This window comes from Heptranchias perlo, chromosome 8 (genome assembly GCF_035084215.1).
Source record: "Heptranchias perlo isolate sHepPer1 chromosome 8, sHepPer1.hap1, whole genome shotgun sequence".
Taxonomy (NCBI): Eukaryota; Metazoa; Chordata; class Chondrichthyes; order Hexanchiformes; family Hexanchidae; genus Heptranchias; species Heptranchias perlo.
The window spans coordinates 62659351-62803529 of record NC_090332.1 but is presented as its reverse complement, the minus strand read 5'-3'; the positions used below and the strand labels follow the sequence as shown (position 1 = coordinate 62803529).

General features: G+C 46.8%; 1 protein-coding gene and 1 long non-coding RNA gene across 2 annotated transcripts; both read left to right on the top strand.

Moving 5' to 3' along the window:
* Window positions 1-33320: 33320 nt before the first annotated feature.
* On the top strand, window positions 33321-95998 carry LOC137324644 (5'-nucleotidase-like). The gene is made up of 9 exons (XM_067989187.1): window positions 33321-33745; window positions 60144-60366; window positions 60445-60633; window positions 79089-79286; window positions 85150-85304; window positions 88560-88668; window positions 92235-92384; window positions 93388-93588; window positions 93693-95998. The coding sequence occupies exons 1-9, from the start codon at window positions 33419-33421 to the stop codon at window positions 93860-93862; spliced, it is 1722 nt and encodes a 573-aa protein (XP_067845288.1). The 5' UTR covers window positions 33321-33418; the 3' UTR covers window positions 93863-95998.
* A 39415-nt stretch (window positions 95999-135413) lies between these two features.
* LOC137324216 (uncharacterized) lies at window positions 135414-140641 on the top strand. The gene is made up of 3 exons (XR_010963558.1): window positions 135414-135455; window positions 135766-135873; window positions 138877-140641. It is a non-coding gene; the product is annotated as an uncharacterized lncRNA (long non-coding RNA).
* Window positions 140642-144179: the final 3538 nt, after the last annotated feature.

The window sequence follows — 144179 nt, the reverse complement described above, 5'->3', positions numbered from 1 at the left end:
GTGGCGATTTTAACTGGCCACCCATGCCCCAGGCCTGAACCCCCTAGATGAGCTGCACATCTGCTGTTTGTGGTCTACATTAACGACTTGGATATGAATGTAAAAGGTATGATCAGTAAGTTCGCTGATGATACAAAAATTGGTAGGGTGGTAAATAGCGAGGAGGATAGCCTCAGTCTGCAGGACGATATAGATGGGTTGGTCAGATGGGCGGAACAGTGGCAAATGGAATTTAACCCGGAAAAGTGCAAGGTGATGCACTTTGGAGGGACTAACAAGGCAAGGGAATACACAATGTTTGGGAGGACCCTAGGCAAGACAGAGGGTCAGAGGGATCTTGGTGTGCAAGTTCACAGATCCCTGAAGGCGGCGGAACAGGTAGATAAGGTGATAAAGAAGGCATATGGGGTACTTGCCTTTATTAGCCGAGGCATAGAATATAAGAGCAAGGAGGTTATGATGGAGCTGTATAAAACACTGGTTAGGCCACAGCTGGAGTACTGTGTGCAGTTCTGGTCGCCACACAACAGGAAGGATGTGATCACTTTGGAGAGGGTGCAGAGGAGATTCACCAGGATGTTACCAGGGCTGGAGCGCTTCAGCTATGAAGAGAGACTGGGAAGATTGGGTTTGTTTTCCTTGGAGCAGAGGAGGCTGAGGGGGGACATGATTGAGGTGTACAAAATTATGAGGGGCACAGATAGGATGGATACTAAGGAGCTTTTTCCCTTCGTTGAGGGTTCTATAACAAGGGGGCATAGATTCAAGGTAAAAGGCGGGAGGTTTAGAGGGGATTTGAGAAAGAACTTTTTCACCCAGAGGGTGGTTGGAGTCTGGAACTCACTGCCTGAAAGGGTTGTGGAGGCAGGAACCCTCACAACATTCAAGAAGCATTTGGATGAGCACTTGAAATGCCATAGCATACAAGGCTACGGACCAAATGCTGGAATATGGGATTAGATTAGACAGGGCTTGATGGCCGGCGCGGACACGATGGGCCGAAGGGCCTCTATCCGTGCTGTATAACTCTATGACTCTATGACTCACCAGTAGGCCGAGTCTTACTCAGGGCACCGGCGGCCAATAATCGGATGGTGTATCCCAGGTCAGGGATGTGGCAACTCCTGGCCCTACCCCCTCCTACACCAATTGCCTTGTTTGGGGGCAGGCACCCCCAACAAGAGCCAGAGGAAACTCTGACTGAAAGCTTGGACCTGCTATAACTGGGTCCCAGCCTAATTTACAGCCTTCACCTGCACTCCTAATGGCAATACATTGGTAATGCACCGCAAGAGGTGTGGAATTTTGATCCTGCTTTGTTTCTTCTTCTACAACAACTTGCATTCATATAGCACCTTCAAAGTAGTAAAACATCTCAAGGTGCTTCACGGGAGCGTAATCAGACAAAATTTGACACCAAGACACATAAAGAGGTATTAGAGCTGGTGACCAAAGCTTGGTCAAAGAGGTAAGTTTTAAGGAGCGCCTTCAAGGAAGAGAGAAAGTTGGAGAGAGATGTTTGGGGAGGGAATTCCAGAGCTTAGACAGTTGAAGGCACAGCCGCCAATGGTGGGGCAAGGGAGTGTGGGATGCACAAAAGGCCAGAATTGGCGGAACCTCTGAGATGAAAAATACCTCGACTGTCAAATTTATTTATCCTTTTTCTTCCTTATTTGGTCAATCACTCGCTGATTTCTCTTTCTCCTTAACTCTATTTCTCTTTTTTTTACCTGTCCTTTTCATTATCATCTCTTGCTTTCGTTTTATTTTTTCTTATTGTTTTCCTGTTTCTCAGATGTCCTTATTTATCTTCCTCCTTTTGTTTTCTTTTTCCATCTCTAATTTCTTCTTCTCATTGTTGGCCCCTTTTCTGTTTAATTGTCCCACCCAATTCCTGGTTCTGCTGTTTGGCACAAGGATCAATCGTGAACAGCTACAGTCCTTGTACAAACTCACCAACATAGACACAAGCACATGGAGGGATATTTCTGCGGGAGAGAACATTTTTGAAGGTTTAATTAAAGGTGAAATTACTGAATATCTGGATGAAGAGATAATAATTAGAAGCAGCCACCACGGTTCTCAGAAAGGAAGCAGGTGAAAGATATGGTGGAAATGCAGTGGATGTGGTGTAAAGAAAGAAAGACTTCCATCTATACAGCCTCTCACGACTTCAGGACTCTCAAAGTGCTTCACAGCCAATGAAGTACTTTTGAAGTGTAGTCACTGTTGTAATGTAGGGAAACACTGCAGCCAAGCCCCACAAACAGCAATGTAATAATGATCAGCTAATCTGTTTTAGTGATGTTGGTTGATGGATAAATATTAGTCAGGACACCGGGGAGAACCCCCCCACTCTTCTTTAAAATAGTACCACAGGATCTTTTACATCCACCTGAGAGGGCAGACAGGGCCTCGGAAAGACGGCACCTTTGACAATGCAGTGCTCCCTCAGTACTGCACTGGAGTGTCACTCTACGTTTCGTGCTCAAGTCTCTGGAGGGGGACTTAAACCCACAACTTTCTGACTCAGAGGTGAGAGTGCTACTGACTGAGACACAGCTGACTCTGGTGTACATGGAAAGCCTTTGACAAGGTACCATATAGAAGACTATTAGAGATAATTAAGGGTATGGAATTAGGGGAAGAGTAATTAATTTGGTTTAAAAACTGGTTAGAAGGGAGAAAACGGACAGTAAGAGCTAAGAGCAGTTTCTCAGAATGGTTGGAAGTTGGTAGCAGTGTCCCACAATCTCCTGTTCTGGGACCACTTCTGTTCACTGTGTACATCAATGGAGACAGGGCTAGAAGGTGCAGTGTCCAAATATGCAGATGATACTAAAATAGGCACAGGCATAGTAAATAATTCTGAGGACCAAAGGAGGAATGGGCAAAAAAGTGATAGTTTGAATTCAGTGTCAGTAAGTGTGAGGTGGTGCATTTTGGTAGAAAAAAATAAAAGTAACAATTACATTTTGAATGGGGGAAGCTGAATGATGTGGAAGAGCAGAGGGATTTGGTGGTTCAGATTCACAAGACATTAAGAGGGAAAAATTGGATAAGGGTCCATTCTGGGCGATGGTACCACCACTCCGCCCCCGACGGACCTACGCAGGCAGCACGTGAACTTCGTGCTGCCTGCTACTTACCATGAAATCTCCGTGCAGCAAGCGCAGCCCTCGCTGCTGAGAGGCTGCACGGAGAATGAGGAAGTTGGAAATGGGGCGTGCACTGCGCACGTCATCAGCAGCCTGCACTACTTAAAGATGCAGGCACATTTCCAATGGCAGATACACAGCCAAGTAGGAGAAGGGAGAATGGCATCGCAAGTAGCTGCACCGGCAAGAGAGAGGGCTCCACGATTCTCGGACGATACTCTGGAGGCCCTGGTGGAAGGCGTGAACCAAAGTAGGGCAGGCATGTACCTGCAGGGTGGCCGAAGACCCTCTAGACTACAGCTGCACAGGCATTGGCAGGCTGTGGTGCAGGAGGTGAATGCTAGGAGCATTGCACCATGCACGTGGGTGCAGTGCCAGAAGAAGTTTAATGATTTGACGTGAGTGGTCAAGGTGTGTGAATGCAAGTGTCAAGTGGCACATCCTACCAACTGCCCCAATACTCCATGCACGACACCTCCCATCACCAACCCACCAACCAACAAACACTGCCATCCATACCTAATGCTGCATCTCACCCGCACATATGGTACCACACTTACACGCCACACAACCACCACTCACAAGTCAGACAAACTGGCAGCTATTCGACCATGACAGGCACATCACCCACACACCTTGCAGGACACTCACTGACACACTGTCCTCTGTCTTGCAGGAGAAGGTGGTGTATAACACCCACCAGCAGGAGGGACCTGAGGCTGGACGGGCACGTCTACACGTCCTCACCCCCCGAGAGGAGACGGTGCTGCGGATCATTGGGTGGGCCGTCGCTGCAGCCGTTACAACGTACCGCGCTGGAGGTCCCGGTCAAGGGGGTCTCTGCATATCTAATGATCCTTCTCCTTTTTCACATCTCCCTCCTCCCATAATCTTTTCTGACTCACGTGCTGCACATGCTGCCAGCACACACCTCTTACTTGCTCCTCTCCCCACTCCACAACTCAACATGTTTCCCTTTGTCATTGCCGATACCCAAGAACATGTGACGGCACTCGAGGGGACGAGGAGGAGGACGAGCAGGACACTGAAGCCACACCGTGACTCGATCTGACACTCGCTTCCACCAGCTCTGAGACTGACACTGCGCGTCCTTTAGAGGTTAGGTTAGAGGAGGGATCGGCACGTGGTGAGACACCGAGCACAAATGCACAGGAACCGGGGCGGGGGGAACGGATATCACAGATGCCAGTTCGCCGGAGGGCGAGGTCGCTCACTAGTTCTGCTTCAGAGGAGTCAGATGAGGACTTCGATGGGTCAGGCTACAGAAGACAGCTAATGGGCATACACCAACAAATGCTTGGGGCACTGGAAAGCCTGCCAGAAAGCCTGCGCACAATGAGAAGGGGCATGGAGGGGTCCAGCTCCAACTTGGCGCAGGGCTTTGCGCAGAGCTTGGAGCCCATCCTTTCCAACATGGAATGGGTGGTCACCTCCATCAGTTGCACCTGTGGAACCCACCACATGCAGCATCTGATGACTGATGTCACAGCATCCATTGCAGCACCAACATTTGCCATCCAAGGTCTGACTGCTGCATTGGAAGCTCAGACTGCTGCTATCGTGGCCCTGGGGATCACTGTGGAACAGGGCTTCCAGGATTACTGAGGTGCCGCCCCGGGAGAGTGGCAGTGGCGCCATGGCAGTCGAACCAGTTGTCCTCTCTCAGGGTGACAGCATTCCTGCTCCAACCCTGCCACTCCGCCAGTGCACCTGTTGTTGCCTATCGGCCAACCAGGCCAGACTGCTGCAACCCTTGCTGAGATGGTGCAGTCTGAAGTCGGGCACTCGAGGCCCAGAGCTGCTTGAGGTCGTCCTCCAAGGCCATCTGCACGTTCCTCCATTGAAGACCAGCAGCCTCCCACCACTCATGCTCCAGCCACTGGGGAAGCACCTCGTAGGAGCACTAGGATAGGTAAAGGCACACGGACAACAGGCACTAAGAGAATGCACAAGGGTGAATAGTTCTGTTATGTTTGCATAATTTCATTTATTAATCCATAAATGAGAGTTTGATTTTGCATTTGGTGGTGGTTTTCATTCATGCAATGAGCTGAGAGGAACACCAATGTGTAATCTGATGGAGGGCAATTTGATTGTCTTGTGGGAGGGGAAAGGTGGGGAATGTAGGACTGTTGGTGAGTTGGGGGATGTAGTTCACGTTATTGATAGCGGGCACGGATCAGGCGAGCACGCACAGCCCTTGCAGACAAGACGTGTGGTTCCTGCTGCACCCCTACGTCTTCCTCCACCTCCTCTTCCGGCTCCACCACCTCCTCCTGCTCCTCCTCAGCCTCTTCCTCCTCCTGCTCCTCCGCCTCTTTCTCCTCAGCCTCCTCCTCCTCCACCTCTGGCTCAGGATCTTCTCCAGTCATTGGTGGCAAAGGCTGGTCCCTCATGATGGCGAGGTTGTGCAGCCTGCAGCAGACCACCACAAATCTGCCCATCCACTCAGGGGAGTACTGCAGGGCTCCTCCAGACCGGTCTAAGCAGCGGAAGCAATGTTTGAGGAGACCTATGGTGTGCTCCACAATGTTGCGAGTGGCAGCACGGCTCTCATTATAGGCCTGCTGTGCACGTGTGCGTGGATTCCTGACCGGCGTCATGAGCCACGTCGTGAGGGGATAGCCCTTGTCTCCCTGTAGCCAGCCTTTGACTTGCCAAGTCGGATGAAAGATAGCTGGCATGTTGGACTGCTGCATGACGAAGGTGTCGTGACTGCTCCCAGGGTAGCGGGCATCGACCTCCAAGATGCAATGCTTGTGGTCGCACACCAGCTGCACGTTGAGGGAGTGGAAGCCCTTTCGGTTGACGAAGACAGCCGGGTTGATGTGCGGGGCACGCAGGGCAATATGTGTGCAGTCAATGGCAGCCTGCACCACGGGGAAGCCAACAATGCGAGCGAACCCCCGTGCTTACTCGTTCCTGTCGAGAGGGAAGGTGATGAACCTGTTCCTCCTGTGGTACAGTGCGTCTGTGACCTCCCTTATGCAGCAGTGCACTGCATACTGTGAGATGTTGCACATGTCGCTACATGTCTCCTGAGCCATAGAAATTCAGTGCCACGGTGATCATCACAGCCACAGGCAATGCTGTCCTCGCCCTGCTCTGGGGCTGCAGTTGTGGCCGCACCAGTTGACAGATCTCAGTGACGGCTTCCTTGGTGAACCTCAGGCGTCGGATGCAATCCTCCTCGCTCATGTTGAGGTAAGAGAATTGATCCCTGAAGGCCCTCATTGGGTAGGGTCTCCTGCTCAGTGCCCTGTGCCTCTTCGTCCTCCGTCTCCTCGCAGCTTGACCTGCTGGGCGTGGCCTCTCTGCATGCTCCCAGTCAAGCTCAAAGCCCAACGGGAGCCCTAGCAGACCGCCCATGGTTGGCAGGAATGTTGTTCCACCAGGGTTGTAATTTTCCGACCCATAAGGCAGTACCTGCCAAAGCACTCTCAAAAATAGTGTAGGAACTCTCAATAAGAATAGGGACCTTTAAAAAACACTTCCTACTCCTCCAGCAGTCAGAAGCAATAATCCAGCAACTAACCTGCAACACCTGCATGATCCCTTTAAATAGCGCTGGTGGGAGGGTCCTTCAGGCACTGTAAGAAACGTTTAGATCGTCAGGGATAAGACTGTGCGTTGAGTTGAGCGTTAAGGTCGAAAATGGTGTGTATCACTTTAAATCAGCGTTGCACACTGATTGCAGCCATTTTCTACCTACTTTACATGCTTCCAGCGTCTGATATTAACTCCTATACCAAGATGCGTCTGGCGCACGTCACGCAGGAAACGTGCGTGCACATCCAAGATGCCATCTTGGATGTCGGAGAGGCCGTGTAGCGCCGAAACAACGGGCGCTACACGGCCCAATTTAGCGCCCTAAAAATGGCACCTCAAGCAAGTAAGGCTGTAAAAAGCCTCATGGAATTTTAGATTTTATGGCAAGAGGTATAGAAGGAAATTTAAACCGTTTCTGCCTCGCAGAAACCAGATGGGTGGGTAATTAAAATACTCTGGATTACTTACCCACCAGAGGGTCGTCCAGATCACGACATTTCCCATTTTATTAAACACTTCTGCACCGTCATCTGAGCTGCCTGCTCAAAACCAGCAGGGTCCTAATTTACATATGTTAATTGGGATCTGATGATGTCACTGGGCTCCGACAGCTATTTTAACTTTGGCCTGAGCGGCCCTCCAGGTAAGTTCTTCACTTTCCTTTGTGGGCCCAGGAGGAGCAGGAACATAGGGACAGGAGTAGGACATTCAGCCCCACAAACCTGCTCCACCATTCAATTAGATCATGGCTGATCTGTACCACAACTCCATTTACCTGCTTTTGCTCCGAGGGGGTGCTTCATTGTCAGGGGTGCTTTCTTTCACATAAAAGACATTAAACTGTGGCATTGTCTGCAGGACTGAGGCAGAAGTAAAAGATCCTGTGTCCCTATTCAAAGAAGAGCAGGGAGTCCTCCTCATTCAGGAGCCTTAATTACATCACTGAAGTGTCAGCCTAGATTATTTGTTCAACTCAGTGATGGAATGTTGGCCTTTATCTCAAGGCATCTGAATTACAAAGGGGAGGTAATTATGCTTCATTTGTATAAAGCCTTGGTCAGACCCCATCTGGAGCACTGCATACAGTTTTGGGCACCGCACCTCAGGAAAAATATTGTAAACAATTTTACACCACCAAGTTATAGTCCAGCAATTTTATTTTAAATTCACAAGCTTTCGGAGGCTTTCTCCTTCGTCCTTCGAAGGAGGAAGCCTCCGAAAGCTTGTGAATTTAAAATAAAATTGCTGGACTATAACTTGGTGTTGTAAAATTGTTTACAATTGTCAACCCCAGTCCATCACCGGCATCTCCACCTCAGGAAAAATATATCAGTCTTGGAGGAGGTGCAACTGGTTACTCAGGTGGGCTTATAGAGTTGGGTCTATTCACTTTAGAGATGCTTGGGGGATTAAATTGAGCTGCGTAGCACCCGTTGTGTTGGCGCTGTGCAGACTCCTAAGCCCCAAAAATGGCGTCTGAGATGCACTCGCACATTTCTGCTGAGATGTGTGCAGGATGCCACGTAGGTAAATGTGGTTTCACACACACACACACCTAACGAATGCCGGCAGCATGTTAAGTAGGGAGATTATGATGTTAATCAGTGTGCAACGCTGATTTGAAGCAGCTGGCAGCATTTTCGACCTCCCTGCTCCAGCCAAAGCACTGTCCTCACCTCGCACAGCTGTACAGGAGTTAAAGGGCATGAAGGACCCCCCCCCCACCAGCGCTATTTAAAGGGAGCATACAGGAGGCACAGGATAGTTGCTGGATTAGTTATTCTGGCTGCTGGTACAATTGTGGGTGTTTGTGGAAGTTTCCTATACTTGGAGAAAGTTGCAAAACTCTACAGAGAGTGGTCTGGCTGGCCGTGCAGTACTGTTAGTGGCAGTTAAATAGTGTGCTGATGAAAGTTGCTTCTAGACATGGGTGGCCTGCTAGGGCTTCCTCTGGCAACATGCAGAGAGGCCACGCAGAGCAGGACAAGCTGCCAGAAGAGGGAGGAAGAGGAAGAGGTGCAGGGCACTCAGTAGGAGGCCATATCCAATGAGGGCCTTCAGGGACCAATTCTCTTACCTCAACTTCAGTGACGGTCAATGCATCCGATGGCTACGGTTCACAAAAGAGGTCGTGACTGAGATTTGTCAACTGCTGCAGGCCCAGAGCAGGGCAAGGACATCATTGCCTGTGGTTGTCAAGGTAACTGTGGTGCTTAATTTTTATGGCTGTGGCTCCTTTCAGGCTGCTGCTGGCGATATAAGCAACATCTCGCAGTTTGCAGTGCACTGCTGTATAAGGGAGGTCACGGAGGCTCTGCACGCACTCAGAAAAAGATTCATCACCTTCCCTCTTGACAGAGACAAGCAGCAGGAGCGGACACGAGAGTTTGTTCGCATTGCAGGCTTCCCCATGGTACAGGGGTTTTTCTTATTCGTTCATGGGGTGTGGGCATCGCTGGCGAGGCCAGCATTTATTGCCCATCCCTAATTGCCCTTGAGAAGGTGGTGGTGAGCCGCCATCTTGAACCGCTGCAGTCCGTGTGGTGAAGGTTCTCCCACAGTGCTGTTAGGTAGGGAGTTCCAGGATTTTGACCCAGCGACGATGAAGGAACGGCGATATATTTCCAAGTCGGGATGGTGTGTGACTTGGAGGGGAACGTGCAGGTGGTGTTGTCCCCATGTGCCTGCTGCCCTTGTCCTTCCAGGTGGTAGAGGTTGCGGGTTTGGGAGGTGCTGTCGAAGAAGCCTTGGTGAGTTGCTGCAATGCATCCTGTGGATGGTACACACTGCAGCCACAGTGTGCCGGTGCTGAAGGGAGTGAATGTTTAGGGTGGTGGATGGGGTGTCAATCAAGCGGGATGCTTTGTCCTGGATGGTGTTTAGCTTCTTGAGTGTTGTTGGAGCTGCACTCATCCGGGCAAGTGGAGACTATGCCATCACACTCCTGACTTGTGCCTTGCAGATGGTGGAAAGGCTTTGGGGAGTCAGGAGGTGAGTCACTCGCTGCAGAATACACAGCCTCTGACTTGCTCTTGTAGCCACAGTGTTTATATGGCTGGGCCAGTTAAGTTTCTGGTCAATGGTGACCCCCACGATGTTGATGGTGGGGGATTCGGCGATGGTAATGCCGTTGAATGTCAAGGGGAGGTGGTTAGACTCTCTCTTGTTGGAGATGGTCATTGCCTGGCACTTGTCTGGTGCAAATGTTACTTGTCACTTATCAGCCCAAGCCTGGATGTTGTCCAGGTCTTGCTGCATGCAGGCACGGACTGCTTCAGTATCTGAGGGGTTGCGAATGGACCTGAACACTGTGCAATCATCAGCGAACATCCCCATTTCTGACCTTATGATGAAGGGATGGTCATTGCTAAAACAGCTGAAGATGGTTGGGCCTAGGACACTGCCCTGAGGAACTCCTGCGGCAATGACCTGGGGCTGAGATGATTGGCCTCCAAGAACCACTACCATCTTCCTTTGTGCTAGGTATGACTCCAGCCACTGGAGAGTTTTCCCCTTGATTCCCATTGACTTCAATTTTACTCGGGTTCCTTGGTGCCAGACTCGGTCAAATGCTGCCTTGATGTCAAGGGCAGTCACTCTCACCTCACCTCTGGAATTCAGCTCTTTTGTCCATGTTTGGACCAAGGCTGTAATGAGGTCTGGAGCCGAGCAGTCCTGGCGGAACCCAAACTGAGCATCGGTGAGCAGGTTATTGGTGAGTAAGTGCTGCTTGATAGCACTGTCGACGACACCTTCCATCACTTTGCTGATGATTGAGAGTAGACTGATGGGGTGGTAATTGGCCGGATCAGATTTATCCTGCTTTTTGTGGACAGGACATACCTGGGCAATTTTCCACATTGTCGGGTAGATGCCAGTGTTGTAGATGTACTGGAACAGCTTGGCTAGAGGCGCAGCTAGTTCTGGAGCACAAATCTTCAGCACTACAGCCGGGATGTTGTCGGGGCCCATAGCCTTTGCTGTATCTAGTGCACTCAGCCGTTTCTTGATATCACGTGGAGTGAATCGAATTGGCTGAAGAGTGGCTTCTGTGATGGTGGGGATATCGGGAGGAGGCCGAGATGGATCATTCACTCGGCACTTCTGGCTGAAGATGGTTGCAAACGCTTCAGCCTTGTCTTTTGCACTCAGGTGCTGGACTCCACCATCATTGAGGATGGGGATGTTCACAGAGCCTCCTCCTCCCGTTAGTTGTTTAATTGTCCACCATTCACGACTGGATGTGGCAGGACTGCAGAGCTTTAGATCTGATGCGTTGGTTGTGGAATCGCTTAGCTCTGTCTATAGCATGTTGCTTCCGCTGTTTAGCATGCATGTAGTCCTGAGTTGGAGCTTCACCAGGTTGGCACCTCATTTTTCGGTACGCCTGGTGCTGCTCCTGGCATGCTCTTCTACACTCCTCATTGAACCAGGGTTGATCCCCTGGCTTGTTAGGTGCCACTGACTGCATGCATATTTTTTATTCGTTCCTGGGACGTGGGCTTCGCGGGCAAGGCCAGCATTTATTGCCCTTCCCTAATTGCCCTTGAGAAGGTGGTGGTGAGCCGCCTTCTTGAACCGCTGCAGTCCGTGTGGTGAAGGTTCTCCCACAGTGCTGTTAGGTAGGGACATCCAGGATTTTGACCCAGCGACGATGAAGGAACGGTGATATATTTCCAAATCGGGATGTGTGTGACTTGGAGGGGAACGTGCAGTTGGTGTTGTTCCCATGTGCCTGCTGCCCTTCTCCTTCTAGGTGGTAGAGGTCGCGGGTTTGGGAGGTGCTGTCGAAGAAGCCTTGGCGAGTTGCTGCAGTGCATCCTGTGTATGATACACACTGCAGCCACTGTGCGCCGGTGGTGAAGGGAGTGAATGTTTAGGGTGGTGGATGCGGTGCCAATCAAGCGGGCTGCTTTGTCCTGGATGGTGTAGAGCTTCTTAAGTGTTGTTGGAGCTGCACTCATCCAGGCAAGTGGAGAGTATTCCATCACACTCGTGACTTGTGCCTTGTAGATGCTGGAGAGGCTTTGGGGAGTCAGGAGGTGAGTCAATTGGCATATTGCCAACGTGCTCCACATCTGAACTTGGCCTTATTCATGAACAGTAAAGGTTTCCACTCCCTCATTGTGCAGCTGGTGTGCGACTACACACAACGCATCATGCAGGTCAATGCCTGCTATCCTGGCAGCAGTCATGATTCCTTTATTTTGTGGCAGTCCAACATGCCACTTATATTTCAATCAGCACAGCAAGTCAAAGGCTGGCTACTGGGCAACAAGGGTTATCACCTCATGAAACGGCTTATGATTCTGGGCTGGAATGCATGACGTGCACAGCAGGCCTACAATGAGAGCCATGCTGCCACACAGAACATCATAGAACACACAATAGGTGTCCTCATGCAATGCTTCTGCTGCCTGGACCGCTCTGGAGGAGCCCTGCAGTACTCAGCTGAGCGGGTATCAGGATTCGTCGTTGTACGCTGCATGCTGCACAACCTCACCGTTATGAGGGAACAGCCCTTGCCACCGCCTATCCAGCGAGAACCTGAGCAAGAGGAAGAGGCAGAGGAGGAAGAGACAGTGGAGGAAGTAGAGGAAGTGCAGCAGGAAGTGGAGGAGGAGGAGGAAGTGCAGCAGGAAGTGGAGGAAGAGACGGAGGGAGCTACAAGGTAGACAGGCCATGATTGCCAGGCCTCTGTGGGATCAGCTGATTAATGAACAACACCAGTAACCTCAATGACACCTCCCCATTCACCAACAGTCCCACACTCTTTACCTTTCCTCTTCCACATGATCATCAATCGTCCTCCTTAGGATTACACATTGCTTCCTCCTCAGCTCATCACAGAAATAAAATCCAACACCAAATACAAATTGAAATCCAAATTTATAAATTAACACATGTAATAATTCCAACAAAATGAGACTATTCACCCTTGTGCATTCCCTTAGTGCCTGTTGCTCCTGTGCCTTTACCTTTCCTGGTGCTCCTACGAGGTGCATCCCCACTGGCTGGAGCATGGGTGGTGGAAGGCTGTTGACCTTCAATTGAGGAGCATGCAGATGGCCTTGGAGGACGACCTCGAGCAGCTCTGGGCCAGGAGGGCCAGGCTTCAGACAGCACCATCTTGGCTTGGGCTGCAGCAATCTGGCCTGGCTGGATGACAGGCAACAGTAAGGGCACTGGCAGAGTGGCAGGGGTGGGAGCAGGAATGCTGTCATCCTGAGAGAGTGCAGCAGGTTTGTCTTCCATGGCGCCACTGCCACTCTCCTGGGGCGGCGTCTCAGCAATCCTGGTGATCTGCTGGAGAACAGATTGCTGGACTGCTGTGACGCCCTGGAAGCCCCTTTCAACAGTGGTACCCAGAGCCTCGATAGCAGCAGTCTGAGCTTCCAAGGCAGCAGTCAGACCTTAAATGGCAGATGTCTGTGCTGCAATGGAAGCTGTGACATCAGTCATCAGACGCCGCATCATGGTGGGTTCCACAGGTGTCTGATAGAGGTGACCACCCGTTCCATGTGGGAAAGGATGGGCTCCAAGCTCTGTGCAAAACTCTGTGCCAAGTGGCAGCTGGACTCCTCCATGCTCCTTGACATTGTACACAGGCTTTCTGGCAGGCTTTCCAGTGCACCAAGCATTTGGTTGTGTCCGCCCATCAGCCTTCTTCTGTAGCCTGGCCCATTGAAGTCATCACCTGACTCCTCGGCAGCAGAACTAGTGAGCGACCTCGCCCTCCGGCGAGCTGGCTCCTGTGGAATCCGTTCCCCCCGCCCCGGCTCCTGTGCGCTTGTGCCCGGTGTCTCACCACGTGTAGATCCCTCCTCTAACCTAGCCTCTAAAATACGCACAGTGTCAGTATCTGAACTGGTGGCTGTGAGTGTAAGATCGAGTGATGGTGTGTCTACATCATCACTATCATCTTCCTTTGCCTCCACTGACAGTGCCAGTTCCAGTTCTTGGGTATCTGCAATCTGTGACTGGAAGGCTGTTTCCAGAGGGGTTTTGCAGGGCTCAGTACTAGGTCACTTGCTTTTTGTGGTATATATTAATGATTTAGACTTAAATGTAGGGGGCATGATTAAGAAGTTTACGGATGATACAAATATTGGCCGTGTGGTTGATAGTGAGGAGGAAAGCTGGAGACTGCAGGAGGTATCAATAGCCTGGTCAGGTGGGCAGAAAAGTGGCAAATGGAATTCAATCCGGAGAAGTGTGAGGTAATGCATTTGGGGAGGGCAAATAAGGCAAGAGAGTACACAATAAATGGGAGGATTCTGAGAGGTGTAGAGGAAGTGAGAGACCTTGGAGTGTATGTCCACAGATCCCTGAAGGTGACAGGGCAGGTAGATAAGGTGGTTAAGAAGGCATACAGGATACTTTCCTTTATTAGCCGAGGCATAGAATATAAGAGCAGGGATGTTATGCTCGAACTGTATAAAACACTAGTTAGGCCACAGCTTGAGTACTGTGTACAGTTCTGGCCACCACATTACAGGAAAAATGTAATTGCACTAGAGAGGATGCAGAGGAGATTTACGAGGATGTTGCCAGGACTGGAGAATTTTAGCTATGAGGAAAGATTGGATAGGCTGGGGTTGTTTTCCTTGGATCAAAGGAGGCCGAGGGGAGATTTAATTGAGGTGTATAAAATTATGAGGGGCCTAAATAGAGTGGATAGGAAGGACCTATTAACCTTAGCAGAGAGGTCAATAACCAGGGGGCATAGATTTAAAGTAATTGGTAGAAGGATTAGAGAGGAGCTGAGGAAAAAATTTTTCACCCAGAGGGTGTTGGGAGTCTGGAACTCACTGCCTGAAAGGGTGGTAGAGGCAGAAACCCTCAACTCATTAAAAAAGTACCTGGATATCCACTTGAAGTGCTGTAACCTACAGGGCTACGGACCAATTGCTGGAAAGTGGGATTCGGTATGATAACTCTTTTTCAGCTGGAACTTACATGATGGGCTGAAAGGCCTCCTTCTGTGCCGTAAATTTCTATGATTCCATGACAAAGGGACACGGGGTGAGTTGTGGTTCAGGGAGAGGAGAAAGTAAGACATGCGTGCTTACATCATCTGCAGATCATGAGTCAGAAAAGATTGTGGGCTGAGGGAGAAGTGGGAAGAGAGAAGGAGGATTAGGTATGGAGAGACCCTCATCATCGATCCCTCCAGCACTGCCAGTGGCCATGGCCTCAGCAATGGCCCTCCCAATGATGGACAGCACTGTCTCCTCCATGGGGGTGAGGACATGTAGGCGTGCCTGTCCTCCCATTCCACGTTGGAAAGGATGGTCTTTCTTGCTGCATAGTGTTATGTGCCACTTTCTCCTGCACGAAAGAGAGAAGTGGGTCAGTGAGTTTCCTGCAAGCTGTTTGGATGATGTGGCTGTCATGGCTGAATAGCTGCCAGTGTGTGTGACCTGTGAGTTGTGGGTGTGCGGCTTGCCAGAGTGGTAATGTGTGAGGGTGAGGGGAAGCATCTGATTCGCAGGGTTGGGTACTGATTGAAAGAGTTTGTTGATAGGTGGGTGATGGGGGGTGCAGTGCATGAGACTAGTGATGCAGTTGGCAGGATATGCCACATGACAGTTGAACTCACTCACCTTGACCACTCGTGTCAAATGATTGAACTTCTTCCTGCACTGCATCCCTGTATGTGGTGCGATGTTCCTGGCACTTACTTCATCCACTGCAGTCTCCCACTGCCTCTTCAATAAATGCCTGAAGGGCCTCCTGCCCCCCTGCAGATATAGGATGGCCCTCCGTCTGTCCACCTCTTCTGTCAAGACCTCTAGTGCACCGTCCCAGAACCTTGGTGCACACTCTCTCTGAGATGCAGCCATTCTTCAATATCTTCCAGCACTTCCCAAAGGTCTTCCTGCAGCCACACCTCCCCTTTGAGATTTGCAGGCTGCCTTTAAGTAGAGCTAGCCACTCCCGATCTCAGGGTCCCCCGCTGGTGTGTGCAGCCAATCAACAGCGCAGGTAGCACTGGCTGTACGCAGCTATCATTAAAATCATCAGGCAGCACGAATGTTACATGCTGCCTGCTTCGCTAGGTGTGCCAATTAGCTGTCACGTCTCCCGACACTACAACATTGGCTACACTTCAGAAAAATACTTCACTGGCTGTGATACACTTTGATATGTCCTGAGGTCATAAAAGGCTCTTTATAAATGGAAGTTCTTTCTTTCTTCAATTCAACAGCATGGATACTGAATGGAATGCCAAGTACCCATAGGCATGTGCATTTAGAACTGGTCTCATGCTGTAAGGAGTTACTAATCACTTTTTCTAACTGCCAACAAAACGCACGTGAGATAATTAACTGACTTCAAAATTCGGCTATTTGTATGAAGAAAATGCTTTTTTAAAAATGAGATTCAATTCTTAAATTGCCATAGTGAGAATTGAACTTACATTCTCTGGAGTATTAGCCCAGGCTGTCTAATATAGTTTATAATAGCCTTTAAAAAGAGGATGAATATTTGAAAATGGAAAATGTAAAAGGGTATGAAAAAAGGCAGGAGAGCGGGATAGCTCTTTCAGAAAGCTGACATCGGTACAGTGAACCAATCAGCTATTTTGTGCTGTAAACATTTATTATTCTATAGCATTCCTAACCAAACCTATAGAAAATATCCATGATGTGGAGATGCCGGTGATGGACTGGGGTTGACAATTGTAAACAATTTTACAACACCAAGTTATAGTCCAGCAATTTTATTTGAAATTCACAAGCTTTCGAAGGCTTCCTCCTTCCTCAGGTGAATGTGGACACACATAGAAAATATCGCCATGCAAAGACAAACATTTTTTAAAAATTGCGCAAGGTGTAATCTTAGAAACATCTAATGATGTTAAAATGCAGTGCTCGCGTCTGAGTGTGTTCTAAGAGATCAATGTGTTGGGGGTCAGGGAGCCAGTGATGGTCAGTGAGGATGGGTGGGGGGAGGAGTGGGGTGATGAGTGAGAAGAATTTAGTGTGAGACAGATGACACGGAACTGAACAAATTGGTGTTTATTGAGGGAGGAGGAATGTAGAGTTTTGGAGAAATCAAGGCTAGACGTGACAGAAGTGTGGATAAGGATATCAATGGCAGTGGCAGTGAGGAAGGGGTGGAAGGGGACAGTGTTGGAGGTAGAGGTAAATGATCTTGGTGATGGATAGGATGTGGGGTTTGAGGCTCAACTTTGGGTCAAACAGGACGCTGAGCTTTCATACTGTCTGATTGAGTGGCAGAGAGGGGAATGGAGTCAGTGGCAAGGAGTTATGGTGGGGGAGCTTGAGGGAAATGGTGGAGAGGTAGAGCTGGGTGTCATCAGCACACATATGAAAGCTGATCCCATGCCGGTGGATGATGCTGCTGAGGGTACAGCATGTAGATGAAGAAGTAGAAGAGGAGGGGGCCAAGGATAGATCCTTCTCTGGAAGTGACTGTGAGGGAAGGGATGCCATTGCTGAAGATGTGATGGCTGCGTTGAGACAGGTAGGATTGGAATCACATGAGGGCAGTTCCATGATATGGAGGAGAGGAGATGAAAGGAGAATGGCGTGCTTGACTCTATCAATCGTTGTGGAGATGTCAGAGAGGGATAACGCACCACGGTCACGGTCACAAAGAACGTCATTCTTGACATTGACCAGAAATGTTTCAATGCTGGACTGAGGGGATCCGATTCGAGAGCTTTGGGATAAATGTGTATAGAGCTGGAAGGCAATGACGGGAGGTTAAAGATGGGGTGTTAGTTGGAAAGGACAGAGAGGTCGCAGATGGGATTTTTGAGGAGGGAGATGATGATGGCAGGTTTGAAAGGGAGACAGATGGTCAGTGCCTCAGTGAAGGGAAAGTTAATAAGTTACGGTCAATTTTTCAATTCCTCACACATGGCAATGTACAGACAATGTGGGGTGACATTGTAATGTTTAAGGTACTGACTCTACCAAATTTGATACTTCTAGCCACCAAGAGGAAGGGATGGAGGACTAAACTCCAGTTTGCTTGTTATCTTATCTTCTTAGATTTAACTTTCCCTAGTCCTCTTTGAGTAGTGCCGTGGGATTTTTATCAGGACAGGCAGACAAGCCCTTGGTTTAAATGCCTCATTTGAAAGCGACACTCCGGCAATGTAGCACCCCCTTGGTACGGCACTGGAATGTCGGTCTAGATGATAAGCTCAAACTCCAATAGGGGCTTCGAACCCATAAGCAGCTGATTCAGAGGGGAGAGCTATCACTGAGCCACGCTGGCAGAGTGGAGCAGTGTAACTGAGGAGTCAGGTATGTAATCTTCAACTCGGCCCCAGGATGACTCCAGCCCAGTGTAAACCTGGACAGTCCATTATACTACAACAACAACTGTGCATTTCTACAGCACCTTTAACGTAGTAAAACATCCCAAGGCGCTTCACAGGACTGTTATCAAACAAAACTTAACATAAGGTTGGTCAAAGAGGTAGGTTTTAAGGAGCATCTTAAAAGGAGGAGAGCGCGGTAGAGAGGCGGGGAAGTTTAGGGGGGAATTCTAGAGCTTAGGCAGCTCTAGAATGCCACCAATGGTGGAGTGATAAAAATCGAAGATGCGCAAGAGGCCAGAAATGGAGGAGCGCAGAGATCTCAGAGGGTTGTAGGGCTGGAGGAGGTTACAAACATAAGAAGGGGCGAGGTCATGGAGTGAATTTCCAACACAAGGGTAAGAATTAAAACCCTCAGTCCAGCATTCCCAGACTGGGAGCCAATGTAGGTCAGTGAACACAGGGGTGATGGTGAACGGCACTTGGTGTGCGTTAGGATACGGGCAGCAGAGTTTTGGATGAGCTCAAGTTTATGGAGGGTGGAAAATGGGAGTCCAGCCAGGAGAGCATTGGAGTAGTTGATTCTAGGGGTAGCAAAGGTATGGATGTGGGTTTCAGCAACAGACGAGCTGAGGCAGGGGCGGAGACGGGCAATGTTACGGAGGTGGAAGTAGGTGGTCTTGGTGATGGAGAAGATTTGGGGTCGGAAGCTCAGGTCAAATAGGCCACCAAGGTTGTGAACAGCTGGTTTAGCCTCAGACTATGGCCAGGGAGAGGGATGGAGCCGGTGGCTAGGGAATGGAGTTTGTGGCGGGGACCGACGACAACAGCTTCGGTCTTCCCAATATTTAATTGGTGGAAATTTCTGCTCATCCAATACTGGATGTCGGACAAGCAGCTTGACAAATCAAAGGCCATGGAGGGGTCGAGAGAGGTGGTGAGGTGGAGCTGGGTGTCGTCAGTGTACATGTGGAACCTGACATTGTGTTTTCAGATGAGGTTGCCGAGAGGCAGCTTGTACATGAGCAATAGGTGGGGGCCAAGGATAGATCCTGATGTTAATTTTGCAAATTTGAACAATTAAAATTCAAATCTTCAGGGTTGAAATGCAGTCATTAAATTACAGGAACTGACAGTAATTTGATTCTTATGAAGGAGAGACAGAAATGGAGGTGGCTAAGCACCAGAATGCAAAGCAGCTCAGAAAAAGGTCTGCATTGTGGGAAAGGTATCCTCCAGAAGCCCAGGTTTGGGGTTTGCCAGTCCCAGCCTGATCCCTCCTGCTCCCCCCGCTGCTGTAGTGGTAGTGTCCACTTCTTGAACGGGGCTGTTAAATCGGTGCAGTTCAGCACCTATGGTCGTGACAGTTGGTTAATTAGACATCGTAGCATTTATGGTACAGAGACCACCAAATGTTGGGTACGGCCAGTAAAAGGCACCCAAAGTAAGTGGAGGGGGGGAAGCTATTACTTCAGTTTGTTTTTTATCTTATCTATTTCGATCTAAATTTCAGGTGTCGTTGTGGCAGTGGTTTCAGTGCTGCCGTGTGCAGCTGGAGTTTGAAGGTTTAAAATTTACTTTTGCTTCCCCCTTCGTGACAGAAATATAGAAAATAGGAGCAGGGGTAGGCCATTCGGCCCCTCGAGCTTGCTCCGCCATTCAATATGATCATGGCTGATCCTCCATCTCAATACCATAATCCTGCTCTCTCTCCATACCCCTTGATGCCTTCTGTGTCCAGAAATCTATCTATCTCCTTCTTAAATATATTCAGTGTCTTGGCCTCCACAGCCTTCTGTGGTAGAGAATTCCACAGGTTCACCACCCTCTGAGTGAAGAAATTTCTCCTCATCTCAGTCCTAAATGTCCTACCCTGTATCCTGAGACTGTGACCCCTCGTTCTGGACCCCCCCCCAGCCAGGGGCTACATCCTCCCTGCATCCAGTCTGTCTAGCCCTGTCAGAATTTTATATGTTTCAATGAGATCCCCTCTCATTCTTCTAAATTCGAGTGAATACAGGCCTTGTCAACCCAATCTCTCCTCATACGACAGTCCTGCCATCCCAGGAATCAGTCTGGTGAACCTTCGCTGCACTCCCTCCATGGCAAGTATATCCTTTCTTAGGTAAGGAGACCAAAACTGCACACAATACTCCAAGTGTGGTCTCACCAAGGCCCTGTATAACTGCAGTAAGACATCCTTGCTCCTGTATTCAAATCGTCTTGCAATGAAGGCCAACATACCATTTGCCTTCCTAACTGCTTGCTGCACCTGCACGTTTGCTTTCAGTGACTGGTGTACAAGGACACCCAGGTCCCTTTGTACATCAACATTTCTCAATCTATCTCCATTTAAATAATACTCTGCCTTTCTGTTTTTCCTTCTGAAGTGGATAACTTCTCATTTATCAACGTTATGCTGCATCTGCCATGTATTTGCCCACTCACTCAACTTGTCTAAATCGCCTTGAAGCCTCTTTGCATCCTCCTCACAACTCACAATCCCACCTAGTTTTGTGTCATCAGCAAACTTGGAAATATTACATTTGGTTCCTTCATCCAAATCATTGATATATATTGTGAATAGCTGGGGCCCAAGCACTGATCCCTGTGGTACCCCACTAGTCACCGCCAGCCACCCCAATAAAGACCCATTTATTCCTACTCTCTGTTTCCTGTCTGTTAACCAATTTTCAATCCATGCCAGTATATTACCACCAATCCCATAGTCATAGCCAACTCACTCCTCATACCTTCGTAGTTTCCTTTGTTTAGATTTAGGACCCTTAGTTTCGGATTGGACTACTTCACTTTCCATCTTAATGAAGAATTGTATCATGTTATGGTCACTCTTCCCTAAAAGACCCCGCACAACAAGATTATTAATTAATCCCTTCTCATTGCACAATACCCAATCTAGGATAGCCTGTTCCCTGGTTGGCTCCTCAACGTACTGGTCTAAAAAAAATCTCCACAGTATTATTGCTAATTTGGTTTGGCCAGTCTATATGTAGATTAAACTCATCCATGATTACTGTAGTACCCTTATATGCATCTCTAATTTCCTGTTCGATGCCATCCCCTACATTACCACTACTCTTTGGGGGCCTATAGACAACTCCCACCAGTGTTTTCTACCTCTTGGTGCTTCTTAACTCCACCCAGACTGATTCTACTTCTTAATTTTCTGAGCCAATATCCTTTCTCACTATTGCTCTGATTCCATCCTTTACTAACAACGCCACCCCACCTCCTTTTCGTTTTTGCCGTCCTTCCTAAATATTGAATACCCTTGGATGTTCAGCTCCCAGCCTTGGTCGCCTGCAGCCATGTCTCTGTAATCATAATTATAGTGTATCCGTTTACATCTATTTGCGCTGTTAATTCATCTACCTTATTACGAATGCTTTGTGCATTCAGATACAGTGCCTTTAGATTTGTCTTTTTAACATTTTTAGACATCTTAACATTTTTTTGTACTATGGCCCTATTTGTCTTATTACCATTTTTTCTTACCCGGACCCTATTTGTTAGTGCACTCTTTTGTTTGTACGCTCTGTCCCTTCCTGACACAATCTGGTTATCCTTACCCCAGTCACTTTCCTGCACTGCTTCTTTGTCTTTTCTCATTAGCATTCTAGATTTCTCTCCACCGGGACCCTCCCCCCATTATTTAATGTAAAGCCCTATCTACCTCCCTAGTTATTCGATTCACTAGAACATTGCTCCCAGTATGGTTCAGGTGTCGTCCGTCCCAACGGAACAGCTCCCTCTTTCCCCATTACTGGTGCCAGTGCCCCATGAATCGAAACCCACTTCTCCCACACCAATCTTTGATCCACGCATTCATCTCTCTGATCTGATTTACCCTGTGCCAATTTGCTTGTGGCTCAGGTAATAATCCAGAGATTATTACCTTTGTGGTTCTGCTTTTTAATTTAGTCCCTAGCTGCTCAAACTCCCTCAGCAGAACCTTTTTCTTAGTCCTACCTATGTCGTTGGTACCTACGTGGACCACGACAACTGGATCCTCCCCTTCCCACTCAAAAGTTCTTCTCCAGTCCAGAGGAGATGTCCTTAACCCTGGCACCGGATAGACAACATAGCCTTTGGGACTCATGCTCCTGGCTGCAGAGAACAGTGTCTATCGCCCTAACTATACTGTCGCCTACTACAACCACCTTCCTTTTTACTCCCCCCACTTGAACGGCTTCCTGTATCACGGTGCCGTGGTCAGTTTGCTCGTCCTCCCCGCAGTCCCTGCACTTGTCCACAAGGTTTTGCAAGAACCTCGAATCTATTTGACCAGCGCAGGGACTGAGGCTCCTGCAATACCACCTCCAGGATCCCCGTACCTGCCTCACTCGCAGTCACACCCTCCTGTCCCTGACCACGTGTTAATTCTAAAGTAGTTAATCTAAGGAGTGTGGCTGCCTCCTGGAGCAAAAGGTCCAGGTAGCTTTCTCCCTCCCGGATGTCTTGCAGTGTCCGTAGCTCGGACTCCAGCTCCTCAATTCGGAGCCGAAGTTCCTCGAGCCGCAGACACTTACCGCAAATGTAGTCGCCCTGGACAAAAATGTCCATAAGCTCCCACATATTGCAGCAGCAACACATCTGCTGTTCTCCCATTATTTTTTTATTTAATTAATTAATTTAGTGTTAATCAAATTATTTACTTCGTTTAATTTATTAAATTGAATTTAGTTTATAAAATGTAGTTATATGCTGTATGTTAATTTAAAACTTAGCCCACCGTCACTACCAATCACTTACCTGCCTCACCTGTGACGTTACACTGCGGTTTTCTCTTGTTGTAGGTCTGCTGCTGCTTTTATCCCCGTTCTCGGGCCTTGGTCTGCTGCTGCTTTTATCCCCGTTCTCGGGCCTTGGTCTGCTGCTGCTTTTATCCCCGTTCTTGGTCTGCTGCTTTTATCCCCGTTCTTGGTCTGCTGCTTTTATCCCCGTTCTCGGTCTGCTGCTTTTATCCCCGTTCTCGGTCTGCTGCTGCTCAGGTCCACCGCCGCTCTGCGGAAAAAGTTAGGAAAAGCACATCAAAGCAGCACCTCCTTCCTCCACTTCACCGAACTGCCACACTTATCAAACTCTCAAGCTGATCACTCTGGGCCCGCTGCACTTAGTGCCGGTTGCACTCACAGGCCCCTGAATTTCTACTATTTGTGACTCAGAGGAGACAGGCCCTCAAGGTGGGATTGTAACTACTTTGCTGTGCATTATTAGTTTAAATGTGTAGATTTATTAACTCTATTTGAAGGATTAAATCATTAGGTCATGCTTGAGTTTGATTAAACCTTTAGGATTAAGCGGTTACGATGTAGGAGCCAGCTGAGGCCTGTGATGTGTGGTACCTGTGTGATGTGGGAATCAAGAAACCTCTTGTTCACTCTTATTCTCACCAATTGTGTATTTAACCGGTATCATAGGGTTCATATTACCCCTTTCTGGTTTGGTTAAATGATGTCATGCGCTTCTTCTGTGAAACCTCCCCAATCAATATCACCATCGTTCTCTGTTCTGCCGGTCATAGCATATATTGGGGCAGAAATCGCATCAGTGCTCTCTGTTTTTTATGGCGAATCGAAGGGGCAAGTTCCTGCGTTTGCACATGCGCACTAAATCACGGAAATCATGAACTTGCTCCTATTGGTTCGCTGGCGATTTGACAGCTGCGAATTAAAGGGCCATCGCACGCTAAAATCATTGAAATCATTGAAAAATCGCAAACTTGCTCATCCGCCCAGCTGGATAGTAACTACGCCACCAAAAGGTACACTTAAAAATACCAGTTTTAAAAGCAGGATAACTCTTAATAACTGCCAAACAGCTAAAAATTTTAAAACATTTTCATTCGTTCATGGGATGTGGGCGTCGCTGTCAAGGCCATCCCTAATTGCCCATCCCTAATTGCCCTTGAGAAGGTGGTGGTGAGCCGCCTTCTTGAACCGCTGCAATCCGTGTGGTGACGGTTCTCCCACGGTGCTGTTAGGAAGGAAGTTCCAGGATTTTGACCCAGAGACGATGAAGGAACGGTGATATATTTCCAAGTCAGGATGGTGTGTGACTTGGAGGGGAACGTGCAGGTGGTGTTGTTCCCATGCGCCTGCTGCTCTTGTCCTTCTAGGTGGTAGAGGTCGCGGGTTTGGGAGGTGCTGTCGAACAATCCTTGGCGAGTAGCTGCAGTGCATCCTGTGGATGGTACACACTGCAGCCACGGTACGCCGGTGGTGAAGGGAGTGAATGTTTAGGGTGGTGGATGGGGTGCCAATCAAGCCGGCTGCTTTGTCCTGAATGGTGTTGAGCTTCTTGAGTGTTTTTCGAGCTGCACTCATCCAGGCAAGTGGAGAGTATTCCATCACACTCCTGACTTGTGCCTTGTAGATGGTGGAAAGGCTTTGGGGAGTCAGGAGGTGAGTCACTCGCCGCAGAATACCCAGCCTCTGACCTGCTCTTGTAGCCACAGTATTTATGTGGCTGGTCCAGTTAAGTTTCTGGTCAATGCTGACCCCCAGGATATTGATGGTGGGGGATTCGGCGATGGTAATGCCGTTGAATGTCAAGGGAAGGTGGTTAGACTGTCTCTTTTTTTGAGATGGTCATTGCCTGGCACTTATCTGGCGAGAATGTTACTTGCCACTTATCAGCCCAAGCCTGGATGTTGTCCAGGTCTTGCTGCATGCGGGCTCGGACTGCTTCATTATCTGAGGGGTTGCGAATGAAACTGAACACTGTGCAATCATCAGCGAACATTCCCATTTCTGACCTTATGATGGAGGGAAGGTCATTGCTAAAACAGCTGAAGATGGTTGGGCCTAGGACATTGCCCTGAGGAACTCCTGCAGCAATGTCCTGGGGCTGAGATGATTGGCCTCCAACAACCACGACTATCTTCCTTTGTGCTAGGTATGACTCCAGCCACTGGAGAGTTTTCCCCCTGATTCCCATTGACTTCAATTTTACTAGGGCTCCTTGGTGCCACACTCGGTCAATTGCTGTCTTGATGTCAAGGGCAGTCACTCTCACCTCACCTCTGGAATTCAGCTCTTTTGTCCATGTTTGGACCAAGGCTGTAATGAGGTCTGGAGCCGAGAGGTCCTGGCGGAACCCAAACTGTCATTAAAAAAAATTATTTTAAAACATTTTTTTTTGCTTTTCCCTTCTGTATCTTTAATTTAATTCAATTTTTTTTTGGCTTTTTCTAATACAATTTTAAATTTTTGTTTAAATAACTTCCAGAATATTAACTTTAAGTGAATGATGTCTGCTTGTCTGCGTATGGGCGTGTCTTCTATTCTCACAGACGATTCCACCCGCATCGACTTACACTGCTCAGAGGCTGAGTTGATTGCGCACAATTTTTTAAAAGTTCAAAATCAAGCAAGTCTATGCCAAAGAGCCCGCAGTAAGTACGTTTGTTAATTTAATTTGCAGGAGCTGCAGTGACTGTTGCCACGCCGCTCTGTGCAAGTTCTGGCGCATTATATCCTACTCGAAGTAGCGGCTAACACTACTTTTAACTTCTGAATATGTCTCTGGCATTGGGGGTGGGAGGCTGGGTCCCCTTCCCTAATTTATTTGATTAACATAATCTGTGCTTTAATCATGACTCTAAAATCATTATTTTATTATGTTCTACATGACCCTGTTGAGCTTTAAATTCCTTAACTTGTTTCTGTTTTCCTATCATCTGTGCTTGGTAATACTCAACATGACATTCTAATGCATGAATTATCCTGACATTTGTCTCATATTTTCTCTTTGTCTGATATGTTCTTTCTCTATACTTGTTTCAGAGGAACAAATACAGTTATAGGACATAAGTACAAAATGACTGTTAAAAACAAAGGGAGGGGAACAATTACTGAAAACAAATGAAATTGCCTGTACAGCAATGTGCACAACATCTGAAACAAAACGGGGGGACTGGAGGCAATAATTCATAGCGAGGAGCCAGATAGTGGTAGGGATAACTGAAATATGGTCACAAAAAGAGCAGGACTGGCAGTTAAATATTGCAGGATATAATGTATTTAGAAAGAATAGGGAAAGAAGGGGGTGGGGTAGCTGTACTAATTAGAGATACCATAATGGCAATAGAAAAAAGGGACATAAGTAACATTAAGATAGAAACAGAATCCATATGGATTGAGACAAAGGGTAAGAAGGGATCGGTCACATTAATAGGTATATTCTGCAGACCACTTAATGGTGCAAGGGAAGTGGAGGAAGAAATATGTAGACAAATCTATGAAATGAGTAAAAAAAATTGAATAATAATCACAGGAGATATCAACCACCCCCAAATAAACTGGCAAGAAGAGGTAGGGAAAGAAGAAAAGGGAATGGAGTTTGTGTGTATAGGACTCCTTTCTTACCCAGTATGTGGGAAGCCCAACAAGAGAGGAATCACTGTTCGATCTAGTAACGGGAAATGAACCAGAATAGATAAGAGAAGTAAGTGTAGGGGAACACCTGGCAATAGCAATCATAACATAATAAGATTTAAAATAATGATTGAGAAAGACAGAAGTAAGACACAAACCGAAGTAATAGATTGGAAAAAAGGTAATTTTGAGGGGATGAGAATGGAACTAGAGAAGGTAAGCTGGAAAAAATTTTGACAAAGAAATAGAACAGCAGTGGGAAATATTCAAAACAGTGATCAATAGAGTTCAGGAGAAATATAGTCCAAGAACAAACTAGCCAATAATGACACACCATGGATGAATAAAGAAATAAGGGTAAAATTGAAACTAAAGGAGAGGATGATAATAGGGAATATGAAGAGGTTAGGAAAGAAGTTATAAAACAATTAGGAAAGCAAAGAGGAACTATGAAATTAAATTATCAAGGAATATAAAAAGAAATAGTAAAGTATTCTACAGACATATAAATAACAAAAGAAAAATCAGGATCGGGATAGGGCCACTAAGGGATACACAAGATAAACTCATAGGTAATGACAGTGAAATGGCAGAAATATTGAATAATTACTTTGCCTCAATATTTACCAGGGAGACTAACAAGGTGGGCAGGACATTAGAAGACGAGATTTTAAAAAGATATTAAAACATTTAAGATAGAAAGGGGGGGAGATAATTGCTAAACTAATCAAACTAAGGGAGGATAAGACCCCTGGTCCAGGTGGATTGCATCCGCGAATATTAAAAGAAGTTAGAGAAGAGATAGCAGAGGCACTATTACATTTATATAAAAATTCACTGGAAAAGAGAATAGTGCCAGAGGACTGGCAGACAGCTAATGTGATTCCTATATTTAAAAAGAGGTAGAACAAGTCCAGGGATCTATAGACCAGTTAGCTTAACATCGGTGGTAGGAAAGATAATGGAATCTTTACTCAAAGATGTAATAGAAAAACATCTAGAGAACGAAAATATAATAAAGAATAATCAGCACAGATTTCAGAAGGGAAAGTCATGCTTGACCAATCTTATTGAATTCTTTGAAGAAGTAACAGAAAGAGTAGACAAGGGTAATGCAGTAGCTGTGATGTATTTGGATTTTCAAAAGGCCTTTGATAAGAAACCGTATTGTGGACTCACGGCTAAGGTCAGAGCATACAGAATCAGGGAACAGGTAGCAGAATTCATAGCAAGTTGGCTACAAAACAGAAAACAGAGAGTAGGGTTAAGGTTTTCTACTCAGACTGGCAAAAGATGGGAAGTGATGTTCCACAGGGATCGGTGCTGGGACCACTGTTGTTCACAATTTACATAAACGATTTGGATTTGGGAATCAGAAGTACAACTTCAAAATTTGTGGAAGACACCAAATTGGGGGCTGTAGTTAATACAAAGGAAGAAAGCGTCAAAATGCAAGAGGACATTAATAAATTTGCAGAATGGGCGTGTAATTGGCAAATGAATTTCAATATAGATAAATGTGAGGTGGTACATTTTGGTAGGAAGAATAAGGAGGCCATATACTGCTTGGATCATAAGAGTCTAGACGGGGTCAAGGAGCAAAGGGATCTAGGGATACAGATACACAAATCACTAAAAGCAACAGGACAGGTTAATAAGGCCATAAAAAGGCAAATCAAGCACCTGGGCTCATTTCCAGAGGGATAGAATTGAAAAGTAATAAGTTATTTTAAACTTGTACAGAACCTTGGTTAGACCACACTTGGAGTATTGTGCACAATTCTGGTCTCCATAAAAAGGATGTAGAGGCATTGGAGAGGGTGCAAAAAAGATTCACAAGGATGATACCTGAACTGAAAAGATATCCTTATCAGGAAAGGCTGAACAGGCTGGGACTCTTTACTCTAGAAAAGAGAAGGCTGTGGGGTGACCTGATAGAGGTCTTTAAGATAATGACAGGGTTTGATAAGGTAGGTGTGGAGAAAATGTTTCCACTTGTAGAGGTTATATATATAAAATAGTCGCTAATAAATCCAACAGGGAATTCAGGAGAAACTTCTTTACCCAAAGAGTGGTAAGAATGTGGAATGTGCTACCACAGGAGTAGTTGAGGCAAATATCATAGATGCATTTAAGGGGAAGCGAGATAAGCACATGAGGGAGAAAGGAATAGAAGTGTGTCCTGATTGGGTTAGATGAGTAGGGAGGGAGGAGGCTCTTGTGGAGCATAAATGCCAGCATAGACTAGTTGGGCCGAATGGCCTGTTTCTGTGCTGTAGTTTTGATGTAATTCAATGTAGATTCTTTTAAAGCAGATTAATCAAAAAAATAAAGGCCCATGGGATCCAAGGGAATGTGGCAAATTGGATCCAAAATTGTCTCAGTGGCAGGAAGCAAAGGGTAATGGTCGACGGGTGTTTCCAGTGGGGTGCCGCAGGGCTCGGTACTAGGTCCTTTGCTTTTTGTGGTATATATTAACGATTTGGACTTAAATGATTAAGAAATTTGCAGATGACACAAAGATAGGCCATGTGGTTGATAGCGAGGAAGAAAGCTGTAGATTGCAGGAAGATATAAATGCACTTGCCAGATAGGCAGAAAAGTGACAAATGGAGCTCAATCTGGAGAAGTGTGAGGTAATGCATTTGGGGAGGACAAACAAGGTAAGGGAATACACAATAAATGGGAGGAGGTGTAGAGGTGTAGAGGAGGTGATGGACCTTGGAGTGCATGTCCACAGATCCCTGAAGGTAGCAGGACAGGTAGATAAGGTGGTTAAGAAGGCATATGGAATGCTTTCCTTTATTAGCCGAGGCATAGAATATAAAAGCAGGGATGTTATGCTGGAACTGTATAAAACGCTAGTTAGGCCACAGCTTGAGTACTGTGTACAGTTCTGGTCACCATGTTACAGGAAGGATGTAATTGCACTAGAGAGGGTGCAGAGGAGATTTACGAGGATGTTGCCAAGACTGGAGAATTTTAGCAATGGTGACAGATTGGATCGGCTGGGGTTGTTTTCCTTGGAACAGAGGAGGCTGAGGGGTGATTTTATTGAGGTGTACAAAATTATGAGGGGCCTAGATAGAGTGGATGGAAAGGACCTATTTTCCTTAGCGGAGGGGTCAATAACCAGGGGGCATAGATTTAAAGTGATTAGTAGAAGGATTAGAGCGGAAATGAGGAAAAAAAATTTCACTCAGAGGGTGGTGGGGGTCTGGAACTCACTGCCTGAGAGGGTGGTAGAGGCAGAAATCCTCAACTCATTTAAAAAATACCTGGATGTGCACCTGAAGAGCCGTGACCTGCAGGGCTACGGACCAAATGCAGGAAAGTGGGATTAGGCTGGGTGGCTCATTTCTCAGCCAGCACGGACACAATGGGCCGAATGGTCTCCTCCTGTGCCGTATATTTCCTATGATTCTATGATTCTATCTTCAATTGCCTTAATCTTTCCTGTTGGTCCCCATTTTCTTGCAGGAGTTTGGCGTTTTGCTCCTGGACGTTCACAAATTTATCTTGTAACATTTGAATTTGTAACTGTTGAGCAAGTAACCATAAGCCTTTTCCTGTTTCCTCCTCAATTTCTTCTTGTTTACTAATTCTTCAAATCTAAGTTCACATGCCCCCAGAGCCTCAGTGTGAACCTTAACATCGCTAAATTATCCTCCCACTTAGGAACTTTCTTCTGTATGTACTCTTTCATTTGCAACTCCACTTTCCTTTCTGATTCGCACTAGATTCACAAAAACCCCACGTAATAGTTCCTAACAATCCTTAACCATATCAATGTCCCAAATTCACAGTTGCCCCACCTGGGTGCCAAAACTGTGAGAGAAAAGATCTTTTAGATACTTCTCCCCACAGGTATGTAATGTTCAGCACTTGAGAAATGAGATGCACCAACACAGTATTGTTCCTTTTTACTCAAGTTTAGCCTAATCTAAACCAAGATATAATAAATACAACCTTTAAGCAGGGAATGCAACTCGACCATGGAGGGTGATCAGTCCTCGAAGCGGAAGGAGAAACTTTCTTTACCGGTGTTCCCTGACGTCTCGTCTTCAGGATCCCTGATCCTGTGTTGGGCGCATTCTCTAGGCAACACACAATCTTATACCTATGCTCTTCTTATCACAAAACCTTCAGCTTTACGCTGTTTGGTCAAAGGCCTTTCACCTCTTCCTAGTTAACTGTCGTCTCCAATCTGTTCACATAGAGCTGACTGCAGACCATCGTCTCATCACACCTTTGAAGCTGTCTGACTAAAATGCGGAGTCTGCAGCTGTATCCTGATGAGGCCCCTTTTAAACAATGCCTTTATTTACGGTTATCATGTTTATTCTGTTTCTGCAATCTCAGCAAGGTCTTTTATGACCACCTGAGGAGAAGCCGGCAGAACCTGTTAGCCTTTCTACTGAACAAATCCTTATTAATTTCTCTGCTGATCTAGATTTTAATTACTGATTCCTTTGCCTTTCCCTCCCCTGAGTATCAGCATTCTCCTCCAATCTCAGCAACACACTCCACTCCACCTGCTACTCTCCTCACTATCACTGCTTTCACCTCCTCACACCTCTGCCACCCTTCACACACCAGCACCACTATTTGACCTTGATATGCATATCCTCAAACCATCTCACATAAATATTCTCCCTTCTTTCTTGCAGGAGAAGCTCATAAGTTACAACAGGAAGCAGGTGAGGACTGGAGGAGGGAGAGACTCCATTAATGTCCTCTCCCCAGTTGAGGAGGAGGTCATGCATGTTAATTGTATCATGTGATTTATATCAATGAGTGTTAATTGTATTCAGGTGGTGGGTGTCAATTGGGGACTCACACTTATATCCTTTTGATATGAGCTTATCTAGGGTGTGGTGTATGTGTAATGTGGATCTCTGTGAATAAAGGCTTGGAAGCAATTGAAGACCAGGCTCTAGTATTCTATCCTTCACCCCCTGGCTATCCAATTTATAACAATGGAGATCATGGGGATGGGTCATGTCAAGAGCGTGGTGAGTCGTTAGGCTGGAGCACGCGACCTGGAGGTTCTTGCCCATCTTACACTCTTTCCCTTCTTACTGAAATCTCACCCTCACACACTCACCAGCAGCCACACTTATCTGCTTATCCTGGACATTAAATGCTAAAACTTGTCCCTCTCTTCCCTTTCCGGTAAAGCACCCGGAGGACGAGGAGCTGGAAGAGGGCAGTATTAATAAAGACACAGCATCACTTCATCTTACCTAGCAAATACCAGCTCAGGGACCAGCACCATACATACCTTAGAGGACAGGCTACAGGGATCTGCACTGGGAGTCACCAAGTGCTTTCGTGCAGGAGAATGGGCAGGGAGGATGGGACAATCCAAGAATCAGCTCACCGGAGGGAGGGCTCACATCCTAACCCTACTGCAGAAGATACAGATGAAGACCTTGAGGCACAGCCTACAGAAGCCAATTGATGGCTAGACATCAGGTCCTTCTAACTGCACTAGGCAGTTTGTTAGAGAGGTTGCACACAAATGGCACAGAGCACGGAGGAGTCCAACTCTAGCTTGTGTGGCGTCATCCAGCACGACATTCAGATCTTGCAGTCAACCATGGAGTGAGTGGTCCAACTCTACGAACACTGCAGTGGGGCTCAAGTTGAATTCACTCTCTTTATCTGAAGGTTGGGCCAATAATCAATGTCGTGTGGGGCTTCACCATGGCACATCTCAGTGGCGACAGCACAGGCCGGCACACGTAGCCTTCTTAGGGGTGCCAACCCTCCCGGATTATACTGGAGTCTCCTGGAATTAACGATTAATCTCCCTGCTGCCAGCAACCTGGAATACTGAATGGTGAATTAGATTTATCCTGTTAGCTTCTGATTAGGTTCATATATTCCTGGAGACTCTATAATCAGGCCGCTGCTTGAAATGTCAAGGCAACACGTGATTGCCACCTCTCAACCATCTTATTGGTGTATCGGTGCTACGGCTTACGGAATTATCATAAGGTAAGTGAAGTCTCTCTTTACAATGGCAACCAATCATAACTCTGGCTCACGATGAAGCCTCCAGGAATACGTCCAATCAGAGTTGGCAACCCCAAGACCTCTCCTTCGGCTCAATGAGGCTTCCAGTGTTCAGTTAAAACTACTTGGTGCAGTAAAACAGAAAGACGGGCAGAAGCTGGCGCCTCTCCAGGTGGGGTTGTGAGGCCATTAGAGAATGAGGATCAGAATTTCCAACTTACACTTTAATGTTCAGAGAGAAATGTGCATGGTTTTAGTGGAAAAAGAAAGACTTGCATTTATATAGAGACTTTCATGACCTCGGGATGTCCCAAAGCTCTTTACAGCCAATGAAATACTTTTGAAGTGTAGTCACTGTTGTAACGTAGGAAATGTGACAGCCAGTTTGTGAACAGCAATGTCCCACAAACAGCAACGTCATAACAACCAGATAATCTGATTCAGTTGGTTTAGTGTCAAATATTGGCCAGGACACTGGGGAGAACTTCCCTGTTTTTTTTTCCGAATAATGTCATGGCATCTTTTACATCCATTTAACAGGGCAGATGGGGCCTCGGTTTAACGTCTCATCCGAAAGACGGCACCTCGAACAGTGCAGCACTCCCTCAGTACTGCACAGAAGTGTCAGCCTAGGGTTAGGTAAGTCTGACTTAGTACTACCACTGAGCCACGGTTAATCACTGGCATGTGAAAAGTTCCAGTCTGTCTTTCTTTAGAGATTTGAATAGGTGCATACAGTATAACACTTTTAGGTTTTTTTGGTCAAAAATTGTTCTCAAACTCCTGCAGGTGATCTGCATCTTCCAGGGGCCATCAATGTGCTCAGTGTTTTACATTAGGAAGTACAGCCTAACTGGACTGCACGCTCCACCCACCCTGTGTGTGAGGGAGAGTCCAAGGCTCAAGTTCCTTTAAAGCTGGAGGAGCCGCGGGTCTGAAGCAGCCGCTCGCCGGTCTGATGCTCGCTCGCCATGGGCTGCGCTCCCACACTGTTCTCGTGTGTCTCCCTGCTCAGCGCCCTCTGCATCGGGACCACTGTCTCCTTGGACCTCACCATCCTCCACACCAACGACGTACACGCCAGGGTGGAGGAGACCAGCATCGACTCGAGCAAGTGCGGGTCGGACTGTTACGCCGGAGTGGCCAGGAGGTGGACTAAAATCCGCCAGATCAGAGCGAAGGAGAGGAACGTGTTGCTGTTGGACGCCGGGGATCAGTACCAGGGAACCATCTGGTTCAATTACTACAAGGGGGCTGAGGCTGCCCACTTCATGCACAAGCTGGGCTACGATGCAATGGTAAGAAGGCACCACTGTGCTGAAATTGCCTGTTTTTGAACCTGTGTAAGTGTAAGTGTATGTTCCCCCTGCAAATCCACTCTATTAAAGAAGGACTGTCTATTCTGATCAAGTGTTAAATGTAAAGAATCTTACAACACCAGGTTATAGTCCAACAATTTTATTTGAAAATCACAAGCTTTAGGAGGCTTTCTTCTTCGTCAGGTGAATGTCACCTGACGAAGGAGAAAGCCTCCTAAAGCTTGTGATTTTTAAATAAAATTGTTGGACTATAACCTGGTGTTGTAAGATTCTTTACATTTGTCAACCCCAGTCCATCACCGGCATCTCCACATCATGATCAAGTGTTAGGCAAGCTTTCTTTCTCGTTTCCTTTCCAGAAAGAGAAAGAACTTGCATTTATATAGCACTTTTCACAATCTCAGGATGTCCTGAAGCGCTTTACAGCCAGTGAAGTACTTCTGAAGTGTTCTAGGAAAGGCAACAGCTAATTTGCACACAGCAAGGTCCCAAAAACATCCATGTGATAATGACCAGATAATCTGCTTTAGTGATGTTGGTTGAGGGTTAAATGCTGGCCTACACACCAGGAAAACTCCCCTATTCTTCGATTAGTGCCATGGGATCTTTTACATAGGAGGGTAGACAGGGCCTCAATTCAACGTCTCATCTGAAAGATGGCACCTCCGACAGTGTAGCTCTCCCTCAGTACTGCACTGGAGTGCCAGCCTAGACTATGTGCTCAAGTCTCTGGAGTGGGACTGTGAACCCACGACCTTCTGACCCAGAGGCAAGAGGGCTACCACTGAGCTACAGCTGACACGTGACACAACACTGTGTGAGTGTGGCATTGACTGGCATCATCACACCCTTTGCCCAAGTGTTAAAATAATGGACAACTCGTGTGCCTTTTTCTCAAAGTTTGACAATTGCTTCCCCCCTCCCCCCCCCCCCCCACGATGGCAGTGGCCCTTTAAAACGTACTGGTTCGCTTTTTATTACAAATAGGCATAAAGAAAACCAAGTAAAGGGCCGTCAGACTCATTGAGCTGGCCTCACCCAGATGCGGTGTAACCACAGACAGCATTGACCCGACCCTTTAACCACACAATCCCTTGGCAAAGGCAAAAAGAAAACCTCAGTTAAACTCCACAAAATTCCCATCCGGCTCCCTAAAGCAATTAAGGAAAAAGCCAGAAGATCACGGTAACCCACAACTCCTAATGACAGCTAACTAGCAACCTACTCAATACAGCCTACTATCAGTAATTCAAAGTCATTGCTAAAGAAATTTGAATGATATAATAATTTAAATGAGGGAAATGTCAGGGCAGAGTGGGAATTTTGTGCTAAAATAAAATTGAACGGTCGGATAGTTTGAATGAAGTGATGATTTAGGAAGAGTAAGTTGTAATTGGAAATGTTTTCTTCATTCGGGAACCCGTCAGGTTCCCTGTTAAAGGACTGGAGCAAATCCACACCCACTGTATGTTCTGGTAGTCTGTTCCAGGGAGCGATGACTCTCTGTGAAAATAAATACTTCCTGGCCTCTAGCCTAACCCTTTGCCTGTGTATTTTATTTTCATGCCCACTAGTCCTATCATGCTTATCCATCTCAAATAACCTATCCAACCTGACTGAGTTCAATCCTGTCATCATTATAAAACCCTCAATCATCTCCCCACTAAGCCTTTGTTTCTCTAAAGTAAATAGTCCTAACTCTTGGAGTCTGTCATCATAATTGAAAACCCGTGGACTAGGTATCTTTCTAGTCACCCTCCTCATTCACCTGAGAGGGCAGATCTGACACTTCAGTGTGGTACTGAGGTAATGCTGCACAGTTGGATGTGCCGTCTTTCAGATAAGACATTAAAACGAGGTCCCTCTGAGCTGGACATAAAAGATCCCGTGGCACTATTTCGAAGAATAGCACGGGAGTTCTCCCCAATGTCCTGGTCAATATTTAGCTCTCAACTAATATCACTAAAACATGATCTGGTCATTCTCACATTGCTGTTTGTGGGACCTTGCTGTGCACAAATTATCCACCGTTCCTACATTACAACAGTGATTACACTTCAAAAGTACTTCAATGAATGGACAGCACTTTGGGACATCCTGAGGTCGTGAAAGGCGCTATATAAATGCAAATAATTCTTTCTATTTACATGGCTTGGCTCCTGCCTTGTTGGAACACTAGCCATTGCTTCCCAAGGGATAATTGTCCAGCTGGTTGGACACCCAGGTGCGTAGAGCAGGAATTTCAATGGGGGAGGGAAGGGCAGAACTCCTGTCCTCCAAATGCTCAAATTGAGGTCAGCTAGATTTTAAAAATGCCAACGGATCCCCTGAGCAACTTTGTAAACCAGGTGTGACACCGCACTGGATTTAAGCTCCACGTGGTGTCAAACCAAAGCAGTGTGAGACAACCTTCCCTCCTCCCATTCCCCAGAAGTCTCAGGGTGGACCCAGACTTCAGATTTGCACTTTAAGTTTAGCTTTTGTACGTACTGGAATTGCTTCACACTGGTACTAAACCCACAGTGTAAATGCACCTTTCAGCAAGTAACTTTCCAGTATCTCCTGATGTATGATGGGGTGGGGTAGAAATTTTAATTCTTTTTGAAGCCTTTACTTATTTCTTTACATTACATTACTCTCTTTACATTACTTTACATTTCTCTCTTTAACATATCACCCTCCCCCCTCATTTTTTATATTCTTTGTCATTATCGTTTCTGTTGTCTTTTTCCCCTTTGCTGGGTTTCTTTTTATCCAGGTTTTCCGTTCATTGAGTGAGTGTCCATTTGTTCACAGGGTACTTTCCTGCCCGTGGAGCTGTCCATATTTCTCACACTTGGAGGAGTAGGATGTTTGACGCCAATGGTCCTGAAGTGTAGATGAGCGGGGAAGGGGGGGCAACATCACCTGGAATTTCCGAGGGGGTGTGGGGGATCGTTCTCCCGATCTTCACTGTAATTTCGGCGGCAGATTGGTGGAATCTCAAGAGAAACGACTAAAACAGCCGTCTGTTCAGGGTTTCCACCCATCTAGCAAAGTTACAGAGGGGGTTCAAGAGGATTAGCTGAAATTCTCCCTGTTGGTGATTTTATGGCCTTGTTTGAGAGTCCCATTGGGATCGTCCCCTCTTTACAACACAGGGCAGATGTTATACCCCTATCTTTCTTCTACTGTCGACCTGCCCTCTCCTTCCATTGTGAGGAGTGCTGGGGGCATGTGATTTCTGTTAATGGGGATTCATTGTGTGGACCTCCCAAAGGCCTTTGCCCTACCTCATGCATTTTCTTGACTTTTCTTCCACTCCAACATATACCGACTATATATGAAATGATTCTATTTTCTATATAAAAGCCTTGAGTTTAGTGTGTACCCGTCACACCTCAAAGTGTCACACTCGAGTCAGGTGGGCTGTTATGAAATGGTGATGAATCACAATTCAATGGTGCCACGTACCAAAACCGTAGCACATGGAGGAACATTGTACAAGCTCGTTAAGTGTCCGTACGTGAACTTCGCCAATCGGAATTTATAATCCAAAGTGTTAAATTCCCACAAGTTATTAATCCATTTAGAATAAATGGGTTAGTGACTGTTAAAGCAGTGCATGTGTAAATTTGACATGAATGTGTTAACCAGCGCACTCAAAATGGCGTATACAGGAATTTCAACCCCCCCTAATGTTCATAAAGTGTTCAAGATTATCTGAGCTGAACCTTTAGATTGGCTGACAGCCAGTACCTCTCTCCCATGTATCTATTGCAATGAATATAAACAGGGTAATCGGTCTATTGCATTGCCTCATTCTAAATCAGAAATTAATCACTAATCCATAAGGTGCAAAGACCAATAACTTGTGGGAATTTAACACCAACACAATAACCAGTGTGTGTTATAAACAGCAAAAAGAGGAATCTCAAGCTCATGAGGTTATTGCTTCTGGAGCTGACGTGGTCGGTTAACACTTTGGATTATAAATTCCGATTGGCGAAGTTCACGTACGGAGTTTATCCCTGTTCCTATTGTTCCTGGGGAATCACTTGGGCAACGCGAGGAAAGTAATGTCACCAAACAGATATTGTCAGCTGTTCACACTCTATATAAAAGGCAGTCAGTATAACTAAGGATCAATTCATTTTGATCCTTGCCGCAGCATTTGACCAGATGATGCATCACAATTATAAGGAAAAACACCCTCTTCAGAGGGATGAACATGCGAAAAATGACAGACAGGAAAAGACCCTCTGGTCCATCCAACCTGTCCCACACAATTGTGATACACTCCCCACCCCACCAGAAACCATGTGATCTCCTGGGAGAGGCCAAAAACCAGATTAATAAAGCCAGGCCAATTTGGGGGGAAAAATCTGGGAAATTCCTCTCTGACCCTCTTAGGCATTTGAAACTAGTCCTGGAGAGGATGGCTGGGAGGCAGTGTGGCTTGTGGAGACTGCTACACTAGAAGAATGAAGAAGACTTAACCTAAGAGGGTGGTCCATCTTCTGCATTCTCCACACACCACAGGAGCACAACAAAGTAGTAAGAGTTTAGGAGGAGGGAGAACTCTGCAATGAGGACTCAACACTGGCCGAAAGGACAGATCCGCAAAGATTAGATCTGAAGATGTTGTCAAATCCAGTGAATAGTGTTTTGCAAATGTGGGGCAATTCTTCTTACAAAATAAGTTTGAAAGGCACAGGCTTAAAGAAAGCCCAAGACAAAGCCAAAAAATGGGTGGAATGAACTTGAAATCAGTCTCTGTGTTCATTATCCATTAGCCCTTGACAGTGGAGAATGCCTCCCACTACTCATATAGCTCTGTGCTCTTGGCTTAATGGCTGACCCATGGCTTTTGTTCTATAAAAAAGCAAATAACTGTTGTACCTGGTGGAGAGGTATTATATGATTGATGACATTTTGCTCTCTCCATCGACACTGGCAAGTCTTCGAAGCAACAGGGAGAAATTGTTCAGGGACTGGCCCAGCATAGAGAACACAGAGAACAAGATGAAGAGGGCTGTTAATAATTCTGATGTTGAAAGGCTGTGGTCCATTTGGACACAGCGTGCAATGTGTGCTGGTGCCGCTCAGAGAGAGATAAAAAATCAAGTGAGTGAACTATACAGGATTGTGACTCCGTCAGTGAAAAGCCAGAAGCTGACAGTTTGCATTAGGTGAGAAGATGAATGCTGATGATAAATTATCTGAAGCTTGGGAAACGGATGTGCTGCCACAGCTACTGCTAGCATTTAAGCCCCAGAGCATCCTGTCTTGTAATCAGTCTGTACCAGAGTGGGTTTGAAACTTTTAAGGCCACTCAATTGGCTGGAGAGCAGAAAAAGTGAAGGGGGTGAGAGTGATTGTGCGCTGCAAAGTGACAGAGGGGCATGTTGCCGTCATGGAGAAATCTGCATCACCCTGGTCCCTGTCTCCAACCCCCCACCCCTCCACCCCCACCCTTGTGAATTTGTGGTGGGAAACCCACATGTTAAACACAGCAGCCATAGATTTATCTAGTTGATAGAAAACCATTAACACCCCACCTCCCCAGTCACACATTCTGCCTGGAAGAGACAAAAAGTGAGAGATAAAAAAATCTTAGGCCAATTTAGGAAAAACTCTGGGAAATTCCTCTCTGACTTCCCAAGGCGATCAAGGCTGCCAGTAGTTGCGGTGAACTGATAAATCCTTCTACAGTCTATGACCTTTTAAGAAACATTAATGTAACACCGTTATTTAAAAGGGTAGTAGGCAGAAGGCTGGAAATTATAGGCCAGTTAGCTTAACATCTGTAGTGGGTAAAATTTTGGAGTCTATTATTAAGGAGACAGTAACGGAACATTTAGATAAGCATAATTTAATAGGACAAAGTCAGCATGGCTTTATGAAGGGGAAGTCATGTCTGACAAATTTGCTTGAGTTCTTCGAGGATATAACGTATAGGGTGGATAAAGGGGAACCAGTGGACATAGTGTATTTAGACTTCCAGAAGGCATTCGACAAGGTGCCACATAAAAGATTATTACTTAAGATAAAAAATCACGGGATTGGGGGTAATATTCTGGCATGGGTGGAGGATTGGTTATCGAACAGGAAGCAGAGAGTTGGGATAAATGGTTCATTTTCGGACTGGCAACCAGTAACCAGTGGTGTTCCACAGGGGTCGGTGCTGGGTCCCCAACTCTTTACAATCTATATTAACGATTTGGAGGAGGGGACCGAGTGCAACATATCAAAATTTGCAGATGATACAAAGATGGGAGGGAAAGTAGAGAGTGAGGAGGACATAAAAAACCTGCAAGGGGATATAGACAGGCTGGGTGAGTGGGCGGAGATTTGGCAGATGCAATATAATATTGGAAAATGTGAGGTTATGCACTTTGGCAGGAAAAATCAGAGAGCAAGTTATTTTCTTAATGGCGAGAGACTGGAAAGTACTGCAGTACAAAGGGATCTGGGGGTCCTAGTGCAAGAAAATCAAAAAGTTGGTATGCAGGTGCAGCAGGTGATCAAGAAAGCCAACGGAATGTTGGCTTTTATTGCTAGGGGGATAGAATATAAAAACAAGGAGGTATTGCTGCAGTTATATAAGGTATTGGTGAGACCGCACCTGGAATACTGCATACAGTTTTGGTCTCCATACTTAAGAAAAGACATACTTGCTCTCGAGGCAGTACAAAGAAGGTTCACTCGGTTAATCCCGGGGATGAGGGGGCGGACATATGAGGAGAGGTTGAGTAGATTGGGACTCTACTCATTGGAGTTCAGAAGAATGAGAGGCGATCTTATTGAAACATATAAGATTGTGAAGGGTCTTGATCGGGTGGATGCAGTAAGGATGTTCCCAAAGATGGGTGAAACTAGAACTAGGGGGCATAATCTTAGAATAAGGGGCTGCTCTTTCAAAACTGAGATGAGGAGAAACTTCTTCACTCAGAGGGTGGTAGGTCTGTGGAATTTGCTGCCCCAGGAAGCTGTGGAAGCTACATCATTAGATAAATTTAAAACAGAAATCGACAGTTTCCTAGAAGTAAAGGGAATTAGGGGTTATGGGGAGCGGGCAGGAAATTGGACATGAAGCTGAGTTCGGATCGGTCAATGCCCTGTGGGTGGCGGAGAGGGCCCAGGGGCTATGTGGCCGGGTCCTGCTCCGACTTCTTGTGTTCTTTAGATTTGTGGTTGGGATCAGATCAGCCATGATCTTATTGAATGGCGGAGCAGGCTCGAGGGGCCGATTGGCCTACTCCTGCTCCAATTTCTTATGTTCTTATGTTCTTATTCGGGTATGTTTTCTGAATGAATGTGGGAGGCAACAACATGTTCCAGGGCTTCGGAGAGGAAAGGGAGATGGGACAGTAGTTTGTAAGGATAGAGGGATCAAGGCTGGGCTTTATGAGAAGAGGGTCATGACAGCGGTTTTGAATGGGAGTGGGACAGTACCTGAGGAGAGGGAACAATTTACAATATCAGCTAGCCTGAGGATCAGGAAGAGAAGCTGAGTGATAAGGGGTGCAGTGGGAATGGGGTCAAGGAAGAAGGAGGTGGATTGCGTGAGCTTGGAGAGGGCAGGTGGCAGATGGAGAAGAAAATAGAGAGACAGGGAGTTGGGGATAGGGTTGGGACAGGACAGAGGGAGGTTTGACTTTTACAAGAAGAAGAGGGAAGCAGCAGAGGCAGCTGGTCTCAATCTTGGCGATGAAAAAAAATCCATGTGTCCCTCGCACTTGTTAGATGTGAGGATGGAGGGGGCAGGGAAGAGGGGGTCTAAGGAGGTTGGTAGTAGAGAAAAGAAGCCTGGGGTTATCTTTACTGTCTAGAGTAGTGGCCTGTTTTGGCAAAAGAGATTGAGGCCCAGTAAAGCTTGATGTGGTTTGAGCCAGGCCTGGCGATGGAAGGCTAAACAAGTTGTGTGGCAGGCACAATCAGGTGTGCACCCCTTCGACAGGCTCGTGTTAATACAGATAGAATGATCGGCTTATTAGTGTGAGGTCAGTGACAGGCTCATGTTAATACGCATAGAGTGATCGGCTCATGTTAATGTGAGGTCAGTGATAGACTCATGTTGGCCCTGATATTTACGGGGCGGCAGAGATGATGCGGGGGAGCGCGGTTGCCAGTGGAAATCCCGGGGACGCGGAGGTCCTGCCGAATTTAAAGCAAGTGGCTTGACATCAGGGATTGGAGTGGGGAGGGGGGCGACCGATCGCGGCAGTGAGGAGGGGTAGAAGGTTTGCTTCAGAGTCTGGGGGAGGACTCCTGCTCCTTCTGGCTCACAAGGAATGCTCTAAAAAGGACTTACCTTCTGCAGCCAGCTGCTCCCATCTCCATTTCGCTGCCGGGTTTCTGGAGCTTTGGGAAATAGGGCCGGCAACTGTTAAATTTAAATCAGGCTCCCAATTGCACTGTTGGAGCCTTATTTAAATATTATAATGAGGTGTCTCATCTCCCAAGACGGTACACAGTCACGCCACGAAACCCGCAGCCGTACAATTGGCAGCAGGACATACGTGGCGGATTGGGGCCCTGTTTTGTGATTTTTCATTTTTAACCCTCTCAACCCTCTCCCAGCTGTCTTGATGGGGGTGTAGGGAGTTAATATAGACACCATTAACACAGATAGAATGATCGGCTCATGTTAGTGTGAGATCAGTGATAGACTCGTGTTAGTGTGAGATCAGTGATAGACTCGTGTTAGTGTGAGATCAGCGATAGACTCGTGTTAGTGTGAGATCAGTGATAGACTCGTGTTAGTGTGAGATCAGTGATAGACTCGTGTTAGTGTGAGATCAGCGATAGACTCACGTTAGTGTGAGATCAGTGATAGACTCGTGTTAGTGTGAGATCAGCGATAGACTCGTGTTAGTGTGAGATCAGAGATAGACTCGTGTTAGTGTGAGATCAGTGATAGACTCGTGTTAGTGTGAGATCAGAGATAGACTCATGTTAGTGTGAGATCAGTGATAGACTCACGTTAGTGTGAGATCAGTGATAGACTCGTGTTAGTGTGAGATCAGTGATAGACTCGTGTTAGTGTGAGATCAGCGATAGACTCACGTTAGTGTGAGGTCAGTGATAGACTCGTGTTAGTGTGAGATCAGTGATAGACTCATGTTAGTGTGAGATCAGAGATAGACTCGTGTTAGTGTGAGATCAGAGATAGACTCGTGTTAGTGTGAGATCAGAGATAGACTCGTGTTAGTGTGAGATCAGTGATAGACTCACGTTAGTGTGAGATCAGTGATAGACTCGTGTTAGTGTGAGATCAGTGATAGACTCGTGTTAGTGTGAGATCAGTGATAGACTCGTGTTAGTGTGAGATCAGTGATAGACTCGTGTTAGTGTGAGATCAGTGATAGACTCGTGTTACTGTGAGATCAGTGATAGACTCATGTTAGTGTGAGATCAGTGATGGGCTCATGTGAGTGTGAGATCAGTGATAGACTCGTGTTAGTGTGAGATCAGCAATAGACTCGTGTTAGTGTGAGATCAGCGATAGACTCATGTTAGTGTGAGATCAGTGATAGACTCGTGTTAGTGTGAGATCAGTGATAGACTCGTGTTAGTGTGAGATCAGCGATAGACTCGTGTTAGTGTGAGATCAGTGATAGACTCGTGTTAGTGTGAGATCAGCGATAGACTCGTGTTAGTGTGAGATCAGTGATAGACTCATGTTCATGTGAGATCAGTGATAGACTCGTGTTAGTGTGAGATCAGTGATGGACTCGTGTTGGTGTGAGATCAGCGATAGACTCGTGTTAGTGTGAGATCAGGATAGACTCGTGTTAGTGTGAGATCAGTGATAGACTCGTGTTAGTGTGAGATCAGCGATAGACTCACGTTAGTGTGAGATCAGTGATAGACTCGTGTTAGTGTGAGATCAGCGATAGACTCGTGTTAGTGTGAGATCAGAGATAGACTCGTGTTAGTGTGAGATCAGTGATAGACTCGTGTTAGTGTGAGATCAGAGATAGACTCATGTTAGTGTGAGATCAGTGATAGACTCACGTTAGTGTGAGATCAGTGATAGACTCGTGTTAGTGTGAGATCAGTGATAGACTCGTGTTAGTGTGAGATCAGCGATAGACTCACGTTAGTGTGAGGTCAGTGATAGACTCGTGTTAGTGTGAGATCAGTGATAGACTCATGTTAGTGTGAGATCAGAGATAGACTCGTGTTAGTGTGAGATCAGAGATAGACTCGTGTTAGTGTGAGATCAGAGATAGACTCGTGTTAGTGTGAGATCAGTGATAGACTCACGTTAGTGTGAGATCAGTGATAGACTCGTGTTAGTGTGAGATCAGTGATAGACTCGTGTTAGTGTGAGATCAGTGATAGACTCGTGTTAGTGTGAGATCAGTGATAGACTCGTGTTAGTGTGAGATCAGTGATAGACTCGTGTTACTGTGAGATCAGTGATAGACTCATGTTAGTGTGAGATCAGTGATGGGCTCATGTGAGTGTGAGATCAGTGATAGACTCGTGTTAGTGTGAGATCAGCAATAGACTCGTGTTAGTGTGAGATCAGCGATAGACTCATGTTAGTGTGAGATCAGTGATAGACTCGTGTTAGTGTGAGATCAGTGATAGACTCGTGTTAGTGTGAGATCAGCGATAGACTCGTGTTAGTGTGAGATCAGTGATAGACTCGTGTTAGTGTGAGATCAGCGATAGACTCGTGTTAGTGTGAGATCAGTGATAGACTCATGTTCATGTGAGATCAGTGATAGACTCGTGTTAGTGTGAGATCAGTGATGGACTCGTGTTGGTGTGAGATCAGCGATAGACTCGTGTTAGTGTGAGATCAGGATAGACTCGTGTTAGTGTGAGATCAGCGATAGACTCATGTTAGTGTGAGATCAGTGATGGACTCGTGTTGGTGTGAGATCAGTGATGGACTCGTGTTGGTGTGAGATCAGCGATAGACTCGTGTTAGTGTGAGATCAGTGATAGACTCGTGTTCGTGTGAGATCAGCGATAGACTCATGTTAGTGTGAGATCAGCGATAGACTCATGTTAGTGTGAGATCAGTGATGGACTCGTGTTGGTGTGAAATCAGTGATGGACTCGTGTTGGTGTGAGATCAGTGATGGACTCGTGTTGGTGTGAGATCAGCGATAGACTCGTGTTAGTGTGAGATCAGTGATAGACTCGTGTTAGTGTGAGATCAGCGATAGACTCGTGTTAGTGTGAGATCAGTGATAGACTCATGTTAGTGTGAGATCAGTGATAGACTCATGTTAGTGTGAGATCAGTGATAGACTCATGTTAGTGTGAGATCAGTGATAGACTCGTGTTGGTGTGAGATCAGCGATAGACTCGTGTTAGTGTGAGATCAGGATAGACTCGTGTTAGTGTGAGATCAGCGATAGACTCGTGTTAGTGTGAGATCAGTGATAGACTCGTGTAGTGTGAGATCAGTGATGGGCTCATGTTAGTGTGAGATCAGTGATAGACTCGTGTTAGTGTGAGATCAGTGATAGACTCGTGTTAGTGTGAGATCAGTGATAGACTCGTGTTAGTGTGAGATCAGTGATAGACTCATGTTAGTGTGAGATCAGTGATGGGCTCATGTTAGTGTGAGATCAGTGATAGACTCGTGTTAGTGTGAGATCAGCGATAGACTCGTGTTAGTGTGAGATCAGCGATAGACTCATGTTAGTGTGAGATCAGTGATAGACTCGTGTTAGTGTGAGATCAGTGATAGACTCGTGTTAGTGTGAGATCAGCGATAGACTCGTGTTCGGGTGAGATCAGTGATAGACTCGTGTTAGTGTGAGATCAGCGATAGACTCGTGTTAGTGTGAGATCAGTGATAGACTCGTGTTAGTGTGAGATCAGTGATAGACTCATGTTCATGTGAGATCAGTGATAGACTCGTGTTAGTGTGAGATCAGTGATGGACTCGTGTTGGTGTGAGATCAGCGATAGACTCGTGTTAGTGTGAGATCAGGATAGACTCGTGTTAGTGTGAGATCAGCGATAGACTCATGTTAGTGTGAGATCAGTGATGGACTCGTGTTGGTGTGAGATCAGTGATGGACTCGTGTTGGTGTGAGATCAGCGATAGACTCGTGTTAGTGTGAGATCAGTGATAGACTCGTGTTCGTGTGAGATCAGCGATAGACTCGTGTTAGTGTGAGATCAGCGATAGACTCATGTTAGTGTGAGATCAGTGATGGACTCATGTTGGTGTGAAATCAGTGATCGACTCGTGTTGGTGTGAGATCAGCGATGGACTCGTGTTGGTGTGAGATCAGCGATAGACTCGTGTTAGTGTGAGATCAGTGATAGACTCGTGTTAGTGTGAGATCAGTGATAGACTCATGTTAGTGTGAGATCAGTGATAGACTCATGTTAGTGTGAGATCAGTGATAGACTCGTGTTAGTGTGAGATCAGTGATAGACTCATGTTAGTGTGAGATCAGCGATAGACTCGTGTTAGTGTGAGATCAGTGATAGACTCATGTTAGTGTGAGATCAGCGATAGACTCGTGTTAGTGTGAGATCAGCGATAGACTCGTGTTAGTGTGAGATCAGTGATAGACTCGTGTTAGTGTGAGATCAGTGATAGACTCGTGTTAGTGTGAGATCAGTGATAGACTCATGTTAGTGTGAGATCAGTGATAGACTCGTGTTAGTGTGAGATCAGTGATAGACTCATGTTAGTGTGAGATCAGTGATAGACTCATGTTAGTGTGAGATCAGTGATAGACTCGTGTTAGTGTGAGATCAGTGATAGACTCATGTTAGTGTGAGATCAGCGATGGACTCGTGTTAGTGTGAGATCAGTGATAGACTCATGTTAGTGTGAGATCAGTGATAGACTCGTGTTAGTGTGAGATCAGCGATAGACTCGTGTTAGTGTGAGATCAGCGATAGACTCATGTTAGTGTGAGATCAGTGATAGACTCGTGTTAGTGTGAGATCAGTGATAGACTCATGTTAGTGTGAGATCAGTGATAGATTCGTGTTAGTGTGAGATCAGTGATAGACTCATGTTAGTGTGAGATCAGTGATAGACTCATGTTAGTGTGAGATCAGTGATAGACTCGTGTTAGTGTGAGATCAGTGATAGACTCGTGTTAGTGTGAGATCAGCGATAGACTCATGTTAGTGTGAGATCAGAGATAGACTCGTGTTAGTGTGAGATCAGTGATAGACTCGTGTTAGTGTGAGATCAGAGATAGACTCATGTTAGTGTGAGATCAGCGATAGACTCATGTTAGTGTGAGATCAGCGATAGACTCGTGTTAGTGTGAGATCAGTGATAGACTCGTGTTAGTGTGAGATCAGCGATAGACTCGTGTTAGTGTGAGATCAGTGATAGACTCATGTTAGTGTGAGATCAGTGATAGACTCATGTTAGTGTGAGATCAGTGATAGACTCATGTTAGTGTGAGATCAGCGATAGACTCGTGTTGGTGTGAGATCAGCGATAGACTCGTGTTGGTGTGAGATCAGGATAGACTCGTGTTAGTGTGAGATCAGCGATAGACTCGTGTTAGTGTGAGATCAGTGATAGACTCGTGTTAGTGTGAGATCAGCGATAGACTCGTGTTAGTGTGAGATCAGTGATCGACTCGTGTTAGTGTGAGATCAGTGATAGACTCATGTTAGTGTGAGATCAGTGATAGACTCATGTTAGTGTGAGATCAGCGATAGACTCGTGTTGGTGTGAGATCAGCGATAGACTCGTGTTAGTGTGAGATCAGGATAGACTCGTGTTAGTGTGAGATCAGCGATAGACTCGTGTTAGTGTGAGATCAGTGATAGACACGTGTTAGTGTGAGATCAGCGATAGACTCGTGTTAGTGTGAGATCGGTGATAGACTCGTGTTAGTGTGAGATCAGCGATCGACTCGTGTTAGTGTGAGATCAGCGATAGACTCGTGTTAGTGTGAGATCAGCGATAGACTCGTGTTAGTGTGAGATCAGCGATAGACTCGTGTTAGTGTGAGATCAGTGATAGACTCGTGTTAGTGTGAGATCAGTGATAGACTCATGTTAGTGTGAGATCAGTGATAGACTCATGTTAGTGTGAGATCAGCGATAGACTCGTGTTAGTGTGAGATCAGCGATAGACTCATGTTAGTGTGAGATCAGCGATAGACTCGTGTTAGTGTGAGATCAGCGATAGACTCATGTTAGTGTGAGATCAGTGATAGACTCGTGTTAGTGTGAGATCAGTGATAGACTCATGTTAGTGTGAGATCAGTGATAGACTCGTGTTAGTGTGAGATCAGTGATAGACTCCTGTTAGTGTGAGATCAGTGATAGACTCATGTTAGTGTGAGATCAGTGATAGACTCGTGTTAGTGTGAGATCAGTGATAGACTCATGTTAGTGTGAGATCAGTGATAGACTCATGTTAGTGTGAGATCAGTGATAGACTCGTGTTAGTGTGAGATCAGTGATAGACTCGTGTTAGTGTGAGATCAGCGATAGACTCGTGTTAGTGTGAGATCAGTGATAGACTCGTGTTAGTGTGAGATCAGTGATAGACTCATGTTAGTGTGAGATCAGTGATAGACTCGTGTTAGTGTGAGATCAGTGATAGACTCGTGTTAGTGTGAGATCAGTGATAGACTCGTGTTAGTGTGAGATCAGTGATAGACTCGTGTTTGTGTGAGATCAGTGATAGACTCGTGTTAGTGTGAGATCAGCGATAGACTCATGTTAGTGTGAGATCAGAGATAGACTCGTGTTAGTGTGAGATCAGTGATAGACTCGTGTTAGTGTGAGATCAGAGATAGACTCATGTTAGTGTGAGATCAGCGATAGACTCATGTTAGTGTGAGATCAGCGATAGACTCGTGTTAGTGTGAGATCAGTGATAGACTCGTGTTAGTGTGAGATCAGCGATAGACTCGTGTTAGTGTGAGATCAGTGATAGACTCATGTTAGTGTGAGATCAGTGATAGACTCATGTTAGTGTGAGATCAGCGATAGACTCGTGTTGGTGTGAGATCAGCGATAGACTCGTGTTGGTGTGAGATCAGGATAGACTCGTGTTGGTGTGAGATCAGGATAGACTCGTGTTAGTGTGAGATCAGTGATAGACTCGTGTTAGTGTGAGATCAGCGATAGACTCGTGTTAGTGTGAGATCGGTGATCGACTCGTGTTAGTGTGAGATCAGTGATCGACTCGTGTTAGTGTGAGATCAGTGATAGACTCATGTTAGTGTGAGATCAGTGATAGACTCGTGTTAGTGTGAGATCAGCGATAGACTCGTGTTAGTGTGAGATCCGTGATAGACACGTGTTAGTGTGAGATCAGCGATAGACTCGTGTTAGTGTGAGATCGGTGATAGACTCGTGTTAGTGTGAGATCAGTGATCGACTCGTGTTAGTGTGAGATCAGCGATAGACTCGTGTTAGTGTGAGATCAGCGATAGACTCGTGTTAGTGTGAGATCAGTGATCGACTCGTGTTAGTGTGAGATCAGCGATAGACTCGTGTTAGTGTGAGATCAGTGATAGACTCGTGTTAGTGTGAGATCAGCGATAGACTCATGTTAGTGTGAGATCAGTGATAGACTCGTGTTAGTGTGAGATCAGTGATAGACTCGTGTTAGTGTGAGATCAGTGATAGACTCGTGTTAGTGTGAGATCAGTGATAGACTCATGTTAGTGTGAGATCAGTGATAGACTCGTGTTAGTGTGAGATCAGTGATAGACTCATGTTAGTGTGAGATCAGCGATAGACTCGTGTTAGTGTGAGATCAGTGATAGACTCATGTTAGTGTGAGATCAGCGATAGACTCGTGTTAGTGTGAGATCAGCGATAGACTCATGTTAGTGTGAGATCAGTGATAGACTCGTGTTAGTGTGAGATCAGTGATAGACTCATGTTAGTGTGAGATCAGTGATAGACTCGTGTTAGTGTGAGATCAGTGATAGACTCATGTTAGTGTGAGATCAGTGATAGACTCATGTTAGTGTGAGATCAGTGATAGACTCGTGTTAGTGTGAGATCAGTGATAGACTCGTGTTAGTGTGAGATCAGTGATAGACTCATGTTAGTGTGAGATCAGTGATAGACTCGTGTTAGTGTGAGATCAGTGATAGACTCATGTTAGTGTGAGATCAGCGATAGACTCGTGTTAGTGTGAGATCAGTGATAGACTCATGTTAGTGTGAGATCAGTGATAGACTCATGTTAGTGTGAGATCAGCGATAGACTCGTGTTAGTGTGAGATCAGCGATAGACTCATGTTAGTGTGAGATCAGTGATAGACTCGTGTTAGTGTGAGATCAGTGATAGACTCATGTTAGTGTGAGATCAGTGATAGACTCGTGTTAGTGTGAGATCAGTGATAGACTCATGTTAGTGTGAGATCAGTGATAGACTCATGTTAGTGTGAGATCAGTGATAGACTCGTGTTAGTGTGAGATCAGTGATAGACTTGTGTTAGTGTGAGATCAGTGATAGACTCGTGTTAGTGTGAGATCAGTGATAGACTCGTGTTAGTGTGAGATCAGTGATAGACTCATGTTAGTGTGAGATCAGCGATAGACTCATGTTAGTGTGAGATCAGAGATAGACTCGTGTTAGTGTGAGATCAGTGATAGACTCGTGTTAGTGTGAGATCAGAGATAGACTCATGTTAGTGTGAGATCAGCGATAGACTCGTGTTAGTGTGAGATCAGCAATAGACTCGTGTTAGTCTGAGATCAGTGATAGACTCACATTAGTGTGAGATCAGAGATAGACTCATGTTAGTGTGAGATCAGCGATAGACTCGTGTTAGTGTGAGATCAGCGATAGACTCATGTTAGTGTGAGATCAGGATAGACTCGTGTTAGTGTGAGATCAGTGATAGACTCATGTTAGTGTGAGATCAGCGATAGACTCGTGTTAGTGTGAGATCAGTGATAGACTCATGTTAGTGTGAGATCAGTGATAGACTCATGTTAGTGTGAGATCAGTGATAGACTCGTGTTAGTGTGAGATCAGGATAGACTCGTGTTAGTGTGAGATCAGGATAGACTCGTGTTAGTGTGAGATCAGGATAGACTCCTGTTAGTGTTCTTCCAACATGCACGGAGTCTCCTGCCACTGCGAGCTGCCCTCGAGGCTTTGGCAGGGAGGAGATTGTCGTCCACCTCCTGATGGACTGCCCCTTCGCGCAGAGGGTATGGAGGGAGATGCGTTGAAATTTGTCCCAGTTAGAATCATAGAATGGTTACAGCACGGAAGGAGGCCATTCAGCCCATCGAGTCCATGCCAGCTCTATGCAAGAGCAATCCAGCTGGTCCCACTCCCCCGCCCTATCCCCGTAGCCTTGCAAATTTTTTCCTTTCAAGTACTTATCCAATTTTGTTTTGAAAGCCATGATTGAATCTGCCTCCACCATCCACTCGGGCAGTGCAGTCCAAATCCTAACCACTCGCTTGTAAAAAAGGTTTTCCTCATATCACCTTTGGTTCTTTTGCCAATCACCTTTAATCTATGTCCTCTGGTTCTTGACCCTTCCACCAATGGGAACAGTTTCTCTCTATCCACTCTGTCTAGACCCTTCATGATTTTGAATACCTCCATCATATATCCTCTCAACCTTCTCTGCTCTAAAGAGAACAACCCCAGCTTCTCCAGTCTATCCATGTAACTAAAGTCCCTCATCTCTGGAACCATTCTAGTAAATTTCTTCTGCACCCTCTCTAAGGCCTTCACATCTTTCCTAAAGTGCGGTGCTCAGAACTGGACACAATACTCCAGTTGTGGCCAAACCAATGTTTTATAAAGGTTCATCATGACTTCCTTGCTTTTTGTACTCTATGCCTCTTTTTTCAAGCCCAGGATCCCGTCTGCTTTTTTAACTGCTTTCTCAACCTGCCCCGCCACCTTCAATGATTTGTGTATATATACCCCCAGATCTCTCTGTTCCTGTACCCCTTTTAGAATTGTGCCCTTTAGTTTATATTGCCTCTCCTCATTCTTCCGACCAAAACGTATCACCTCGCATTTTTCTGCATTAAATTTCATCTGCCATGTGTCCGCCCATGCCACCAGCCTGTCTATATCCTCTTGAAGTCTATCACTAGCCTCCTCACTGTTCACTTCCAAGTTTTGTGTCATCAACAAATTTTGAAATTGTGCCCTGTACACCCAAGTGCAAGTCATTAATATATATCAAAAAAAGCAGTGGTCCCAGCACCGACCCCTGGGGAACATCACTGTACACCTCGCTCCAGTTTGAAAAACAACCGTTCATCACTACTCTCTGCTTCCTGTTACTCAGCCAATTCTGTATCCATGCTGCTTCTGCCCCTTTTATTCCATGGGCTTCAACCTTGATGACAATGTTCATCCCCAACAGTTCGGTAACACAGGACGCTGTGCTCTACGGGCTATTCCCTGGGACACACACCGAGACAGATATCAACTGCGGCTGGAAGACCATCAACTCGGTGAAGGAGGTCCTTTGGTCCGCCCGAAACCTGCTGGTCTTCCAGCTGAAAGAAGCGTCCATGACCGAGTGTTGCCGACTGGCACACTCCAAGGTCCAGAAGTACGTGCTGTGGGACGCACTGAAGCAACGTACGACCTACGCAAAGGCTCCATGGGGAAAGGCCACCGTGTAAGGCCATCACACCTTGTATTGTACAGCATGTATTATAAGATATGTACTGTGTTTAAATTGTAATAATGAGATCATAGTGTTTATGATCTGCACTGTATTGCTTTGAACTGTTTTGCTTGAAATTGTGTCTTTTTACTTGAACTGTGTGTGAACTGTGTGTATCTTTAAAATTTATGAAATGAAGTATATTTTGAAATTTTAAAAAAAGTGTGAGATCAGTGATAGACTCATGTTAGTGTGAGATCAGTGATAGACTCATGTTAGTGTGAGATCAGTGATAGACTCATGTTAGTGTGAGATCAGTGATAGACTCATGTTAGTTTGAGATCAGTGATAGACTCATGTTAGTGTGAGATCAGTGATAGATTCTTGTTAGTTTGAGATCAGTGATAGACTTATGTTATGATGTGGAGATGCCGGTGATGGACTGGGGTGGACAAATGTAAGGAATCTTACACCACCAGGTTATAGTCCAACAGTTTTATTTGAAAATCACAAGCTTTCGGAGGCTTTCTCCTTCATCAGGTGAGTGTGGAATTCCTTGAAGGTTACCGCGTATATAGTCAGAGAACAATGCCTGGTATTGTTCTCTGACTATATACGCGGTAACCTTCAAGGAATTCCACACTCACCTGACGAAGGAGAAAGCCTCCGAAAGCTTGTGATTTTCAAATAAAACTGTTGGACTATAACCTGGTGTTGTAAGATTCCTTACATTAGACTCATGTTAGTGTGAGATCAGTGATAGACTCATGTTAGTGTGAGATAGTGATAGACTCTTCTTAGTGTGAGATTAGTGATAGACTCATGTTAGTGAAAGGTCAGTGTTGGATCAACCACCAGAATATTTTAGCGCAAGGACAATAAGGCCCTGTCTTCCTGGGAGCACTGAAGCATGTACCATATTTTAATGGCAGTAAAGTCAAATTTTGTCCACGGTGCACGATAGGAATGTATGGAGAAGGAGGCAGAACTTGGCAGTCCCATTGTGTAAATAAATTGAGATTGTGGAGCTGGAGTCTGGAAATTTGTTTTGGCTCCAGCTGGCAGTTTCATTGCCTTTTCCATTCGAGAATCTTGACTTCCGATTGGTATAATGTAATCCGTGTGGCTAACCAAAGGAGGTACCCACCCTTTTTTGGCTGGTCTCCCTGGCACCGCTCCCCATTCTTCTGAGTCAAACAAGTTTGAAGTAAGAACTGTGTTACAAATAATGAATTATCTTTCGTTGTAAATAACATTATGCCTAGCCACTACAAACAAAGGACACAGAAACCCAAATAGAACTGGTGCTTCAATCTCAGTGCTCCCAAGCGTGTAATTTGTTGTCTATTATCTCCTGGGCTTTAACCATGATTTTGTTTGCCAAACATAGAATTAAACCTGTGCCAATTGGTCCTGTTGGTCATTGCTATAATAAAGTAAACTTCCTGCCCAACATCTCTTGGCTACTGCTATCCTTGATTGTCGCACTGCACCAGTGACCCAGGCCCTGACTAGATGGACATTCCCCATGGTCCTAGCCTCACTGACTGACTGACTTGGGCCACAATATCTGAGCTCAGTATCGAAGTACCTCACAAATATCTTCATCTTAAAGGAGGAGAGAGAGGTGGAGAGGCGGAGAGGTTTAGGGGGGGAGTTCCAGAGCTTAGGGCTTAGGCAACTGAAGGCACATCCGCCAATGGTGGAGCGATGAAAATCGGGAATGCGCAAGAGGCCAAAATTGGAGAAGCGCAGAGATCTTGGAGATTGTAGGGCTGGAGGAGGTTACAGAGATAGGGAGGGATGAGGCCATGGAGGGATCTGAAAACAAGGATGAAAATCTTTAAATCGAGGCATTGCCTGACCGGGAGCCAATGTAGGTCAGCGAGCACAGGGGTGAACAAACCCATCAGTTCAAAATCTTATTTAATAGTTTAAACTGTGTAAAATGCTGATAAATAATAAAGCTGTTTATTTTTTCATACTTTTTTCTACCACTTGTGCTCGTGTTCTTTCACTATTGGGCCTCACTCTTCTCTGCCAAAACTGCCCACTAGTTTAGGATCATCCTGGAGAGCAAAGATAACCTCCAACTTATATTCTCCATTAACCATCTCCAACCCCCCCTTTCCTCCCAAGTTCTTGAACGTGTTGCCCCACCCAAATCCGTGCCCATCCTTACCACAACTCCATGTTTGACTCTCTCTAATCAGGTTTCCACCCCGTCACAGCACTGAAACAGCCCTAATCACAAATGACATCCTCTGTGACTGTGATCGTGGCGCACTGTCCCTCCTTATCTTTCTCGACCTCTCTGCAGCCTTCGACATGATAGTCCACACCATCCTCCTCAGGACCTCTCCTGTGTTTTCCAGCTCAGCGGGACTTCCCTTACTTGGTTTCACTGTTAACTATCTGATCATAACCAGAGCTTTTCCAGAAATGGCTTCTCCTGTTGCCCCCATACAGTCCCCTTCAGAGTCACCCAAAAATCTACCCTTGGCCCCCTCCTCTTCTTTATCTCCCTGATTTACATATAGTTCTTTGGTAACACCATCTGAAGACACCCAGCTCTACCTCTCCACCACTACCTCCACTACCTCTGTGTTGTCCAACTGCTTGTCCAACATGAGCCGCAATTTCCTCCAGCTAAAGATTGTGAAGACCGAAGCCATCGTCTTCAGGCCCTGCCATAAATTCCGTACACTTGCCACCATTTCCATCCCCTTCCCTGGCCACTGTCTCAGGTTGAACCAGACTGTTCGCAACCTCAGCGTCCTATTTGACTCCATATCCTCTCCATCACAAAAACCGACTACTTCTATCAACTTCTATCTCGCGATATAAATGCAAGTTTTTGTTGTTGTTTGGACACTTTCTGCCTGGTTTGCCATGTGATGTGGGCAGTGCACTCTGGGTAATGTAGTTCTACAAGAGAGGGACAGCTACAACTCCCATGATGCATCTTTTCTCTCTCACACAACTTGCGAACAAGGGGCAGAGCCCTCATCACCCACCCAACCCAACTGAAGGATCCTTGTCTGCCCGATTGTCAGGTGATGTGGGTATTACAGTGTAATCCTGGTATTATGGTTGCACAAGAGAAGGACAATAACTACAGCCTTAAAATTCCTTGGACTCTCTGCTGCTGTGCTGCCAAACTTCACTGCAAATACAGCAAAAACCCCGTTTTACACGCGTTATGGAAGCGCAGGGCAAAAAATCCGAGGAAACTTATGGTCTACAACCCTGTCAAAAGGATTAACTTGTATCTTTGACCTGAGCCTCCAGTAGGAATCAAAACTCAAATCCAGAGCCAAGTATAAAAGACTTGCATCACTGACCTTGCATTTATATATTTCTTTTATTTTTGTATTAATTTCTTCATCTTCCTTTCCATCGCTGAGTTTTTTAGCAAATGCACCTTACAATAAGTCCAGGAGGCTAGGATACATGAGATCAAAGTAAACTGCATGCATTAAAGTTGTGTTTATTAATTAAAATGTGACCTGATTTGAAATGATTTGATTGGGAGACTTGTAAATCTTTGAGCGATGTTGGTAAACAGATACAGATGCTTCATTTTAATCTTGTTGGAACACCAGGCGTTATTCTAGTGGATTATTATTTAGCAGCAAGCTCGATTTCTCTGAAACAGGAGACTGAATATTATATTTGATTTGATTTTGCCCCTCTGATTTAATAAAATTACACGTTAAAGCGAGACTTTCAAAAAAATGACAAACAGAAAAAAAAACTCTTTGACCATGATGTGGATTGGCGGAGATCACATTTGTAAATGATTGTCAACAGCAGAATAAAGCAATCGAGTTGTTTTGTGTTTGGTAGAAAGATGTATATTTGTGGTTTTCTAGTTGTATATTAAAGGAGTGGTGATGGTTTGATTACTGTCTGTGTCTTAGAATTGCTGGAGCGTTCCGATTTAACTTGCTCTGCGGATGGTTCCTGTTCTTTCTCGTTCTCTCTCTTCCTCTTCTTCCCATTTCTTCCTGATTGATTCAACTGACGAAGGGGATAATCTCCGAAAGCTTGTGATTTTAAAATAAAATTGTTGGACTATAACCTGGTGTTGTAAGATTCCTGACATTTGTCCCATTTCTTCAGACAGGATTTAATGAGAGCAGATTCACAGTCAATAGAAAGTGAGGGTGTTGCACAGTACGACAAGAAACCGGTATCATTTATTCATCAGGGGACTTCATTTCTGTTTCTTCCTGTCATTCTATACTTCTCATACTTTGAAAACTGACGGTACTGAGTGAACTTCCTTTTTCTTTCTATATTGTTTGATCAGACGAAAGCAAAAATTGTCTTTCTTATTTCCCACGATCAAAAGAAAGAACTTGCAGCATTGTGACATGTTGCTCGTTTCTTCCTGAAAATTGCAATAGTTTCTTCCCAGTGACACTCCCCTTTTTAACATGGCTGTTGTAATAGGCTTTCCCATACCAATAATCGTGGTCACGGCTGATCCCCACAGGTCGGAGGGTCATCATTAAGATATTTTCACAATAAGTATCTCCTTATAAGGACTCAGCAGTTGTAAACTAGGTGAAACTGAGGGTGTGACTCCAGCCATCTCTGAAGTAAAATGATTTACAAAAATAATAAAATCAGTGGTGTAGTGATGAAGACCATTTCCCCCAGTGCCCCCCGACCCTCCATTGAAAGTAAATCCTGTACTTTCAACACGTCTATCCTCCATCTTTATGTAAGGAGTCGCACAACACCAGGTTATAGTCCAACATCTTTATGTACTTAAAGTGATGGAATGAGAGGTGTACCTACAGCTTCAGTTACAAGCCATATCCCACTGCACTTGCAATGTAAGAACTTGTTTTCACATGTCACAGGTTTACATTCAGGAGCGTTTTTCTATTGCCATCTTTTTTCTGCAGCCTTGTCAGATTTTCTGAAACCCTTTTGCTCATTTTCTAGCTTGGCGCACATATCCTTTTCATTCTGTAACCCGCAAGGCCGATAATGTGACCGCGCACAGCGCCACTGGCCCTGTGCAGGTGCGGTGTGTACCCATGCATGTGAGCTGACCTCGCCAGATGACGCTGGGTCAGCTCATGTGCATAAAGTGCTCTTGCCAGGACCACAGTGTTGGGTGTTAACTGCCAGCAAAGGGCTGCTGGATGGCCGGCAATTTTGTAGCATCGGAAGAAAGGGCACAGAAGAGGAAGTGGCACAAGGGGGCAGGAGGAGCACCAGGCAAGAGCAGCAGGGATATCAGAATTATTTTTTTCTGAAGGTGGCCTCCCCTTCAGCACCTGTTCCAAAGAGAGGCCGTGCCACAGAGGCTCAGATGCTCCAGCTGTTTAATGAGCAGCTGCCTACTGTACATGAAGGTCAGAGTCCTAACAAACCAGACGCAGGCTTTGAGATCCTTTGCAGCCGCCACAAGCATTCGGGTGCACTGGGCGGCTCCAGCACACCTTGGCCTTCGGCTTCCTTGCCCAATAATATGGGGCACCCACATTGTATTATGTTGTTCTCATGTTTTATTTTTTTTTAAATAGAATAGATTTACATATAATTTCACAGCACAGAAACAGGCCATTCCGCCCATCTGGCCTATGCCAGTGTTTAAACTCCACGCAAGCCTCCTCCCACCTTACTTTATCTCACCCTGTCAACATATCCTTCTATTCCTTTCTTCCTCATGTACTTATCGAGCTTCCCCTTTAATGTATCAATGCTAGTCACCTCAGCCACTCCATGTAGTAGCGAGTTCCACATTCTAACCACTCTCTGGGTAAAGATGTTTCTCCTGAACTCCTTATTGGATTTATTAGTGACTATCTTATATTTATAACCTCCAGTTTTGGACTCCCCACAAGTGGAAACATCTCTAAATCTACCCTATTGAACCACTTCATAATTTTAAAGACCTCTATCAGGTCACCCCTCAACCTTCTCTTTACTGGAGAAAAGGGCCCCAGCCTGTTCAGTCTTTCCTTATTGTTACAACCTCTCAGTTCTGGTATCATTTGTGTAAATTTTTTTTGCACCTCCTCCAGTGCCTCTATTTTAGAATCCTCAATAATCCATCATCAAATTGTGCAATAGTAACTCGATTTACCACAACATGTAGGCAACATTCAGCAGCAGCAGCCATGGTTACCATCTACCTCTTCAGACTGACCTCACCAGCCTGGTTCTAACTGGCTGATGTTAATTGAACCATCCGTACTACCTGGTATCAAAGAAATGTTTCTGAATTCTCAGGCTCCGACTGATAATATCTCCGCAACTAGGGGACGCCCTGTACTGTAGGCCTTGGCCCTTTGCTGAGGCCTCTCACTAAACCCTTGTTTGATTGTTGAATTCACACATTTGATGTGGCCTCAGGAGTTAGTTTCATGGCACCAGTGTGTCGACAAAACTATCAGTTGTTGGCCTAGTATTATTTGGTTTGGCTGGGACACCACTTTACATGGCCACAGTTCTGTGGGGGGAAACAATACCTTCTAATCTGTTATTGTAACTGCGGGGGGAATTTTAACTCCCTTCGCCTGGTGGACTTCCTGTTCTTTTTCTGCCCAGTGGCCATTTTGACGCCGCTTGTTTTCTTGGGTGTTTGAGGCGCCTGCCTGCCTCAGGCGGGAATCCTCGTGATTACATGTAAATCGGGGTCTTCTGATGTCATTGGGACCCTGGTGCAATTTTAACAGCCTGCTGAGCGAAGCGTCCACAGCTCGGGCGCTCCGCTCACTAAAACCTGGTGAACACCCAGCAGAGGCGCCCTGTCAGGAACGTTTAAAACTTATCTTTGTGGGGCTTGGCGGAGCAGGAGGGCTTCTCCTGTCCTCGGTACCTGGCCACGCAAAACCCTCATGACTTCCCATCCCCCTTCCCCCCCCCCCAGACTCACCTCACAGGCCCAAAGCCAGTGAGCTGCCTCTGGACGCCCAAGAGGGCAGCTGGCCGGCGGAATGTTAATGCGGCCCGGCCATTAAAATGGACCAGGGCCTCTCACTACAGGTCCCGGGTGGGTGGCCCACAGATCTCACTGACTTTCCATCCAGGAGTTAAAAAACCCCCTTCATACATGTGTGTGTGTCCTCTAGATCTTTGGTCAAGTGGAATAACCTACTTGTATCTATATTATCTATTTCTTCCAACAGTTTTCCACTTTTAGACCGCTGACCGATCCAGGAACATTCCTGATTCCTTGAGCTGACAATCAAAGAATCTTACAGCACAGAAGGAGGCTATTTGGCCCATTATGTCTGTGCCAGCTGTTTGAAAGAGCTATCCAATCAGTCCCACTCCCCTGCTTTTTCCCCATAATCCTGACAAGTTTTGTAAGTTAACAGCTCACGCACTATGCTGAAACAAACTCGTGGCCGAAGCTACAGCAAACAGTCTCCTGAGTACAGCAGGATTGATTCTCCATCAACATGCAGTGAGTAGAGGATAGCTACATAATACAAACTATTTCCATAAAATCAATGCCAGAGATTGACTGGAAAATTAACCAATCGTCTCCATTCTGGCCGGGACTTTTGGTGTCACTGTATGTAGCCTATTTTATTTTCATTGCAGTTTCCTCTGTTTGCTAATAACTGAAAGGTCGGCATACGGTTTAAAGGGATTCCCTCCTCCTTCCCCATTTATACTGACTTTCACTAACATTAGCAAATTCAGCAAAGTATACAGTCTGGAGAAAAGAAAAGTTAGAACGAAACTGAATCCAGTTGTAGGAACAGAACGGTTTTGATTCCCTGAATGGGTTTGTATTTTGTTTTTAACGGTGTAACGTGACTGCTGTTCATTCTGTAGGCTCTGGGGAATCATGAATTTGACAATGGAGTGGACGGCCTCTTGCACCCCTTTCTTCAGAATGTTTCTTTCCCAGTGCTGAGCGCTAATATAAAAACAGATCAACAGCTATCACCAAGCATCTCTGGCTACTATGAGCCTTATAAGATCCTAACCGTCGATGGACAGAGGATTGGTTTGGTTGGATACACCAGCAAGGAGACCCCGATGCTCTCAGACCCAGGTGAGTACTAATTGAAGCCGAGATTCACTGTGTTGCGGAACTTTGAAACGGCCACCAAATGTTTATTTTTGATTCCAGGCCCACATCTAATCTTCGAGGATGAGATTGAAGCCGTGCAGCGAGAAGTCGACAAACTCACAACCCTGAGGGTTAACAAGATAATCGCCCTGGGTCATTCAGGCTTCGAGACGGACAAACAAATTGCAAGGAAAGTGAGGGGAGTTGATGTTGTAGTGGGAGGACACACCAACACTTTTCTTTACACAGGTAACTTCTCAACCAACTCTCTCCGTCAGTCACGACTTAATCCCTCGATTCCACCACTATCTCTGATTTGCCACACTTCTTGTCTAATACCCCGTACTGGACGAGCAAAAATTTCCTCCAACTAAATCTTGGGAAGACCGAAGCTATTGTCTTTGGTCCCCGCCACAAACTCTGTTCCCTCTCCCTGGCCACTGTCTGAGGCTGAACCAGACCGTTTGCAACCTTGGCGTCCTATTTGACCCTGAGATGAGCTTCTGACCACATATCCTCTCTATCACCAAGAACATCACCCGTTTCTGCCCCTGCTTCAGCCCCTCTTCTGCTGAAACCCTCATTCATCCCTTTGTTACCTCTAGACTTGACTGATACAATGCTCTCCTGGCTGGCCTCCCATCTTCCACCCTCCATAAATTTGAGCTCATCCAAAACTCTGCTGCCCGTATCCTAACTCGCACCAAGTCCCATTCACCCATCACCCCTGTGCTCGCTGACCTACATTGGCTCCCGGTCCGGCAACTCCTCGATTTTAAAATTCTCATCCTTGTTTTCAAATCCCTCCTTGGCCGCGCCCCTCCCTATGTCTGTAACCTCCTCCAGCCCTACAACCCTCCAAGATCTCTGCTCTCCTCCAATTCTTGCTTCTTGCCCATCCCCGATTTTATTGCTCCACCATCGGCAGCCGTGCCTTCAGCTGCCTAGGCCCTAAGCTCTGGAATTCCTCTCCGCCTCTCTAACTCTTTCTCCTCCTTTAAGATGCTCCTTAAAACCTACCTCTTTGACCAAGCTTTTGGTCACCTGTTCTAATACCTCCTTATGTGGCTCGGTATCAAATTTTGTTTGATAATCGCTCCTGTGAAGTGCCTTGGGACATTTTACTACATTAAAGGCACTATATAAATGCATCTTGTTGTTGTTTATCATATAACCTTACAGCAGCGAAGTTGGCCATTCGGCCCATTGTGCCTGTGCCAGCTCTTTGAAGGAACTACCAATTAGTCCCACTCCCCTGCTCTTTCCCCAAAGCCCTGCAATTTTTTCCTTTTCAAGCATTTATCCAATTTCCTTTTGAGAGTTACTACTGAATCTGCTTCTACCACCCTTTCAGGCAGTACATTCCAGATCATAACAACTCGCTGCGTAAAAAAATCCCTGCGCATGCACAAGAGTCTTCAAATTACACGTTTCAGGCAGCGCGCTGTCCAATTACACCTCCCCTTTCTCTGCGATCTCAGCACAGTTCAGCACTCGGCGAAATGTCGTGGTCATCAGACCCAGAGTGAACAAGAGCGCTTTATGTTACAGGGGCAATTCTTTGACCCCGCATTCACAGCGGGCAATCTTGCCCACAGGGAGCAGTTGGTGGAAATTTAGGGACGCACGGTCAGAAAATCATGCGCCCTGCTTCTGAATTTCCAATGTGTGACCCGGTGGGCGGGAGGGATGGGTGGAGGTGAGGTGCCCTGCCAGGACCATAAAGTCAGATCATTCCCCCTGAGATGTGCAGTGGTCAGCTTTGAGTTTTTTTCAATTATGAGTGTCACAGATGGAAGTGAGTGCTGGGTGCCGTTAATGTGAGTTCTTCATCTCTGCGCTTTGGAGTTTAGTGTTGAATCAATATCACTTTCATTTTGTTTCTAAATCTCTTTTAGATAAGTTGCCAGTAACTGAGGAGATGAGTATCAGCATTAGGAAAGACAGGCAAATCTCCCCACCTCAGTCATTCATCGAATCATAGAACTTTTTAATACTGAAGGAGACCATTCACTTTTCTGACTGTGAGAGATCTGTTTAATCATTCCCATTCCATAAGACCATAAGACCATAAGAGATAGGAACAGGAGTAGGTCATTTGGCCCCTCGAGCCTACTCCGCCATTTAATGAGATCATGGCTGATCTGATTTTTACCTCAACTCCACTTTCCCACCCTTTCTCCATATTCTTAGACTCCCTTGCTGATCAAAAATTTGTCTAACTCAGCCTTGAATGTATTCAATGACTCAGCCTCCACAGCTTTTTTGGGTAAAGAATTTCAAAGATTCACGACCCTATGGGAGAAGAAATTCCTCCCAATTTCCGTCTTAAACGGGCGACCCCTTATTCTGAGACTATGCCCCCTAGTTTTAGATTCTCCCATGAGGGGTAACATCCTCTCAGCATCTACCCTATCGAGTCCCCTCAGAATTTTGTATATTTCAATAAGATCTCCTCTCATTCTTCTAAACTCCAATTAGTATAGACCCAACCTGTTCAATCTTTCCTCATAAGACAACTCTTCCATACCCGGAATCAACCTAGTGAACCTTCTCTGAACTGCCTCCAATGCAATTATATCCTTCCTTAAATAAGGGCACCAGAACTGTACGCAGTACTCCAGGTGTGGTCTCACCAGCACCCTGTACAGTTGTAGCATGACTTCCCTGCTTTTATACTCCATCCCCCTAGAAATAAAGGCCAATATTCCGTTTGCCTTCTGGACTACCTACTGCACCTATTTTTATTAGTTCATGGGATGTGGGCATCGCTGGCAAGGCCGGCATTTATTGCCCATCCCTAATTGCCCTTGAGAAGGTGGTGGTGAGCCGCCTTCTTGAAGCGCTGCAGTCCGTGTGGTGAAGGTTCTCCCACAGTGCTGTTAGGAAGGGAGTTCCAGGATTTTGACCCAGCGACGATGAAGGAACGGCAATATATTTCCAAGTCGGGATGGTGTGTGATTTGGAGGGGAACGTGCAGGTGATGTTGTTCCCATGTGCCTGCTGCTCTTGTCCTTCTAGGTGGTAGAGGTCGCGGGTTTGGGAGGAGCTGTCAAAGAAGCCTTGGTGAGTTGCTGCAGTGCATCCTGTGGATGGTACACATTGCAGCCACTGTGCGCCGGTGGTGAAGGGAGTGAATGTTTAGGGTGGTGGATGGGGTGCAAATCAAGCGGGCTGCTTTGTCCTGGATGGTGTCGAGCTTCTTGAGTGTTGTTGACTTTTTGTGTTTCATGTACGAAGACACCCAGATCACTCTGTACCACAGCATTTTGTAGTATTTCTCCATTCAAATAATATTTTGCGTTTTTATTTTTTCTCCTAAAGTGGATGACTTCACATTTTCCCACGTTATATTCCATCTGTCAAATTTTTGCCCATTCGCTTAACCTGTCAGTATCCCTTTGCAGACACTTTGTGTCCTCATCGCAACTTGCTTTTCCACCTATCTTTGTATCATCAGCAAACTTGGCCACAAGACACTCTGTTCCTTCATCCAAGTCATTGATATATATTGTAAATAGTTGAGGCCCCAGCACTGATCCCTGCGGCACCCCACTAGTTACAGATTGCCATTTTGAAAATGACCCTTTTATCCCGACTCGTTGTTTTCTGTTAGTTAGCCAATGCTCTATCCATGCCAGTATATTACCCCCAACACCATGAGCTCTTATCTTGTGCAGTAATCTTTTATGTGGCACCTTATCGAATGCCTTTTGGAAATCCAAATATACTGCATCCATTGGTTCCCCTTTATCCACCCTGCCCGTTACTTCCTCAAAGAACTCTAATAAATTTGTCAGACATGATTTCCCCTTCATAAAACCATGTTGACTCTCCTTGATTGTATTATGAGTCTCCAAATGTCCTGCTACTACTTCCTTAATAATGGATTCTAGCATTTTCCCAATGACAGATGTTAGGCTAACTGGTCTATAGTTACCTGCTTTCTGTCTCACTCCCTTCTTGAATAGGGGTGTTACGTTTGCGGTTTTCCAATCCGCTGGGACCTTTCCAGAATCTAGTGAATTCTGGAAGATTACAACCAATGCATCCACTATCTCTGTAGCCACTTCCTTTAAGACCCTCGGATGCATGCCATCAGGTCCAGGGGACTTATCAGCCTTTAGACCCATTAGTTTACCTCGTACTTTTTCTCTAGTGATAGTGATTGTTTTTAGTTCCTCCCTCCCCTTTGTCCCTTGATTTTCTACTATTATTGGAATGTTATTAGTGTCTTCTACTGTGAAGACAGATACAAAATATGTGTTCAATTCCTCTGCCATTTCCTTGTTTTCCATTATTATTTCCCCAGTCTCATCCTCTAAGGGACCAATGTTTACTTTAGCTACCCTCTTCCTTTTTATCTACTTGTAGAAGCTTTTACTGTCAGTTTTTATATTTCTTGCTAGTTTACTCTCATAATTTATTTTCTCCCTCTTTATTATTCTTTTAGTCATCCTTTGCTGGTTTTTAAAGTTTTCCCAATCTTCGGGCTTACCAGTAATCTTTGCCATGTTGTATACTTTTTCTTTTAACCTGATACCATCCTTGACTTCCTTGGTTAACCATGGTTGGTTCACCCTTTTTGTGGAGTCTTTCCGCCTCACAGGGATATATTTTTGTTGCGAGTCATAAAATATCTTTTTAAATGTTTGCCATTGCTTATCCACCATCATACCATCTAATCTGTTTACCCAGTCCACTTTAGCCAATTCCGCACTCATTCCTTTATAATTGCCCTTATTTAAGTTTAATACAGTAGTTTCAGACCCAAGATCCTCACTCTCAAACTGGATGTGAAATTCTATCATGTTATGATCAATGCTTCCCAAGGGATCCTTTACTTTGAGATTATTAATTAATCCTGTTTCGTTACCCATTACCATTCTCCTGCCTTTTCCCCACACCCATTTCATTTTTTCTTCTCCAAATATTTATTCACTTCATTTTTAAAAATCACTATGAGTTCTGCCCCCACCACTGTTTCTGGTACCACATTTTATGCGCTGCATAAAATAAATTCTCCAAACCGCTTGCTTCATTTTTGACGATGATCATAAATTTATACCTTCTGGTTACTGACTCACCAACCAATGCAAATGGTTTTTCATGGTTTATCTTATCTAAACTCCTTACAATTCTTAACCTTCTTTGTTCTAATGAAAAATCACCTGATTGCCTCCTCCCCCCGGACTTACCTGGTGTCCTCAGGCAGCCTCCCAGCCAACTGAACGCATTGCCCGCTGCGGCCGATAAGTTGCCTCTGGGCCGTAACTGGTGCCCGCAGCTCACCAGTAATACGCAAATGAGGCCAGTGGACCAAATTCCCTTGGTCCTGCCATCAATCGCCACACCTACATTGCGCTCGAATTTGGCTGCGATCCAATTTCTAGCCAAAGGCCTTGAGGTTCTCTAACCTTTATCGTGTTATCCACACTTCAGTGCCTTTCTTTGGTCGGCCGGATGTCTGACACGCACGATACCCATCACCATCTCTAATCGTGGGCAAAACTGTGGCAGATGGAGTCCAATGTGGGCAATTGTGAGGTCATCCACTTTGGACCTCAGAAAGATAGATCAGAATATTTTCGAAATGGCGAGAAGCGAGGAACTGTGGAGGAGCAGAGAGATACAGAAATCATCAAAAGCTAGTGGACAGGTACAAAAAAATCATTTAAAAGGCTAATGGAATGTTGGCCTTTATCTAAAGAAGGCTGGAACACAAAGGGGTGGAAGTTATGTTACAGCTGTACAGAGCTCTGGTTAGATCCCATCTGGAGTACTGCATTCAGTTCTGGGCACGACACCTCAGGAAGGATATATTGGCCTTGGAGTGGGTGCAGCACAGATTCACCAGAATGATATCTGGACTAAAAGGATTAAATTATGATGACAGATTGCATAAACTTAGTGTAGAAGATTATCGGGTGATCTAATTGAGGTGTTTATGATGATAGAGGCATCATAACAGAGTAAACAGAGAGAAACTATTTTCTCTGATGGGGGAGTCCAGAACAAAGGGGGCATAACGGTAAAATTAGAGCTAGCCCGTTCAGGGGTGATGTCAGAAAGCACTTCTTCACACAGAAGGTAGTGGAAATCTGGAACTCTCTCCCCCAAAAAGCTGTTGAGCCTGGGGGTCAATTGAAAATTTCAAAACTGAGATTGATAGGTAAGAGTATTAAGGGTTACGGAACCCGGGCACGTCAATGAAATTAAGATACAGATCAGCTTTTTTAAAAATTCATTCATGGGATGTGGGCGTCGCTGGCGAGGCCGGCATTTATTGCCCATCCCTACTTGCCCTTGAGAAGGTGGTGGTGAGCCGCCTTCTTGAACAGCTGCAGACCGAGTGGTGAAGGTTCTCCCACAGTGTTGTTAGGAAGGGAGTTCCAGGATTTGACCCAACAACGATGAAGGAACGGCGATATATTTCCAAGTCGGGATGGTGTGTGACTTGGAGGGGAACGTGCAGGTGGTGTTGTCCCCATGTACCTGCTGCTCTTGTCCTTCTAGATGGTAGAGGTCGCGGGTTTGGGAGGTGCTGTCGAAGAAGCCTTGGCGAGTTGCTGCAGTGCATCCTGTGGATGGTACACACTGCAGCCACTGTGCGCCGGTGGTGAAGGGAGTGAATGTTTAGGGTGGTGGATGGGGTGCCAATCAAGCGGGCTGCTTTGTCCTGGATGGTGTCGAGCTTCTTAAGTGTTGTTGGAGCTGCACTCATCCAGGCAAGTGGAGAGTATTCCATCACACTCCTGACTTGTTCCTTGTAGATGGTGGAAAGGCTTTCGGGAGTCAGGAGGTGAGTCACTCACCGCAGAACACCCAGCCTCTGACCTGCTCTTGTAGCCACAGTATTTATATGGCTGGTCCAGTTAAGTTTCTGGTCAATGGTGACCCCCAGGATGTTGATGGTCGGTGATTCGGCGATGGTTGAATGTCAAGGGGAGATGGTTAGACTCTCTCTTCTTGGAGATGGTCATTGCCTGGCACTTGTCTGACGCGAATGTTACTTGCCACTTATCAGCCCAAGCCTGGATGTTGTCCAGGTCTTGCTGCATGTGGGCTCGGACTGCTTCATTATATGAGGGGTTGCGAATGGAACTGAACACTGTGCAATCATCAGCAAACATCCCCATTTCTGACCTTATGATGGAGGGAAGGTCATTGATGAAGCAGCTGAAGATGGTTGGGCCTAGGACACTGCCCTAAGGAACTCCTGCTGCAATGTCCTGGGGCTGCAATGATCATCAGTGAACATCCCCATTTCTGACCTTATGATGGGGGGAAGTTCATTGATGAAGCAGCTGGGAACAGCTTCTCTCTATCTACTCTGTGTAGACCCTTCATGATTTTAAATACCTCCTTTAAATCTCCTCACAACCGTCTCTGTTCAAAGGAGAACAACACCAGCTTCTCCAGTCTATCCATGTAACTAAAGTCCCTCATTCCTGGAATCATTCTAGGAAATCTCCTCTGCACCCTCTCTAAGGCCTTCACATCTTTCCTAAAGTGCGGTGCCTAGAACTGGACACAATACTCCAGTTGTGGTCGAACCAGTGTTTTATAAAGGTTCATCACGACTTCCTTGCTTTTGTACTCTATGCCTCTATTTATAAAGCCCAGGATCCCGTATGCTTTTTTAACCGCGTTCTCAACCTGCCCTGTCACTTTCAACAATTTGTGTACATATACCCCCAGATCTCTCTGTTCCTGTACCCCTTTTAGAATTGTGACCTCTAGTTTATATTGCCTCTCCTCGTTCTTCCTACCAAAATGTATCACTTTACCTTTTTCTGCGTTAAATTTCATCTGCCATGTGTCTGCCCATTCCACCAGTCTGTCTATATCCTCTTGAACTCAATCACTAGCCTCCTCATTGTTCACTACACTTCCAAGTTTTGTGTCATCTGCAAATTTGGAAATTGTGCCCTGTACACCCAAGTCCAAGTCATTAATATATATCAAGAAAAGCAGTGGTCCTACTACTAACCCCTGGGGAACACCACTGAACACCTCCCTCCAATCCGAGAAACAACCGTTCACCACTACTCTCTGCTTCCTGTTACTTAGCCAATTTTGTATCCATGCTGCTACTGCCCCCTTTATCTCATGGGCTTCAATCTTGATGATAAGCCTATTATACGGCACTTTATCAAACGCCTTTTGAAAGAATTTATTATCCTTATACCCTTTTTTTGAACAAGGGTGTAACATTTGCAATTCTCCAGTCCTCTGGCACCACCCCCATATCTAAGGATGATTGGAAGATTATGTTCAGTACCTCCGCAATTTCCACCCTTACTTCCTTCAGCAACCTAGGATGCATCCCATCCGGACCTATGACTTTCACTGTGATTTTGGCAACATCTTCTTCCTTGGTAAAGGCAGATGCATAGTATTTATTTAGTACCTCAGCAATGCCCTCTGCCTCCATGTGTAGATTTCCTTTTGGTCCCTAATCAGTCCCACCCCTCCTCTTACTACCCGTTTTCTGTTTATATGCCTATAGGAGACTTTTGAATTCCCTTTCATGTTAGCCACCAGTCTATTCTCGTACTCTCTCTTTGCTCCTCTTATTTCCTTTTTCACTTCTCCTCTGTACTTTCTATATTCAGCCTGGTTCTCACATGCATTATCAACCTGACATCTGTCATACGCCCCTTTTTTCTGCTTCATCTTACTATCTCTTTCATCATCCAGGGAGCTCTGGCTTTGGTTGCCCTACCTTTCCCCCTCGTGAGAATGTACCTAGACTGTACCCAAACCATCTCCTCGTTAAAGGCTGCCCATCGTTCGATTATGATTGGGTATTTTTACTCTAGATTGCTCCTTGTCCTTTTCCATAGCTATTCTAAACCTTATGATACTATGATCCCTGTTCCCTAAATGTTCCCCCACTGACACTTGCTCCACTTGGCCCACTTCATTTCCCAGAACCAGATCCAGCAATGCCTCCTTCCTCATTGGGCCGGAAATGTACTGATCAAGAAAGTTCTCCTAAACACACTTCATAAATTCCTCCCCCTCTTTGCCCTTTACACTATTACTAGCCCAGTCTATATTAGGATAGTTGAAGTCCCCCATTATCTCCACTGTTTGGCTCTTGCACCTCTCTGTAATTTCCCTGCAGATTTGCTCCTCTATATCCTTCCCTCCAGTTGGTGGCCTACCCCCAGTAGTGTAATGGCACCTCTATTGTTCCTTAACGCTAAACAAATAGATTCTGTCCTTGACCCCTCCAGGATATCCTCACTCTCCAGCACTGCAATATTCTCCTTAATCAATACTGCCACCCTCACTCCTTTCTTTCTTTCCTTCCCTATCTTTCCTGAACACCTTGTATCCAGGAATATTTAGTATCCAATCCTGCCCTATTTTGAACCAGGTCTCCGTTATCGCAATGACATCATATTCCCCTGTGGCTATTTGCACCTGCAGCTCACCAACCTTGTTAACTACGCTTCGTGCATTTACACACTTGCAATGTAAACCTATCTTAGACCTGCTTGTATTCTCCCTTAGTCTGATCCCATCTAATACTGTACTATTACTCACTCTAGTGCTATCTGCCTCTCCCAATCCTATGAGTACCTTGTTTCTCCTTTCCAATGCTACATCCTGGTGCCCATCCCCCTGCCAAATTAGTTTAAACCATAGAACTAGTGAACTTCCAGTGAAGACATTGATCCAGTGAAGACATTGGTCCCAGCTCTGTTGAGGTGCAACCCGTCCGCCCTGTACAGGTCCCACTTCCCCCAGAACTGGTCCTAGTGCCCCAGGAATCTAAAGCCCTCTGTCCTGCACCATCTCTCCAGCCACGCAGTCGTCTGCTGTATCCTCCTATTTCTATACTCACTAGCGGAGATTACTACCTTTTGAGGCCCTGCTTATTAATCTCTTTCCTAACGCCCTAAAATCTGCCTGCAGGACCTCATCCCTCTTTCTACCTATGTCGTTGGTACCGATATGGACCACGACCTCTGGCAGTTCACCCTCTCCCCACCCCCCCCAGAATGTTCTGCAGCCGCTCAGTGACATCCTTGACCCTGGCACCAGGGAGGCAACACACCATCCTGGAATCACATCTGCGGCTGCAGAAACGCCTGTCTGCTCCCCTAACTATTGAATCCCCTATCACTATCGCTCTCCTGACCTTTCTCCTCCGCCCCCCCCCGCCCAATACAGCTGGGCCACCCATGGTGCTCTGGTCTTGGCTCTGGCTGCGCTCCCTAGAGGAACCCTCTCCCTCACCAGTAATACCGGTTAGAGAGTGAGATGCCCTCAGGGGATTCCTGCACTACCTGCCTGGTCCTTCCTGTCTGTCTGGCGGTCACCCAGTCCCTCTCTGCCTGCACTCTCTTAAGCTGCGGGGTGACCACCTCCTGAAACGTGCTATCCACGTAGCTCTCAGCCTCGTGGATTCACTGTAGTGACGCCAGCTGCTGCTCAAGTTCCGAAACCCAGAGCTCGAGCTCCTCCAGCTGGCGACACTTCCTGCACCTGTGGCTGTCCAGGACACGGGAAGCGTCCTGGAGTTCCCAAATGGCACAGGATGTGCACTCGACAGGACTGAGGTGCCCTGCCATGCCTCGATTTATTATATTATTAACTAAACTTAACAAAAATAAACTAACTATTTAAAAAAACACTCACCAGCTACTCACCAGTCAGCTCTTTCCCTTGTGCTGATGTCAACCTGGTTTTATTTAATCGCGTTAATACACTAGTTTAAGTTATTAAATTTAATAAAAGTACAGCAGTTTTACACTCCCAGCTCTTAATTTAATTTTGCCCACTTTCCTAACTCTGAGGAAAAAAAGAAGCTGGAAGACATCTGCCCACACCACCCTCGCCACCGCCCACACCACCCTCACCACCGCCCACACCACCCTCACCACCGCCCACACCACCCTCACCACCGCCCACACCACCCTCGCCACCGCCCACACCACCCTCGCCACCGCCCACACCACCCTCGCCACCGCCCACACCACCCTCGCCACCGCCCACACCACCCTCGCCACCGCCCACACCACCCTCACCACCGCCCACACTGCCCTCGCCACCGCCCACACCACCCTCGCCACCGCCCACACCGCCCTCGCCACCCTCACCACCGCCCTCGCCACCGCCCACACCACCCTCGCCACCGCCCACACCGCCCTCACCACCGCCCACACCACCCTCACCACCGCCCACACCACCCTCACCGACACCCACACCACCCTCACCACCGCCCACACCGCCCTCGCCACCGCCCACACCACCCTCGCCACCGCCCACACCACCCTCACCACCGCCCACACCGCCCTCGCCACCGCCCACACCACCCTCGCCACCGCACACACCACCCTCACCACCGCCCACACCGCCCTCGCCACCGCCCACACCACCCTCGCCACCGCCCACACCACCCTCGCCACCGCCCACACCACCCTCACCACCGCCCACACCACCCTCGCCACCGCCCACACCACCCTCGCCACCGCCCACACCACCCTCCCAACCGCCCACACCGCCCTCGCCACCGCCCACACCACCCTCGCCACCGCCCACACCACCCTCGCCACCGCCCACACCGCCCTCGCCACCGCCCACACCACCCTCGCCACCGCCCACACCACCCTCGCCACCGCCCACACCACCCTCACCACCGCCCACACAGCCCTCGCCACCGCCCACACCACCCTCGCCACCGCCCACACCGCCCTCGCCACCGCCCACACCACCCTCGCCACCGCCCACACCACCCTCGCCACCGCCCACACCACCCTCACCACCGCCCACACTGCCCTCGCCACCGCCCACACCGCCCTCGCCACCGCCCACACCACCCTCACCGACACCCACACCGCCCTCGCCACCGCCCACACCACCCTCGCCACCGCCCACACCGCCCTCACCACCGCCCACACCACCCTCACCACCGCCCACACCACCCTCACCGACACCCACACCACCCTCACCACCGCCCACACCGCCCTCGCCACCGCCCACACCACCCTCGCCACCGCCCACACCACCCTCACCACCGCCCACACCGCCCTCGCCACCGCCCACACCACCCTCGCCACCGCACACACCACCCTCACCACCGCCCACACCGCCCTCGCCACCGCCCACACCACCCTCGCCACCGCCCACACCACCCTCGCCACCGCCCACACCACCCTCACCACCGCCCACACTGCCCTCGCCACCACCCACACCACCCTCGCCACCGCCCACACCACCCTCACCACCGCCCACACCACCCTCGCCACCGCCCACACCAGCCTCGCCACCGCCCACACCACCCTCGCCACCGCCCACACCACCCTCACCACCGCCCACACCGCCCTCGCCACCGCCCACACCACCCTCGCCACCGCCCACACCACCCTCGCCACCGCCCACACCGCCCTCGCCACCGCCCACACCACCCTCGCCACCGCCCACACCACCCTCGCCACCGCCCACACCACCCTCACCACCGCCCACACAGCCCTCGCCACCGCCCACACCACCCTCGCCACCGCCCACACCGCCCTCGCCACCGCCCACACCACCCTCGCCACCGCCCACACCACCCTCGCCACCGCCCACACCACCCTCACCACCGCCCACACCGCCCTCGCCACCGCCCACACCACCCTCGCCACCGCCCACACCACCCTCACCGACACCCACACCGCCCTCGCCACCGCCCACACCACCCTCGCCACCGCCCACACCACCCTCGCCACCGCCCACACCACCCTCGCCACCGCCCACACCGCCCTCGCCACCGCCCACACCGCCCTCGCCACCGCCCACACCGCCCTCGCCACTGCCCACACCGCCCTCACCACCGCCCACACCTCCCTCGCCACCGCCCACACCACCCTCGCCACCGCCCACACCACCCTCGCCACCGCCCACACCACCCTCGCCACCGCCCACACCGCCCTCGCCACCGCCCACACCGCCCTCGCCACCGCCCACACCACCCTCACCACCGCCCACACCACCCTCGCCACCGCCCACACCGCCCTCGCCACCGCCCACACCGCCCTCGCCACCGCCCACACCGCCCTCGCCACCGCCCACACCACCCTCGCCACCGCCCACACCGCCCTCGCCACCGCCCACACCGCCCTCGCCACCGCCCACACCACCCTCGCCACCGCCCACACCACCCTCACCACCGCCCACACTGCCCTCGCCACCGCCCACACCACCCTCGCCACCGCCCACACCACCCTCACCGACACCCACACCGCCCTCGCCACCGCCCACACCGCCCTCGCCACCGCCCACACCGCCCTCACCACCGCCCACACCACCCTCACCGACACCCACACCACCCTCACCGACACCCACACCGCCCTCACCACCGCCCACACCGCCCACACTGCCCTCGCCACCACCCACACCACCCTCGCCACCGCCCACACCGCCCTCACCACCGCCCACACCACCCTCGCCACCGCCCACACCACCCTCGCCACCGCCCACACCACCCTCGCCACCGCCCACACCACCCTCACCACCGCCCACACCGCCCTCGCCACCGCCCACACCACCCTCGCCACCGCCCACACCACCCTCGCCACCGCCCACACCGCCCTCGCCACCGCCCACACCGCCCTCGCCACTGCCCACACCGCCCTCGCCACCGCCCACACCGCCCTCACCGACACCCACACACCCTCGCCACTGCCCACACCACCCTCGCCACCGCCCACACCACCCTCGCCACCGCCCACACCGCCCTCACCGACACCCACACCGCCCTCGCCACCGCCCACACCGCCCTCGCCACCGCCCACACCACCCTCGCCACCGCCCACACCACCCTCGCCGACACCCACACCACCCTCACCACCGCCCACACCACCCTCGCCACCGCCCACACCACCCTCGCCACCGCCCACACCACCCTCGCCACCGCCCACACCACCCTCACCGACACCCACACCACCCTCGCCACCGCCCACACCACCCTCGCCACCGCCCACACCGCCCTCGCCACCGCCCACACCACCCTCACCGACACCCACACCACCCTCGCCACCGCCCACACCACCCTCGCCACCGCCCACACCACCCTCACCGACACCCACACCACCCTCGCCACCGCCCACACCACCCTCGCCACCGCCCACACCGCCCTCGCCACCGCCCACACCACCCTCACCGACACCCACACCACCCTCGCCACCGCCCACACCACCCTCACCGACACCCACACCACCCTCGCCACCGCCCACACCGCCCTCACCGACACCCACACCGCCCTCGCCACTGCCCACACCGCCCTCGCCACCGCCCACACCGCCCTCACCGACGCCCACACCGCCCTCGCCACCGCCCACACCGCCCTCACCGACACCCACACCGCCCTCGCCACCGCCCACACCGCCCTCACCGACACCCACACCGCCCTCGCCACTGCCCACACCGCCCTCGCCACCGCCCACACTGCCCTCGTCGACGTCCACACCGCCCTCGCCACCGCCCACACCACCCTCGCCACCGCCCACACCACCCTCGCCACCGCCCATACCACCCTCGCCACCGCCCACACCACCCTCGCCAGCGCCCACACCACCCTCACCAGCGCCCACACCGCCCTCGCCACCGCCCACACCGCCCTCACCGACGCCCACACCGCCCTCGCCACCGCCCTCACCGACGTCCACACCGCCCTCGCCGACGCCCACACCGCCCTCGCCACCGCCCTCACCGACGTCCACACCGCCCTCGCCGACGCCCACACCGCCCTCGCCACCGCCCACACCGCCCTCACCGACGCCCACACCGCCCTCGCCGACACCCACACCGCCCTCGCCACCGCCCTCACCGACGTCCACACCGCCCTCGCCGACGCCCACACCGCCCTCGCCACCGCCCACACCGCCCTCGCCGACGCCCACACCGCCCTCGCCACCGCCCTCACCGACGCCCACACCGCCCTCGCCACCGCCCACACCGCCCTCACCGATGCCCACACCGCCCTCGCCGACACCCACACCGCCCTCGCCACCGCCCACACCGCCCTCACCGACGCCCACACCGCCCTCGCCACCGCCCACACCGCCCTCACCGACGCCCACACCGCCCTCGCCACCGCCCACACCACCCTCGCCACCGCCCACACCACCCTCGCCACCGCCCTCGCCGACGTCCACACCGCCCTCGCCACCGCCGTCGCCACTGCCCACACCCCCCTCGCCGACGTCCACACCGCCCTTGCCACCGCCGTCGCCACTGCCCACACCCCCCTCGCCAACGCCCACACCGCCCTCGCCACCGCCCTCACCGACGCCCACACCGCCCTCGCCACCGCCCACACCGCCCTCACCGACGTCCACACCGCCCTCGCCGACGCCCACACCGCCCTCGCCACCGCCCACACCGCCCTCGCCGACGCCCACACCGCCCTCGCCACCGCCCTCACCGACGCCCACACCGCCCTCGCCACCGCCCACACCGCCCTCACCGATGCCCACACCGCCCTCGCCGACACCCACACCGCCCTCGCCACCGCCCACACCGCCCTCACCGACGCCCACACCGCCCTCGCCACCGCCCACACCACCCTCGCCACCGCCCACACCACCCTCGCCACCGCCCTCGCCGACGTCCACACCGCCCTCGCCACCGCCGTCGCCACTGCCCACACCCCCCTCGCCAACGCCCACACCGCCCTCGCCGCGTCCACACCGCCCTCGCTACCACCCTCGCCGACGTCCACACCGCCCTCGCCACCGCCCTTGCCACCACCCTCGCCACCGCCCACACCACCGCCCTTGCCAACGCCCACACCGCCCTCGCCACTGTCCTTGCCACCGCCGTCGCCACTGTCCACACCGCCCTTGCCAACGCCCTCACCGCCCTTGCCACCGCCCTCGCCACCGCCTACACCACCCTCGCCACCGCCCTTGCCACCGCCCTTGCCACCGCCCACACCACCGCCCTTGCCAACGCCCACACCGCCCTCGCCACTGTCCTTGCCACCGCCGTCGCCACTGTCCACACCGCCCTTGCCAACGCCCACACCGCCCTTGCCACTGCCCTCGCCACCGCCCTTGCCACCGCCCTTGCCACCGCCTACACCACCCTTGCCACCGCCCTCGCCGCCACCCACACCGCCCTCGCCACTGCCCACACCGCCCTCGCCACCACCCTCGCCGCCCACACTGCCGCCCACACCGCACTCGCCAGCCCCCCCGCTGCCCTCGCCACCACCCTCGCCACCCACACTGCCACCCACACCGCCCTCGCCAGCCCCCCCGCTGCCCTCGCCACCACCCTCGCCACCCACACTGCCGCCCACACCGCCCTTGCCAGCCCCCCCGCTGCCCTCGCCGCCCACACCGCCCTCGCCACCGCCCTTCTGCTCATGCCCACACTGCCCTCACCACTGCCCAAAGGCAATCAAAGGATGTGGGGAAAAGGCGGGAAAGTGGAGTTGAGGTAAAAATCAGATCAGCCATGATCTCATTGAATGGCGGAGCGGGCTCGAGGGGCCGAACGGCCTACTCCTGCTCCTATGTCTTATTGTCTAAGGTGATTGGCAAAAGAAGCAAAGGTGAACAGAGGAAAAACTTTTTTACACAGCGAGTGGTTAGGATCTGGAATGCACTGTCCGAGGGAGTGGTGGAGGCAGATTCAATCATGGCCTTCAAAAGGAAACTGGATAAGTACTTGAAACGAAAAAATGTGCAGGGGCCACGGGGATAGGGCGGGGGAGTGGGACTAGCTGGATTGCTCTTGCATAGAGCCGGCACGGACTCGATGGTTCTATGATTCTATGATTCTGTTTTGATCTGGTTGGAGAATGTTTGACCATGATGGTTTCGTGCCAAGTCTTTGAATCTTAACTGCAGGCTTGCCATGGACAGTCAATAAAGTCTTGTCACACTGCAGGCCCACCCACCCTGAGGTGCAGATCTGCACCCGTGCCTTCGATGCACGCACAGAGCTCTGCTGTGCCCCTGCCTCGGAGTGTTTATGTTAGGACAGAGTCCTGGGAGTGACCACTTTGTCCTCACATTAAAAATATTCTATGCAAAATACCAACATATCCCAGGAGGTCCAATGGAGCATCTCGGCATTTTTTTTGAAAGTGCTTTTTTTGCACCAAATTGGAGTTATACTGTAACTGGTGCCAAGTTGAGGTAGGTGGTGGAGTGAGGTGGGGTGGGGGAGGGGGGTTCTCGCACTGCTTGGCTTTAGTGTGCTTGGGCGATAGATTGGGATCTGAAAGTTGAGTTAAATTGCCACCATTTGTGTCAATGCTCACCTGAAACTGCATTCCGTCAGTGGCAGTATAACTGCAACCTGAAGTAGTGTGTCTGATTTCTCAGTTGCTGATCCCAGATGCATAGATAGGACAGTGCACAATAGAAGCCAGGCATCTCCCTACTTTGAAGAATGGGAAATTAAAGGGTGAGTTAACTTGAGATACCCTCCAGCCTTGGCTCAGTGGTAGCACTCTCACCTCTGAGTCAGAAGATTGTGGGTTCCAGTCCCACTCCAGAGTCTTGAGCACATAATATAGGCTAACACTTCAGTGCAGTACTGAGGGAGTGCTGCACTGTTGTAGGTGCTGTCTTTTGGATGAGATGTCAAACTGAGGCCCCATCTGCCCTCTCAGGTGGATGTAAAAGATCCCATGCGCTATTTGAAGTAGAGCACCAGAGTTCTCCTGGTATCCTGGCCAAAATTTATCCCTCAACCAACTCCTAAAACAGATTATCTGGTCATCACATTGCTGTTTGTGGGAGCTTGCTGTGTGCAATTTGGCTGCCATGTTTCCGACATTACAACAGTGACTACACTTCAAAAGTACTTCATTGGCTGTATAGCGCTTTGGGACATCCTGAGGCCATGAAAGACGCGATATAAATGCAAGTATTTCTTGCTTTTCTTTCTCCTGATGTTTGCAGTGAGTTATCGACCCACTTTCTTGGTTATGAAATTGAAGGATCAAATGAGGGGCTGAATAACTGTCAGAAACTGAGAAATCCATGCAGGATCCTGGGCTTTATAAACAGAGGCATAGAGTACAAAAGCAAGGAAGTTATGGTAAACCTTTATAAATAACTGGCTGGTCTCAGCTAGAGGATTGTGTCCAATTCTGGGCACCATACTTTAGAAAGGATGTCAAGGCCTTGGAGAAGGTGCAGAGGAGATTGACTGGAATGGTACCAGGGATGAGGGACTTCAGTTATCTGGAGAGACTGGAGAAGCTGGGGTTGTTCTCCTTAGAGCAAAGTTTAAGGGGAGATTTGATAGAGGTGTTCAAAATTATGAGGGGTTTTGATGGAGTAGACAGGGAGAAACTGTTTCCACTGGCAGGAGGGTCGGTAACCAGAGGACACAGATGTAAAATAATTGGCAAAAACAACAGGGGGAGATGAGCAGAATTTTTTTTACGCAGTGAGTTGTTATGATCTGGAATGTACTGCCTGTAAGGGTGTTGGAAACAGATTCAATAGTAACTTTCAAAAGGGAATTGGATAAATACTTAAAAAGGAAAAATTTGCAGGGCTATGGAGATTTAGCAGGGGAGTGGGACTAATTGAATAGCTCTTTCAAAGAGCCGGTACAGGCATGATGGGCCAAATGAGCTCCTTCTATGCTATATGATTCTATAACGGCAAATAAATAGATCCGAACTTTTGCTGTCCACACTGTCTGCAATGCTTATATTGCTTGTTTTAACTTGACAGGCACTGCTCCTTCCAATAATATCCCTGTTGGTCCTTACCCGTACATGGTTCGGTCAGACGATGACAAAGATGTTCCTGTCGTACAGGCTTACGCATACGGAAAGTACCTTGGATATCTAAAAGTGACCTTCAACAATGAAGGAATGGTGACCAAAGCTGAGGGAAATCCTATTCTGTTGGACAGCAGCATCCCTCAAGGTAACATTACACCTAGACATTGATTGGAAGACATTTCATTGCGGAGAAAAAAATGCAGTTTTCTAAATGGTGCGTTTGTGATATGACAATGTGTAACTAAAGTAATTCAAGCAGATTCAGTTTAAATGCTGATTGATCGAGGTTTATGCTCAGAATTGTTTGAGGATCATTGGGGGTTACATACATACGTACGAACATACGAATTAAGAGCAGGAGTAGGCCATTCGGCCCTTCGAGCCTGCTCTGCCATTTGATAAGATCATGGCTGATCTGATTGCAATGGCAACCCTACTTTCCTGTCTGTCTACTATAACCTTTGACTCCCTTGTTAATCAGGAATCTATCTAACTCAGCCTTAAAAATATTCAATGACCCTGCCTCCACCGCTCTCTGGGGAAGGGAGTTCCACAGACTCACGACCCTCAGAGAAAACATTTCTCCTCATCTCCGTCTGAAATGGGAGACCCCTTATTTTTAAACTGTGGCGCCTAGTTCTAGTCTCTCCCACAAGTGGAAACATCCCCTCAGCATCTATCCCTTCTCGTCCCCCCAAGGATTTAATATTGTCAAATTGGTTAACTCCCGAAAACGTGCGCTGGGATCGCGGTGCGTGATTAACCCGCGCCCTTTGGTTGCGATGCCTGATGATTTCAGTGATAGTTGTGAGCAGCCAGCGCCACCTGTGCTTTTAATTGGCTGCACGCACCAGCAGGAGGCCCTGATCTCGGGAGTGGCTTGCACTACTTAAAGGCAGCTTGCACCTCTTAAAGGGGAGGTTCACTGTGGCTGCAGGAAGTGCTGGAAGTGCTTTGGGAAGTGAATCTGTGGTAGAATATATTGAAGAATGGCTGCGCCTGGGAGAGAGTGTGCACCAAGGCTCTGGGACGGTGCACTCGAGGCCTTGGTGGAAGAAGTGGACAGACAGAGGGCCATCGTGTATCCGCAGGTGGCAGGAGGGCCTCCAGACATATGCTGAAGAGGCTGTGGGATTCTGTGGCGGGCGATGACAATGCCAGGAGCATCGCACCACGCACATGGATGCAGTGCAGGAAGAAGTTCAATGATTTGACACGAGTGGTCAAGGTGATTGAGTTCAACTGTAATGTGGCATGTCCTGCCAAATGCACCACTAGCCTCATCCACACCTACCAACAAACTCTTTGAATCAGTACGCAACCCTGCGAATCAGATGCTGAATCTCACCCTCACACATTACCACTCTTGCAAGCTGCACACCTACAACTCACAGGTCACACACACTGGCAGCTATTCAACCATGACAGCCACATCACCCAAACATCTTGCAGGACACTCACTGACACTCTTCCCTCTTTCTTGTGGGAGAAGGTGACACATAACAAGAGGCAGCAAGAAAGAATGGACAGAGGACAGACATGCCTACATGTCCTCACCCCCATGGAGGAGACGGTGCTGTCTATCATTGGAAGGGCCGTCGCTGAGGCCGTGGCCATTGGCGGTGCTGGAGGGATCGATGATGAGGGTCTCTCCATATCTAATCCTCCTTCTCTCTTCCCACTTCTCCCTCAGCCCACAATCTTTTCTGACTCATGTTCTGCAGATGATGTAAGCACGCATGTCTTACTTTCTCCTCTCTCTACACCACAACTCACCCCGTCTCCCTTTGTCATTTCAGAAACTCAAGAACTGGAACCTGCCCAGTCAGAGGAGGCGGAGGAAAATGATAGTGTTGATGCAGACACTCGATCTCATACTCACAACCACCAGCTCAGAGACTGACACCGCTCGTCCTTTATAGGCTAGGATAGAGGAGGGATTTGCACGTGGTGAGACACCGGGCACAAGTGCGCAGGAGCCGGGGTGAGGTCCCAGCTCGCCGGAGGGCAAGGTCACTCACTAGTTCTGCTGCAGAGGAGTCAGATGAGGACTTTGATGGGCCAGGCTACAGAAGAAGGCTGATGGGCGTACATCACCAAATGCCTGGTGCATTGGAAAGCCTGCCAGAAAGCCTGCGGACAAGGAGCATGGAGGAATCCAGCTCCAACTTGGCACAGGGTTTTGCGTAGAGCTTGGAGCCCATCCTTTCCCACATGGAACGGGTGTGTCACCTCTATCAGCACACCTGTGGAACCCACCCTGATGTCACAGCTTCCATTGGAGCACAAACATTTGCCATCAAAGATCTGTCTGCTGCATTACAAGCCCTGGGTTCCACTGTGGAACGGGGCTTCAAGGGCGTCGCAGGAGTCCAGCAATCTGTTTTCCAGTGGCAATGGTGCCATGGAAGATGAACCTGCTGTCCTCTCTCAGGATGACAGCTTTCCTGCTCCCATCCCTGCCACTTCGCCAGTGCCCTTGCTGTTGCCTGTCATCCAGCCAGGCCAGACTGCTGCAGCCCAGGCCGAGATGAAGCCGGGCCTTCCCGTCCAGAGCTGCTCAAGATCGTCCTCCAAGGCCATCTGCACTCTCCTCAATTGAAGGTCAGCAGCCTTCCTCCGACATTGGGGAAGGTAAAGGCACACGAACAACAGGCACTAAGGGAATCAACAAGGGTGAACAGTATCAGTTTGTATGAATCATTTGATGTGTAAATCTATAAATGTGGTTATGAATTTCATTTGGTGTTGGTTTTTATTTCTGTGATGAGCTGAGGGGGAAGCAATGTGTAATCATAAGGGGACGATTTGATGGTCATGTGGAAGAGGAAAGGTAAGGAGTGTGGGACTGTTGTGAATGGGGAGGTGTCATTGAGGTTACTGGTATCACTCATTAATAATCTGATCACGCAGAGCCCTGGCAGACAGGGCCTGATGACCTTGTTGCCTCATGGAGCACAAACATTCATGGGATGTGGGCATCACTGGCGAGGCCGGCATTTATTGCCCATCCCTAATTGCCCTTGAGAAGGTGGTGGTGAGCTGACTTCTTGAACCGCTGCAGTCCATGTGGTGAAGATTCTCCCACAGTGCTGTTAGGAAGGGAGTTCCAGGATTTTGACCCAGCGACAATGAAGGAACGGAGATATATTTCCACATCAGGATGGTGTGTGACTTAGAGGGGAACGTGCAGGTGGTGTCGTTCCCATGTGCCTGCTGCCCTTGTCCTTCTTGGTGGTAGCGGTCGCAGGTTTGGGAGGTGCTGTCAAAGAAGCCTTGGCGAGTTGCTGCAGTGCATCTTGTAGATGGTACACACTGCAGCCACGGTGTGCCGGTGGTGAAGGCAGTCAATGTTAAAGGTGGTGGATGGGGTGCCAATCAAGCTGGTTACTTTGTCCTGGATGGTGTCGAGCTTCTTGAGTGTTGTTGGAATTGCACTTATCCAGGCAAGTGGAGAGTATTCCATCACATTCCTGACTTGTGTCTTTTGGATGGTGGAAAGGCTTTGGGGAGTTAGGAGGTGAGTCACTCACGGCAGAATACCCAGCCTCTGACCTGCTCTTGTAGCCACAGTATTCGTGTGACTGGTCCAGTTAAGTTTCTGGTCAATGGTGACCCTCAGGATGTTGATGGTGGGGGATTTGGCGATGATAATGCCGTTGAATGTCAAGGGACGGTGGTTAGACTCTCTCTTGTTGGAGATGGTCATTGTCTAGCACTTGTCTGGTGCGAATGTTACTTGCCACTTATCAGCCCAAGCCTGAATGTGGTCCAGGTCTTGCTGCATGCAGGTATGGATTGCTTCATTATCTGAGGGGTTGCGAATGGAACTGAACATTGTGCAATCATCAGCGAACATCCCCATTTCTGACCTTATGATGGAGGGAAGGTCATTGATGAAGCAGCTGAAGATGGTTGGGCCTGAGGAACACCTCCACTTTCTCCTCCTCCTCCTCCTCCACTTCCTCCTACGTCTCTTCCTCCTCCTCCTCTCTCTTCCAGCAGCTTGTCCTGCTCTGCGTGGCCTCTCTTCATGTTCCCAGCCACGTTTAATTCCCAGAGGAAGCCCTAGCAGGCCACTCATGTCGGGCAGCAACTTTGGTCAACACACTATTTTAAATGCCACTAATAGTACTGCACGACCAGCCAGACCACTCTCTATGGAATATTGCAACTTTCTCCAAGTACAGGAAACTTCTACAAACACCCACAATTGTACCAGCAGCTAGAATAACTAATCCTGCATCTAACCTTTACCTCCTGTATGCTCCCTTTAAATAGCGCTGGTTGAGGTCCTTCATGCCCTTTAACTCCTGCTCAGCTATGTGAGTTTAGGACAGTGTATTGGCTGGAGCGTGGAGTACGAAAATGCTGCCAGCTGCTTCAAATCAGCGTTGCACACTGATTAAAATCATAATCTCCTTACTCCACATGCTGCTGGTGCTCGTAGGTTTATTTACCAATATGGCATTCTGTGTCATGCCGGAAGTATGCGTGCTCATCTCGGACGCCATTTTCGGGACTTAGGTGCCCACGTAGCGCCTACAAAATAGGCCCTCCGTGGCCCAATTTAGCCTCCGTTGACTTTGGTTGATGATTACAGTGTTCAGTATCATGCACCAATTATTCAAACTATCCTCAGTTTTACAGTCCGACACATGCGTATTAATGGTCCCAATAGGCTACACTATGTTATTTGATTTTCCCTACATAATTGTATTTTATTTCCTTTGTATTTAAGATAATAATAGTGATGTTGGTTCAGTGTCCTAGCCAATATTTATCCCTCAACCAACATCATTAAAATAGATTACCTGGTCATTTTGATATTGGTGTTTGTGGGGCCTTGCTATGCATATTGGCTGGCACGTTTCCTACATTACAACAGTGACTACACTTCATTGGCTGTAAAGCGCTTCAGGACGTCCTGAGGTCGTGAACAGTGTGATATAAATACAAGTCTTTCTTTTTTTCTTTACCTGTCTAAGTCGGACTTCATAAAAAGGGAAAGTCCAGCTTCAAAAAAATCACACAATGGGTGAGTTAATAACTGAGAATGGAAGAGCATTTATGTCTCTCTGTTGTGGGAAGTGATTCACTTTTGTTTGTTGGAGCCTCTGATGAGAGATTCCGATCACTAAGGGAGTGATTTTCACACAGAGTTTAGTCTCACTGGTTGAGCTAAGAAGGAGACGGGGTGATTTTGTGCTCCCCGAAGGGAGCTGGGCTCACAGGGAGCACAGTTGGAGAATCAGGGCTACAGTGCGGTATCATTCTCTCTGAATTGCACTCCCTGAGAACACAGTTTCCTGCTGGGAGTATAAAATCACCCCGAGCAGGTCTTTAGAACCCATTAAATGAGAGCAAAGAGCAATTTACCGATATGGCAAAGAAGCGACATTCAGCATCATAATAGTCACAGTTGGCAGCGTCAGAATATAACTGATGGCCCCTGGATAGCTCAGGGACTTCAGCCAGCGGGTAGCTAAGCTTCAATGGGTGAATTCCCATGGGGATTCTCCCGATTGTCCAATATAACCTCGCCGGGAGTTCCAGAGAAACAGCATCAACACCATTTATGCTCTTTCTCCGGGGTTTCTGTGGATCTTCTACCGAAATTACAGCGGACGATCAGAAACCCTCCATCCCCCTCCCCGATGAAAATTCACCCCCACGTAGAACATGATGGCACAATCCATGATGTGCGCTGAGTTCGCTGCTCCTGGCATTACCTCATCACTCCCGACCGGAGTCTCTGCTTCCGATCGCTGTTCCCATTAGGGGGAAAGCAGGTGCTTGGACATGGTGCCTCCTGCGGCTGAATAGCCTGCTGACGCTCATTGCGAAGGGTCACGCTCAAATAATGCTGCCTTGGCTAAGGGCAACCGTAAAGCCACACCCCGGCAAGGAGTCAACGTCTTGAGGAGAAAAGGAGAAAACTGGTGAGGAATATCATTTAATTCTATAAATCGATGGCATTAAAACTTTATCTCCCGTCTTACCTTCAGATGAGGTGTTGCTGGCAGATGTGAACAACTGGAAAAAAGCACTTGCCAATTATTCAAAGGAGGTCATTGGGGAAACACTGGTCTATCTGAACGGAACGACTGAGGAATGCAGGAATCGGGAATGCAATATGGGGAATTTAATCTGTGAAGCTATGGTAAGGAACACTTGTGTGGACAACTTCAGTGCCATTTACTTCATGGATATAAACCCGGCAGTATGTGACTATCTGCCATTGTTTAACCAAGGTACGGGAGGGGAGCCTTCACTCCATTTTCTGCCACTTGCTCGGATAATCTGAGTGGAATGCACTGCCTGAAAGGGTGGTGGAAGCAGACTCAGTGGTAACTTTCAAACGGTAATTGGATCTGTACTTGAAAAGGAAACATTTGCAGGGCTATGGGGAAAGAGCAGGGGAGTGGGGCTAATTGCATAGCTCTTTCAAAGAACTGGCACAAGCACAATAGGCCGAATGGCCTCCTTCTCTGCTGTATGATTCTATAAAGTAATTTTTCAGTGTTCAAAAGTATTTATTTGTTATTGGGATATGAGCAACAGTGAAAAGGAAGCATGTATCGTCCATCCCTAATTACCCTGTAAGCGTTAAGAATCAACAAGTAGTGTACGACTGGAGTCACATGTAGGCCAGACCCCGGGGGGAGGTGCGTGTGTGTACATGTTCCTTTCCCTGAAGGATGTTAGTGAATCTGTGCGGTCTTTACAACAATCCAGCTGATTTTGTGGTCATTTAATCTGGTGCTAAACCACAAATAACCAGATTTATTGAATTCTATTCCACAATTTACCACAGTTAATATTTGTCTGCACCGCTCTCGGCGTGGGGTTTCACAAAACAGGAGCACATGTCGGGAATTGGGTGCATGCCTGAATTCCTGGTTTGTGCTCCCACCACACAAAGCTCGGGGCTGGGAGCACCAAAGACCCCATCAGTTTTATGCTATGAGGTATCCTAACTTGTACCAAATCCCATTCACCCATCACCCCATACCCTTTCTGATCTACATTGGCTCCCAGTCCACCAACGCCTCTAATTTAAAATTCTCATCCTTGTGTTCAAATCCCCCCATGGCCCTCCCCACTATCTCTGTAACCACCTCCAGCCCTACAACCTTGCGAGATCTCTGTGTTCCTCCAATTCTGGCCTCTTGTGCCTTCACAATTTCCTTCACCCTACTGTTGGTGGCCATGCCTTCAGCTGCCTAGACCCTAAGCTCTGGAATAGCCTCCCTAAATCTCTATGCTTGTTCACCTCTCTCTCCTTTTAAGACTCTCCTTGAAACCTACCTCTTTGGCCAAGCTTTTGGTCAGCTGTCATAATATCTCCTTCTCTGGCTCGGTGTCAAATTTTGTCTGGTAACATTCCTGTTGATGCGCCTTGGGACGTTTTACCAAGTTAAAGGCGCTATAGAAATGCAAGTTGCTACTGTTGTTGTTGTTGTTGTTGAAGTGTGATATGTGATTAAATGCCACTCACCAGAGGCCTGTCAAACACACCTTTCTGTAAGTGTTGCTGATACCATGGAAAAGTGACCTAAATGCGCCAAAGCTAATTGTCCTTACTCATTTCCTTCATAAACATCTCTATGCCCATTGACAGTGTTCTGGGAACTTTTCCCCCACAAACTGCACAAATTTGACCCACTAACCTACTTTAAACCAAACTAGGGAGCATACTGCCATGCCTAGAGGTTATTGCTGTGAATATTTTTATAGTCAAGTGCACTAAAGCTTGTTTTAAAATAAATTACAGATGTGCTGAAGTTAGCTGTTTTAAATTAGCAGAGGGAGAATGCTGTGCTGACTACAAGTGCAAAATAAATAGACAAATAAGTGGAAACATAGAGTGAAGCATGAAGCAGACAGAGAGACAACTTGCTAATATCTGTTGTGGATTATCCACTTCACTTTTTTCAAGATAAATTTAGCATTAGGTGCAGGATCCTGGCTGTAAACAGCCTCTTTCAGTGAAAGAGTTTGATTCTGGATTTGTCGACCCACAGACTCAGCTTTTCCTTAAGCTGTTCTGCATCCCCTTTTTTGTCACAACTGTGCCATTAAATGTCAGCCCATGGTAGCATGCTGTCCTCTGAGTCAGAAGGTTGTGGGTTCAAATCCCACTCCAGAGACTTGAGCACAAAATCCAGGCTGACACTCCAATGCAGTACTGAGGGAGTGCTGCACTGTTGGAGGGGCTGTCTTTCGGATGAGAAGCCCCATCTGCCCTCTCAGATGGACATAAAAGATCCCATGGTGCTATTTTGGAGAAGAGGAGGGGAGATCTCCCCAGTGTCCTGGCCAATATTTATACCAAAACCAAAATCACTAAAAAACAGATTATCTGGTCATTACCTTATTGCCGTTTGTGGGACCTTGCTGTGTGCAAATTGGCTGCTGCGTTTCCCTACATTACAACGGTGACTACACTTCAAAGGTAGTTCATTGACTGTAAATCACTTTGGGACATCCTAAAATTATGAAAGGCACAATATAGATGCAAGTCCTTTCTTTCATCCTGTGAATATCCATATTAACTTAGCTCTTTGACTTTTTACTAAATGATTAGTGGGAGCAGTCCCATATAGAGCATGAAACTTTTGCACCAGCTGAATCCAAAGCATGTTATAAAATGAGTACAGCTGGGCGGATCAGATGGAGACGAGGTAGTAATTGTCCTTTAATTCCACCTTCAAAGGAGCATCTCTGCTGATTTTTTTCACTTCCGACACCATTCTAGCCAAGTGTGAAATTGCAACTTTAGTGCAAAATTAGAGGCAATTTTGTGTTGTGGGCAATATGCCCTGTGGCACTAGGTTGTGACTATGCAAATCCAGAGCATATAGGACTCTTGCAGCCAACAGGGAGAGGAAATGTGAAAAGGCAATCCACTGCATCACCTCCATTCCTCATATTCTCTAATTACATCAATTTAGAATGAAACTCGAAATCTCATTATTGGTTTGACAATGATGATTGAGTTGTGTACATTGGGATCTCAGTAACCAGGAGATGGCTGTAACAATGTACATGCAGAGAACGCAGAGATAGGAATGGCTGTCCTGCAGTAAGGAGCATCTAAGTGAGCTGACAGAACCTACACCAGGCTCTCGTCTCTCTCTCTCTCTCGTATCTCTCTCTCTCTCGTGTCTCTCTCTCTCTCGTGTCTCTCTCTCTCTCGTGTCTCTCTCTCTCTCGTGTCTCTCTCTCTCGTGTCTCTCTCTCTCGTCTCTCTCTCTCTCTCTCTCGTCTCTCTCTCTCTCGTCTCTCTCTCTCTCTCTCGTCTCTCTCTCTCTCTCTCGTCTCTCTCTCTCTCTCTCTCGTCTCTCTCTCTCTCTCTCTCGTCTCTCTCTCTCTCTCTCGTCTCTCTCACTCACTCTCTTTGCAACGGTTTCAGATCTACCAAAATATCCGCAAACCAGACGAGAGGTTTTGGAACCACGTCTCCATTTGTTTGACGCAAGGGGGTGGAATCCGTGGGCCCATTGACGAGCGCAGTAACAACGGTATGTAGGTCAGCTAATATCACACACTTCTATCTCTGATGAACAGGGCCACCTTTAGTTAAAATTTAAGTCTCAACTAGAAATGGCCCAAATTGGGCAATTTGAAAAGTATTAATGAATTGAAAAAATAAAAGAAAATGTTGTGTAATTGTGTGTGAAGTGATGCATTTTGGAAGGAAAAATGAGGAGAGGCAATATAATCTAAATGGTATAATTTTAAAGGGAGTGCAGGAACAGAGAAACCTGGGGGTTCACACACACAAATCTTTGAAGGTGACAGGACAAGTTGATAAGGCTGTTAAAAAAGCATATGGGATCCTGGGCTTTATAAATAGAGGCGTAGAATGCAAAAGTAAGGAAGTTATGATAAACCTTTATTAATCACTGGTTAGGCCTCAGCTGGAGTATTGTGGCCACTTTTGGGCACCACACTTTAGGAAGGATGTCAAGGCCTTGGAGAAGGTGCAGAGGAAATTTACCAGAATGGTACCAGGGATGAGGGATTTCAGTTATGTGGAGAGACAAGAGAAGCTGGGATTGTTCTCCTTAGAACAGAGAAGTTTAAGGGGAAATTTAATAGACATGTTTAAAATTATGAGGGGTTTAGATAGAGTAAATAGGGAGAAACTGTTTCCACTGGCAGGAGGGTCGGTAACCAGAGGACACAGATTAAAGATAATTGGCAAAAAATCGAGGGGGGAAATTAGTAGAATTTTTTTATGCAGTGAGTTGTTACGATTTGGAATGCGCTGTCTGAAAGGGTGGTGGAAGCAGATTCAATAGTGACTTTCAAAAAGGAATTGGATAAATACTTGAAAAGGAAACATTTGCAGAGCTATGGGGAAAGAGCAGGCGAGTGGGACTAATTGGATAGCTCTTCAAAGATCGACACAGATACGATGGGCCGAATGGCCTCCTTCTGTTCTGTATGATTCTATGAATTCAAATCCTTGAGCTTTATGGAGATTTAAGAGTATTTGGCATGAAGAAGAAGAGCAGGCCTCTTAGAGGCACCTTTAGCAATGGAGGAGCTGTGGGAGTTCGACTTGAGAATCAAGGAAAAAATGAGACCAAGAAGGGTAACAGATGAAGAATGAGGAAAGGTAAGAGCTGGGTTGTTCGTTGGATTTTAAAGAGACATGAAAACACTGTAATTGAACAGGTTAAGACAGGGCTTTGAAGGGCATGGAGAACGTCATGGTGTGGTGACTCAGTCATTGCATTGTGAGAGGAATGGAGGTTGGACTTGAATCTTGGTCCAGAGGCGAAAGGACTGAGTATCACCCACGGCCCTGTTCAGTCTCTCTAACCATGGATTTAAACATTGATTGGTAAACGAGGATTACTCTGCAAACACAAACATACAATCTAAGGCCCAATTAATTCTAAGGCCCAATTAATTAATCAAAGTTCACCAATATTGTACATTATACTGAGTTAGCCCTTAATCAGCTTGTTATCTATGCAAGATAGTGAGTAGCCCAATAACATGTTGGATAAATAGAAACTAAACTAAAACTTAAAAGAAAGACGTGATTGTTAGAATTAACAATACTAAAGGTGAGGAATATAGAAGGCGTCACAGGGAGGTGAACGGGGAGATTAGAAGTGCTAAAAGGGAATAAGAAAAAAGGCAAGCAGATAATATAAAAGAAAATAGTAGGGGCTTTTATAATCATATAAAAAATTAAAGATTAGTGAAAGACAGAGTAGGAACACTCAGGGCTGAAGGAGGAGTCTGATTGTGGAGGATGTTGGTATGGTGGAGATATTAAATAAATATCCTATATCGGCTTTGTACAAATGATGGCGGAAGGGATAATGTAGGTGTACTAGAGGAGCATATGGAACAGTTCCTAGAGATAACTGAAGGAAAGAAATTGTTTCTGAAAACATTAGCAAAGTTCAAGATGGATAAATCACGCGGCCTGATGGAATGCACCTGGGCTGTTGAAAGAAGACAGGAGATATCAGAAACTCTGGCCACAATTTCTCAATCCACCTTAAATATACAGATTATGCCGATGGACAGGAGAGTAGACAATATATTATCTTAGTTTAATAAAGTAGAGAAGGACAATCAATGGAACTATAGTCGTTAGTCTAACGTCAGCTGTAACAAACTCTTAGAATCCACAATTTGAGATAAAATTAGTGAGCATTTAGAAATGCATGTGTTAATCAATGACAACTAGGACAAATCGGTTAAAGGCAAGTTCTGTTTGACAAATGTAATTGTTTTTCGAAGAAGTGACTGAATAGAAAAAGGGAATGCAGTAGATGTAATATATATGGATTTAAGAAGGCTTTTAATGAGGTGTCTAACAAGAGGCTCATTAGAATAATGAAGACATTTGGTAAAAGAGGAAATGTAGCAGCACGGATAGAAAGTTTGTTCATGGACAGGAAACAGACTTAGGGTAAATGGGTGTTGCTCAGATTAGAGCAGAGTTAGAAATGGGGTACCCCAAGGGTCAGTGCGGGGCCCATTTTTTTCCTCCATATATATCAATGATTTGGACTTGGGCGGAGGGAACACAGACTTAAAACTTGCTGATGACAAAGGTAAGGGTTTGGTAAACAGTGAGGAGGGTTGCAGAAGACTTAAGGAAGACATTGACAGGTTAATAGAATTTTGTCTGTTTACACTCTTGTGAATTGCCTTGGCACGTTTCACTATGTTAAAGGCACTCTATAAATGTAAGTTGTTGTAGAATGGGCAAACAGGTGGTCGATGCACTTTAATGTGGATAAGTGTGAGGTAATATATTTTGGAACAAAAAATAAGGAATGGGAGAATGCACTCAATGGAAAGACAGGGAAGGGTGCAGATGAACAGAGAGGCCTCATGGTTCAAATACATAATTCCCTGAAAGTGAGAGTGCAGGTAGATAAAACCTTAAAAAGGGCAACAGCATTTTGATTTTTTATAATTCGAATACAAGAGTAAAGAGGTAATGATAAATTTGTACAAAACATCGGTTAGGCCACAGTTAGATTACTGAGTGCAGTTTTGTGCATCCCATTATAGAAAGGACATTAAAGCCACCGAGAGCGTAGAGTGTAGATTCACCAGGATGGTGTCAGGGCTGGGAGTCTATAGTTATGAGGAGAGACTTGAGATACTGGGACTATTCCCATTGGAGCAGAGAAGGCTAAGAGGGAATTTAATGTGGTTTTAAATTATGCAGTTTTGAACAGGGAAAGATCATTTCCTCTGGTTGGGGAGTCATCAATTTAGAATAATTACTGAGAGAACGAGGAGAGAGGTTGGGAGAAATTTCTTTACACAGAGTGTTGGCGGTTCATGGAATATTTTGCCAGAGAGAGTGGTTGCCACAGGCAGAGACCACGGCATCTTTTAAAAGAAAACTGGATAAATATTTGAAGCCGAGAAAACTAAATAGATGGACTGGAAATATAAATTCTCCAGTTTGAGACACACAAACTCAACTGAATGAATGTAAAAAGGTGAAAGAGGGAGGAGAGGGGAGGGTCATCTGTGATTAAAATGGTCGATTGCAATCAGATTAAAAAATGGCTTCATCTTTTTTTCCTACACACAGGAACGATACTAGTAGAAAATATTTTAAGTGTTTTACCGTTTGGAAGTACGATTGATCTGCTTGAGGTCCGAGGTTCAACATTAAAAGCAGCTTTTGAACATTCTGTCAGACGATATGGGCAGAACACAGGGGAGTTCCTGCAGGTGTCTGGTAAGGTCATTCCCCACTGCTGAACATGGCACCATCCTACAAGCCAATTGTTGCTGAAATAGGAGAGTCGGTCTCTTCTGTGGCAATAAAACACTTCAGCAACAATTCATACCACTTTTGACACTGTTGCTTGTTGATTTAAGATCATAAAGGAGACGTACTCGTCAGTGGGGATTGTGGATGTGCAAATGTGTAACAATGGAGCAATTTTAACTTACTGAAATCGTAACTTCTTCAAAATGGGATTGGTAGACTTACTGCCCTGTTATCGGAATCTATCTGCCCGCTGCCATTTATACCCGCTGGGCGGGTGAAGTGCCCGCCTGTTTCAGGTGGTAGGTCCCTTTTAATTGGGGTCCTATGACATTCATAGGACTCCAATTGCCATTTGCTGGTTGGAGCAAGTGCCATGTGCTCTCCGATCAGTTTTAGTGACAATACAGCCAAAGAAGCCCTGGAAAGCTAAGTGGTAAATTGCAAGAGTCCTCCTCCGGTCCCCATAAAGATAATACGGATCCCGCTCCCTTTGTGATTGCAAACCCCTCCCCCACTGCCAGGAGGTGCACTCCACAAATCAGCACTCCCCGCCAGTGGGCGCTCCCCGCCAGTGGGCGCTCCCCTCCAGTGGGCGCTCCCCTCCAGTGGGCGCTCTCCCTCCCCCTCGCAGTCAGGGAGGTTATAAACGGCAGCAAAGGCTCCCAAATGGGCACCAACTGATTTGTTTGCAGGGGTTCAGGGGAGGGGAAGGGTTCAGAGGAGAACAGGGATTCAGGGGGAGGAGGGGTTCAGAGGGGAGGGGGTTTGGGGGAGAGGAGGGGTTCGGGGGAGAGAAGGGGTTCAGAGGGGAGGGGTTTCGGGGGAGAGGAGGGGTTTCGGGGGAGAGGAGGGGTTCGGGGGAGAGGAGGGGTTCAGGGGGAGGTTACACCCATTGTGTGCCTAAAATGATTGTTTGTAATGTTAATTCTCTCCTTGTGGCCAAGTCTGACGTAATGAATTTTCCCAGGCGTCCATGTGGTATTCGACCTGAGTCGAAACTCGGGACACAGAGTGGCCAAGCTGGATGTTCTGTGCTCAGACTGCCGTATGCCACACTATGAACCACTCGATGAATCCAAAGTTTACAAAATCGTTACCAACTCCTACATCGCTGGAGGTGGAGACGGGTTCACTATGTTGAAGAACGAAAGCCTGAAACACGACACTGGTAAACACACATTTTAAATCGATGTTCAATCCAGCAGCTATTTACTGCCAATGTTTATATGAAATATGAAATATATCCTTTAATAAGCATTTTTTCCCCTCTAGGTGACACAGATCTTTCAGTCGTTTCAAATTACATCAGAGAGATGCAGCGGGTTTATCCTGCAATCGATGGAAGAATATCTTTTATAGGAAACAGCAGCACGAGGCTTTGTATTAATCTGAAAATTGGATTGGTTTTTTTCTCACTTTTTGCTTTGTTTTTCCATTTTTGACGATTATGACCAATGAATTAATTGCTGCATTCGATTCTAGAAAAGTATTCAGTGAAGTAGCTGTTGGCCCTTTTCAAATGTTTTTAATGTAATTTGCACATCCCGAGAGAAGTTAATCTTATTTCCTGTTTAAAGCACTGACTGATTGATCCCCAGTCTCGACACTCACTCCCACATCCACACAGTGTGAGGGTCAGAGAGACCCACAGGCACAAAGGTTTCTGGGTAATGGAGTGGGGCTGGACAGTGCAACCACCTAACGCAATGAGGACTTGCATTTATATAGCGCCTTTCACGACCTCAGGATGACCCAAAGCGCTTTACAACCAATGAAGAACTTTTGAAATGCAGTCACTGTTCTAATGTAGGGAACGTGGCAGCCAATTTAGACACAGGCAGGTCCCACAAACTGAAATGATCTAAATGACCAGATAATCTACTTTTAGTTGTTGGTTGAGGGATAAATATTGGGCTGGGACACCAGGGAGAACTCCCCCCTCTTCAAAATAGTGGCATGGGATCTTATACTCCCACCTGAGAGGACTTGGTTTAACGTCCCATCTGAAAGACAGCACCTCTGACAGTGGAGCACTCCCACAGTACTGCACTGGACTGTCAGCCTGGATTATAGGCTCAAGTCTCTGGAGTGGGACTTGAGCCCACAATCTTCTGACTCAGAGGCGAGAGTGCTACCGTTGAGCAACAGATGACAGTGTATTGCAGCATAATGGACAGAGCCCAGACACACAGCTTTGTTTGGAGGAAGCATCTTGTGGTCCCCTGACCCCCCGCCTGTCCACCTCCATTCTGCCAGCCCCAGGACGTAGCAAGTCACCATCAGCGAATTTGGTAATGCAGATATCGATCTGTGCGTGTGTACAAAGTCCCATCACCAGCAGAAACTTTTCAATTTCCTGACTGAGCACATTTGCAGATACAGCACAGCTCAGCCGTCGGAACTGTGCTTCTATTAGAATGCGCTCTGGAACATCCCGGGGGAGGGGCGTAGGGTTACCAACCCATCAGGATTGTCCTGGAGTCTCCAGGAATTAAAGATTGATCTCCTGGGAGAAAAATCATCGGGGCGTTAAAAAATGTGAAGCTTTTTTCCATTTACTTTTAACACTTCTGTTTATTAGTTATAAAAAATATTGGAAATAGGAAGGAAAAGGCTGTTTGACCGACAGTCAAGAATCATTCAATCAGGTAACAAAGAGTCTCTTCACTTTCCATTGGTGTGGAAAGGCAGTGCGCGGTGATAATGGACGTGTCGGGCGACCAATGACAGGAGCGTGGATGGATGTGTCGGGCAACCAATGACAGGAGTGTGGATGGACGTGTTGGGTGACCAATGGCAGGAGTGTGGATGGACGTGTTGGGTGACCAATGGCAGGAGTGTGGATGGACGTGTTGGGTGACCAATGACAGGAGTGTGGATGGACGTGTCGGGTGACCAATGACAGGAGCGTGGATGGACGTGTCGGGCGACCAATGGCAGGAGCGTGGATGGACGTGTCGGGTGACCAATGACAGGAGCGTGGATGGACGTGTCGGGCGACCAATGGCAGGAGCGTGGATGGACATGTCGGGCAACCAATGACAGGAGCGTGGATGGACGTGTCGGGTGACCAATGACAGGAGCGTGGATGGACATGTCGGGCGACCAATGGCAGGAGCCCAGTGGGGGTGGGGTGGTTGGAGGCGGGAGGGTCATGTGATGATACGTCCATAAACATGTCCAACCAGAGTTAGCAATCCTAGAGGGGTGCCAGTGTGGGCACGCTGGCATGGAGGCTTGAAAGGTCATGCCATGCGCCTGCCACTGTGGGAGACTGAGGGACAGTGACTTCTCAGGGGAGTGGGGAGAGCAAAGTGGGACCAACCAAACAGTAGGATCCGAGGCTCAGCTAAACTCTGCAAGTAGTGAAGAGGCAAGGCCTAGGCCCTGAGAGAAAGGAGGCCTGTGGTTGTGAAAGTCCTTTTAGCTTTTGGGGGAGTGGATTGTTAAGTTTTGTGTGTTCTTTTTCCATGATTGTTAAATTTTTAGCTGTTTATGTTGTAAGTTTTATATTTAAGGATATCAGAGAATTGTGACGGGCACTATGATTCTAAGAAAAATAAAGTTAAGCTTCCTGATTTGTTTGGAAGAGCTGATGAGTATTTTGTTTAGTTTTGTTTCTCTTTACCTCTGTGAGGTGTACACACCTGGTAATTTCATCTCCCATTTAATCCTTCGACACAATCCTTGGATCACTGTGATTTGACCGTGTGCACACTGCTCAGCTAAAGCCGACCCATAAGAGAGCAGTGCTGGTTATGGAAAGGGTGCTGGGTAATTTAAAGTACTGGTTTGGCCTGCGAGGGGTATGGGGCAAAATGCATGAGCTGCTGTGGATAATATCACTAGTCTGGCGGACAGTGGTGGGGTGTAGGGAGTGGGGATGCACAAGAGGCCAGAGTCGGAGGAACGCAGAGTTCTCGGGGCTTTAGGGCTGTAGGAGGTTTCAGAGATGGGGAGGGGTGAGGCCAGGAGGGATTTGAACATGAAGATGAGAATTTTAAACTTGAAGCAGTGAGGCACTGGGATTAATGTAGGTCAGGGGTGATGGGTGAGCAGTGTTGGTGCAGGATAGGATAGTGAGGCAAGGGTGGAGATGGCCGATATTACGGAGGTGGAAGCACATGGTCTTTGTGATGGAGGTTTGAAGCTTAACTCAGGATCAAATCGGTTGGTTCAACTATAGACCTTGGCCTGGGAAAGGGATGGAATCAGTGGGAAGGATACGGAGATTGTGGCTGGGACCGAAGGTGATGGCTTTGGTATTTCCAATGTTGAACTGCAGGAAATTGCGGCTCACACATGACTGGATATTGGACAAGCAGTCTGGAGGGGTTGAGGAGGTGATGGTGACGTAGAGCTGGCTATCATCAGCGTACATGTGGAACCTGACCCCATGTCTCCCAGTGATATCGCCAAGGGGTAACATGTAGATGAGGAAGAGGAGTGGGGCCACGGATAGAGGTAATGGTGCTGGGGCGGGAAGAGAAACCATTGCTGTGATGCTCTGGTTACGCTTGAATATGTAAGAGTGGAATCTAACGAGGGCAGTGCCACTGAGTTGGACAATGGAGGAGAGGCATTGGAGGAGGATGGTGCGGTCGACCGTGTCAAAGGCTGCAGAGAGGTCAGGAAGGACGAGGAGGAATAGTGCACCATGATCCGTTATAAAGAATGTCATTTAGAACGTTGATTAGGACCATTTCAGGGGCGGAAACCTGACTGGAGAGTTTCAAACATGGTGTTGCAGGAAAGATGGGCATGGATTTGGGAGGTGACAACTCATTAAAGGACTTTGGAGAGGAAAGGGAGGTTGGCGATGGAGATGTGGTAGTACTTTGCAAGGAAACAGGGTGGGACTCGTATAATACAGCTTTAGGACAAAGACCAGGAAGTGAGATATTGAATGTACCAAATTTAACTGCCCTAATTGTAATATACAGTCGGGTGGCAGTGGCCCTGGAAGTCCTCAACATTGACTCCAGACCCTGTGGAGTCTCCTACAATCAGGTCAAACATGGGCAAGGAAACCTCCTGCTGATTACTAACTACCGCCCTCCCTCAACTGATGAATCAGTCCTTCACCATGTTGAGCACCGCTTAGAGGAAGCACTGAGGATAGCAAGGACACAGAATGTACTCTAGGTGGGGGACTTCAATGTCCATCACCACTACTGACCGACCTGGCCGAGTCCTGAAGGACATAGCTGCTAGACTGGGCCTTCAGTAGTTGGTGAGAGAACCAACACGAAGGAATAACCTATTTGACCTCGTCCTTACAAATCTACCTGTCCATGCATCTGTCCAAGATAGTATAGGTAGGAGTGACCACTGCATAGTCCTTGTGGATAAAAAGTTCTGTCTTCACACAGAGGACACCCTCCATCATGTCATTTGGCACTACCACTGTGCTAAGTGGGATAGATTAAGAACAGATCTCGCAGCTCAAAATTGGGCCTCCATGAGGCGCTGTGGGCCATTGGCAGCAGCGGAATTGTATTCCAACACAACGTATAACCTCATGGCCCGGCACATTCCTCAATCTACCATTACCAACAAGCCAGGGTATGAACCCTGGTTCAATGAGGAGTGTAGAAGAGCATGCCAGGAGCAGCACCAGGTAGGAACAGGAGTAGGCCATTCAGCCCCTCGTGCCTGCTCCGCCATTTGATAAGATCATGGCTGATCAGTGATCTAACTCCATATACCTGCCTTTGGCCCATATCCCTTAATACCTTTGGTCACCAAAAAGCTATCTATCTCAGATTTAAATTTAACAATTGAGCTAGTATCAATTGCCGTTTGCGGAAGAGAATTCCAAACTTTTACCACCCTTTGTGTGTAGAAATGTTTTCGAATCTCACTCCTGAAAGGTATGGCTCTAATTTTTAGACTGTGCCCCCTACTCCTAGAATCCCCAACCAGCGGAAATAGTTTCTCTCTATCCACCCTATCTGTTCCCCTTAATACCTTATAAACTTCAATCAGATCACCCCTTAACCTTCTAAACTCTAGAGAATACAACCCCAATTTGGGTAATCTCTCGTCATAACTTAATCCTTGAAGTCCGGTTATCATTCTAGTAAACCTACGCTGCACTCCCTCCAAGGCCAATGTGTCCTTCCGAAGGTGCGGTGCCCAGAACTGCTCACAGTACTCCAGGTGCGGTCTAACCAGGGTTTTGTATAGCTGCAGCATAACTTCTGCCCCCTTGTACTCCAGTCCTCCAGATATAAAGGCCAGCATCCCATTAGCCTTATTGATTATTTTCTGCACCTGTTCATGACACTTCAATGATCTATGTACCTGAACCCCTAAGTCCCTTTGGACATCCACTGTTTTTAACTTATACCATTTAGAAAGTATCCTGTTCGATCCTTTTTTGATCCAAAGTGGATGACCTCACATTTGTCTACATTGAATTCCAATTGCCACAGTTTTGCCCATTCACCTAATCTATCAATATCCCTTTGTAATTTTATGTTTTCATCTACACTGCTTACAATGCCACCAATCTTTGTGTCATCGGCAAACTTAGATATGAGACTTTCTATGCCTTCATCTAAGTCGTTAATAAATATTGTGAATAATTGAGGCCCCAAGACAGATCCCTGCGGGACTCCACTAGTCACATCCTGCCAATGTGAGTACCTACCCATTATCCCTACTCTCTGTCGCCTTTCGCTCAGCCAACTTCCTAACCAAGTCCGTACTTTTCCCTCGATTCCATGGGCTTCTATCTTAGTTAACAGTCTCTTATGTGGGACTTTATCAAATGCTTTCTGGAAGTCCATATAAATAACATCTATTGACATTCCCCTGTCCACTACTTTAGTCACCTCTTCAAAAAATTCAATCAGGTCTGTCAGGCACGACCTACCTTTCACAAATCCATGCTGGCTCTCTCTGATTAACTGAAAATTGTCGAGGTGTTCAGTCACCCTATCCTTAATTATAGACTCCAGCATTTTCCCCACAACAGATGTTAGGCTAACTGGTCAACAATTCCCTGGTTTCCCTCTCCTTTCTTAAAAAGCGGAGTGACATGTGCAATTTTCCAATCTAGAGGGACAGTTTCTGAATCTAGAGAACTTTGAAAGATTATAGTTAGGGCATCTGCAATGTGCTCACCTACTTCCTTTAAAACCCTGGGATGGAAACCATCTGGTCCTGAGGATTTGTCACTTTTTAGTGCTATTAATTTCTTCATTATTGTTGCTTTACATATGTTAATTTTAATTGAGTATCTGTCCCCTATTTAATATTAGTTTTCTTGGGATTTCCGGCATACTATCCTCTTTTTCTACTGTAAATATTGACGCAAAGTAATCGTTCAACATGTCCGCCATTTCCCCATTGTCAATGACAATATCCCCACTTTCAGTTTTTAAGGGGCCAACACTGCTCCTGACCACCCTCTTTTTCCTAATATAATTATAAAAGTTCTTCGTATTGGTTTTGATATCCCTTGCAAGTTTCTTTTCATACTCTCTTTCTGTAGCTCTTACTATCTGTTTTGTGACCCTTTGTTGATCTTTGTACCTTTCCCATTCGCCAGGATCTGTGCCATTTTTTGCCTTTTTGTATGCCCTTTCCTTATATCTTATACTGTCCCTTACCTCTTCAGTTGTCCATGGCTTTTTTTTTGACAAATGGAGTTCTTGCCCCTCAGGGGTATAAACCGATTCTGTATCACGTTAAATGTTTCTTTAATGATCATCAGTCGTTTTACCCATTAACAGATTTGCCCAGTTTACTGTGGACAGTCTCTGTCTCATCCCATTGAAGTCGGCCTTACCCAAGTCTAGAATCTTAGCAGCTGATTCACTTTTTTCCCTTTCAAACACTACATTGAACTCGATCATGTTATGATCGCTATTGGATAGATGTTCACGCATAATTAAGCTGTTAACTAAATCTGGTTCATTATTCATTACTAAATCTAGTACAGCTTGCCCCCTTGTTGCCTCTAGGACATACTGCTGTAGAAAACTATCCCGGACGCACTCAAAAAATTCGCTACCTTTCTGACAGTTGCTCGTCTGCTTTTCCCATCTATGTGAAGGTGTACCTGAAAATGAGGTTCCAGCCTGGTGAAGCTACAACACAGGAGTACATACATGCTGAACATGGGAGCATCATTCGATAGACAGAGCTAAGTGATCCCACAACCAATGGAACAGATCAAGGCTCTCCAGTTCTGCCACATCCAGTCGTGAATGGTGGTGGACAATTAAGAAAGTAATGGGAGGAGGAGGCTCTGTGAACATCCCATCTTAATGATAACGGAGCCCAGCACGTGAGTGCAAAAGACAAGGCTGAATTGTTTACAACCATCTTCAGCCAGAAGTACCGAGTGGATGAATCTTCTTCGCCTCCTCCCGATATCCCCACCATCACAGGTGCCAGTCTTCTGCCAATTCAATTCACTCCACATTATATCAAGAAACAGCTGAGCACACCAGACTCAACAAAGGCTATGGGCCCCGACAAATCACAGCTGTAGTACTGAAGACCTGTACTGCAGAACTAGCCGCACATCTAGCCAAGCTGTTCCAGCTGCAACACTGTCATCTACCCGACAATGTGGAAAATTGCCCAGGTATGGCCTGTCCACAAAAAACAGGACAAATCCAATCCGGCCAATTACAGTGCTATCAGTCTACTCTCAATCATCAGCAAAGTGATGGAAGGTGTCGTCGACAGTGCTATCAAGCAACCCTTACTCACCAATAACCTGCTCACCAGTGCTCAGTTTGGGTTCCACAAGGACCACTGAGCTCCAGACCTGATTACAGCCTTGGTCCAAACATGGAAAAAAGAGCTGAATTCCAGAGGCAAGGGGAGAGTAACTGCCCGTGACATCAAGGCAGCACTCGATTGAGTGTGGCACCAAGGAACCCTAGTAAAACTGAAATCAGTGGAGATCAGAGGAAAACTCTCAAGTGGCTGGAGTCACACCTTGCAAAAAGGAAGATGGTTGTAGTTGTTGGAGGCCAATCATCGCAGGCCCAGGTCGTCAATACAGGAATTCCTCAGGGCAGTGTCCTAGGCCCAACCATCTTCAGCTGCTTCATCAATGACCTTCCCTCCATCATAAAGTCAGGAGTCGGGCTGTTCGCTGATGATTGTACAGTGTTCAGTTCCATTCGCAACCCCTCAGATAATGAAGCAGTCTGTGCCCGCATGCAGCAAGATCGGGACAACATCCAGGCTTGGGCTGATAAGTGGCAAGTAACATTCGCACCATTGACCAGAAACTTTCAGTTATTCTCCCCTCGCCTCTGGAATTGGACCAGCCACATAAATACTGTGGCTACAAGAGCAGGTCAGAGGCTGGGTATTCTGCAGCGAGTGACTCACCTCCTGACTCCCCAAAGCCTTTCCACCATCTACAAGGCAGAAGTCAGGAGTATGATGGAATACTCTCCACTTGTGTAAGATAATACTGTAAGAGAATAAAAATAGCCAGCTTATACTAAAAAGTGTCCAGGGCACAAAGGGTCAAATAGAAGAATGGAATATAAAAACACAAGAACTGGCAGTTCTGCTGATGAGAGATCTATTGATCAGGGAACAGATGCCGTTTGAGACAGTCAGTCTGTGCAAAGCAATTGTCAGCAATGTATTTTTCCTGTACAAGACAATCGTCAGATCAAAAAAGTCAAACCATGTCCCTGCCTAGCAATTGACTTTCTATTATATAGATCTACAGGATGCACTGCAGCTACTTGCCAAGGCTTCTTCGACAGCACCTCCCAAACCCGCAACCTCTACCACCTGGAAGGACAAGGGCAGCAGGTGCTTGGAACAACACCACCTGAACATTCCCCTCCAAGTCACACACCATCCTGACTTTAAAATATATTGCCGTTCCTTCATCGTCACTGGGTCAAAATCCTGGAACTCCCAACCTCACAGCACTGTGGGAGAACCTTCACCACACGGACTGCAGCGGTTCAAGAAGGCGGCTCACCACCACCTTCTCAAGGGCAATTAGGGATGGGCAATAAATGCTGGCCTTGCCAGCGATACCCACATCCCATGAACGAATAAAAAAAAATGCAAATAGTGTCACTCGAGATCACATGTTTGACCAGGAAAGTAAAAATTAAGAAATTTTGACCAGCTCTGTCTTATCAAACAAAGGAAACAAAGATAATCCCGTTAACCGTTGAATTACTTTAAGGGCCTTTGACCTTGTTACATGATAAATAACAAGCAAAGATCAATCAAGTACAGGAAATTCACACCTAATTGAGGCAAAAAAGACACAGCAATCTTTGTAAGAAACGAGCCGTTTAAAGCCAAATTGAGAAAGAGACTCAGGGCTCGATTTTCCCAGCAACTTGCAGGTGCGTTGGGCATGGGGGGCTCCGAAAATCGGAGAAATCCCGTTCAGGTTCGGGAGCCTGCTCCAACCCGCCGACTTCCGAGTTCCCCATGGACACACCTGTGTGCGCGAGGGCATCCCGAATCCAGAAGTCCCGCCAATAGTTAAAGAACCAAATGTACCTCATTGAGATACTTAAGGTACTTTACTTGTGACATATTAGGTAGTTGGAATGATTTTTAACTTACCTGGGCAGCTTGCCCACCGCTTCTGATTCACGCCTGGTGAAACCAGGAGCAAAGGGCAGGATCAGGGAAAAAGAAACGAAATAAAGTAAATAAAAAACCGTTGCATGAAGTTAAAACACAAAATCAACCTACCTTTCCACCCTGCTTCGATATCCGATGTCTCCCTCTCCGATCTCTCCCTCTTCACCGCCCCCCCCCCCGATATCGCCCCGTTCTTCCCCTCTCCCCCCGTTCTTCCCCTCTCCCCCGAATCTTCCCTTCTCCCCCCAAATCTTTCCTCCCCCTCTCCCCCCGACCTTCCCCTCTCCCCCCCCGATCTTCCCTCAATGAGGGAGCACTAACAAGGGAAAGTCACTAACAAAAAACATAAGAACATAAGAAATAGGAGCAGGAATAGGCCATACGGCCTCTCGAGCCTGCTCCGCCATTCAATAAGATCATGGCTGATCTTAACCTCAACGCCACTTTCCTGGCCAATCCCCATATCCCTTGATACCCCACAGTCTAAAAATTTATCTATCTCAGCCTTGAATATACTCAATGGCTTGACATCCACAGCCCTCTGGGGTAGAGAATTCCACAGATTCACAACTCTCTGAATGAAGAAATTCCTCCTCATCTCAGTCTTAAATGGCCGACCCCTTATCCTGCAACTATGCCCTCTAGTTCTAGATTCTCCAGCCGGGGAAACAACGTCACAGCCTTTATAGAATCATAGAAGTAGAATCATAGAAGTTACAACATGGAAACAGGCCCTTCGGCCCAACATGTCCATGTCGCCCAGTTTATACCACTAAGCTAGTCCCAATTGCCTGCACTTGGCCCATATCCCTCGATACCCATCTTCCCCATGTAACTGTCCAAATGCTTTTTAAAAGACAAAATTGTACCCGCCTCTACTACTGCCTCCGGCAGCTCGTTCCAGACACTCACCACCCTTTGAGTGAAAAAATTGCCCCTCTGGATCCTTTTGTATCTCTCCCCTCTCACCTTAAATCTGTGCCCCCTCGTTATAGACTCCCCTACCTTTGGGAAAAGATTTTGACTATCGACCTTATCTATGCCCCTCATTATTTTATAGACTTCTATAAGATCACCCCTTAACCTCCTACTCTCCAGGGAATAAAGTCCCAGTCTGTCTAACCTCTCCCTGTAAGTCAAACCATCAAGTCCCGGTAGCATCCTAGTAAATCTTTTCTGCACTCTTTCTAGTTTAATAATATCCTTTCTATAATAGGGTGACCAGAACTGTACACAGTACTCCAAGTGTGGCCTCACCAATGCCCTGTACAACTTCAACAAGACATCCCAACTCCTGCATTCAATGTTCTGACCAATGAAACCAAGCATGCTGAATGCCTTCTTCACCACCCTATCCACCTGTGACTCCACTTTCAAGGAGCTATGAATCTGTACTCCTAGATCTCTTTGTTCTATAACTCTCCCCAACGCCCTACCATTAACGGAGTAGGTCCTGGCCCGATTCGATCTACCAAAATGCATCACCTCACATTTATCTAAATTAAACTCCATCTGCCATTCATCGGCCCACTGGCCCAATTTATCAAGATCCCGTTGCAATCCTAGATAACCTTCTTCACTGTCCACAATGCCACCAATCTTGGTGTCATCTGCAAACTTACTAACCATGCCTCCTAAATTCTCATCCAAATCATTAATATAAATAACAAATAACAGCGGACCCAGCACCGATCCCTGAGGCACACCGCTGGACACAGGCATCCAGTTTGAAAAACAACCCTCGACAACCACCCTCTGTCTTCTGTCGTCAAGCCAATTTTGTATCCAATTGGCTACCTCACCTTGGATCCCATGAGATTTAACCTTATGTAACAACCTACCATGCGGTACCTTGTCAAATGCTTTGCTGAAGTCCATGTAGACCACGTCTACTGCACAGCCCTCATCTATCTTCTTGGTTACCCCTTCAAAAAACTCAATCAAATTCGTGAGACATGATTTTCCTCTCACAAAACCATGCTGACTGTTCCTAATTAGTCCCTGCCTCTCCAAATGCCTGTAGATCCTGTCCCTCAGAATACCCTCTAACAACTTACCCACTACAGATGTCAGGCTCACTGGTCTGTAGTTCCCAGGCTTTTCCCTGCCGCCCTTCTTAAACAAAGGCACAACATTTGCTACCCTCCAATCTTCAGGCACCTCACCTGTAGCGGTGGATGATTCAAATATCTCTGCTAGGGGACCCGCAATTTCCTCCCTCACCTCCCATAACGTCCTGGGATACATTTCATCAGGTCCCGGAGATTTATCTACCTTGATGCGCGTTAAGACTTCCAGCACCTCCCTCTCTGTAATATGTACACTCCTCAAGACATCACTATTTATTTCCCCAAGTTCCCTAACATCCATGCCTTTCTCAACCGTAAATACCGATGTGAAATATTCATTCAGGATCTCACCCATCTCTTGTGGTTCCGCACATAGATGACCTTGTTGATCCTTAAGAGGCCCTACTCTCTCCCTTGTTACCCTTTTGCCCTTTATGTATTTGTAGAAGCTCTTTGGATTCACCTTTGCCTGATCTGCCAAAGCAATCTCATATCCCCTTTTTGCCCTCCTGATTTCTCTCTTAACTCTACTCCGGCAATCTCTATACTCTTCAAGGGATCCACTTGATCCCAGCTGCCTATGCATGTCATATGCCTCCTTCTTATTTTTGACTAGTGCCTCAATCTCCCGAGTCATCCAAGGTTCCCTACTTCTACCAGCCTTGCCCTTCACTTTATAAGGAATGTGCTTACACTGAACCCTGGTTAACACACTTTTGAAAGCCTCCCACTTACCAGACGTCCCTTTGCCTGCCAACAGACTCTCCCAATCAACTTCTGAAAGTTCCTGTCTAATACCATCAAAATTGGCCTTTCCCCAATTTAGAATTTTAACTTTTGGGCCAGACCTATCCTTCTCCATAGCTATCTTAAAACTAATGGAATTATGATCACTGGTCCCAAAGTGATCCCTCACTAACACTTCTGTCACCTGCCCTTCCTTATTTCCCAAGAGGAGGTCAAGTTTTGCCCCCTCTCTAGTCGGGCCATCCACATACTGAATGAGAAATTCCTCCTGAATACACTCAACAAATTTCTCTCCATCCAAGCCCCTAATGCTATGGCTGTCCCAGTCAATGTTGGGAAAGTTAAAGTCCCCTACTATTACCACCCTATTTTTCTTGCAGCTGTCTGTAATCTCCTTACATATTTGCTCCTCAATTTCCCGTTGACTATTTGGGGGTCTGTAGTACAATCCTATCAAAGTGATCTCTCCCTTCTTATTTTTCAGTTCTACCCATATGGACTCAGTGGGCGAACCCTCGGATATATCCCCTCTCACTACTGCCGTGATGTTCTCCCTAATCAAGAACGCAACTCCCCCTCCTCTCTTACCTCCTGCTCTATCTTTCCTATAGCATCTGTACCCTGGAACATTGAGCTGCCAGTCCTGCCCCTCCCTTAGCCATGTTTCAGTAATAGCTATAACATCCCAGTCCCATGTACCCATCCATGCCCTGAGTTCATCTGCCTTGCCCATCAGACTTCTTGCATTGAAATAAATGCAGTTTAATCTAGTCTTCCCTTGGTCTTTGCCCTGCTTTCTCAGACCATCTGTCCGGTCATGTTCTGTACACTCTCCCTTACTGCCTTTTGTTTCTGTCACCACTTTATTTCCCACTGACTTCCTGCATCGGTTCCCATCCCCCTGCCACATTAGTTTAAACCCTCCCCAACAGCACTAGCAAACACTCCCCCTAGGACATTGGTTCCAGTCCTGCCCAGATGCAGACCGTCCAATTTGTACTGGTCCCACCTCCCCCAGAACCGGTTCCAATGGCCCAGGAATTTGAATCCCTCCCTCTTGCACCATCTCTCAAGCCACGTATTCATCTTAGCTATCCTGTCATTCCTACTCTGACTAGCCCGTGGCACTGGTAGCAATCCTGAGATTACTACCTTTGAGGTCCTACTCTTTAGTTTAACTCCTAACTCCCTAAATTCAGCTTGTAGGACCTCATCCTGTTTTTTACCTATATCGTTGGTGCCTATATGCACCACGACAACTGGCTGTTCACCCTCCCCCTCCAGAATGTCCTGCAGCCGCTCCGAGACATCCTTGACCCTTGCACCAGGGAGGCAACATACCATCCTGGAGTCTCGGTTGCGTCCGCAGAAACGCCTGTCTATTCCCCTTACAATCGAGTCCCCTATCACTATAGCTCTGCCACTCTTTTTCCTGCCCTCCTGTGCAGCAGAGCCAGCCACGGTGCCATGAACCTGGCCACTGCCACCTTCCCCTGGTGAGCCATCTCCGCCAACAGTATCCAAAACGGTATACCTGTTTTGGAGGGAGATGACCGCAGGGGACCCCTGCACTGCCTTCCTACTCTTCCTCTGTCTGTTGGTCACCCATTCACTATCTCCCTCAGTAATTTTTATCTGCGGTGTGACCAACTCACTGAACGTGCTATCCACGACTTTCTCAGCATCGCGGATGCTCCAAAGTGAGTCCATCCGCAGCTCCAGAGCCGTCAAGCGGTCAAACAATAGCTGCAGCTGGACACACTTCCCGCAGGTGAAGGAATCAGGGATACAGGAAGGAGCCCTGAATTCCCACATCCCACAAGAGGAACATGACACGGCCCTGGGATCTCCTGCCATGACTTAACCCTTAAATTAGCTTAAGAACAACTACAATGTCAAGAGAACAAAAAAGGAAAGAAAAACTACTTACCACTCCCTTTAAGGAGTTTACTCCTTTAAATTGTTCTCAATTTAGAGAATGTTAACTACACTAGGGACCTTGATTCACTAAAAAATAAACGCTACTTCCTATAAGACCTGCAGACCTTCCCTTTCCTTTTACTTCAGTTACTGTAGATAAGGAGAAATACTCACCTGAACCTACTCACCAATCAGGTGCCTCCCCTGTGTCGCGTCCCGATCTGATTCCTGACGTCACTTCGAACTCGGTCGCAGCTCCGCTCGGCTCGGCTCCTCTCAGCTGTTCTCAGCGCTCTGAAATCCCGCCTTTTATCGGACGCTCCCTCCGCTCGGCTCGGCTCCTCTCAGCTGTTCTCAGCGCTCTGAAATCCCGCCTTTTATCGGACGCTCCCTCCGCTCGGCTCGGCTCCTCTCAGCTGTTCTCAGCGCTCTGAAATCCCGCCTTTTATCGGACGCTCCCTCCGCTCGGCTCGGCTCCTCTCAGCTGTTCTCAGCGCTCTGAAATCCCGCCTTTTATCGGACGCTCCCTCCGCTCGGCTCGGCTCCTCTCAGCTGTTCTCAGCGCTCTGAAATCCCGCCTTTTATCGGACGCTCCCTCCGCTCGGCTCGGCTCCTCTCAGCTGTTCTCAGCGCTCTGAAATCCCGCCTTTTATCGGACGCTCCCTCCGCTCGGCTCGGCTCCTCTCAGCTGTTCTCAGCGCTCTGAAATCCCGCCTTTTATCGGACGCTCCCTCCGCTCGGCTCGGCTCCTCTCAGCGCTCTGAAATCCCGCCTTTTATCGGACGCTCCCTCCGCTCGGCTCGGCTCCTCTCAGCTGTTCTCAGCGCTCTGAAATCCCGCCTTTTATCGGACGCTCCCTCCGCTCGGCTCGGCTCCTCTCAGCGCTCTGAAATCCCGCCTTTTATCGGACGCTCCCTCCGCTCGGCTCGGCTCCTCTCAGCTGTTCTCAGCGCTCTGAAATCCCGCCTTTTATCGGACGCTCCCTCCGCTCGGCTCGGCTCCTCTCAGCTGTTCTCAGCGCTCTGAAATCCCGCCTTTTATCGGACGCTCCCTCCGCTCGGCTCGGCTCCTCTCAGCTGTTCTCAGCGCTCTGAAATCCCGCCTTTTATCGGACGCTCCCTCCGCTCGGCTCGGCTCCTCTCAGCTGTTCTCAGCGCTCTGAAATCCCGCCTTTTATCGGACGCTCCCTCCGCTCGGCTCGGCTCCTCTCAGCGCTCTGAAATCCCGCCTTTTATCGGACGCTCCCTCCGCTCGGCTCGGCTCCTCTCAGCTGTTCTCAGCGCTCTGAAATCCCGCCTTTTATCGGACGCTCCCTCCGCTCGGCTCGGCTCCTCTCAGCTGTTCTCAGCGCTCTGAAATCCCGCCTTTTATCGGACGCTCCCTCCGCTCGGCTCGGCTCCTCTCAGCTGTTCTCAGCGCTCTGAAATCCCGCCTTTTATCGGACGCTCCCTCCGCTCGGCTCGGCTCCTCTCAGCTGTTCTCAGCGCTCTGAAATCCCGCCTTTTATCGGACGCTCCCTCCGCTCGGCTCGGCTCCTCTCAGCTGTTCTCAGCGCTCTGAAATCCCGCCTTTTATCGGACGCTCCCTCCGCTCGGCTCGGCTCCTCTCAGCTGTTCTCAGCGCTCTGAAATCCCGCCTTTTATCGGACGCTCCCTCCGCTCGGCTCGGCTCCTCTCAGCGCTCTATTTACCCTGTCAATACCTCATAATTCTTGATGGTTCAATGAGATCACAGTTTTTTTTATTCCTTCATGGAATGTGGCGTCGCTGGCAAGGCCAGCATTTATTGCCCATCCCTAAGTGCCCTTGAGAAGGTGGCGGTGAGCCGCCTTCTTGAACCGCTGCAGTCCGTGTGGTGAAGGTTCTCCCACAGTGCTGTTAGGTAGGGAGTTTGACCCAGCGATGATGAAGGAATGGCGATATATTACCAAGTCGGGATGGTGTGTGACTTGGAGGGGAATGTGCAGGTGGTGTTGTTCCCATGTGCCTGCTGCCCTTGTCCTTCTAGATGGTAGAGGTCGCGGGTTTGGGAGGTGCTGTCAGAGAAGCCTTGGTGAGTTGCTGCAGTGCATCCTGGTACACACTGCAGCCACGGTGTGCCGCTGGTGAAGGGCGTGAATGTTTAGGTGGTGGATGGGGTGCCAATCAAGCGGGCTGCTTTGTTCTGGATTGTGTCGAGCTTCTTGAGTGTTGTTGGAGCTGCACTCGACCAGGCAAGTGGAGAGTATTCCATTACATTCCTGACTTGTGCCTTGTAGATGGTGGAAAGGCTTTGGGGAGTCAGGAGGTGAGTCACTCGCCGCAGAATACCCAGCCTCTGACCTGCTCTTGTAGCCACAGTGTTTATGTGGCTGGTCCAGTTAGGTTTCTGGTCAATGGTGACCCCCAGGATGTTGATGGTGTGGGATTTGGAGATGGTAATGCCGTTGAATGTCATGGGGAGATGGTTAGACTCTCTCTTGTTGGAGATGGTCATTGCCTGGCACTTGTCTGGCACGAATGTTACTTGCCACTTATCAGCCCAAGCCTGGATGTTGTCCTGGTCTTGCTGCATGCGGGCATGGACTGCTTCATTATCTGAGGGGTTGCGAATGGAACTGAACACTGTGCAATCATCAGCGAACATCCCCATTTCTGACCATATGATGGAGGGAAGGTCATTGATGAAGCAGCTGAAGATGATTGGGCCTAGGACACTGCCCTGAGGAACTCCTGCAGCAATGTCCTGGGGCTGAGATGAATGGCCTCCAACAACCACAACCATCTTCCTTTGTGCTAGGTATGGCTCTAGCCACTGGAGAGTTTTCCCCCTGATTCACATTGACTTCAATTTTACTGGGGCTGCTTGGTGCCACACTCGGTCAAATGCTGCCTTGATGTCAAGGGCAGTCACTGTCACCTCACCTCTGGAATTCAGCTCTTTTGTCTGGCCTGGCTGGCCGACAGGCAACCACAGGGGCACTGGCGGAGTGGCAGGGGTAGGAGCAGGAATGCTGTCATCCTGAGAGAGGACAGGAGGTCCGACTGCCATGGCACCACTGCCACTCTCCCGGGGCGGCGCCTCAGCACTCCTGGTGATTGGCTGGAGAACGGATTGCTGGAGTGCTGTGATGCCCTGGAAGCCCCGTTGCACAGTGGTCCCCAGGGCCAGGATAGCAGCAGTCTGAGCTTCAAAGGCAGTAGTCAGACCTTGGATGGCAGATGTTTGTGCTGCAATGGATGCTGTGACATCGGTCATCAGATGCTGTATCATGCTGGGCTCCACAGGTGCGCTGATGGAGGTGACCACCCGTTCCATGTTGGAAAGGATGGGCTCCAAGCTCTGCGCAAAGCCCTGCGCCAAGTTGGAGCTGGACCCCTCCATGCCCCTTCTCATCGTGCGCAGGCTTTCTGGCAGGCTTTCCAGTGCCCCAAGCATTTGTTGGTGTATGCCCATCAGCCATCTTCTGTTGCCTGGCCCATCGAAGTCCTCATCTGACTCCTCTGCAGCAGAACTAATGATCGACCTCGCCCTCCGGCGAGTTGGCTCCTGTTGTATCCGTTCCCTCTGCCCTGGCTCCTGCGCATTTGTGCTCGGTGTCTCACCACGTGCAGATCCCTCCTCTAACCTAACCTCTAAAGGACGCGCAGTGTCAGTCTCAGAGCTGGTGGAAGCAAGTGTCAGATCGAGTGACGGTGTGGCTTCAGTCTCCTCCTCCTCCTCCTCCTCGGGTGCCGTCACATGTTCTTGGGTATCGGCAATGACAAAGAAAAACAGGTTGAGTTGTGGAGTGGGGAGAGGAGCAAGTAAGAGGTGTGTGCTGGCAGCATGTGCAGCACGTGAGTCAGAAAAGATTATGGGAGGAGGGAGATGTGGAAAAGGAGAAGGATCATTAGATATGCAGAGACCTCCTTGACCGGGACCTCCAGCGCGGCACATTGTAACGATTGCAGCGACGGCCCGCCCAATGATCCGCAGCACCGTCTCCTCTCGGGGGGTGAGGACGTGTAGACGTGCCCGTCCAGCCTCAGGTCCCTCCTGCTGGTGGGTGTTATACACCACCTTCTCCTGCAAGACAGAGGACAGTGTGTCAGTGAGTGTCCTGCAAGGTGTGTGGGTGATGTGCCTGTCATGGTCGAATAGCTGCCAGTTCGTGTGAATTGAGTGGTGGTTGTGTGGCCTGCAAGTGTGGTATTATGTGCGGGTGAGATGCAGCATTGCGTATAGATGGCAGTGTTTGTTGGTAGGTGGGTGGGTGACGGGAGGTGTCGTGCATGGAGTATTGGTGCAGTTGGTAGGATGTGCCACTTGACACTTGTATTCACTCACCTTGACCACTCGTGTCTAATCATTAAATTTCTTGCGGCACTGCACCCACGTGCTGCACAGAGATTTCATGCTAAGTATCAGGCAGCACGAAGTTCATGTGCTGCCTGCGTAGGGTCCATTGGGCACGGGGCTGCGCTTTCTTCACCCAGAACGGACCCTTATCCAATTTTTCCCCCTTGTATCCAGGCATATTTAGTAGCCAATCCTGCCCTTTTTTGAGCCAGGTCTCCGTTATCACCACAACATCATATTCCTGTGTGGCTATTTGCATCTGCAGCTCACCAACCTTGTTTACCGCACCATGTGCGTTTACACACATGCACTGTAAACCAATCGTGGACTTGCTTGTACTCTCTCTTAGTCTGATCCCACCTAATACTGCACTATTTCTTACTCTAGTGCTGTCTGTCTCTCCCAATCCTTTGTGCACCTTGTTTCTCCTTTCTATTGCTACATCCTGTGCCCACCCCCCTGCCAAGTTTGTTTAAACTCCCCCCCCACCCCACAGCATGAGTGAACCTCCCCGCGAGGACATTAGTCCCAGCTCCATTGAGGTGCAACCCGTCCGGCCTGTACAGGTCCCACCTCCCCCAGAACTCTCCCACGAATCTAAAGCCCTCCCTCCTGCACCATTTCTCCTGATGCAGTAATCTGCTCTATCCTCCTATTTCTATACTTACTGGCGCTTGGCACCGGGAGTAATCCTAGCTCCCTAAAATCTGCCTGCAGGACCTCACCCCTCTTTCTACCTATGTCGTTGGTGCCGATACCAACCACGACCTTTGGTTGTTCACCCTCCCTCTCCAGAATGTTCTGCAGCCGCTCAGTGACACCCTTGACCCTGGCACAATGGAGGCAACATACCATCCTGGAATCATGTCTGTGGCCACAGAAATGCCTGTCTGTTCCCCTAACCATAGAATCCCCTATCACTGTTGCTCTTTTGACCTTTCTCCTCCCCCGCTGTACAGCTGAGACACCCATGGTGCTCTGGTCTTGGATTATGTTGGAGAGTGAGATGCCCTCAGGGGACTCCTGCATTACCTGCCTGGTCCTCCTTGTCTGTCTGGCGGTTACCCATAGAATCATAGAATCATAGAATCATAGAAGTTACAACATGGAAACAGGCCCTTCGGCCCAACATGTCCATGTCGCCCAGTTTATACCACTAAGCTAGTCCCAATTGCCTGCACTTGGCCCATATCCCTCTATACCCATCTTACCCATGTAACTGTCCAAATGCTTTTTAAAAGACAAAATTGTACCCGCCTCTACAACTGCCTCTGGCAGCTCGTTCCAGACACTCACCACCCTTTGAGTGAAAAAATTGCCCCTCTGGACCCTTTTGTATCTCTCCCCTCTCACCTTAAATCTATGCCCCCTCGTTATAGACTCCCCTACCTTTGGGAAAAGATTTTGACTATCTACCTTATCTATGCCCCTCATTATTTTATAGACTTCTATAAGATCACCCCTTAACCTCCTACTCTCCAGGGAAAAAAGTCCCAGTCTGTCTAACCTCTCCCTGTAAGTCAAACCATCAAGTCCCGGTAGCATCCTAGTAAATCTTTTCTGCACTCTTTCTAGTTTAATAATATCCTTTCTATAATAGGGTGACCAGAACTGTACACAGTACTCCAAGACATCCCAACTCCTGCATTCAATGTTCTGACCAATGAAACCAAGCATGCTGAATGCCTTCTTCACCACCCTATCCACCTGTGACTCCACTTTCAAGGAGCTATGAATCTGTACTCCCAGATCTCTTTGTTCTATAACTCTCCCCAACGCCCTACCATTAACGGAGTAGGTCCTGGCCCGATTCGATCTACCAAAATGCATCACCTCACATTTATCTAAATTAAACTCCATCTGCCATTCATCGGCCCACTGGCCCAATTTATCAAGATCCCGTTGCAATCCTAGATAACCTTCTTCACTGTCCACAATGCCACCAATCTTGGTGTCATCTGCAAACTTACTAACCATGCCTCCTAAATTCTCATCCAAATCATTAATATAAATAACAAATAACAGCGGACCCAGCACCGATCCCTGAGGCACACCGCTGGACACAGGCATCCAGTTTGAAAAACAACCCTCTACAACCACCCTCTGTCTTCTGTCGTCAAGCCAATTTTGTATCCAATTGGCTACCTCACCTTGGATCCCATGAGATTTAACCTTATGTAACAACCTACCATGCGGTACCTTGTCAAATGCTTTGCTGAAGTCCCTCTCTGCCTGCATTCTCTTAAGCTGCGGGGTGACCACCTCCTGAAACGTGCTATCCATGTAGCTCTCAGCCTTGTGGATGCACTGCAGTGACGCCAGCTGTTGCTCAAGCTCTACATGTTTTAGGTTTGGAGATGACAGCACCTTGAGATCGCTCAAGAGAGTGGTAATTCCATATATGATAGCTGGAGTAAGCCATTTTATAAGTACGGATGTAGTCTCGAGTGAGATCCCCATGCTTTTGGGTAAACCTTCCATGAAAAAGGCAAAAATGAAACTTGACATTGAACACAATGAGGCAATAATTTTTGGCAAATCGACTGATTTGCAGTTTACCCAGTCAGGGCATTATTGTATCCCCTTAACAAAACCTGATGTTTCTCATCAGTGTGTTAGGCAAGTATTAATGGTATCAGGCAATAAGGATAAGAGAGAAAACAAATTGTCTTAAAGTTACATAGATAATTTGCCCACACTACTTGTCAACATTTAGAGATCCTGCTAAAAGATGCAGGTGTAGATAATGAGGAGTATACGAAGCTGATAGAAGAGATTAGTGAGAAATGTGACATCTGTAAGAAGTATAGATGGACGCCCCCATGTCCTATTGTAAGTGTTCCATTAGCTCGTGACTTTAACGAGGTAGTTGCCATGGATCTAAAGGTATGGGAAAAAGACAGAAATGGTTTCATCTTACATTTTATTGACCTGGCGATGGGACTTAGTATTTCTATACTAATATATAGTAAGGAGAAGGTAGTTATTCCAGATAAAATTCTGGAAAAATGGATAGGGACTAGACTTGGGACACCAGGAAAGTTTTTAACCAATAACGGAGGTGAATTTGCTAACGCAGAGTTCAGAGATGTGTGTGAGAATATGAATATGATTGTCATGAATACAGTAGCTGCGAGTCCTTTTAGCAGTGGTCTTTGTGAAAGGAATCATGCTGTGATAAAATCATGGTGCATAAAATTTTGGCTGATCACACAGTGTGTAACTTGTCAACTGCCCTGGAATAGACAGTTCATGCAAAGAATTCTCTTCACATGGTTGGAGGATATAGTCCTTACCAACTAGTCTATGGGCACTATCCCAAATTACCTTCTGTTCTTTGTGATAATCCTCCTGCTCTAGAAGGTCCTACAATTAGTGCCATTTTTTCTGAGCATTTAAATGCAATGCATGCAGGGAGACAGGCTTTTATCAAGGCTGAGGTAGCAGAGAAAATTTGTGGAGCACTGAGGCAGAGTTCAATTCAGGAGAATTCAGGAGATTTGGTTTACTATAAAAGAGAGGGTCACAGGGAATGGAAAGGTCCTGGTTAAGTAATAGGTCATTATGGTAAGACAGTAATTGTCCAACATGGCAATCAAACTCATAGGGTACATTCCTCATGATTAATTGGAATTAGTTATAAAATCTTGGATTTTGAGCAGTTGATAAAAGTAAATGAGGCACCTTGTGCCTCAGATGTTCATGATTTTGTGATGAGGTTCCTGAGGTACAGACTGAGGTAGATCAAGGGCAGGACAGTGGCAGTGCCATTGATCAAGAAACACATGACAGCTATCACATCCACAGAGCAATTACCCAAAGTGGGGACACGAGTGACATATATTCCAGAAGGGATTAATGAATGGAGAGATGCCACCATTTTGGGACGTGCAGGCAAAACTACTGGTAGGTTTAAATTTTGGTTGAATGTCCAGGATGATGGCCTTGCAGCGAGGTCCATGGACTGGCAGAATGGGGTAAAAGAGTGGAGAGTACAAAAGCGGAGTACAAGTAGTGATAGGGAGTCCGGAAATGAATCGCACGTCAGAAAACTATCGTGAACTAGAGATAAAAGAGGGAGATCTCGCAGTAGAAGTTCCTACAGGCATAGAAGTGGAAGTAGAGGACGTAGTTTAACTAGGTCAGACAATGAAACAAAGACCACAGAACAGTTAAATAACAGAACTAAAAGCAGAAGTTCTCATGATCGTGAAGTTTTGTTGGCTGCCAATAAACTTGAGGATAAACGAGTAAGAGAGGCAAAGCAAAGGGAGTTAGATAGTTGGAAAGAATTTGGAGTTTATTCGGATGTACCAGATTAGCGTCAACCAACTTTGTCGCATAGGTGGGTTTGAACTGAAAACGTCCTTGCAGATGGGACTTATTGTGGCTAAAGCGAGTTTGGTAACTAGGGGTTTTGAAGAGAAACTGGGTGATACAGATGTTCGAATGGATTCTCCTGCTTCTGGAAAAGTAATTTAAAAAATCTTTTTGACTCTTTTGGCAACATTTTCATGGGAGTGTAGATCGATTGACATAAAAAGCCGCATTTCTGCAGGGCGATACTTTTCAGAGAGGTGTTTCTGAAACTGCCTAAAGAGGCAGCAGATGCAGAAAGAAAACTATGGAAACTAAAGAAATGCGTCTATGGCCTGAATGATGTTTCAGGGTATGGTATTTTTCGGTGGGATTTGTTTTGCTGAAAATAGGTTGTGTTCAACTAAAAGCAGAGAGGTCAATAACCTGGGGTTATGTTGTAATGTTTTATTGGTATAATTTTGGAAAACTTTTAGGCATCTTCATGATGCGTGTTGGTGATTTCTTATGGGGTGGTTACGCGGAATTTGAGAAATTTGTCATTAATAAGATTAGAGTAGAATTTAAAATTGGGAGTCGGGCCTGATGAGCTTTTAAATATTAGTTTATATATTAAGCAGAGTGGGTCTGGTATAACTTTAAATCAACAGTCCTATTTAGAGAGAGTGTTACTCCCATCACAGTGAATCATACCAGGTCATAACAGAAAGGTGACGTTATATTTAAAAGAAGAAACAAAGCAATTACGAAGCTTGATTGGTCAGTTGAACTGGTTGTGGACTCAGACTAGACCAGATACTAGTTTTGATGTACTGGAGTTAAGTACTTCAATGAAACACTCCATAGTAGAGAATGGTTTGAGGGCAAATAAAACATTACAAAAATTAAATATAGATAAATGTGCACTTAAGTTTCCATCCATACGTGACCCAAAGAAAATTAAGCTAGTTATCTTTAACGATGCTTCAAATGCTAATCATCCTGATGGGTATTCAATGCAGCTAATTTGATAGTGTTTCTTATGGGTATGATGGGAAATGTTGTCCTTTAGTTTGAGAAGCTAAGAAAAAATTGGGAGCCCAGAGTCCAGAGCGAGCGCGAACATGCGAGAGATCGGGAGTGGAGTATCGGAGCATCGGAGCGGGTAAAAAGCGAGGCCCAGGGACTAGGCCTCAATCAGGAGCCCGGAGTCCAGAGCGAGCACGGACCTGCGAGAAACCGGGGGCGGAGCATCAGAGCAGGTAAAAAGCAAGGCCCAGGGACTAGGCCTCAATCGGGAGCCTGGAGTCCAGAGCGAGGGCGGACCTGCGAGAGACCAGGGGCAGACCACAGAGCAGGTAAAAAGCGAGGCCCAGGGACTGAGGAAGAAACCTAAAGTGGCGTCAGCGCAAGGGACGGAGCTGATTGGTGAGTAGATGGTGAGTGTTTTTTTCTAGCTTTTTAGTTTATTTCTGGTAAGTTTAGATCGTAATCTAATAAATCGAGGCATGGCAGGGCACCTCAGACCCATCGAATGCACAGCCTGTACCACGTGGGAACTCCAGGACGTTTCCCTTGTCCTGGACAACCACAGGTGCAGGAAGTGTTGTCAGCTGGAGGAGCTCGAGCTCCGGATTTCGGAACTTGAGCAACAGTTGGCGTCGCTGCAGTGCATCCACAACTCCCCTAATGTTAACTGGGATACAATCAGTGTAAAAGGTACAGAGGGCGCAGAATTCTTAACTTGCATTTAGGAGAACTTTTTTAGCCAAACAACAGAGGGGGCAGTTCTGGATGTAGTTTTAGGGAATGAACTGGGCAGGTGGAAGGAATATCAGTGGGAGAGCATTTTGGTGGTAGTGATCATAATTCAGTCAGATTTAGCATAGTTATAGTGACGGTCAAAGATAGAACAGGAATAAAAGTTCTAAACTGGGGAAAGGCCAATTTTACCAAGTTGAGAAGTGATTTAGCAAAAGTGGACTGGAAACAGCTACTTGAAGGTAAATCAGTGTCAGAGCAGTGGGAGGCATTCAAGGGGGAGATTCCAGGGGATCAGAGTAAACATGTTCCCAGAAAAAAAAGGGTGGGACTGCCAAATCTAGAGCCTCCTGGATGACAAGGAGCTAACAGGTTAAGATAAGGCAAAAAAGGGAAGCTCATGTCAGACACAGAGTTCAATACTGCAGAAAGGCTAGAGGAGTATAGAAAGTGCAGGGGTGAAATTAAAAAGGAAATTAGGAAAGCAAAGAGAGGGCATGAAAAAATGTTGGCCAGTAAAATTAAGGAAAACCCAAAAATGTTTTATAAATACATAAAGAGCAAGAGGATAACTAAGGAAAGAGTCGGGCCTATTAGATACCAAAAAGTAACCGATGTGTGGAGGCAGAAGATGTGGGTATGGTTCTTAATGAATACTTTGCATCGGTCTTCATCAAAGAGGGGGAGAGATTGTAGTTAAGGAGGAGGAGTATGAAATATTGGATGGGATAAACATAGTGAGAGAGGAAGCATAGTGGTTATGTTACTGGATGAGTAATCCAGAGGCCTGGACTAAAATCTGGAGTTATGAGTTCAAATCCCGCCATGGCAGCTGGCGAATTTAAATTCAATTAATTAAATAAAAATCTGGAATTAAAATACTAGTATCAGTAATGGTGGCAATGAAACTACCAGATTGTCATAAAAACTCATCTGGTTCACTAATGTCCTTTAGGGAAGGAAACCTGCCATCCTTACCCGGTCTGGCCTATATGTGACTCCAGACCCACAGCAATGTGGTTGATTCTGAATTGCCCTCTGAAATGGCCTACAAGACACTCAGTTGTAAAATCTCACTACGAAAAGTCATAACAAGAATAAAACCGGACGGACCACTAGGCACCGGACACGACAACGGCAAACCAAGCCCAGTCGACCCTACAAAGTCCTCCTCACTAACTTCTGGGGACTTGTGCCAAAATTGGGAGAGCTGTCCCACAGACTAGTCAAGCAACAGCCTGACATAGCCATACTCACAGAATCATACCTTTCAGTCAACATCCCAGACTCTTCCATCACCATCCCTGGGTATGTCCTGTCCCACCAGAGGTGGAGGTAGAGTGATACACATAAAGTCAGGAGGGAGTGGCCCTGGGAGTCCTTAACATTGATTCTGGACCTCATGGCATCAGGTCATACATGGGCAAGGAAACCTCCTGCTGATGAATCAGTCCTCCTCCATGTTGAGCACCACTTGGAGGAAGCACTGAGGGTAACAAGGGCACAGAATGTACTCTGGGTGGGGGACTTCAATGTCCATCACCAAGAGTGGCTCGGTAGCACCACTACTGACTGAGCTGGCCGAGTCCTGAAGGACATAGCTGCCAGACTGGGCCTGCGGCAGGTGGTGAGCGAACCAACACGAGGGAAAAGCTTACTTGACCTCGTTCTCACCAATCTACCTGTCGCAAATGCATCTGTCCATGACAGTATTGGTAGGAGTGACCACCGCATCAGTCCTCGTGGAGACGAAGTCCCGACTTCGCACTGAGGACCGTGCTAAATGGGATAGATTCAGAACAGATCTAGCAGCTCAAAACTGGGCATCCATGAGGTGCTGTGGGCCATCAGCAGCAGCAGAATTGTATTCCAGCACAATCTGGAACCTCATGGCCTGGCATATTCCTCACTCTACCATTACCAACAAGCCAGGGGATCAACCCTGGTTCAATGAGGAATGTAGAAGAGCATGTCATGAGCAGCACCAGGCGTACATAAAAATGAGGTGCCAACCTGGTGAAGCTACAACTCAGGATTACATGCATGCTAAACAGCGGAAGCAACATGCTATAGACAGAGCTAAGCGATTCCACAACCAACGGATCAGATCAAAGCTCTGCAGTCCTGCCACATCCAGTCGTGAATGGTGATGGACAATTAAACAACTAACGGGAGGAGGAGGCTCTGCAAACATCCCCATCCTCAATGATGGCAGAGTCCAGCATGTGAGTGCAAAAGACAAGGCTGAAACGTTTGCAACCATCTTCAGCCAGAAGTGCTGAGTGGATGATCCATCTCGGCCTCCTCCCGATATCCCCACCATCACAGAAGCCAGTCTTCAGCCAATTCCGATTCACTCCACGTGATATCAAGAAACAGCTGAGTGCACTGGATACAGCAAAGGCTATGGGCCCCGACAGCATCCCGGCTGTAGTGCTGAAGACTTGTGCTCCAGAAATAGCTGCGCCTCGAGCCAAGCTGTTCCAGTACAGCTACAACACCGGCATCTACCCGACAAAGTAGAAAATTGCCCAGGTATGTCCTGTCCACAAAAAGCAGGACAAATCCAATCCGGCCAATTACCGCCCCATCAGTCTACTCTCAATCATCAGCAAAGTGATGGAAGGTGTCGTCGACAGTGCTATCAAGCGGCACTTACTCACCAATAACCTGCTCACCGATGCTCAGTTTGGGTTCCGCCAGGACCACTCGGCTCCAGACCTCATTACAGCCTTGGTCCAAACATGGACAAAAGAGCTGAATTCCAGAGGTGAGGTGAGAATGACTGCCCTTGACATCAAGGCAGCATTTGACCGAGTGTGGCACCAAAGAGCCCTAGTAAAATTGAAGTCAATGGGAATCAGGGGGAAAATTCTCCAGTGGCTGGACTCATACCTAGCACAAAGGAAGATGTTAGTGGTTGTTGCAGGCCAATCATCTCAGCCCCAAGAGTTCCTCAGGGCAGTGTCCTAGGCCCAACCATCTTCAGCTGCTTCATCAATGACCTTCCCTCCATCATAAGGTCAGAAATGGGGATGTTCGCTAATGATTGCACAGTGTTCAGTTCCATTCGCAACCCCTCAAATAATGAAGCAGTCCGGGCCCGCATGCAGCAAGACCTGGACAACATCCAGGCTTGGGCTCACAAGTGGCAAGTAACATTCGCGCCAGATAAGTGCCAGGCAATGACCATCTCCAACAAGAGAGAGCCTAACCACCTCCCCTTGACATTCAACAGCATTTCCATTGCCGAATCCCCCACCATCAACTCTGGGGGTTAACCATTGACCAGAAACCTAACTGGACCAGCCATATAAATACTGTGGCTACAAGAGCAGGTCAGAGGCTGGGTATTCTGTGGCAAGTGACTCACCTCCTGACTCCCCAAAGCCTTTCCACCATCTACAAAGCACAAGTCAGGAGTGTGATGGAATACTCTCCACTTGCTTGGATGAGTGCAGCTCCAACAACACTCAAGAAGCTCGACACCATCCAAGATAAAGCAGCCCGCTTGATTGGCACCCCATCCACCACCCTAAACATTCACTCCCTTCACCACCGGCGCACTGTGGCTGCAATGTGTACCATCCACAGGACGCACTGCAGCAACTCGCCAAGGCTTCTTCGACAGCACCTCCCAAACCCGCGACCTGTACCACCTAGAAGGACAAGAGCAGCAGGCACATGGGAACAACACCACCTGCACGTTCCCCTCCAAGTCACACACCATCCCGACTTGGAAATATATCGCCGTTCCTTCATCATCGCTGGGTCAAAATCCTGGAACTCCCTTCCTAACAGCACTGTGGGAGAACCGTCACCACACGGACTGCAGCGGTTCAAGAAGGCGGCTCACCACCACCTTCTCGAGGGCAATTAGGGATGGGCAATAAATGCCGGCCTCGCCAGTGACGCCCGCATCCCATGAACGAATAAATCAAAAAAAAATTAAGGGGTTTAGCATCTTTGAGAGTAGATAAATCGCCAGGCCAGGATGTAATGTATCCCAGGATGTTAAAAGAAGCAAGGGAGGAAATAGCAGAGTCTCTGGCTACAGGCGTGGTGCTGGAGGATTGGAGGACTGCTAACGTTGTACCATTGTTTAAAAAGGGAGAAAAGGATAGATCTAGTAATTACAGGCCAGTCAGTCTAACCTCGGTGATGGGCAAATTATTGGAATCAATTCTGAGGGACAGCATAAACCGTCATTTAGAAAGGCACGGATTAATCAAGGACAGTCAGCATGGATTTGTCAAGGGGAAATCTTGTCTGACTAACTTAGTTTAATTTTTTGAGGAGGTAACAAGGAGGGTCGATGAGGGTAACGCGTTTGATGTAGTCTACATGGATTTTAGCAAGGCATTTGACAAGGTCCCACATGGCAGACCGGTCAAAAAAGTAAAAGCCCATGGGATCCAAGGGAAGGTGGCAAATTGGATCCAAAATTGGGTCAGTGGCAGGAAGCAAAGGGTAATAGTCGACGGGTATTTTTGTGACTGGAAGGCTGTTTCCAGTGGGGTTCCGCAGAGCTCAGTACTAGGCCCCTTGCTTTTTGTGGTATATATTAATTATTTAAACATAAATGAAGCAGGCATAATTAAGAAGCTTGCAGATGATGCAAAAATTTGCCGTGTGGTTGATAGTGAGGAGGAAAGCTGTAGACTGCAGGAAGATATCAGTGGACTGGTCAGGTGGGCAGAAAAGTGGCAAATGGAATTCAATCTGGAGAAGTGTGAGGTAATGCATTTGGGGAGATCAAACAATGTTGTTCTTTTTGGAACAGAGGAGGCTGAGGGGTGATTTAATTGAGGTGTATAAAATTATGAGGGACCTAGATAGAGTGCACAGGAAGGACCTATTTCCCTTAGCAGAGTGTTCAATAACCAGGAGGCATAGATTTAAAGTAATTGATAGAAGGATTAGAGGGGAGTTGAGGAAACATTTTTTCACCCAGAGAGTGGTGGGGGTCTGGAACTCATTACCTGAAAGGGTGGTAGAGGCAGAAACCCTCATCACATTTAAAAAGTACTTGGATATGCTCTTGAAGTGCCATAACCTACAAGACTACGGACCAAGTGCTGGAAAGTGGGATTAGGCTGGGTAACTCTATTTCGACCAGAACAGACATGATGGGCTGAATGGCCTCCTTTTGTGCCGTAAATTTTCTATGTTTCTAAAATAAAAAATATTGTTTAAAGTACTCTGGCTGCTGAAACACTGGCTCTTGTAGACACAGTGGATATGGGATTCTATTTGGCAAATATTTTGAGTGACATCCTGTGCAATGGCAGTATTGAAGATAGTATACCCATTGAATGTTATGCGGACAATCGTTCATTGTGGTATAATGTACACACTATGAAAAATGAGTGAGAAAAGATTACAGATTGACCTTGCTGGCTTGAAACAAATGCTGGAGAGAAAGGAAATCTCTAAAATTAAATGGGTGGATTTAAGCCATCAACTTTCGGATTGTTTTACTAAAAGAAATACACGTACAAAGAAATTATTCGGGGTCCTGGAGAAGGGTCGCCTCACAATGTAATGCTTGAATAGAGTCATAGAGTCATAGAGTTATACAGCACGGATAGAGGCCCTTCGGCCCATCGTGTCCGCGCCGGCCATCAGCCCTGTCTACTCTAATCCCATATTCCAGCATTTGGTCCGTAGCCTTGTATGCTATGGCATTTCAAGTGCTCATCCAAATGCTTCTTGAATGTTGTGAGGGTTCCTGCCTCCACAACCCTTTCAGGCAGTGAGTTCCAGACTCCAACCACCCTCTGGGTGAAAAAGTTCTTTCTCAAATCCCCTCTAAACCTCCCGCCTTTTACCTTGAATCTATGTCCCCTTGTTATAGAACCCTCAACGAAGGGAAAAAGCTCCTTAGTATCCATCCTATCTGTGCCCCTCATAATTTTGTACACCTCAATCATGTCCCCCCTCAGCCTCCTCTGCTCCAAGGAAAACAAACCCAATCTTCCCAGTCTCTCTTCATAGCTGAAGCGCTCCAGCCCTGGTAACATCCTGGTGAATCTCCTCTGCACCCTCTCCAAAGCGATCACATCCTTCCTGTAGTGTGGCGACCAGAACTGCACACAGTACTCCAGCTGTGGCCTAACCAGTGTTTTATACAGCTCCATCATAACCTCCTTGCTCTTATATTCTATGCCTCGACTAATAAAGGCAAGTATCCCATATGCCTTCTTTACCACCTTATCTACCTGTTCCGCCGCCTTCAGAGATCTGTGAACTTGCACACCAAGATCCCTCTGACCCTCTGTCTTGCCTAGGGTCCTCCCATTCATTGTGTATTCCCTTGCCTTGTTAGTCCCTCCAAAGTGCATCACCTCGCACTTTTCCGGGTTAAATTCCATTTGCCACTGTTCCGCCCATCTGACCAACCCATCTATATCGTCCTGCAGACTGAGGCTATCCTCCTCGCTATTTACCACCCTACCAATTTTTGTATCATCAGCGAACTTACTGATCATACCTTTTACATTCATATCCAAGTCATTAATGTAGACCACAAACAGCAAGGGACCCAGCACCGATCCCTGTGGTACCCCACTGGCCACAGGCTTCCAGTCACAAAAACAACCTTCGACCATCACCCTCTGCCTTCTGCCACTAAGCCAGTTTTGTATCCAAAGTGCCAAGGCACCCTGGATTCCATGGGCTCGTACCTTCTTGACCAGTCTCCTGTGGGGGACTTTATCGAAGGCCTTACTGAAATCCATGTATACCACATCCACTGCGTTACCCTCATCCACACGCCTAGTCACCCCCTCAAAAAATTCAATCAAATTAGTCAGACATGATCTTCCCTTGACAAAGCCATGTTGACTATCCCTGATTAATCCTTGCTTCTCCAAGTGGAGACTAATTTTGTCCTTCAGAATTTTTTCCAATAATTTTCCTACCACTGATGTTAGGCTCACTGGCCTGTAGTTCCCCGGTTTTTCCCTACTCCCCTTCTTGAATAATGGTATTACATTAGTGGTTCTCCAATCCTCTGGCACATCCCCTGTGGCCAGAGAGGTTCTGAATATATGTGTCAGAGCCCCCGCAATCTCCTCCTTTGCCTCACACAGTAGCCTGGGATACATTTCGTCCGGGCCTGGGGATTTATCCATTTTTAGGCCTGCTAAAACCGCCAATACCTCCTCCTGCTCGATGTTAATATGTTCGAGTATATCACAGTCCCCCTGCCGTATTTCTATGTCTACATCGTCCTTCTCCATAGTGAAAACAGATGCAAAAAATTCATTTAGAACCCCTCCTACATCTGCCGGCTCCACACACAGATTGCCATTTTTGTCCCTAATGGGCCCTATTTTTTCCCTAGTCATCCTCTTACCCTTAATATACTTATAAAACATCTTAGGATTTTCCTTTATTTTGCTCGCCAGTGTTATTTCATGGCCCCTCCTTGATCTCCTAATTTCTTTTTTAAGTATCCCCCTGCACTTTTTGTACTCCTCTAGGGCTTCCTCCGTCTTTAGCCTTTTGTATCTGCCAAAAGCCCTCCTTTTTTTCCTAATCCATTCTCGTATATCCCCTGACATCCAAGGTTCCCTGGAGTTCTTGGAACCACCCTTGACCTTTATGGGAACATGTTGCCATTGTATGGTCTCAATCTCCCTTCTGAAAGACTCTCATTGCTCCGATGCGGATTTTCCTACAAGCAGCTGATCCCAGTCCATTTTGGCCAGATCCTGCCTTATCCTATTAAAATCGGCCTTCCCCCAATTTAGAACCTTTATTTCCGGCCCCTCCCTGTCCTTTTCCATGACCACCTTAAATCTCACCGAATTATGGTCACTGTCACCAAAGTGCTCACCTACTAGCACTTCTTCCACTTGGCCGGCCACATTCCCTAGAATTAGGTCCAGTACCGCCCCCTCTCTTGTAGGACTTTCTACATGCTGGCTCAAAAAGCTCTCCTGGATGCACGTTAAGAATTTTGTACCCTCTAAGCCTTTTACACTCTGAGTATCCCAGTTAATATTGGGGAAGTTGAAATCCCCCACTATTATTACCCTATTATGTGCACAATTTTCTGAGATTTGCCTACATATCTGTTCCTCTATCTCCCCCTGACTGTTTGGGGGCCTATAGTACACTCCCATCAAAGTGCTTGCCCCCTTTTTGTTTTTAAGCTCCACCCATATGGCCTCATTAGAGGAACCTGCTAATATATCATCCCTCCTTATGGCAGTAATTGATTCTTTAATTAATATTGCGACCCCCCCTCCTCTTATACCTCCCCCTCTGTCTCGCCTGAAGATTCTGTACCCCGGAATATTGAGCTGCCAGTCTTGCCCCTCCCTCAACCATGTCTCTGTGACTGCAACAATATCATACTCCCATGTGTTTATCAACACCTTCAGTTCATCCAACTTATTCGCAAGACTCCTTGCATTAAAATAGATGCCATCCAGCCTTGCCCTCACATATTTGCCCTGTCTTCCAAGCTGACTTGTTTTTTTCTCTATATTTGGCTGCACATCACCCCCTATTGTAGCTCCACTCTGTATCCCATCCCCCTGCCAAGTTAGTTTAAACCCCCCCCAACAGTGCTAGCAAACCTCCCCGCAAGGATATTTGTCCCGCTCTGGTTCAGGTGCAACCCGTCCGACTTGTACAAGTCCCACCTTCCCCAGAAGCAGGCCCAGTGATCCAGGAAACTGAAACCCTCCCTCCTGCACCAACTCTTTAGCCACGCATTCTTCTGTTCTATCCTCCTATTTCTATACTCACTAGCCTGTGGCACTGGGAGTAATCCAGAGATTACAACCTTTGAGGTCCTGCTCTTTAATCTGCTACCTAGCTCCCTAAATTCTTGATGCAGGACCTCATCTCCCTTCCTACCTATGTCGTTGGTCCCAATGTGGACCACGACCTCTGCCTGCTCACCCTCCCCCTTGAGAATGCCCTGTAGCCGCTCAGTGACATCCATGACCCTGGCACCAGGGAGGCAACAAACCATCCTGGAGTCACGTTTACGGCCACAGAAACGCCTGTCTGTTCCCCTTACGATAGAATCCCCTACCACTATCGCTCTTCCACTCTTTTTCCTCCCAGCCTGTGCAGCAGAGCTACCCCTGGTGCCAGGAAGTTGGCTGCTGCTGCCTTCCCCTGATAAGTCATCCCCCTCAACAATATCCAAAGCGGTATATTTGTTTGAGAGGGGGACGGCCACAGGGGACCCCTGCACTGCCTGCCTGCTCTTCTTACTCTGCCTGGTGGTCACCCAATTACTTCCTGCCTGTACAACCTTTACCTGCGGTGTGACCATCTCACTAAACGTGCTATCCACGACGTTCTCAGCATCGCGAATGCTCCTTAATGAATCCATCCGCAGCTCCAGTGCCGCAATGCGGTTTGTCAGTATAAGTTATACAGAGTATGGAAGTTTTTGATTTTTGAAATTTTTGTTTGTATTACATATACAAAGTTTAATGTTTTTTATTTAAAGAGAAGGAAAAATGTTAATTATATCCATATGATTTATATGAATTAGTGTTAATTGTATTCAGGTGATGCGCATCAATTGGGGATTGTCTTGTATCCATTTATGAGAACTTATCTAGGGTATGAAGTGGTAATGTGGATGTCTATGAATAAAGGCTTGGAAGCAACTGAAGGCCAGGCTCCAGTATTCTATTCTTCACCACATGGCTATCCAATTTATTACATGGAGCATTAACAAGGAAAGGAGCACTAACAAGGGAAGGAATACTAACAAAGGAAGGAGTACTATCAAGGGAAGGGGTGCTAAGACCTGGACAACATCCAGGCTTGGGCTGATAAGTGGCAAGTAACATTCGCGCCAGATAAGTGCCAGGCAATGACCATCTCCAACAAGAGACAGTCTAACCACCTCCCCTTGACATTCAACGGCATTACCATCGCCGAATCCCCCACCATCAACATCCTGGGGGTCACCATTGACCAGAAACTTAACTGGACCAGCCATATAAATACTGTGGCTACAAGAGCAGGTCAGAGGCTGGGTATTCTGCGGCGAGTGATTCACCTCCTGACTCCCCAAAGCCTTTCCACCATCTACAAGGCACAAGTCAGGAGTGTGATGGAATACTCTCCACTTGCCTGGATGAGTGCAGCTCCAACAACACTCAAGAAGCTCGACACCATCCAAGATAAAGCAACCCGCTTGATTGGCACCCCATCCACCACCCTAAACATTCACTCCCTTCACCACTGGCGCACTGTGGCTGCAGTGTGTACCATCCACAGGATGCACTGCAGCTACTCGCCAAGGCTTCTTCGACAGCACCTCCCAAACCCGCGACCTCTACCACCTAGAAGGACAAGAGCAGCAGGCACATGGGAACAACACCACCTGCACGTTCCCCTCCAAGTCACACACCATCCTGACTTGGAAATATATCACCGTTCCTTCATTGTCGCTGGGTCAAAATCCTGGAACTCCCTTCCTAACAGCACTGTGGGAGAACCGTCACCACACAGACTGCAGCGGTTCAAGAAGGTGGCTCACCACCACCTTCTCGAGGGCAATTAGGGATGGGCAATAAATGCTGGCCTCGCCAGTGACGCCCACATCCCGTGAACGAGTAATAAAAAAAAACAAGGGAATGAGCACCAACAAGGGAATGGTCATTAACAAAGGAAGGAGCATTAACAAGACATGGAGCACAAACAAGGGAAGGGTTACTAATAAGGGGTGGAGCGCTTACAATTGACGGAACACAAACAAAGGAAGGCGGTCTAACAAGGGAAGGAGTATTATCAAGGGAAGAGGCACTGACAAGGGAGGGAGCACTAACAAGAGAAAGAGCACTAACAAGGGAAGAGGCACTTATAAAGGAAGGAGCGCTATCATTGAACATGTACTGTCAAGGGAAGCAACAACAACAAGGGAGGGAGCACTGAGAAGGGAAGAAGCACTGAGAAGGGTCGAGGCATTAATAAGGGAATGAGTATTAACATGGGTAGGAGTACTAACAAGGGAAGGAGTACTAACAAGGGAAAGAGTACTATCAAGGGAAGGAGTACTAACAAGGGAATGAGCATTGATCAGGGAAGGGTCACTAACAAAGTAAGGAGCACTAAAAAGGCAAGGAGTACTAACAAGGAAAGGTTACTAACAAGGGAAGGAGCATTACTAAGGGATGGAACACACGACAAGGCAAGGAGTACAAACAAGGGAAGGGTAACTAAAAAGTGAAAGAGCACTAACAAGGGATGGAGTACTAACAAGGGATGGAGCACTAACAAGAGAAGGAGCACACACAGAGAAAGAGTATTAACAAGTGAAGGAGTACTATCAAAGCAAGGAACAATAACAACAGAAGGAGTACTAACCAAGGAAGGAGCTCTGACAAGAAAAGAGCAAGCATAAGAAAATAGTATTAAAAATGGAAGGAGCACTGACAGGGGAAGGTGTGTGAACAAGGGAAGGAACACTAATAAGGGAAGGGGTACTAATAAATGAAGGAGTACTAACAAAGGAAAGGTCACTAAATAAGGAAGAAGCAGTAACAAGGGAAGGAGTGCTATCAAGGGAAGGAGCACTGATAAGGGATTGAGCATTAACCAGGGAAGGAACACTAACAAGGGAGCAGGCACTAACAAGGGAAGGAGCACTGACAAGGGAAGGTGTACTGACAAGGGAAGGAGCACTAGCAAGGGAAGGAGCACTGACAAGGGAAAAGCACTAAATTAGAAAGGAGTACTAACAAGGGAGGGACCACTAAAAAGGGAAGGAGTACCATCAAGGGAAGGAGCACAGATAAAGGATGGAATATTAACCAGGGAAAGAGCGCTAATAAGGGAAGGAGTACGCATAATGGAAGGAACACTGACAAGGGACAAAGCACTATTAAGGGAAGAAGCTCTGACGAGGGAAGGAGCACTGACAAGGGTAGGAATGCCGACAAAGGAAGAAATAATAACAAGGGAAGGAGCACTAGCAAGGGAAGGAGTTTTATCAAGGGAAGGAGCACTGACAAGGGAAGGTGGACTAACAAGTGAAGGAGTACTAACAAAAGAAGGAGTACTAACAAGTGAAGGCGCTTTATCAAGGGAAGGAGCACTTATTACAGAGGGGTCACTAAGAAAGGAAGGAACACCAAAAAGGCCAGCAGCACTAACAAGGGAAGGCTATAACAAGGGAAGGGTCACTTAGAAGGAAAGGAGCACTAACATGAGAAGGGTCACAAACAAGGGAAGGCACACTAAGAAGGGAAGGAGCACCAACAGGGGGAGGAGCACTAACAAGGGAAGGAGTACTAATAGGGGTAGGAGCACTAATAAGGGAAGGAGTACTAATAAGGGAAGGAGCACTAACAGGGGAAAGGCCACTAAATAAGGAAGGAGCACTAACAAGGGAGGGACCACTAACAAGGGACGGAGCACTATCAAGGGAAGAAGCACGAACAAGGGAAGGAGTTTTGTCAAGGGAAGGAGCAAGGACAAGGGAAGGTGCACTAACAAGAGAAGTAGTACTAACAAAGGAAGGAGTACTAACAAGTGAAAGCATTTTATCAAGGGAAGGAGCACTGATTAAGGAGGGATCACTAGTAAAGGAAGGAGCACTAATAAGGCTTGGAGCACTCACAAGGGAAGGAGTATTATCAAGGGAAGGAGTATTATCAAGGGAAGGAGTATTATCAAGGGAAGGAGTATTATCAAGGGAAGGGGCACTGAGAAGGGAAGAGGCACTAACAAGGAAAGGAGTACTAAAAAGGGAAGGAGTACTAACAAGGAAAGGTTACTAACATGGGATAGAGCACTAACAAGCAATGGGACACTGTGAAGGGAAACAGCACTAACAAGTGAAGGGTCACTAATGAAGGAAGGAACACTAAGAAGGGAATGACTACTAACAAGGAATGGAGTAGTAACAAGTGATGGATTACTAACAAGTGAAGGAGTACTAACAAAGGAAGGAGCAATAACAAGTGAAGGTGTTTTATCGAGGGACGGGGCACTATCAAGGAAAGGAGCACTGACAACGCAAGGAGTACTAACGAGGGAATGAGCACTGATCAGGGAAGGGTCACTAACAATGAAAGGAGCACTAAAAAAGCAAGGATTGCTAATGAGGAAATTTTGCAAGGGAGAGAGCACTACCAAGTGAAGGGTCACTAAGAAGGGAAGGAGCATCAACAAGGAAGTTGCACTAACAAGGGAAGGGTCTCTAACAAAGCAAGGAACACTAACAAGGCAAGGAGCACTAAAGAGGAACAGAGCACTGTCAATGGAGAGAGATTACAGAACTCTGAGGTACAGAGGGATCTGGGTGTCCTGGCACATGAATCACAAAAAGTTAGTATGCAGGTACAGCAAGTGATTAGGAAGGCAAATGGAATACTGTCATTTATTGCAAGGGGAATGGAATATAAAAGTAGAGGGCATTGGTGAGACCACATCTAGAATACTGTGTGCAGTTTCGGTCTCCTTATTTAAGAAAGGACACAATTGCTTTAGAGGCGGTTCAGAGAAGGTTCACTCGACTGATTCCTGGGATGAGGGGGTTATCTTATGAGGAAAGGTTGGACAAGTTGGGCCTGTATACATTGGAGTTTAGAAGAATGAGAGGTGATCTTATTGAAACATATAAGATCCTGAGGGGACTTGAAGGGGTAGATGCCGAGGGGATGTTTCCTCTTGTGGGAGAGACTAGAACTAGGGGCCACAGTTTAAAAATAAGGGGTCTCCCATTTAAGATGGAGGTGAAGAGAATTTTTTTCTCTCAGAGGGTCGTGAGTCTGTGGAACTCCCTTCCCCAGAGAGCAGTGGAGGCAGGGTCATTGAATATTTTTAAGGCTGAGTTAGATTCCTGATTAACAAGGGAGTCAAAGGTTATAGTAGGTAGACGGGAAAGTAGGATTGAGGTCGCAATCAGATCAGCCATGATCTTATCAAATGGCGGAGCAAGCTCGAGGGGCCGAATGGCCTACTCCTGCTCTTAATTCGTAAGTTCGTATGTAAGGGAAGGAGCACCAGCAAGGAAAGGTAACTAACAATGGAAGGAGCACTAACAAGGGGTGGAATTCTAACAAGAGAAGGAGTGCTTTCAAGAGAAGGAGTACTAACAAGGGAAGGAGTACTAACAAGGGAAGGAGTACTAACAAGGGAAGGAATTCTAACAAGGGAAGGAGTACTAACAAATGAAGGAGCACTAACAAGGGAAGGGGTACTAACATGTGAACGAGTACTTTTTAAAAATTCACTCATGGGATGTGGGCATCGCTGGCTAGGGCAGCATTTATTGCCCATTCCCTAATTGCCCTTGAGAAGGTGGTGGTGAGCCATCTTCTTGAAGCAGGTTGTTCAACTGAGTGGCTTGCTACGCCGTTTCAGAGGGCAGTTAAAAATCAAACACATTAGAAGTCACATATAGGCCGGACCGGGTAAGGACGGCAGGTTGCCTTGTGAACCAGATGGGATTTTATGACAATCTGGTAGTTTCATGGCCACCATTACTGATACTAGCTTTTTATTCCAGATTTTATTTTTATTTAATTAACTGAATCAAACTCCCCAGCTGCCATGGCAGGATTTAAACTCATGTCTCTGGATTACTAGTCTAGTAACATAACATACTGTACCTGTTGTACCCTAGCAAGGGTAGGAGCACTAACAAGGGAAGGAGTACAATCAGGCACAGTTGTATAATCAAGAACAGGAGTATAATCAAGAGAAGAAGCACTGAGAATGGAAGAGGCACTAACAAAGGAAGGAGTACTAAGAAGGGATGGAATACTAACAAGGGAAGGATCATTAACAAGGGAAAGAGCACTAACCAGAGGTGGATACTAACGAAGAACAGATCATTAACAAGGGAAGGAGCACCGACAAGGGAAGGGGCACTGACAGGGTAAGGAGCACTAACAACGGAAGAAGCACTAATGAGGAACGAAGCACTAATATGGGAAGGAGCACTAAAAAGGGAAAAGCCACTAACAAGGGAAGGAGCACTAACGAGGAACGGAGCACTAACAAGGGAAGGAGCATTAACAAGGGGAGGAGCAGTAACGAGGAAGGGTCACTAACAAGGGAATGAACACTAACAATGCATGGAGCACTAACCAGGGAAGGAGCAGTAATAAGGTAAACCGCATTAACAAGGGAAAGTTCACTAACAAGGGAATGGGCACTGACAAGGGAAGGAGCAATAACGAGGAATGGAGCACTAATGAGGAATGGAGCACCAACAAGGGAAGGAACGCTAACGATGAACGGAACACTAACCAGGGAAGGAGCAGTGATAAGGTAAGGTGAACTAACAAGGGGAGGTTCACTAACAAGGCAAGGGACACTAATGAGGAACGAAGCACTAACAAGGGAAGGAGCACAAACAATAGAAGGAGATTTACAAGGGCCGGATCACTAACAAGGGAAGGAGCCCCAACGCGGGACAGAGCACTAACAAGGAACGGAGCATTAACAGTGGAAGGAGCACGATGAAGGGAAGCAGCGCTAACAAGGGAGGGAGCACTAACAATGGAAGGAGCATTAACAAGGGAAGGGTCACTAACAAAGTAAGGAACACTAACAAGGGAAGGAGTACTAACAAGGAAAGGAGCGCTAACAAGGGAAGGAGCACTAACAAGAGAGGGTCACTAACAAGGGAAGGAGCACTTCGAAGGGAAGGAGGACTAACAAGGGAAGGAGCAGTAACAAGAGAAGGAGCACCAACAAGGGAAGGACTAACGAGGAACGGAGGACTAACGAGGAACTGAGCACCAACAAGGGAAGGAATGCTAACAAGGGAAAGAGTACTAACAAGGGTAGGGTTATTAACAAGGGAAGGAGCACTAACATGGGAAGCAGGACCAACATGGTTAGTACACTAACAAGGGAAGAAGCACTAACAAGGCAGGGATCACTAAACATTTTCACATCGTTCACCTGACGAAGGAGGAAGCCTCCGAAAGCTTGTGAATTTAAAATAAAATTGCTGGACTATAACTTGGTGTTGTAAAATTGTTTACAATAAACAAAGGAAGGAGCACTAACAAGGAACGGAGTACTAACAAGGGAAGAATGACTAACAAGGAACGGATCACTGACAAGGGACGGAACACTAGCACCTAACACAATTGGTATGTTGGAGGGTAGGGGTTATCTCGAAATGACTGGAAACGAACTTGGAACTGGAAGGGGAAGAACCAGTTGTTGTAGTCCTTGCCGGACCCAATAACATAGGAAGGAGCAGGGAGGAGGTCCTGTTAAGGACATATCAGGAGCTTGGAGCTAAATTAAAAAGTGTGACCTCAAGGTTTCCTACCCAAGCCCTGTGCTAATTGGCATAGGGAGAAACAGATCAGGAAAGTGAATGCTTGACTGAAAGACTGATGTGGGAAGGAGGGACACCAGTATTGGAACAGGAAAGAGCTGATCCATTGGGATGGCCTACATTTGTACTGGCCAGGACCAATGTCCTAGTGGAAAGGATAAATAGAGCTGTTGAAAAGACTTTAAACCAATAAAAGGGGGGCAGTAGATTTCAGGTAGAAATAATAGTGGAAGTAATAATAACCTAAAGATCAGAAAAAGAAAAATGAGAGCAAAGGTCAGAGTTCAAACAGTGATAAATATAACATAAATAGTTTGTGTACAGAGAAGGCTACAGGAAGTAAGAATAAAATACCTGTTAAAAATAAAGCAGCATAAATGAAAAATAAGAACATATTAAATTGCTGGTACAATAATGTACAGAGCATCAGCAACAAAAACTGTAACAAGAGCATCATCAGGACATGTGGGCAGGGTGGGGACAGTTACCCAAATAAGAGTTCTGTACATGAAAGCACATTGTAGAAGGAATAAAACAGGTGAATTAGATGTACAAATTCAGCTTAAAGGTGAGCAATATTGATAAAAGACACAATTACAGGAGTCGAAAGTAGGGATATTAGTACAGGTGAGCAGACAGTGGGAAGACTTTGGGTGGAATTAAGGAACTGCATTGGATTCAAGACTCTGGTTCAAGTTGTCCTGATAGTTGTGATGTAATCAGCTGATGTATAAGTACAGAGATTAGAGAAACATATAGCAAAAACAATGGCCCAGAACTTACTTACCTTGGACACCGCACCATAATGGCGTCCATCCCAACCGCCGTCAAATCCATCGGAGCAAGTTCGCGAATGCGCACATGCACAGTAAAACCCGGAAATTGCAAACTTGCTCTGATTGGATCAACGGCGTTCTGACAGTCCCGAATTAAAGGGCCAACTACACCACAATCAATACAATCAGCAAACAATCATAAACTTACCCATCTGCCCAGCTGGAACGAAGATACTTACACCACGAGAAGGTACACTTGAAAATACCAGCCCTATGCTACTTTTTAAAAGCGCGGTGATTTGTAATGACTGCAAAACAACAAAAAATTACATTTCAAAAATATGGAATGTCTCATTATACTTATTTTAATATTTTTTGATCATTAAAACAATTATTAAAAAATAAAAATATAATTTTTTAAAACTTTTAACTTCTGTATGGTTAGGTAAATTAAATCATCTCCTTGCATTTTTATAATTAGGTAAGTTCAATTTTTATTTAGATTATCATAGGGACCGTCACTCTAAATTTATGAGTTTAACTTGCCTGCTTGTGGACAGGGCTTACAGTCCCACAGTGTTTCTATGCGCACATGGTCTACGTTGATATCGGAACGCACTACTGAGGAAGATCTCAGAATCCAGCCAATTTACGTGGTGGACCACACAGTAAGTACATTCATACTTTTTATCCGCAGGAGGTGCGGAGAGCCTTGCCACGCTGGTCGGAGCAAGTTCTGGCCCAATGTAGTTATAATGGGTCACTTTAATTTTCACATGGACTGGGAGAAGCAGAACAGCTCAAGTAATAAAGACAGCAAGTACATTCAGGACAGTTTTCTAGAACAATATGTTTTAGAACTGACAAGGGAACAGGCCATACTAGATTTAGTGATAAGAACCAGAATTAATTAACAATCTGATGGTAAGGGAACATCTTGTGAACTGTGACCCTACAGGATGGAATTTGATATTACCTTTGAGGGAGAAGGACAAGTCACAAACCAAAACTTAAGCAAGGCAAACTTTGAAGGGATGAGAAATGAATTAACCCCAGTAAACTGGATTGAACTGTTAATAGGTAGGCCTACAGATAAACAGTGGGAGGTGTTAAAAGTATTTGGTACAATACAAAACCAGTACATACGCCTAAGAGGCAATGGCTCCACTTGTGCAGTTAAGCAACCATGGTCAACAAATGAGATAAGAGACAGTACAGGGTGTTCCTAGTAAATGTCACCGGTCACGTGACATGCCATGTTGGCGTACAAATGTGTTGTATCTGCTCCTTGTAAATGTTCCTTGTTATTACTAAAAGCAAAATATGCAATTCTTGTATAATTGTTTGCGGCATTACCTCCTCAGTATTCTGTCAATTATTCTCAAAATAAATACACTATGTAACTTTTACCCTGGTCACCATGTACCATTCTCGTTAACTGTCTGTCTGTTTGGCAGGATTAAAAGCGTGCAAATGGAGAGTTTAAAATTCTACATGTAGAAATTTGCCCATCCAGTGATTCGATCACAATCGGCTTTGATTTGAAAGGTTTTTTAAAAAAATGCATTCTGTGTGAAACTTTCTTCCAAACGCTAATCTGTGAAACCTGTAATTTGAAGCGCTGCCCGCCACCTACGAGGTGCTGCTTAGCTTGTGATTAAGAATATTAACCTCTTATTTGCTACTCTTGTAAAGAAAAAATGTTACATTCTTTAAATAAAGTAATCGCCCTTGTGTCAGTTTTTGGGAAGCACACACATGCCATCCTAACTCGGGTCAGTCCAGGTTTATTTTTCGATAACTGTCTTTCTGACCTCTGATTTGGAAAACTCCGCTATTACGATGTAAAAGACATAAGGATTTCGATTCGGTCCCCCTTTAATTGTGATATAATACTGAAATACATGAAGTGTAAAATGCAACAGAGTGCCGTGGAAATTAGCAGTAACTTTATGCAATTATGGAGAGCGGTATTATGATATTCATAATCTATGCAGACACTATTTTAGGTATTTTAATTCAAAAGACTAGAAGGGATTGGGTTTGCAGTTCAAAATATATTTACTCATGGTTGTAGGTCTAATTCCTGCCGAAAAAAAGTAATTTACTTTGTTGAGAATTCCATCTTTAATATTCTTTTTGATCACATTTAAAGCATATATTTTCTATTTTGTAAGAGATTTATTCTGAATTTGAAGTCTTCCGAACTAAACATTTGTAGGATGACTGGCGCTTTTATGTCTACACACAGCCTGGAGTGGTGCTGATTTTGTGTACTTTTCATTCTTGGTTGTTGCAATTTACTCTATGAGTCTAGTTGTAGATTTTTGTATTCATACATTTCTACTTCTTTGCCATAAGTGTGCTTTATTAAACATCCCTAACTTTTGCAAACTAATATTGTTGTAAAATATATAGTATGCAGAACTGATCTCACCACCTTAAACAAATTCGGGACAGTTATTTTGAATCTGTATTAGATAATATATAAAGGTTTGGCACAAACACTTTCCTACCTCAGCTGTATGTCTGTATGCTACCTCTTGCACTGTAAGTAAAAAATCAGCAGTTACTGATTTGTGCAACATTACCAAATAAAGCTGCTGTCACTAAGAACATAATACTTTGACACTGAATGGAAATCGATTACATATTTTTCAATGCCCATGAATGGGTTGTTTCCTTCTTGACAACCAATCGCTGTAATAATGTGAGAAGCCATTGCAATTCAATGTGTCACAAATAATTGAATGATTTCATAATGGTAACAAGTTGTCAAAATGATTTAAACCAAAGGTAACGGGATGCCTTATAAGGAATTGAAATTTTTAACGCTGTAGGATTGAATAAATTCAGTTGTACGGTCGATCTTGCTTAATCCATGCAGTGGTCCAACCTAACCGCCATTCAACAAAATAATACACATTAGTGTCCAGTATTACATGAAACTCTATTTACATTATCACTCTTCAGACATCCAATTAGCAGACACACAAATATTTACGGTAAGTTAATCCAAAAAAGCGCACATATGGGGAATTTGGCCCAATGTATGTCCAACAGAATCATAAGAGATTCATAAAGATAGTTCTATTAATTAGTATTTAATTATTTTAACTCTGGCTAACCGTTAGCAGTATATCAAAGTAATGTACTTTAAAAAATGTTATGTGTTGCAAAGTAATTTCTTTGGGCAAAATGGTTTCTCAGTAATTAATGAAACAGTTGTAAAAGTGGCGCTGGGAAGAATCGGTCTGATATATTGTTCAGCTGCTTATCAATGATCTTTATTTTCTTGGTTTACCTTTTGTTATGGTTTCCTTTGCGCCCATGAGACAATATGATGCTAAGAATGAATTACAGCCAGAACCTGTATATAGATCCCACGCTAAAATATTAAACCAAAATTGTGTTACGATAAATTGTGCAATAATGTGCAACATCACCGTACATATTGCTTCTTCTCCTCGGTAATTTTCACATTTCATTCAATTCGCTCGAGATTTAAATGAACAAAATATCTGTTCAAAAAAAACTAAAATTAAGCTTTCCATCGACAGCAGTGATTGTGATTTCTCACTAACTTTTAAATGGAAAATTAAGGTGTAACTAGAATGCAACATTGTCCTTTTAAACTTACTCTTATAAGATGTTTTCTTGGGTTCTTTCAGACACCTCGCATCTAATGCTTGTAATCCAACATGACTGCTAGAAATTATCGAATGATGCCAATAGCAACACCCTGTCAAACTAAAAGAGAAAGCTTGCAAAGAAAAGTGGAAATCCAGCAGATTGGGAGAGCTATAAAAAGCAGCAAAGGAATACAAAGAACGTGCAAAAGGGAATATGAAAAAGAACTTGCAAGTGATATCAAAGCTAACAGTAAAAGTTTTTATCAATATATTAAGACAAAGAGTGGCTAAGGGTAATGTGGGCCCATTAAAGAGACACAGGTGAGACTGTAATTGACAATAAGGAAATAGCAGCTTTGTTAAATGAGTACTTTGTATCGATCTTTACAGTAGAGGAAGAGGATAAAACGGTACAAGGCAACTGAAAATAAGGCAAGGGGAGGAACTTAATTTAATACAAGTCAAAAAAAGATAATTGAGAAAATAATGGGACTGTAAGATTTTCAAAATTCACAGATCCCCCAAAACTCGGAGAAAAACCCTAAAGAAAAGGACTTTGAATCTTTTCTAACCATTTCAGGGTGACTCACACACGTGCCGCACCAGGAAGCATCCATCAGGGAAAAGTACTTTTCGAGGAATCCACGTGCTTTAAGGGACTCGCTTCCTCGTAGGGGCGACTGTAAGAATTCTGGGAATTCACCTTTTCCCTGAGTATGGAAAAACTTTGGCCATTGACTGAAATCCTAAGATGGAAGGATAGGTGAGAGGTCACCAGACGAATCCACAACACACACATGGAATGTGGGAGAATTACTGCTTCAGACATGTCTTTGTTTTAATGCAAAACCAACAGCAGGTGGTCGACACTCAGCACTAATTCGAAAGGCAGTCGGCCATTGAAAGAGGCAACTGCTCCAGACATGGTGGGGCCATGTCTTTGTTTTAAAGCAAAACCCATCCACACCTAGGACGTTGGATACAAAAGGAAGCCTTGTGTGACAAGCTCTAAAAATCGGAATTAACAGTGACCCATCGGGAGAAGCAATTGCAACATGATGAGGGACCATCAAAAAGCCATCAAAGATTCTTAAGGACTTTGTAAGAACTGTTTAAACAGACATGAAGTGGGGTTTTTTAAAAGTGTCAAAGACCATTGTAAGAGAGGGTTATTTGAAGTGGAAACTCGAAACCTCTCGCTCTCTCTCTCTCTCTGGCTCTTGCTGGCACTTGTGTTCTGCTTCTCTTGTTCTGTCTCTGGAAGGAGAGCAGTTTTCCAGTGAAACCAATGAACCCTACGTGAGAGAACCGGTCAACCAGACCTGCAAGGGCAAAGGATTGTTCAACAGCTCGGGAGGCGACAGTTCAACAAGGCGAGGGAGCAACAGAGAGAAGGTCAGCAGCTCTAGAAGCAGGCCGACACACAAGAAGAAACCAGAGCAACAGCCCCAGTGACCATCAGACACCTCACGGCAACAAGGGCCTTACGAAACAACCAACCGAATATTGCCACCAACCAACTGGGTAATATTGGGCCACCGCGACCAAAGAAAACCAACTCGGGAGAAAACCGAAGATCCGCAAAGTTTCCACTCTACAATCTATTTCTGACATACCTCTGGGTGAATTACTGTCAAAGATTCGTTTGGTGAGCATTATCTCTGCCCGTTTAGAGTCCAACTTAGCTAGTACAGTGGGATTGGGAGGGGTGAGGTATCTTTCTACTGTAATTTCCCTCGTGTGTACCGAAGTGTTCCCCATTTTATTAGTGTTAAGATTGTTGTGTTGTATTTTCTCTCTTGAATAAAGGTCAAAGTTTCTTGCACCAAACCCAGTTGTCTGCTGCACTTTGTCACAACCCCCAAATAAGTCCAAGGTCTAGAACCGCTCAGAAGCCAGAGGCGAAGCTGACACACACCACCAACCCCTACAGGGACAAGATGGACAAATCTCCAAGACTGATAGTTTCCACCCTGGGGTATTAAAAGAAATAGGTGAGGAACTAATTTTCCAAAGTTCACTTGTTTCAGCACAAATACATTCATAAACACACACACTCGTAAAACACAAACAAACACACTCATAAACACACACACTCGTAAAACACAAACAAACACACTCATAAACACACACAAACAAACGCATTCATAAACATACACAAACACACTCATAAACACACACACTCATAAAACACAAACAAGCACACTCATAAACACACACACTTGCAAAACACAAACAAATACACTCATAAACACACACAAACAAACACACTCATAAACTCACACACTCGTAAAACACAAACAAACACACTCATAAACACACATACTCGTAAAACACAAACAAACACATTCATAAACACACATACTCGTAAAACACAAACACACTCATAAACACACACACTCGTAAAACACAAACACACTCGTGAAACACAAACAAACACACTCATAAACACACACACTCATAAAACACAAACAAACACACTCATAAACACACACACTCGTAAAACACAAACACACTCATAAACACACACACTCGTAAAACACAAACACACTCGTAAAACACAAACAAACACACTCATAAATACACACACTCATAAAACACAAACAAACACACTCATAAACACACATACTCGTAAAACACAAACAAACACACTCATAAACCCACACACTCGTAAAACACAAACACATTCATAAACACACACACTCGTAAAACACAAACAAACACACTCATAAACACACACACTCGTAAAACACAAAACACTCATAAACACACACACTCGTAAAACACAAACACACTCATAAACACACACACACTCATAAGCACACACTCGTAAAACATAAACACACATACTCGTAAAACACACACACACTCATAAGCACACACTCGTAAAACATAAACACACATACTCGTAAAACACAAACACACTCATAAACACACACACTCATAAAACACAAACAAACACATTCATAAACACACACACTCATAAAACACAAACATACTCATAAACACACACACTCGTAAAACACAAACAAACACACTCATAAACACACACACTCGTAAAACACAAACACACTCATAAACACACACACTTGTAAAACACAAACAAATACACTCATAAACACACACAAACAAACACACTCATAAACTCACACACCCGTAAAACACAAACAAACACACTCATAAACACACATACTTGTAAAACACAAACAAACACACTCATAAACACACACACTCGTAAAACACAAACATACACACACTTATAAACACACACACTCGTAAAACACAAACACACTCATAAACACACATACTCTTAAAACACAAACAAACACACTCATAAACACACACACTCGTAAAACACAAACACACTCATAAACACACACTCATAAAACACAAACAAACACACTCATAAACACACACACTCGTAAAACACAAACACACTCATAAACACACACACTCATAAAACACAAACAAACACACTCATAAACACACACACTTGCAAAACACAAACAAATATACTCATAAACACACACAAACAAACACACTCATAAACTCACACACTCGAAAACACAAACAAACACACTCATAAACACACATACTCGTAAAACACAAACAAACACACTCATAAACACACACACTTGTAAAACACAAACAAACACACTCATAAACACACACACAAACAAACACACTCATAAACACAAACACTCGTAAAACACAAACAAACACACTCATAAACACAAACACTCGTAAAACACAAACAAACACACTCATAAACATACACACTCGTAAAACACAAACACACTCATAAACACACACACTCGTAAATCACAAACACACTCATAAACACACGCACTCGTAAAACACAAACACACTCATAAACACACACACTCATAAAACACAAACAAACACACTCATAAACACACACACTCGTAAATCACAAACACACTCATAAACACACACACTCGTAAAACACAAACCAACACACTCATAAACACACACACTTGCAAAACACAAACAAATACACTCATAAACACACACAAACAAACACACTCATAAACTCACACACTCGAAAACACAAACAAACACACTCATAAACACACATACTCGTAAAACACAAACAAACACACTCATAAACACACACACTCATAAAACACAAACACACTCATAAACACAAACACTCGTAAAACACAAACACACTCATAAACACACACACTCGTAAAACACAAACAAACACACTCAAAAACACACACACTCGTAAAGCACAAACACACTCATAAACACACACACTCGTAAAACACAAACAAACACACTCAAACACACACACTCGTAAAACACAAACACACTCATAAACACACACACTTGTAAAACACAAACAAACACACTCATAAATACACACACTTGTAAAACACAAACAAACACACTCATAAACACACACACAAACAAACACACTCATAAACACAAACACTCGTAAAACACAAACAAACACACTCATAAAACACAAACACACTCATAAACACACACACACACTCATAAACACACACACTTGTAAAACACAAACAAACACACTCATAAACACACATACTCGTAAAACACAAACAAACACACTCATAAACACACATACTCGTAAAACACAAACAAACATACTCATAAACTCACACAAACAGACAAACACACAAAACACACTCATAAACACACATACTCGTAAAACACAAACAAACACACTAATAAACACACATACTCGTAAAACACAAACAAACACACTCATAAACACACATACTCGTAAAACACAAACAAACACACTCATAAACACACATACTCGTAAAACACAAACAAACACACTCAGAAACACACACACTTGTAAAACACAAACAAACACACTCATAAACACACACAGACAAACAAACACAAACAGACAATCACACAAATACACACTCACAGGGCTGCATTTCTTTCAACTGAGCACAAATTATTTAAGGAGGCCCTACATTTACTCTCCTGTAAGACCTATTCACTATTGAATTCACTATTGACCATTTATATCTCTTATTGTTTCAGCTCTGTGGGTCATGACTCCTACTCTCACATCCCCCAATGTGTTCTTTCCTCGGGAACTTCCCATGATTGTCCATTAGGCACAGGGAAGACTTCACCACACCTCCTTTCTGCTCCCCTCACCCTGAAAATCTGCTCCTCTTGACAACCTCTTCCAGCTCTTGCAAAAGCTTGAGGCCTCTTCCTGCCAATTATGGACTCTATGGTCAGCAGGCTGGCAAAGGATTCGACTCTTACTGTTGGTGAAGATTATTCTTAAGAAGAGGGAGAGAAGCCACAGAGAGGGACCTCCC

What these genes read in the sequence shown, in the direction of transcription:
- LOC137324644 (XM_067989187.1), top strand. Translation starts at nt 33,419, where the DNA reads ATGGGCTGCGCTCCCACACTGTTCTCGTGTGTCTCCCTGCTCAGCGCC. An exon ending in CAACACTTTTCTTTACACAG is followed by an intron (nt 60,634 to 79,088) that starts GTAACTTCTCAA and finishes TTAACTTGACAG; the next exon opens with GCACTGCTCCTTCCAATAAT. An exon ending in GGACAGCAGCATCCCTCAAG is followed by an intron (nt 79,287 to 85,149) that starts GTAACATTACAC and finishes TCTTACCTTCAG; the next exon opens with ATGAGGTGTTGCTGGCAGAT.